At 41.7% G+C, this 144,179-nt stretch overlaps 1 protein-coding gene across 10 annotated transcripts; it reads right to left on the reverse strand.

The window, feature by feature from the left end:
- Positions 1 to 7,800: 7,800 nt before the first annotated feature.
- On the reverse strand, positions 7,801 to 114,631 carry LOC142380994 (C-myc promoter-binding protein-like). 10 transcript variants are annotated; one of them, XM_075466887.1, is made up of 35 exons: positions 114,390 to 114,631; positions 87,558 to 87,888; positions 80,560 to 80,806; positions 78,022 to 78,091; positions 75,039 to 75,208; positions 68,965 to 69,254; positions 66,573 to 66,639; positions 66,295 to 66,353; positions 64,219 to 64,363; positions 62,231 to 62,406; positions 61,248 to 61,348; positions 60,285 to 60,500; positions 51,761 to 51,906; positions 51,513 to 51,551; positions 40,352 to 40,485; positions 38,301 to 38,433; positions 36,827 to 37,033; positions 36,572 to 36,700; positions 32,931 to 33,072; positions 30,712 to 30,810; positions 30,315 to 30,407; positions 29,305 to 29,424; positions 28,900 to 29,049; positions 26,259 to 27,433; positions 25,224 to 25,461; positions 24,841 to 24,944; positions 24,036 to 24,211; positions 22,495 to 22,656; positions 20,098 to 20,278; positions 17,259 to 17,513; positions 16,968 to 17,085; positions 15,966 to 15,992; positions 12,425 to 12,587; positions 11,782 to 11,846; positions 7,801 to 8,940 (listed from the first exon to the last, which is right to left on the reverse strand). In XM_075466887.1, the coding sequence occupies exons 2-35, from the start codon at positions 87,866 to 87,868 to the stop codon at positions 8,804 to 8,806; spliced, it is 6,045 nt and encodes a 2,014-aa protein (XP_075323002.1). In that variant the 5' UTR covers positions 87,869 to 87,888; positions 114,390 to 114,631; the 3' UTR covers positions 7,801 to 8,803. The 10 variants fall into 10 exon arrangements, with proteins under 10 accessions (XP_075323002.1, XP_075323004.1, XP_075323007.1 ...); XM_075466889.1 differs by lacking the exon at positions 51,513 to 51,551; XM_075466890.1 differs by lacking the exon at positions 30,315 to 30,407 and having other exon boundaries at positions 7,802 to 8,940.
- Positions 114,632 to 144,179: the final 29,548 nt, after the last annotated feature.

The raw sequence follows: 144,179 nt of genomic DNA on the forward strand, positions 1-144,179 counted from the left end.
GAGGAAAAACCTGCCCCGTGTCACGTTGTCATGTTACTGTCGTGTCAAACTGTTGGTTTAAAGTGGATGCAAACATGGATTATTGATATGGAAACTTTACATTTTTCAAATTATAATTCAATGCTGCAATAAATTATTTTTTTAACGGTGAACTTGAGCGCTGTGTGTGTGTGTGTGTGTGTGTGTGTGTGTGTGTTGGGTTGTGTGACTTTAAAAGTCGTTCCCAAGCCAACCGACAGATGGACACAAAATGACTTCCTGTCGTCTCCTCCTAAGTTCTGCTGCTGGACCTCGTGGGGAACGTCGTGGAAAAGGAAAAGGGAACATTTTACATATTAATGTTACTTTGTCATCTAGGTTTTCAGCTGGAAAACGTGGCCACAGGCTGCTCACACTCACCCTGTTGTCCTCATATTTATCCACATGAATTACAGTTGATACGTCGTTATGAAACTGAAGGATGACCCGCTGTATTCTACGCTAAAGGACATCAGTTTGGAAGCATTGGAGCTTCTTCTCTTATCATTTAGAGAGTGTGAAAACCTCCTCTGGGTCTTTTCACGCAGTGAAAGGGGAAGTTCGTTTTTATTTATTTATTTTTTTTTAAACCTGGACCTTAGTTAAAATTTCTGGCATTAAATACCTTCATCTACTCATCAATAACAGTTTGGTGAAAGTCGGCGTCCTTCGGACGATATTTAGATCGGCGTATATCCATATAAAGACATTTCAGCCTCTAAATAAGGCATTATCTGTCTTTATTTCACCAATACTTTAAGACCAATTCATGAATGAACGTGTACTATTGCACTTGTTTTTTTTTTTTTTTAATTATAATTTTTTTTTATAATTATTGAAAAAGTACTTATATATGGAAGCCCGTTTCCGCCACTTAAAGGTGGGGTAGGGGTTCTTTTTCTGGAACATTTTTTTACATATTGCTTGAAATACTCTTCACACCCCCATTGCAACCAATTAATTAAAAGTTTTGACACAAATATGAAAAGTTTTAGTGGCCTCTAGAACGTACAATCTAGGAAAAACACTATCCAATCATACTGAACGGACCGTTAACGATGATTGGATTCTGATGCGTCTATCAAACTGCAATCTGCTCCTCCCTCCCCCTCCTCCCCCTCCTCCCCCTCCTCCCCCTCCTTCCCCCTGTGTGCGTACCCTGCTCCGTGAACGAATTACGCGTCCAGAAGCTTGGCAGGAAGCTAAACTAGAGCCAGCTTGGCTAGCCCCTAGCATCATTAAACGGTTCATTATGATGTTGAAAGGTATTTTCTTACCTGTGAATTACAGTGTTACATTTAAAGGGAATAAACAATAAGATCTTAGTTTTGTGATTGAAATTTTTTATCAAATTTACTCAAGTTATCATTTTATTTTGTCGCCCAGGAAAAAGATGGTTTGTTAAACATTTTCTAATAAAAAAAAAAAGATATCATTTTTTAAATCTAAAAATCTTTAAAATCTTTTTTTTGTTTTTATAAACAAACTTTATTAGAACTCTTGAATAGTACACAAAACAAGTCAGGGACGTATTCTTGACAGTGTTACAGTGGAATTTGCTGCTGCTGCTGCTAACATGGTTCGTTATTGCGTATTTCCTAATTACCGTGTTGCACAAAACTAGCAGCAGCAAACTCCGTGTGAAGTTAGCCGACCGTCACAGAGCACGGAGTGAATGAGCTGTGCTGTTATTATTAACACTGTAAACCGTTATCGGTGAGTAGATGAACGTATTTTATGCCAGAAATAAGGTCCAGATTTTAAAAAAACAAAAAAACTTCCCCTTTAAGAAACAAAAAGAAGACCATAGGACTGGAGCCAGAGTCTCTCCAGTGGATCTCATCGCTGTCGGTCTCTTTCTTGAAGAGGTTTAGTCTTGAAAGGCTTCCTCAGTTAAAAAGAAGTCCAGCTGCCCTCATTAAAGCTCCGACCACAGACTGAACAACGAATACTGGATTACTTTTCCCTTCTCTCTAAATGTTTGATATCTCTTCCTCCAGGGGACTTTTGACTTGACGCTCAGGTCTCCATCTTTAATCTTCTCAACAAAGGTAATGTTAAGATGTTATTTAAAATCCCAAAGTGTCAGTAGAGAATTAGCTGTAACTGATATAAAGAAGATTTTTATCAAGGTTACAGTGGAAAAACAACAAAAAGATGCTCCTGAATCTGAACTAAGCTGGTTTCTGAATACAAATTGACCCTGCTCTTATCCACACTATGAACCAAACTGAGGTCAAAGTTCACAAAGAGACAACAGACTCCACCAATGAGAGAGTTACATGGTTTATTTACAGGTGCAAGTCCTGCAGATCCGCTCGCTGTACACAGACTTCCACACACGTGCCAACAAACTCTTATAAAATGGCGTTTTTGTACAAGTCTGACCTTTGAGGGACGAAGTTCAGAGTTCAGAGTTTGGGTTTCGTCCGCCACAGATCGCGCACTTTGTTGACGCTCACCAGACCTTCGTGAGTTTAAACTCAGGGGTCCTCCTTCCACCAAAGCCGGCGTTTGATCGGTACGCAGAGCAAGTCGTCGAAAACGAACGCGAGTCCGAGTCTTCTGACTCGCACTTAACGCGAAAGCGACGCACTTATTTTCCAGTTTGTTTGGTTCTTCCCAGCAGGATCTCACACGGTCTTTATTTTTAAACTCTTTTTGAAAACGTTTAAAGGATTTCGTGACGTGGCAAAGACGAATCTGTCCGGATACACGTGTAAGCATCGGGCTCGGGCTCCAACGTCAGCAGCTTTGAGGTGTTTCTCCACCGTGCAACAGCACAGACCGTCTCACTTCTTTTTAAAACCAGAGATTTTGGGCTCTCCGTTGGTCATCGGTCGAGTCGGATCTCTGAGAGTACGGAGCTCAAATGAGAACCGGATAACTCTCCGAGTCGACTCTTGTTAGCTTAAAAGTTCGGGGTGAAGAGTCCTGAAAGGTGGTTTTAGACACACGGTTTCAGGAGCCTCATTTTCAGCTCGGCCTCATGGCAGAGCGTTTAAATAGCGCGCCACTTTCAGCTCTTTTTGCACGACACATTTGAAACCTTCGGCGTGCCGTTTCACAGTGTGAACAAGATACGTTTGTTAGGGTAGAAATCAGAGATGGGACCAAGTCTCAAGTCTTAGCTTTCAAGTCCCAAGTCATTTTTTCTTGGGCAAGTCAAAGTCAAGTCACCTTATTATTGCAATTTGACCTGCAGAATCTGATCTTAATAAAGTGAAAACACAAAGATATGTGTAACTGTCAGTAAACATCATTGGCCAATGTGTCCAACCTGTCCACCCCGTATCATATCAAGCTAACGTTAGCTAACTACCGACTAGGCTAACAGGATAATATTAGCTAATTTGACGAGAACTTACTGGTCAGAATGGATCTTCAAATGACGAACAAAGTTCCAAGTGTATGCTAGATGCTTAACACTCAAGTCATCGTGTCTCAAGTCAAGTGCCGAGTCTTTAACTTCCAAGTCCGAGTCGAGTCTCAAGTCTTTTATTTTTTGTCAAGTCACAAGTCATCAAAACAGCAACTCGAGTCGACTTGAGTCCCCATCTCTGGTAGAAGTACAGGTGGGGGGGGGGGGGGGGGGTGCTGCTGTCTCAGTACATAAGCAGGAACTCTTTCTCACTTTGGATAATAATGAGGGTCCTGAAACCGCCGCCTCCAGTTCTGCAGAAACCCTTCGACGCCTTTTAAAGTAACAGTGTGTAATAATTACCCAAATCTAGTGATCCTCAGCTGCTGTGCAGCCACTTTTATACCAACAAGCTGCATCTAAATCAGTCGGCCTGATAACTAATAACACTCCCGAAGACTTTCCAACCTTTCTGGGGAAAATATCCCACCTGTGTTCCTCTGTGTTCTGGCTTCTTTGACCAGTTTGATTCGCTCAGCGCTGCCGGTTCCTGCATTACTCCTCCACTTTGTCCCTCTCCATCAGCTTCTGAACGCCGCTCTTTGTGGTGGAAACGCAGCCACTCCGCTGTGGAGAAAGAGCTTTTATAATGCATCATCCCGAGGTCCTAAAAACACAGTTAATCCAAATAATATCACCTATATCCTCCTAGATTTTTGTCACTGTTACACACTGCAACTTTAAACTTGATCCTTTTATAAAAGGTTTCTGGCTCTGGCTCTGAATTATGAGGAAGTTCTGTCCCGTGTTTTTAGTATATTACCGATTAAAAAATACGACAGAAGCCGCCATCGGCATTTCTTTTGGGCTGTGAAATGAAAATAATGAGAAATCTTTCAGGTTTTAGACTGATGTGGAGGAGATAATGACCGACTTAAAGTCAATGAAAGCCTTCCTTTTCACTGTGGTGTATCCAGACATTTGATTGGCTAAACAAAGCAGTGACAAATCAAAAGTGGAGTAACCGTGAGGTCCAAAAAGGTTCAGCATCTGTCTGCATGGAAATCAACATTCAGATATGTTAGAGAATCAGAGACTGGCTCTCCAGTTTGTACCACAGAAGTAAAAACGTGACATAAATCAAAGGAAATTCACGCGTTTCCTCGCATGTAGCCGTGCGGCGGCGCGCTCTCTCGTACCAGAGTTCCAGGTCGTGGTTCTGTTTCGTACTTCATCATCATAACAGACGGAAACAACGACCCGAAACCAATGACAACGGGATTAGAAAGTCGATCCAAAACGGTGACACGCGTGTGGCGTGTTTGAGCTTCTGTGAAATCAGGACAAACGGTGGTGAGAAATACCGGGATTGGCTTCGTTAAAAAGAACCCGACCAATAAGACTACAGGCCTTAATACGTTCTAATGACCCTCTCCTTCTAAAATACGGTGTCAGAAACGCCTTAAATGTTCCAATTATTTTAAAATCCAATAGTTTGAACCACTACTTTATACACAAACGATGTGTTCTGGGTTGACGATGACTTAAAAAGCTTAAAAGTTACTGTTTAAATAATGTCAAATCGATTGAACGTGGGTTATATTTAAAAAGCAGTAAGCAAAGCTTCTTTATCTGTGATAAAAGTGGTGACTTTTATTCCTGCTGCTGTTAAAGCAGCACCAGAGACGTTTGGGGACCTTAAACTGTGTGATTCTGGCTCGTTTTAAAGTTTCCGGCCCGGTACCACGACAGGAAACGTTACAGTCGTTCTTTTTGTGGCCTTTTCAGCGTGTGCCGGGGCCTACATGGAGGTTTGTTGTTTGGTGTCCCAGAGCAGCAGGGGGAGCCACAGAGCAACAATACTCCCACATTCTTAAAATGTGAGTTCAACACAGAAAGCAACTCATATACTGCAGGTATAACAGCTTTGCTTTCATTTCATCTTAAACCTTTAACTCAGAGCTCATTGTAAACTTTAACTCTGTTTTCAGCCAAACAAACCTTTCAGATTCTCTAAAGAGCTTTTTTAATCCGGGTGAAAACAGATTTTTAATCCATTTCTACGCCCGTTTGGGTGCTGTGCTGCAGGAATGAGCTTTCCAAGGCCAAAGTAACGCCTGGAACAAAGACCTCACGACGGAGACGAGACGTGTCGGATGTGAGGAAGTTTAAACCGTTTCTGAGATCACAGCTGGTTAGACGGACGAGCTCGGCGTGGCTTCAGGAATGACCGTCAGCTCTGTCCAACGTTCAGTCGTTACAGGCAGGAGGAAGAAAGATGGAGTTCAGCTGCGCTACCTGCCAACACTGAGGCTGTGTTCGAAACCGCATACTTCTCCTACTACTCCTACTACTCATACTGACTTTTTTCCCCGGATGCATACTTGATTCTCCGAAATGTTGGGTATGTATCATGAGGTTACTACTCATACTCAAACTACCCAAGATGCAATGTAACGTGACGTCGCCGATCATCATTTCCTGTCTAAACGGCAGTTTCAAGCTAGCTACAACGAGGGTAGGTTCACTTCCTGTTTTCAAAACAAAAGCACCAATTGTATCGTAATGGCTTTCCCTATGATAAAAGGCAACGGGTATTTTATTGTGTGAAAATAACCGGAAGTGCGTTGCTCACTACGGCTAGCTTTAGTAGCACCAAATTCGTGGGAACAAAATTGTAAATAGCCGGTATTTTGTAGTATGCAGTATGCAGTATGTAGTATGTAGATGTAGTATGTAGTATGCAGTATGCAGTATGTAGTATGCAGTATGTAGTATGTAGATGTAGTATGTAGTATGTAGTATGTAGTATGCAGTATGTAGTATGCAGTATGCAGTATGTAGTATGTAGTATGCAGTATGCAGTATGCAGTATGCAGTATGTAGTATGTAGTATGTAGATGTAGTATGTAGTATGCAGTATGCAGTATGCAGTATGTAGTATGTAGATGTAGTATGTAGTATGCAGTATGTAGTATGCAGTATGCAGTATGTAGTATGTAGTATGTAGTATGCAGTATGTAGTATGTAGATGTAGTATGTAGTATGTAGTATGCAGTATGTAGTATGCAGTATGCAGTATGTAGTATGTAGATGTAGTATGTAGTATGTAGATGTAGTATGTAGTATGTAGATGTAGTATGTAGTATGCAGTATGCAGTATGCAGTATGTAGATGTAGTATGTAGTATGTAGATGTAGTATGTAGTATGCAGTATGTAGTATGTAGTATGCAGTATGTAGTATGTAGTATGCAGTATGTAGTATGTAGTATGTAGTATGCAGTATGTAGCATGCAGTATGCAGTATGTAGTATGTAGTATGTAGATGTAGTATGTAGTATGTAGTATGCAGTATGTAGCATGCAGTATGCAGTATGCAGTATGCAGTATGTAGTATGCAGTATGCAGTATGTAGTATGCAGTATGTAGTATGTAGTATGTAGTATGCAGTATGTAGTATGTAGTATGCAGTATGTAGTATGCAGTATGTAGTATGTAGTATGTAGTATGTAGTATGCGGTTTCGAACACAGCAAGTATGTGACATCATCAGCTGAGTAGTTGAAAGCTACATTCATGGCTCTGATCTCTGAATATTTCAAACACAGCTTCCTCTCTACTACACTCTGAGTATTCTTATTTTTTCCATGCTGCTGCAATATAATTTCCCCTTAGAAAGTATTTAAATTCTATTAAATTGAACCGAACTGATTCGATTTTAATAAAAAACCAGCAAACGGAACCAGAAACTGTCCTCAGTCACGGTCGCCGTCACATGTTCGCAGCTGATAGCAGAAGGCGGAGCTCCTCCATCGGCTTTGAAAGGCAGCTGCTACTACCCATAATGCACTGTGATGTAAACAGCACTGAATGGTTTTATCTAACACCAGCAGGCAGCTTCAGTCTGTATAACCACAGCCAACGTCAGCCTGATGAGTCGCACCAGTCGGGGTTCAGTTTAACAAACGTGTTCATGTGATGTGTTTGAAGTTAAACCAAAAGTACACGGATTTCTATAGACACACGTGACATTAACGGGGGGGAAAACAGACCTAATCTCATAAATATGAGAAAAATAAAGTTAAGTTTTCAGTCATTTTTTTCTCTGGTTGTGAACGAATATGAAAACAGAACATTTTGAATATTAAAATTCACCAAATTGGTCATTAAAAGCTTTTTTTCTGCCACGTTCCACCGATCATCGATGATTAGTTTGTGCGTCAGGATGCAGGATCACTGGAAAAAATGCCCCTCCAAAAATAAGTATAAAAACAACAAATAAAAGACGTTTTTGCTTAAAATAAAAATAAATCTGCCAATGGAACTAGTGAAAATCGGCTTGTCAAGATTTCTTGAAATAAGATGTGATATTTGGGACTTTTGAGATAAAAGTGATCTTGAAATTAGCTTAAAAACCTCTTCAAATGTAAAAAAAAAAAAGGTTGTTTCATATGAAATTCGACTCAAAACAATTTGTTTTCAATACTTTTTCATTTAACAAGATATTCCAGATGTATTGTCTTCAAACAAGTCCCTATATCTGGCTGAAATAGTACTTGTTAGGCAGTTGTGTTTCATATTAAGTGTAATGAGATATTTTGACTAGAAATGAGACAAATATACTTGGTAAGACTTTGATTTTTTTCCAGTGATTTATGCTCATTTAACTATGAGAGAAGGTCTATTTTTTTTATTGTTTCTTTTGTGAATGAAGCTCACTTCAGCAGTTTTGGTGCAAACTTTGCATGAAATCTAAATTAAATGCAGATAATCTCTGTGAACGTTGAGCTTCACGGACATCAGAGGCAGCTCCAAAGGAAAAAAACAACCGTTATCTCCGCCGTGATTATTTGGCATGAAATGATTAATCATCAAAACAGCAGCTTCTTTGTTTCCCACAGTCTGATGCAGCTTCGATTTAAATGTCCTGAAACGCAGAAAGCCGTCGTTTAAAAAGCTGAATTCACACTGCAGCAGCGCCTCCGGGTTTCAGTGATGCGAGCGGCGGGGGTTCGGGCGCCCGGCGACACGGAGATAAACGGCAAAACACGACGCACGACAAAAAGAAGTAAGACTACAATAAATAAAGCTGACTTTTTATAAATAGAGTTCAAGTTAAAATATTGCTGATATTAGTCTTCATACGATGTAGGACTATACAATATAAATGTTGTGGGGTTTTTTTTAGAAAAATCCTCAAACTGTTTTTGTATTTACAGTAAATTTGGGTATTTTCACAGGATTTCCACAGAAACCAGGTGAGACTGATTCTGTGTGAGATGAAGTGTGTGAAACGTCGGGCCGCATCCCGCCGACAGAGCTCCGCCGGACGTTACCGTCGGCGCACATTCACAGCCTTTCCAACGGGTTTCCTGAGCTGGTCGTAAAGCGATGACGGGGGAGAAGAGAGGGGGGGGGGGCGTTTCACAGGTAAGGCTCGCCGAACGTCCGGCGGCACTCCATGACGCCCGTGCTCGGAGGACGGTCACAGTTGTGGGTCAGCTTCACCAGGCTCGGCGTGAGGCGGTCGTACGCCAGCTTGTACTCCCGATCGAAGGCGTCTGAGGGGGAAAGCACAACAGATGCATCAGGTGATCACACAGTCTATGCAGGCTCTGCTGAACAGTCTATTTAGCTTAAATAGCTCCCAATTAGGGCTGCAGCGATACACTAATCTCACGATACGATACACGATATTAAGCCAACGATACGATCAGATACGATTCAAAAACAATTCGATACGATTCGATACACTTTCATCATTTTCTGGGGAAAAAAAGGGGACGGTGTGATTTTACATGAATCGTCGCTGATTGGACCGGTGGTCCGACCTTTGAACCAGAAGGACAACACAGCCAGACAAACAGAAACAAACGAACATGTCACAAACGTGAGAGCTGTGCACTTTATACAACATTTTTATGAACTAATTTATCACTGTTTTGTATAATGTGACCCCCTGGCATTGTATTGTATTACCTTAAAGGCCTACAGAAAGCTGACACTACACCCAATACATAATGATAATACATACACAGAGGAACAATAATGATCATTGGACTCTACACCAAAACATTTCATAAACCCATGAAATTTGCGATTTTGAATTTGCCGCTAGGAAACCTTCCAGACTGGGGGCGGGGCTTCAGTGTGACGTCACAGGTGCCATGGGTTTTCCTGGCTGCCGCTATTAGTATGCTTGTTGACTGGTGAAGGCAATAAAACGTTGGGTTCAGTGCAGTTTTTATTGCGAGTAGATGTACGAAGTGCGTGTGTTGCCCTCAGCAGCAGCAGCTCACACCACCGGGGACAGAGGAAGCAGAGACCCGCGGACGTGTGTCCACGTCGGGGCTCTTGATGATCGCTCTGCTGAGATTTCCACTCTCCACCTGGCGGAGAGTGTGTCCGCTCTCCGCCAGGTGGATTCCTGTCCGCACCGCAGGGAGCTGAACACGGCGGGATGGCTCCGGCTGATTTCACCAGAGAGGAGGCAGGCGGACAGGGAGGCACAGACACAAGACCGCGGGTCTCTCTGCTTCCTCTGTCCCCGGTGGTGTGAGCTGCTGCTGCTGAGGGCAACACACACACTTCGTACATCTACTCGCAAAAAAAACTGCACTGAACCCAACGTTTTATATTTCCAAGCGACGTCCCGCGGCACACATCGAAATTTGCCGTGAAGAAGCTGTCCAGGTCTGGCAAACTGCTGGCTTCGCTACTAGAACTACTGGGGGTTGTTCCAGCAGCTGGCACTCGCGACGTCACGCACCTGTCGTTCCAGTTTGCCAAATTCGAGTCAAATGTGGTGATAGTTTATTGGGCCTAATCCGGACTATCCAGGGGCCTAAAATTATTTTAAAATCATAAAAAAATTCCATGATATATAAGGAATCGATCTGCTATTTCAGTTTTGTGCAAAAAAATCACCTTTCTGTAGGCCTTTAATGTTCTGTGCTTTCAATAATTGTAACGTCTGACTTTTCAATAAAGTTTGCTTGAAAAGAATAAATAAATAAAAAACATTTTTAAATTGATACTTTATCGGGAAACGAAATATCGATATATATCGCAGTATCAATAAAATTGCTCAGCCCTACTCCCAATGCATAGAAAACCAGCTCCGCTGCTTCTTTTAGGATCTCCTTAAGCTTCTGATACACTAAACCATTTTCATCAGAGAAAGCAGATAATTCTGGGTTAAAATTCCTTGCGGCTCCAACTTTAACAGCAACTCTTGATTATTTCCATCCAGTCAAACCAACTGTGATTCGTGTGGATGGAAATGAGAGCGGGAAGCCTCTGTTTTCATGTGTTTATTATATTATCTGTAAGAGAAGCAGAGCGGTCACCCATTCCTAAGTCTGGAATGGGTCTGTGGTGTCTGAGACTTCCACAACAGATGGCAGAAGTGTTTCAGAGTGACGGAAAAGACCGGGACGAGCTTGGTGACAGTTAATTAGTCAAAGAAACAATATATATTTATATAAACGTATATATAGATATAAACATATCACATATATTTTATATATTCTAGTTCAAATATTGCTCATATTAGTCTCCATAAGATGTAAGTGAATATAATATAAATGCCCTCATATTCAACCACACAGAGCCCGATTATTCATCTCCATAAACGTTAAGTTAAGTTAACCTTCGGGTTATTGGACGACCCACTGAGCCACGGCCGAGCGTCGCTTTGAAAGCTGCAAACGCCAGAAATTGTAGGACTGAATCGTCCCTTTTCTGTCATAAAGGATGGTTCCAGTGTTTCCGAGGCTGCTCCTGAGTCACTTCCAGGTTATTTCTTTCAGTCTGGAAACCTTCCAAAGTAAACGTTTAAAAGCTGTTCCTTTAATAATTGTTGTTTCAGTGACGCGGGCGCACATCCCAGCTGAGAGTACGCTGGGTCCTGCAGTCCTGTGGCAGGAGTTTATGCCATATGTCCTTCACCTCGTGATGTTGGACGAGAAAAAGGGCAGAAGGGAAGAAAGGAGGACCCACACCTTCGCTTTGCAATACTTTTACCATCAGTGCTTGAAAGTGACCCGAATTGTTTATTTTTTCAGTTGATTTTAATCCTGATTACCCTCGGCAGTTTAATTCATCTTCAGCTGTTTATATTCTACTATAGTGTCCCTGAAAACCCTTTTTTCATGTGTTTTAGCGCACGTGTTGTCAAACCGATGAAGACGTTAATTTGGGACACGATGCTCTGTGTTCAAACAAATGTTCATATGTAGAAAAACATACATACAGCTTTAAAGAACCGTCTAATTCTAAGTCTTTAGGATGTATTCAATCAAAGATTTTTACTCTAAAACTCGTCTAAAAAGCTAAAAACTACATTGAAACAAAGAAATCGTGACAGCAAAAAGTCCAAAAAACATTCAAATCTGACTCACCGATATCAATGTTGTCTTTTCCCAGAGCCACCAGGGAGAGGAAGAGGACGTCCCTGTACAAACTCCTGAGGACCAATCAGATTAGAACATGTTAAAGACAGCAACAAAATTTTACAGAATAAAAGCCTGCAACAGACTTTTACAATAATAAAATAAATTTAAAAATTTAAAAAATAAATTAAAAAATAAATAAATAAAAAAAAAACTGCATTAATGCGCGATAAAATATTTATGGGTGTTAAATAATTAACCAGTTAACTCGCCCAGCCCTAATAAAAACTGATTATGATCAGCTTGAATGTATCTTTGAAGCGGCTTAAAAGGACGTTTGTTGTTATTTGGTGCCGTATGAATAAAGGTTCATCGAGGTTTGATTGAGAACTTGCCACATACACAAATTTATCGTGTTAACAGTAAAAAAAAAACTGCTGAAAACACCAAAGAAGGGATCTACTATGAGAAGTTCGGGGTGTATCCCAAACCTGCCGTCTTATTATATACGCTGTATACGGAGCAAATAGTCCCCAACAAATCAATTTTCCCATTTGATGAATGTTTGCTGAAGGAAATACAGCAAGCAGCTGGTTTCACAGATTCATCATCTTTAAATGAGATGTGAGCGAGCGAGTGTGGTCTTGCGCACCTTTGCCTTTTGACCCCGAGCGTGTGACCCAGCAGCTGCAGCAGCTGGGCCATCGGCCGGCCGACGTCGTTCCTCTGGATGCTCCTCACCACGCTCTGCAGCAGCTCCTCGCTGAGCGGCCTCTCCTCCTCCAGGACCGGCCGGGACGGAGGGTAACCCACATCTGCCGGGGACACACGGGCACACGTCAGGAGCAGGCTCGCCGTTATAGCGCGGACAAACAACAACGGCCCACAGCGAGGACGGCTTTAGTGTCCCAGTTCAGCTGTGAAGGAGTACTCAGGGCTGGGTATCTGCCCGGGCGTCAGAGCGCCACGTCGAGCCTTTGCTGGGTGAGAATCTTCAGCATTTGAATCAGTTAAATGCAAACATTAGTAATTCAAGGTGGCGAATGAAGGCTTGGTTGCAGTTTTTATGGTTTAGATTTAGTTTCATTATTATGGCTGTGTTCGAAACCGCATACTACATACTTGCAAACTGCATACTGATCGATCAGACAGTATGCAGAGCGTTTACCCACAATGCATTTCGCTCCTGCCCGAGCCGAAATCAGCCGGCCTGAAGCTGATTTCGCTTAAGCTCTAAACTCTGTAAACTTTAACAACATTTGAAACATTTTCAGGTGAGAAAGTAGTCGTTTAGATCCCCAACGTGTTGAAAACCTGACAAAATACCGGCTATTTACAATTTTGTTCTGACGAATTTGGCGCTACTAAAGCTAGCCGCAGTGAGCAACGCACTTCCTGTTATTTTCACAAAATAAAATACCCGTTGCCTTTTATCATAGGGAAAGCCATTACGATACAATTGGTGCTTTTGTTTTGAAAACAGGAAGTGAGCCTACCCTCGTTGTAGCTAGCTTGAAACTGCCGTTTTGACAGGAAATGACGATCGGCGACGTCACGTTATGAGTAGTAACCTCATGAGGCATACCGAACATTTAGGCGAATCTAGTATGCATCCGGGAACTTCTCGCTTACTCAAACTCGCTTACTAACTCAAAAAGTTAGTAGGAGTACTATGAGAAGTATGCGGTTTTGAACACAGCCTTAGATTTGCTTGGTAACTCTTGGTTAGTTTTGAGTGTTCGACAGATTGTGACACCCGATTTGCAACGTTATTAGGTAATAACACTTTAAATCACAGGATGTTATCGTTGAAATATATTATAAAAGGATGTCAGATAATCTATCAGATGTTCCATCTTATTTTTATCACTCTAAAACACACGTTACAATAACTGACATATCTGTATTTCCAGTGGAGCCGTATTGAAGTGACCTGATTATTAATCAGTTTATTAATAACATATCATCACGACATCTCTTTAGCTTTTAAGCACCTAGTTCAAGTCCTGCTTAAACAGATCTTTGCTGCACATCATTTCCAGTTTCTGACTCTTAAATAAAGCAAAAACTATCCAATAATCGCACCATATGTGTGCATAAATGTGTACTTATACTGTACAAATGTATCTACAGCCATACATTTACAGTTTTATCATATTTAACTTAAACCTGGATGTTCCCTAAATGCAGGCTAAAAACGAAAGGCAATCGAGCTTTTGCAGTGGTTGCCCCTAAACTTTGGAATGGGTTACCATGGTTACCGCTGCATATTCGTTCATCAGAAACTCTGGAAATTTTTAAAACATCTCTTAAAACCCACCTTTTCTCCCAGGCTTTCAGACCTGGGTGAAACAAATGTTGTCTGTGTGTGTAAATTGTTTTTATCTTTTGATGAATTTCTTTGTTAAATGTATTTAACAATTTTATTGTTATTGTTTTATTGATATTTATTTATGTAAAGCGCTTCGGTCAACCCAGGTTGTGATAAGGTGCTATATAAATAAACGTGACCTTGACCTTGACTTTGCTAACGTGAATGAGTTCTAACACTGGACTTCCTTTTAGTGCTTCGTGATGTGTTCTGGATCTCAATCCAATCTGAACTGAACTTATTTGCAGGAATAGTATGAACTCAGAGCTGGAAATGACCTCCCACCGAGCTGAGAGTAAAATCTGCTCACTAACGAGGCTCCCTATTATTGGTGGTACAAACTGATAAAAACGCTGTATTTTGCTCGTACAAACGCCGCAGTGACGTGTTTACTGACAGAATTTGGGCGTCACTACGTGTGACACTGATTTAATGAGACTCAAACTGACAAAAGGACTAAATAAGGATTGATTACTGCAGCTATCGCCAAAGGAAACCTGAAGTTTTTACTTATGAGTGCAAATGGAGCAGAACAAAAGGGCCGGTGCGAGCCAGGCGATCTTTCACTGATCTAATCACCATGATTTTTGTCAGATGAGGCTGCGGTTATAAAATCCGGATGTTATTAGAGCGGAGCGACAGTCTGGAAAAGCTTTAAGTGACCACGAGTTGACTGAAAAAAATAACTGAATGAGAGCAGCTTCTTTTGTGAACTTGACTGTAAAAATATACACAAACAATTTTAGGTTTTTACAAAGAGGATGTGCAAGAGCCGAGGCCCGATTGGACCTGACTACAGAGCATACACATACGGAGCCATTCAGTCCCTGACTGTGGATCATTTAGCACGATTTAGATCAAACCAGCATGTTTACACACACTTTAAAAGTCCAGTTTCGGTCTGATCACCACGGTAACACCTTTTTTTCTCGTATCTTGTGGAGGCAGTTGCTAGCTGCCCTCTTTCTTCTTCTTTTCACTCGAGATTACCAGGTTGTGCTCTAAAGTGCCACAAACACTACATTTTGAAAGATCTGCAGTGATGTCATGTTCAGATAGTTTGATTAGAATGTTGCTTAAGTGTTTACACACTGAGATATTCTTCAGTTTTGAGTGAATCAGCCATTTTAAATGAAAGACTTTACATTTAAAATACGATGGATGGATGGATGGATGGATGGTGGCTCCATGACACACCTTAAACTTCCAGTTCACGACCCCGGGAAAAAAATCTCGAGCATGCGCAGAACGCAAAGTCTAATTCACCACGTGCTTCAGCGTCTACAAGCAGGTTTAATTTGACTTTCAACCCAGTTATCTCGGATCCGATCCAATTCATTGTCAGATTAAGGTGTCTACATGCACTTAATAACTCAATCTGATTGTAATTTAGCCAATAATCCGATCCTTTCAGTGCCGTGTGACCCCACTGACTGATTGAGTGTGGATGGTGTTCAGTACCCAGCCCTTTAAGCGCTACAGCCCAATCAGCTTAATGCAAACACAGAGGACATTCACCAGAGATGCAAGCCCACATTCAAATACAGAGGAGTGTATTTGAGACAAATCAACCCCTTTGTCGGTCTAAATTAGACTTCACACTGCACAGGTACTTTCATTCCGACGCTGAAACCATGAAAGCTGGAGGCTGACTTTCTACAGACAACACAGCAGAGCGTCAAGCAACAACAACAACAACAACAACAACAACAACAACAACAACAACAACAACAATAAAACACAGAGCAGGGAGACGGCAGGCCCGACACAGGACAGCGACAGCACTCATCTGAGGGAGTCTGCAGCAGAGATGAACACTCACTCTCTAACAACAGAGTACAATTAAGCCCTGAAAGACAAAGAGCAGACAGAGCCTGTTAGCACAAGGATTAACCGACTCCCGGGAGGAGCTGGCAGCCTTCGTGCCTTCTCCTCCGTTTAACAGTTACCGCAGGCCGGGCAGACCAACGGGCACGTCAGCCCCCCGCCTGTCCGCTCACAGCGAGCCCAGCTGCTGCGCAGATGTTCCACGACAGTCGAGTTCAACAGCAAAAATGATTATCTATGACGAATCAGTCTGTTCCCGCTGTGTGGGATGGAGGCAGACCCAGAACTCACCAGAGGGATAATACATCCCTTCTGGTCTGGGGAGGGTTTCTCTGGGGAGAGAGATTTCTTTGGACCTGGACCTGTCGCCTCTGTGACACGATCTCAGATAAGATGAGGAAAATGGGTGGACCGTTAAGGCTTAATCCCAGAGTTTCTGGAGAGAACATTTCAGAAATCCTCTTTCAGCGCTCCTGTGAGAGCAGAGGACGTTACCCCCAAAGCCTGTGTCGCGGCCTTTTGAGTTTCCAAAGTATATTTTCTAACAAAAGGCCGTGGGTGGCAGCAGGTGGTTTTGTTCTTGCACGCACTTCAGAGTTGATTGTTTAAAGAATATATGTAGTTTATTTCTGACAAAAAAAAATATGAACAAAACGATAACTAAAAATCTCTCACAATTTGGATGAAAAAGGAAAGTTAGCTTAATCTGATTTAACAAGCTCTAAAAGTGGTCATAAAATCATTTAACCACCACCTCCCGTCTTCACACCGGACATTTGAGCCAACACGCCCCCCGGTGTGTTCTTAATCTCTCTAATTAATGGCAGGGTCTAAAAGTTACCAAAATAATCTAAACAATTTCAAATATAAAAATGAATTTCAGATTTTTGATTCCAGATGAACTAAAGTATATTCTAACGGCCCAAAAAAAACTAAATTGATTGAACTTGGGTGGCCACAACACCCTGAGCCCGTTTCAGAAGCGTTTCAGACTCACTGTATGTGTTCCAGAGGATGTAGAGAGGCTGGATGGGGTCCTGGTGCAGCTTCAGGTTGTCCCACAGGATCTGGATCAGCACGTGTTTGCTGTCCTCTGACATCCAGTGGCGAGGGACCTGACAAAAGACGTCACAGAAACACTGAGTCGGGTTGAATGTTGTACCATTTGTCTCTTCATGTCCCGCTAAATAAATGCAACTAGCACTTATTAATCCGAACAGTTGTACGAAAATGCAATAAATTTGTTGTGAAAATGCTACAAAGCTACCCCGTGTTGTGCGTGTCTGACCTGGGAGTCCGTGTTGCAGTGCTCAGAGGTGAGGATGAGGCCGGGGAGGTTGCTGGGCAGGTCCAGCCGTCTGAAGTACCAGACCAGGTTCCAGTAGATGATGGGATGGTGGTCCACCATGTCGGCCTCTGTGATCACCGGGTCGCCCTCGTTCTCCAGCAGACTCTCCAGCTCCTTCCACAGCACCAGCGGGCTCAGATAGGGGACTGTCACCGGCTCGGGGTTGTGGAGCCGCCACTCCATATTCAGAGGATCCTTGGTTGGACAAAAATGAAGTTTAATCATGAAAGAGTGGAAGAAAATGAGGTGAAATTTAATCTAAACCTGATAAATTACACAGCATTAGTGCCACTCTTTGGATAAAGACATCCTCTGAATGCCAGGGCTTATGTGTGGAGTAGAGAAGGGGTCTGCCTGGCTCTCTAAACCCCACATTGTGTAGTCTGGAGCCAGTCATATTTGGATGACAGCAGGCTTAAAGCTGTTTTTATTTTATTTATTTATTTATTAACTGAATCAGTTAAATGCAAACATTAGTCATTCAAGGTGGCGAATGAAGGCTTGGTTGCAGTTTTTATGGTTTAGATTTATACTAATCTACTACTCATACTAACTCAAAAAGTTAGTATGAGTAGTAGGAGAAGTATGCGGTTTTGAACACAGCCTTAGATTTGCTTGGTAACTCTTGGTTAGTTTTGAGTGTTCGACAGATTGTGACACCCGATTTGCAACGTTATTAGATAAGACTTTAATCACAGGATGTTATCGTTGAAATATATTATAAAAGGATGTCAGATAAGGCAGGTATCATAAAAAAAAAAAAAACAGACAATACACCATGAAAAATGGATATAACATGCAGAAATCTGACATAAAAAAAACACGGAAAAAAAAAAACACTAATTCACATAAAAGTTAAGAGTTCATACACAAAATGGAAAAGATGGAGGTGTTAGCCAAGAGAGCAGGTCTGGGTTGTTTTCAACCACAGTTTAAGGGTCTTTTTAAAGGTGGTGTAATTGTCACAATTTCTTTTTTTTAAGTATTTTTTGGGGCTTTTTATGCCTTTAATGTTAGGACAGTTTGAGAGAGACAGGAAGCAGGGGGCAGAGAGAGGGGAAAGACACGCAGCACAGGGCCGCTCGGTGCGGGAGTCGAACCGGGGCCAGCTGCAGCGAGGACTGTAGCCTCTGTACATGGGGCGGCTGCTTAACCCACTATGCCACCGACCGCCCCTATTGTCACAGTTTCTAACAAGAGTTGGCAGTGTGTTCCAAGGCCAAATTTAGTCCTGCGCCACTGTACATCACATTTATGGCTCCAAAACATACTGAAAGTGTTGATAACCTTCATGCCAATATGTTGATGTCAGCTATTTCTCCAGGATGAGGGAGCGTAAATGCACAAAGCTTCTTTTCCCCACAGTGGAAATGGCTCCAGAGATGAACACGATCCAGTTTTCCTTTGCAGAATGTCAGACACGGAGCGGATGTTAATCCTTGTATGCGTTGGATTAGTAAAGAGGAAAAGTGGCAGCAGCTTTGTTAGCTTCCCAACAGAAGTCTCTGCGGTTGTTTGGCTCGGGTTAGGGTCCCCGATCAGAGTTTAAAAATGTACTGGCTGTGATTTTGTTAGCCTTAATGCTAGAGCTGTGGTTAGCATTTTATCACACATTTCATACACGATGTGTGGATTTTAGCTGTTAGCTGCTCATTGAGATGAGTGGAGCGAGCGTCATTGTTCTCTTCACTGGTTTCCTGCTCGATCCGTCTGCAGATGAAACTGGACCACATCCTGTCTGGACTCTCTGTCCAACACCAAAGCTGCGCCAACAGGAACCGTCTTCTGAGAAGTCTGGTGCGGAGTTAGTGTTGATAGAAAATGTCTGGGAAGCCAAAGTGGTTCTCGACGAGTTGCTCTGTATTTGATGCCATCCCTGTTATCAAAACCTGTCTGTTAGCATTTGGTGGCTAGGCCCCCTGTACTATTATAGCTGCCATTGAGTCAGTTAATTGTTCACTTTTATGTACTCGATGCAGCCATTCGGTCTTCGTTTTGAGCTGTGGAATCCTTTGTTAGTCAAAGGAAGGGTTTGGAGACATGGATTTAAGGTGGTCACCAGCCAGCCAAGAATATTGAACCTATGTAAACAGCTTTTGTTCTACGTTTACACTAAGGCTGTTAAGATAGAAAAATAGTATAAAGCATGTAGCAGACGGAGAGCAAAGTGGGAGCTGAAGACGCACATTCACCAGATAACTGGGTTTGTTGGGCAGATTGCGCAACCTGAGACGCCTGATCCAGGGCCAAAGCTTGGAACTGTGCCGTCTGCTCGTAAGACGTGTTTCACGCGGCGGTTAACAGTCATTCACCCTGATTTGATGTGATATATTCAGAGAATATAAAGCCAGCAGAGCTCTTAGATCCAAGGACTCAGGTCAGCTGGTCCAGTCCAGAGTCCAGACTAAACATGGAGAAGCAGCATTTAGCTGTTATGCTGCAAACAAGTGGAACAAACTGCCAGTGGAGATTAAACTTTCACCAAATGGAGACATTTTTAAATCCAGGTTAAAAACATTTCTGTTCTCATGTGTCTATGCATGACATCTGCACGATATCTTAAATTCATTTAAATTATTTTATTTGTTTCTCTTTATATTCTTTTATGTATTTTTAATGCTTCTTCCACTCCCTGCTGCAATGCTTTTATTTCATGTGAAGCACTTTGAATTGTTCTGTACATGAAATGTGCTACATAAATAAATTTGATTTGATTTGATTTAACAGCACCGGACAGCGGAACCGTGCCCCCACACCAGTGTTTTGTGTTGAGACGAACCGTGGTTTCATTCAGACGGGTCGGCAGGCTCCCTGACGTTGGCACACAGCGGTTGACTTGCGGCGCTTCCTCGAGGGGACCGAAGACGCTCACGCTGCGGGTCATGGGCGCTCCGGAGGACAGCCCCCCCTGGCGCCGCTCCGTGGGGATGTTGATACCTTGAGCTCTGATCGGCCGAGTCCTGCGAAGACACAGCGAGGTCGGTGTGGACAGTGTCCAAGTGGTTAAAATCACATTCATACAAAGTGTACAGAAGTAGTCGTGTGTCTTCTATCATTGACATAAACTGGATATAAACTAATCAATATTAACTAATCAATCCTTTATTATGAGGTCTGTTCCTCCAGGACTGTTTGACCTGCACAACGAGTCATCAAACGGTTTTATTTATGATTTTTAACTTGTATGATTTCAGTCTTTTCCCAGCATTGTTTGTGGCTCCTTATCTCTCTACGCCTCATTTCTGGAAACCATTCCTATATCTGTGTGCGAGTTCATTTGCTTTTAAGTGCACACGTGCAACAGGCGATGATGCACTGCTCATCCATTGTTGCTCACACATTTCATAGCCTCGCCTTTGTGGCGCACAGAGAGCTTTGTTAGGACCAGGTGCTGCAGATCATCTCTTACTGGTCTTTTACAATGCAGATGGGGAACGTGCGGACGCAGCCGCAGCAGCTCCTGCTTCAAAAGCATCGTGATAATCACACAAACCTGAAGCTGCATGAGGATGAGCCAATGGTTTCAATTCCCACCGCTGCGTTTCCATCACTTTGCAAAGATACAAACTAACACACTCAAAGCCAAGCGGGGAAATTAAAATGCGGAGGATGTTTTCACTCGTCTTACATTCGAACTTAGTGAATAAACTGTGAAACGATCAGAACAAAAAGGATTCTCTGTGTTAGGGCCCCTGCTGGGTCTCCTTTAGTGATCATCAAACTGTATAACTCCTCACTTCATGTACAATAATCCAGCTCACCTGAAATCTTATTTTATATCTTTATTTTATTCTATGCTTATATTTGATTTTGTACATTGTTTGGGGGGGTTGCAAATTTGGGTCATTTTGTCATTTTGTCATTTTTAATTTTGTGACTCTTGTTATATTCACTGGCGAATTAATTTCCCATTCGTTTCGGTTCGATTCAATTCTATTATATTATAATATATTATTATTTTATTTTATTACATTACATTATTTTATTTTATTTTATTACATTATTTTATTTTATTATAGTATATTATATTATATTATATTATATTATATTATATTATGTCACCAGTGTCTGGGCAAACAAAAAGCACTTGAACGTACCGGAAGACATTTCTCTCCAGTGCAGACAGGGGCAGAAGCAGTGAGTACGTTGTTCAATAAGAGAAAACCGTGACCCTGGAATAAGTAAATGTCCTCTGTAGGAGGAGGCTGATCCACGGACAGGATCATGTCTTACCAAAGGTCAGATAAATAACATGATGAAAGGGCTTTAAGTTAACAGTAAGATCTTAAAAATTATTCTGAAAACATACCAGGAGGCTAAAAAGGGAGTGATGTGCTCACGGTTCACTGTTGCCTCCCCTCTTGGGCGCTCTTTCACTGCGCTGAACAGCCAATCACAGTGAGTTATGTCACCGAACGACCCGACGGCGATTAAACGCCGGCTAATAAAAATGTCAGCCAGAGTCCAACAATGCTGAAGGTGCAAAAACCAAGAAAATACGGGAGACAGATGTTCCCCCGATGCTCCAGATGTGCTTATCTGTCGTCTCGGTGTTTGAGGTATTTAATCTAAATGCAGATTTTTACATTTGATAAATTGTTTTCCTTGAAAGTAAACGTTAAAACGGTTCCCTTCTTCATCACGTAAATGCGAAATCCTGCTGTCTGATACTCTGTAACGGTGATAAAACACTGAGCGTTATGCGAGTGAGTTATCAGCACTGCTGGCAGGAAACACAGATCAGGAAACATCACTCCGGCAGCAGGAGCAGAGATGCCGCGCACGTTATTTCACAAATTCTTTTCTTTTCTGCAAGGTGGCGCCAAAATTACCCACAATGCAACCTCAGCAGTATTTATTCTCTAAACTGTTAGCTCAAACTCCTGAGGGGGATATTTTCCACGTGAGAAGCTAAAGACGCAACATTAAGTTTTAGCCAGAGCTCGTTTAGCTACAAGCAGAGAGGAAGCGTTTAGTTATTAATCACTATTGGTTAATAATATCTTGATACTTGCTCCAGTTTTGTGGCTCATCTTTGAGCATTTCAAATAGCTTATGAAATATTTTCCATGATGATGTCACCACTGTGTCACAATTTTGCCTGATAAAGTTGTCAAAAGTGCACAAACAGCTGATTTAAGCACCAGAATGTGACTGAATAAAGAACAGCGAGTACCCTGCGGAGTATTCCTGCACAGCGATAGTGGGGGAGGGAGGGAACACGGCTGTTGTGGGGCAGGGAGTGGACAAGGTGGACGTCCCCGTGTCCAGACCTGTGGATGCAGAGTACGATGATGTCATGGCCTCTTCCACCGACGGGCTGCCCTTCAGAAAAAGCCTGAGGAGGGCAGAAAAGAGGGCGTACAGGGGAATTTAATTGACACCCAGAAAGGTTAATCTGGCGGGTTTAAAGAAGTTAGTTTACATCTAAAGCAGAGAAAAACTTTACCTGTAAATATACTTTTTTGTTTGATTAAACCCAAGAGGCATTCACAAAGATTAGAGTATGTGGGGAGCCGTGATCCTGCTGAGCTCACCAACATTGTTTACTCATTTAGAAAAATCAATAAGTTGGTAAAAGAAAAAGAAGCTCTGGATGTAACAATAAACTAGGGCTGTGTTCGAAACCGCATTCTACATACTACATACTCATCGATCAGACAGTATGCAGAGCGTTTACCCACAATGCATTTCGCTCCTGTCCGAGCTGAAATCAGCCGGCCTGAAGCTGATTTCTCTTAAGCTCTAAACTCTGTAAACTTTAGCAACATTTGAAACATTTTCAGGCGAGAAAGTAGTCGTTTAGATCCCCAACGTGTTGAAAATCTGACAAAATGCCGGCTATTTACAATTTTGTTCTCACGAATTCGGCGCTACTAAAGCTAGCCGCAGTGAGCAACGCACTTCCGGTTATTTTCACAAAATAAAATACCCGTTGCCTTTTATCATAGGGAAAGCCATTACGATACAATTGGTGCTTTTGTTCTGAAAACAGGAAGTGAACCTACCCTGGGCAACGATTAAAAATTTGAATCTAATTAATCACATGATTTCCCTGATTAATCACGTTTAATCGCATTTGTACGCAGAATCCAAAAATGAATCTAAAAGTAGCGTATAGCTTTTAGCATTTAGTTTTATTTTAAATGTGCTGCCATATGAATGAAAGTGCCATAACATTTGTTGTGCAAACACACTTTTAACATCAGCATCTTTCTGTAGTTTTTATGTAGAAGCCTCACTCCACTGTCTGTTTCCTTGAATGACTTGCTGCTATCAGTTGTGTGTTTTGCCTTTAAGTGATATTTTAGACTGGAACTACTACGCTGAGAAGACAATTCAACTTGGCTGTAAATACAGGAGTTTTTTTTAAATTTATTTTGAAATACGTGCTTTTATGTTGAAACAAGTAAAACAGGAAGTAGCGCCGGTTAGCTCCGTGAGCTTCACACAGAGACCGAGGAGCACCTGTAACGGTGATGTTACCTGCTAGTTTATCTTTATTTTATTACTCCATGCTTCGCGGTGTTTGCTGTAACTGTGTGAATGTGATGCATTAAACAAACTTTTAATAATAAAACCTGCATTAATGCGAGTTAAATAATTAACAAGTTAACGCGATAATAACGAGTTAACTCGCCCAGCCCTACAATAAACACACGAAGAACGGATCCAATAACACATTTCTCCTGTAGCAGCTGAAGGGTGATCACGTACCTGCCGGGTCCCCTCATGTCCCGGATCTCCACGTTGAGGAAAGGCAGGAAGGGGTTTCCACAGAAGGGGCAGGTGGTGTTCAGGTTGGAGTCGTCTGCCGTCCAGCCGGCCATGATTTCCTCGTCGTAAACCAGGCAGTCGCAGGTCTTGCAGCGAGAGCAGCTGGAGATCAGCAGCTGGAGAGAGAAGAAGCACACGGGTGGAGCTCTGTTAAGCAATAAGATCTGGTCACAGGTCAAGATATCTAATGGCAGTTATTACCTCGCGTTTATCTTAAAGCTGATTTATTTGTGATGCATTTTCCAAGAAGTCCCACATTTTTTAACTGTAACAGTTACAAGGTCACGTGGTACAAGATGTCATGTGCTTATTGCCACCAAGAACCTAAGGCACCTTGTTTGGACTTTTAAACTTAATTTAAAGCAGAATTATAGGTGCGAAACCTCCACAGATGAAGAGTAACAACTTTCAGAGGTCAAGAACTTGTATTTTTACATCTTATTTCTTGAGTTCGACGACATCTTTACATCAGCATCGGGCCAATAAACCCACAAACGTAGTTTCAGAGTTTGCCAACAGCTGGGAACTTGTATGCTGTTCTTTCAGCAGAGCAGATGCAGAATGGTGGGCGGTAAACGAGCAGTCAAATCTGAGCAGGAAGCGAAGCCTCCCTAACGGCTGGTTGTTTTTGGGAAATCAGGAAATATACGAAACCAAACGGCACTATAAAAGCTGTGTCAGGAGCTTTTTTAGAAACAGAAACTATCAACAGGCCAGCACTGGGATTTTTTTCTTGTGTTTTTACCTCCATAGCGAAGTTGTTAAAGACACTGGTGTTGCTGGTGTAGCGCGAGGAGCCGAGGTCGGACTTGTCTGGCAGCGGGAAACCAGGTGGAGAGAGGACGCATCCTGTGGGGGCAAGAGGGCTGATCAGAACGGGTGGTCTGGCACAGGGGAGGGGGGGGGGGCACGGTTATTACATGGTGCTATGTTTGGGGGCAGTGGGAGATTCATCAAGAGCCCCTTTTTCCCCTTTTTGATTCATTCTTTTAATGCCTGAATTCCTCTGAAATCAAACTCTGTAACATTATTTGAATGTAAAAAACAAGCCTCAGCCCATAAAACTCTTATTTTGGAACTTATTTATTTTAGAAACCATCAAGTGAAGCAGGAATCTGTCCCGCTTACCGGGAAGAAAAGACGTGGGTCTCCCGAGGCTGCAGCCAGCAGTGGGGCTGTCCAGCCTGCTGTGGAGGGGGCTGCGTCTGGGGCTCCTGCGGGGCCCCATGGGGCCAGCAGGGCTGTTCTTCTGTGGAGAAATCACGGAGCAGCCCGACTCCCCACAGTCCTCCTCATCCAGCAGGGAAGAGCAGTCTGGATCTCCAACACCGAGGGAAGACACGCTCAGACGGTCGCTGTTACCGTCCTACGTGGACAAAGAAGAAGCCAAATAAAACTGCACAGGAGTCGAATGTTAAACTGATCTGTGTCTCTTCCTCAGAAAGAAATGTTACATGGATGCAAACGCAGAGCACAACTGAACTATTTAAGGAAATAGGAACACACTTCAGCACCATAACTGGCTGCTTTTTACCGCTCTGCAACAGAAAGATGAACTGACTCAGAGAACCACCAGATGGCAGCAAAACTCCAGGCAGCAGAACAGGCTACAAGTCCAGTGAAAGCAGTCCTGTTCTGGGTCTTTATGCTTAGATTGAAGAGAGATTTTAATTTACTGTCATCGATTTAACATTTGTTCTGCTTCATTTCTATTTCAAATTTAGCAGATAAGCAGTTAAAACATTTCAGTTCAATATTAGTTTCACTAATTCAGTGTAGAAAGCTGTTCTCAAATGTTACTCTCTCCAGAGAACCGTCTTCCCTGAGGAACTTTCACCCCACAGAGGTCAAGTCTTTTGAGGGTTGCAACAAACAGCCAAGATAGATTGAGAAATGTTCTCTTTTTTAAAGCATGCATATAGAATATTCAGAGCAATCTAAGTATAGAAATAGACCAATTAAATGTAACCTACTTGGAACTCTCCTCCCCAGGAATAAGACTCAGACTCACAACGGTTAACACTGAGCTGAAAGTCATCTAAAAACAGGTCCATCCGCCAAAAAGGGCCTGAGAGTTTTCTTACTGGTTTAGTCTCATTTTAGTTACTTGGAGTCAGAAGTCGGAGGTTTTTAATGAGATCCATCTTTCAAAATGAACCGTACCTTGGTGGGTGTGGTGTAGGTGGCGAGACGTGAATACCAGCGGCTTGCCTTCTCAGCCACGCCCTTCCCAGCAGAGAACATGCTGGTCTTAAACACGTCCAGCGTTGGTGTGAGCAGAGTGTCCAGAGCAAACGAGGACGAGGAGGGTGAAGGCGACGCCAGGCTGGCCCTGTCGGCCCTCTCCCTGAAGGGGCTGGGTCGGGGGCTGGGGCTGGTGCTGGAGCTCTGACACGGAGGCGACGACCACAGACGCTGGCGTGAGATGGGTTGGGAGGGCGAGGTCTGGTGGAAAGTGCGGGAGCGCGGCACTCCGACCGTCCTGAGGGAGGAACAGTGGGGCAGGCTGGACCGGCGCAGGGCAGAGTTTGAGTTGGGGTGGAGGAGGAGGGGGCTGACTGCGTCCTGCAGGTCCAGGCTGGGCGCGCGGCTGCTCAGCGGGCTGTCCATGTGGTTCATGTAAAGCTCAATCTCCCGGGCCAGGTTCCGGCGGGCACTCGGCGGGGTGGCCTCGTCCCCCTCTGGATAGCGATCGGTGTCTTGCTGCTCGGTCTGTGACTCTGCTGCCAGGAGGGAAAGAGGGTCGTACCCCGTTTTGATGCCGGTGCGCTTGACTGTTCCTTTGGACGTCGCGGCGCTCATTTCGCTGTAGCTGGCGCTGCGTTCAACGGCCTTGTTCTGAGGGTCGGCCTTCGTGGAAGGCTTGTCTAAATCCAGATCTTCCAAATCAAAAATGGCCTCCGTGTTACTCCTGTCTTCATCGCTGGAGTCCTGCCCCTCCGCCTCCTCTTCCTCTTCTCTGTGATCACGACCTCTGGAAACGCCGGCCTTAGCGTCTAATCCCTCTAACCTGCCAAGACCAACTGTACGAGGGCTCTTACTCTTGCTGTAATTAGCACTAGAGAGAATTTTGGCATCCGCGCCCAAGTGTCCTGCAATCTTATCTGGGTCAGTTTCACCCTGGCTCATACCAAGGCCGAGGACGGTGGTCCCACTGCCGCTGCTGCCCACAGTGTCTCCGCTCAGCTGGCGGCCTCTCACGCCCTGCCAGTCCAGGACGGAGCTGCTGCTGCCCACCACCTCCTCCAGAGCGCTCTTGTGTCTCTTGAGCAAACTGTTGGTGCGAACCTCCCCGATCTCATCCAGCGAGGTGGTGAAGAGGAGGCCTGCGACGTGGCCTGATGGAGAGGGAGAGAGGAGGCCCATTACAAATCATTTCTAATATACCCAGCCAGCATGTCCGTGTGGTTTAACCTACTTAAAAACCTACTTTAAGGTTTAAATTTGGGCTGCAGATAAGGCTCCCAAGTGGGTTTGTCTGCAGTTTCCACGGTGGCCTCACCTGTGTTTGCCCATATGGGTTTCAGGTTGCTGTGTGGCTTTAGTTGGACTTTGCATTTAGCCAATTTGAATGTGAAGATTATTTTACTTTGTGTGATGTGTTTATCTGTATTGCCTTTGGAATAATTTAAGGCTGAGGGTAACACTAACCCCTAACCCAGTGATACTCACTATTTTGTTCACAAGAGCCACATCGGCAGAGCAAAATCAAGGGAAGAGCCACTTTTTACGGCAACATACTAAAGTCCCCTTTTGCAAATGCATTTCTACGTATAAAACATCCCACAGAAAAAGAAACAACACAGCCAATTAACACCACATTTACCTTAATACTGGGATGAGCGGAAGCTGGCATACATGTCCTTGACTTTCTTCATGTTGTATTTGTAGTTTGTTGTTGTAATCATAGTGAGACATTAGAGATGAGCATGGTTTTTGTGCTGGTTTTTGCCCTTTTTTAATTAAAACCGATCCATTGTGCCTGCATCTCGCGCTGGCTAAAGGAGCTAGCGTGCTCTGCGGTCAAGTGTGACGGTGGTTTAAGCGGGCTGCGTTGCCAGGTTTAACAGTTCCCCCTTTAGGAAACACCATTAAGCCTTAATTAATACTTAATAAAAATACTTAATACTACAAAAACGCAAACTTAATAAAAATACTTAATACTGTGCAGTATTCGCTGTATGTTATTTGAAAAAATGTATTGTTATTGTTACCATATTGTTATAAGCTACTATGCGAGTGCGAGGAGCCACATGTGTGCAATGAGTATCTCTGTTCTAACCCTTCAAGTTGCCCTTTGAAACCCATGTGGGCAAACACAGGTGAGGCCACCGTGGAAACTGCGGACAAACCCACTTGGGACCCTTATCTGCAGCCCAAATTTAAACCTTATGGGCCCCAGATGGACATGCTGGCTGGGATATAAGGTTGAAATGTTTGGTTGACACGGGATCCATTAGCAGATTCTCTACAAATACGAGGCACAAGGAGGCGCTGTTGAGTCCAATTCTATCAAACTCAGATGCAGTCAACACATTACGTTATCTCAGTTATCACAGCTGTTCGTTTTTTTCTTTTGTGAGCTTTTTCCTCTCCGCTGCAACAGCAGCTGAGGCTCTCGTGAGCTTTATTCTCAGGTGCCACTTGCCATCTGACCACAAAAGACGCGGTTTCTCAGATACAGAGCTGAAATACTTTGCAATAACATTAAGCCAAAGGGTGCGTCGACTATCCGAGAGACTCTTCATGTTGAGGTCACTGCAAAAAAAGAAAACTTTTCTACGAAGCGAATGTTGTTGAATACCTGCGCTGGCGGAGCTTTTGGGTTTACAGGATGAATCATCGTACGGGTAGCTGCTGCGAACAATGCCGCGGGGTTTGAAGGAGGAATTGATCTCCATGTCCAGCTGAGGGAGGCAGTCCTTGCTTCCCTTGGCACTTTCCGTCTCTGACACTGAAACACACGGAAAGCACCATTAAAAACTGCTCTATTTTGGAACAAATAACATACACGTTACTCAACAAAATCCAGGTGAAACACGTGATTACAGTACGATACTTTGATGAGAACCAAAGAATAAGTCATCTCTGGAGGGGATGGACAGATCAGGGCAGAGGAAGGGGAAAAGACTACAGTGCTGTGGTGTTTTAGGTTCTTATTAATGAGACAGAAACGTCAGGTAAGGTCAGATCGGACAGATTTACTGACAGGAGCTGCAGTCGCTCTCCTTCTTGTCATCTTTGTCGGGGGCGGAGTCGTGGGGATTGGGGTCTCCTCTCCGGACCTCTTCTTTGGACAGGGAGTTATAGCCCAGATCCGACTGATCTCCTGGAAAACAAACACAAAAATGAAATATCCAAACAGGATCTGAAGTCTATGACAGGGAATCGACGGGTCACAGAATACAAAATAACTGCACTTTCAAACTGGTCAACTTTGAGGTTTTTACTAAACATTTTTTTAGTAGTAAAATCTGTGAATCGGTTGTTGTGAAGGGAAAAACACTATCGAGGCGTTTCTTCTTTCATCTCCACTGCTCTCTGGGGCAGAATCCTCTTTAGGGCACGCAGAGATTCACAGTTAGTGCAAAAAAAAAAGAAGCAAATGCATTTTCACAGTTGCTAATGAATTCGACTCGAGGCTGACTTTTCCATCTGTCTGTGGAACTTCTCTGGGTCTCCCGGCAACCAGCTGTCCGACGATTTGTTGTCCTCTTTCATCCTTCCCAGAAGCTCTCGTGCTGTCATCTCTAAATAAACCATGAGTCCGCACAGCTTGTAATGCAGGACGGCGTCCCCCTTGCAAATGACGGCGAGTGACAAAACTGGTTCCAACACTGTAATAATCACTGAACTTCACATCAAATTCCTTCTTGCTTGCTGTGCTACGAGCTCTCTGTGTCTTTACTGCACACAAGGCAAAGCCGCCCGCAGAGGTACCCATCTCCATGATTAAAATTATGTCCATAATCAAAAAGAATGAGCCTCTGGGCAATTACACTCAGTAATTAACGATGACAAAACACTGAGAGGAGTGAGAATAAGAGTCGAGCAGAGGAGAGAAATGAGCAGAAGACCATGTGATGGACGGAGGGAAAGACGAATCACAGAGAGAGAAACAGGAAAGAGGTTAGAAAATAAAAATGTTGCAGAACAGCTATGATGAGAGAGACAAATGAGGCCACAGAGACTGACAGGCGGAGTGATTAAGAGGTTTACCTGGGTGGAGAGTGGCTTCTCTGAGCTCAGAGCCCCCCCAGTGTGAGTGGGCCGCCACGGGCCTGGCGCCCACGCTGCCGCCCCAACGGCTGACTGCATGCAAGGGCAACACAGGCAGGGCCAGAGTGAGGGGCAGGGTTAGGGACAGAGCAGAGCAGAAACCACAGCCGCAAAACCAGGGGGGAGATGATGGATGGAGAAAAGGGACGGAAAAAAAAAACAGGCAGCGGAGGGGAAGGAGGTGTCAAAGGAGGAGGGAAACAAGGAGGAGGCCGGTCGGCGAGTGGAACAAGTAAGGAGGGAGGACAAAAAAGTTAATGAGAGAAAAGGAAAAGATGTAAAAACAAGATGGCTGCCTGTGTAAGATGGAGTCACGCAGCAAACATTTGAAGTGTACCTGTGCTAGATCTATCGTCAGTGGGGCCCTGCTCGGCCAGGTTAGTGTCGGCAGAGCTTTCCAGGCTGCCGTGACTCACAGCGTCCAGGTCGCTGCCATCTGCCCAAAAACAACACGGTGTTAAAGCAAGATGGCCGAAGCTTCTGCTCCGTGAGGATCAACTCCGAGAAAAACAGTTAATGATCCCACTGAGTCTGTGTTAGACAAACTGTACAGGTAAAAATAAATAATCATTTCAATTCAGTTTGGATGCTTTTCTTTCATTGGTGGTAGCATTCAGTCGCCCTGGGCAACAGTGGCTTACTTCCCCATCTCAAATACTTTCAGATACAGATTATCTGATTAACTATTTTTGTAATCCAGTGATTAAAAACCTCATTAAAGTGGTTTTAAGGGATAGTTCTCCAGGCTTTCTGAAGCTATTTCAAACTTTTTCACTCATTTTCAGTCCACAACACCAGGCAAGCGCCTGGTTTGCCTCGTGTGTCAGAATTTGACAAGAAACAGCCGAATCTCCTTGTGAGGATGTTTTGTTGCAAAGGAACCAATAATTTCAACTCGAGTTGTTATTAGTTTAAAACTTATTTACAGCCTCTGCAGCTTCCTGACATTTCATCAATAGGAACTTAAAATAGGCACAATAGATACACTCTAATGACTCATTAACTTCGAGAGCTCAGACAATCGGTCATGTATTATAGATGACATAGAGCTAATGACAGAGAGAAATCCTGTTGCAGTTTGTGGGTCTGCCGTGTGCACGGATGAGAGCATCTGCATGTGTACTACAGGAACTGTGACTGTGTTTCAAACTGGATCAGCACTGAACTCCGGTGAGGAACACAAAGCGCTGGCTGTTAACAGGGAGAATCTTAAAAAAGCAGGGATTAGCAGGACGGGGATTAGCATGCAGCGGGTGTGCAGGCGCTCACCGGCATGCAGGGAAGTTAAATCACACATGACCAGGCGGTTTCATAGTTTCTGCTTTTAACTCTGCAGTTCATGCTAGGATATTAAATGATAAGTTTAGATGTTCTCATGTCTTGAGGAGACTTTACCGAACTAACAATGTAAAATTAAAATAATTTTGTAGTATTTTTGTATTTCTAATAGGACTGGGCGAGATAATAACTAGTTATTATCGCGTTAACTCGTTAATTATTTAACGCTGATAAATATTTTATCGCGCATTAACGCAGGTTTTATTTATTTTTATTTTATTTTATTTTTTGGGGGGCTTTTGTGCCTTTAATGGAAAGTTCAGAGAGACAGGAAGCAGAGAGAAGGGGAACGACACGCAGGACTATAGCCTTAGTACATGGGGCACCTGCTCAATACTAATACTACTAATATCGCCTCCAATTAAACACATTTTCAGTAAAGCTGATAAGAGAATTATGGGCGGTGCTTGTTCAGGCCACATGGGGTTGACCAATCAGAGCAGAGATGGGAAATGGAGGCCTCCTTCTCTTATGGTGAGGCACACAGCAGCTAAAAAGTTGTTTCATGGGACCTTGAACAGTGGTGGATGGTTCTTACTCTTCTAATATCACCTTTAAATTATTTATTTAAATGTTTGATCATCGTCTGTGTTTCCCAACCCTGATGAATGGGTCGTCCTCAGCCTTCTGCAGAGCTTAAAGGCCTGACCCAATTATTTCAACCAGGTGTGCCGGAGCAGGGAAACATGGAAAACATGCAGGGCTATGTGCCTTGAGGACCAGGGTTGGGAAACAATGGTTTAGATTGTACATGATGATTAATCATCACCAGAGAAAGAAAACTAGAAAATATTTTTTTTTTAGCTTTTATGTAATAGTTTTTATTTCGTATTTTTTCTCCCTCTGTAAGCATAATGGTCTTTAAAGACATCAAAACCTTTTAACAGCATCCCTTAACTACAAAGAAAAAAAGAGAAATCTCAGCTGTAAATGATTGTTTTTTAATGTTTGTACATAAAAACGGTAAAAACAAAGAACAAAGCAGAGAAAGAAAATGTCTTTAAATGCTTATTCACAGCTGGTGCAGATGGGTTGTGTTACCGAATCAGACATAAATGTATCGTCAAACTAATCCTACTGTGCAGAGCTCACAGCTGTCTGAGTTTAGAATGATTATTTGAAGACATGAAAAAGGGACGTTCAAGCCAAAGCAAGGTGTTAAAACGTGACAACAAATCATTCAGGCGGGACGTGCAGGGAGTTGCTGATCACAGTTACCTGACAGAGGGCTCTGGGTGAGGGGTGCGTGTCGTCGCAGAGCCCGTTTGAACTGCGCCACTCCCAGGATGACATTTCTCAGCTTCATCCACAGGAAGTAACCTCCTCTGGTGCTGGAGGGCCACGTGCTCTCCAACACCGCCTGGAAACGAAGCAGAGGAGGAGGAGAGTGAGACGACTCCTGTGAAATGAGGCCTCGTGGATGGATTTTACATTTCAAAGAGCTCTCACTGTAAAATGTTCTTAAATTCTTCTCCGAAAACAATCGGCTAAACATGAAGTCTTTGAATCATGTGCGAATCGAAGCTACAACTTTTTATTTGAGTGAACTAAAAATGAACCAACCGCAGTTCCATCTAAAAATCGCCTTGAATGAATGTTTCATCAGAGGCATTAAGTGCAGTGGCATTAGATCCACAGATAAACTCTGCGTCAGAGAAGCTAAAGAAGGCTCCGCAGCTGTTTCACAGTCTGTGTCACCAGAGTGGACTTCAGAAACCCCCTGAAAAAAATATGGCTGATGGGCCACGAAACAGAACCGGGTTTCCTCTGCTGACTGCTGACTGACTGTATGTTGGAAGTTTTTATTTATTTATCTATTTATATATTTAATTTTTAAATATTTTTATTTATTTTAGTTTATTTATTTTTTATCATTTATTTATTTTTTATTTAGTCATTTATTATTATTATTATTAGTTAGTTGTAGTATTTTATTTTAGAATTGGTATTATTATTGTTGTTGTTACAATCAGCAATACAATCATTGTAAATATAATAATTTTTTGAGCTACTTGACTAATTTGAATTTCCCCCATTGGGGGATGAATAAAGTATTTTTCTATTCTATTCTATGTTGTTAAGGGTTATGTGTGTTTTTAAACTGAAATCAGCCACATCTTTAGGCTCCAGTGACTGCCTTTAAATCTCCAGCTGTAGCTCCTTGCTCTTTTCCTGAGAGTGAGGTAAAATATTGACATTAGAGCCATTAGATACTGAGCTTAGCACGGAATAAAGAGTGGAAGCAGAGGGAAACTGCTCACAGAGCTCAGCTCTGCACCTCCTGCCAACACGCCTGGAACTCACTGATTAACGCATCACAGCCATTTACCCCCCTGGTTCTCGCTTCAAATTCAGCATACAGATAGGAACACACAGCTAACGCTCGCTAATCAACACTCTGACAACCATCTCAGTGACAGCAAGGCTTGAAGATGCCATCATTTCAGCTAATAACCTCAGTGGAGCTCGATGGTGTCCGTTTGGCATGTTGGTCATTGAGCAGATTAAACAAGCAACATGTTTGTTTGTGAGCTTTTAATGTGACATTCTTACTCTGTCACAAGTAAAAACCCAACAGATCTGAGAGGTATACAACTTTACTTCATGAGCATTTTCATCTTATTACAAATTTCCATCGGGTAGATTGCAAGCATAGTCAATATCAAGTACAAAATGTTCTCATCAACATAGCCTCTGGCACAGACAATTCTTGCAATGAAGCTCAGATTAGCCTCCTTTCCTGCAGCATATCTGTTCACATGGACAGATACTGCGTGAACAAAGGGCCACCGATCTGTCTAACAGCCAAAATACACGTAGATCAAAACAGGATGTTGTTCAAATACTTATTCAGTGATGTGAGAGTGTGCCTTGACTAAATCTGTCTGTGCTTTCTCTTTGTTGTCACAGTAAATGTCTAAAAAATGGACGTTATATTCAGTAACATCAGAGTAAACAGGCATGTGTACACACAGGTGAAGCCTCTTTGGCGCCTTTTATCCCACCTAAGGTGCCCTCTCCTTTTAGGGAATGAGGAATAGTGGTTATATAACCATCCAAATGGCCACTAACACCTGGATAGAGGGTCAGTACAGAGGTGGCGTTTTTTACAGAAGATGTAAAGAAACATGAAAGGGCAAAAAAAAAAAGCTGCAGGCGTCCAGTGCAGCAGCAGCAGTAAATGCAGGGCTTATGTGAGTGGAGGTATCCACCAGTTCTGAGATGAAATAAGATCCTGTGACGTCTCACAGCCCAGCTGAAGAACCTTTATTGTGGCCTTGTCTCCTGACAGACTGCGCCCTCATCAGCCAATTTACTGTTACGCTCCCCGGGTTGCCAGATCAGGGACAGGTTGCAGCGACGACACAGGCATGATTCATCCTGGCATCTAGGAGTTATCGCACAGTGTCGCACGGCCTTGGAGGTAAACTGAAAATGTCACCAATGTTTCTCTTTATCTGGAAGCTGAATGTCTGCGCTGTAGTGAAGCATCTCTGCCTCCCGGGTGCAAACACACTGGAGCTATCGAGCGCAGCGCTGGACTCATTTGGATGCAATTATTTATGCTGCAGCAGTAAATCATGAATAAACAATCAACATCCGGGCTGCTTCTTATATAGGATACAGGCTGGAAAGCACAATTCACCCAAAGCACGGCTTAAGCTTCTCTGACACTGTATTCCATCAGGAGCTTGGATGACATTCAAAGTCACCTTTAGAGACCAACCAGTACAATTACAAGGTGAAATCCATAGTGGAAAGTTGATTATGAATGATCCCAGAATATGAACTTTCAGACCATGTGAGCACCTGTATTTTGGGATTATGCTGCGAACCGGTGTGAAAACCACACGGAAAAGGTCAATTTCACCGCCTGTTCTGCCTGTATCCATCGCTGCTGATATTATCCCGTTCGACAACCTTTACGGAGATGCGTTGCACATTTGGCTGTCGTGGGTCTGTTTGCGTTGAAGTCAGCAGCATGTTCTCAACAAACACACAAAACGAAACCCCGTATATGTCAGATGTTCTTATTAGCGCCGCCTGTGTAAGCAGCTCTGACCGTCCATGAGCTGCACCGCTTCTCCATCTCTAAATACGAAGCTACTCTTTGTGTAAACAGGCATTTTGCTGATATATTTATGTCATTTTGTAACCATCGCTGCTATAAATATGCTGTACTATACAGTACAGCTGTAGCGATACACTAATCTCATGATACGATACGATACCCGATATTCAGCCAACGATGCGATTCGATTTAATTCGATACGATTCGATTCAATACGATTCGATACACTTCGATACGATTCGAGTCGATTCGAGTCGATTCGATATGATACAATGTGATACGATATGATTCCATACGATACGATGCGATACAATACGATTCGATGTGATACAATGTGATACGATGTGATTCGATACGATACGATACAATACGATTCGAGTCGATTCGATGTGATACAATGTGATACGATATGATTCCATACGATACGATGCGATACAATACGATTCGATGTGATTCGATGTGATACAATGTGATACGATGTGATTCGATACGATACGATACGATACGATGCGATTCGATGCGATTCGATTCGATACACTTACACTCATTTTCTGGTGTGATTTGACATGAATCGTCGCTGATTGGACTGGTGGTCCAACCTTTGAAGCGGAAGGACAACACCGCCAGTTAAAAAACAGAAACAAACGTGAGAGCTGTGCACTTTATACAACATTTTTATTAACTAATTTATTAACAAATTTTTTTTTTTTTTTAAACGGTACTCACGGCTGAAAAATCGATAAATATCGCAGTATCAATAAATTGCTCAGCCCCACTTTACAGTTACCTTGTTGTAGTAGCCGTAGGTAATGGCGTTGGGGTGAACTCCGGCCTTCTTCATCTCGAAGAGGACCCTGACGGCCAGGACAGGCTGTCCATACTGTCCACACAGCTGCATCAGCACCCGGTAGCAGACCTGCGAATATACATGTACGACTGTTCAGACAGAAAGACGGCAAACTCTGGATGTTGGGTTAATCAGGGATGCTAAAATGTTTGAATCAGTGGTCAGCAGCTGTTTTTTGGGGAACAGCCCGTGTACCTCATCAGGGGGCTGCAACTTCTTTGCCTGCATCTTCCTGAGGACGTCGTAGGCAGTGCGAAGCGCTCGCACTTTGGAGTGGCAGACTTTGACGTATGCCGGCAGACAGATGAACCACAGGCCGTAGCAGTGACGGAGCAGGCACTTAGACCACAGCTGAGGGATGGACGAGTACTTCTTCGCTATCTTCTGGGCTGATTTGATCTCCTGCAAATGAAAAATGGATGAGGTTAATTTAATACACAATTCAGGTTTGAGGATATTTGGAATTCTCATTGGAGGTAATACAGTCTGCGAGACAAATAATCATCAATGCAACTTCCTTTTTCCATCAGCCTCGCCTCAGTGAATCATATAAATTTTCATTCATCAATGAGTCAACGTTCAAAACTCTTTAGACTTTTTAGTGTCTTCAGCAATAGTTCTGCAGGCTTTCTGAAGGTCTTTCAAAGTTATTCTTTGGACATTGGCTGCTTTTTTTTAACGTGTTTTCAGTCCAGTCCTTCTAACCGACCATTTTCAGGGGAATGCAGGGTTTTTGGTTGCTGCTGTTGTTTTTAACCCAACTAACACTGACCTGTGAATCGTTCAATTTAAATAAAAAAAGGCATATAGCTCAAGGGATGAACCAGTGTTTATCTTCAGGCTCTTTGTTACCAGCAGCCTGTCACAGAGACACATCATTTGTTCCTGTTTCTTTAGTTGCATCTATGAAAAAGAGCAAAGATAACACAGTTATGGCATATCTCAGCACGGTGTGCAGTGTGTCCTTAAAACATTTGAGGAAACTGGACAAGTGGAGGACAAAAGAAGGAGTGTCTAAAGAACTATCTACAGCAGATGAACAGGATCTGAAAGTGATGTCCTTAAGAAAGAGGAAAAAAATCCAGCAAAGACCTGACACAGGAGCTGAGAGATGCATCTGGACCTTCAGCTGATCCATCTGCTGTTGGCCCAAGCCTCATCAGAAATGGGCTCCATGGAAGGGTGGCTGTCAAGAAGCCGTTCTTAAGGAAGGGAAACAGGGAGAAAAGGCTGAGCTGTGCCAAAGGACACAAGAAGTGGGCTGAAAATCAGTGGCAGCAGGTCTGATGGAGGGATGAATCCTCCCCAGAGCCCGGAGCTCAACATTACTGAAGCAGTGTGGGATCATGTTGGCAGAGAACGCAACAAAAGGCAGCCCACATCCAAAGAAGAGCTTTGGGATGTCCTTCAAGAAGCCTGGAGAACTATTCCTGAAGACTCCTTAAAGAAAGGACAGAAAGCTCGTCTGAGAGGGTTCAGGCTGTGTTGGAGAATAAAGGAGCTCAGAGCAGATGTTCACTTTAAAGCTCTGTTTTTGGTATATCTATTTACGTTTGCACATGTTTCTATAAATTGCACCTATCAACACATTTCCTCGACCATATGGCGTCAGACATCTGCAGCACGGTGCCGTACATGTCTGACAGAATTCGGTTACTGTGGTGCTGACCTGCTTAGTGCGCCTAAACATGGGGGCGGGGCTGGTTGGACAGCTGTGCCTGGCAGCCAGGCGGGAGGAGGGCGTCCGCAGGCCCTCAACAGGGTCGAACAAGTCAAGACTCAACACGGGGAAACCATCATACCTGATGAACGACAGACACACACACACATTAGTCACAGGGGTTAGGTTGTCTGTGCATTTATTTGGTGTGATACACCATTTATACACCATAATGACATCACTAATAAAGGATGATTCCAGATGTTTTGATGTGCTAATTGAATGGAAGAAACCTTTTCTTAATAATACATGAAGCAGCAAAAGGCAGGATAAACCACATTATAATTGGTGTGAATGTTATACCAAACATGCCTTATTTAAGTAAGAAACAAACCTCAGTCACTTATTGGAAAGCCACATCTGAAACATTCCTGTTCTCCCTCATCTACATCCATACCAAGTAAGTTGTAACTACTTCAGATTTGCATGTTTACTTCACCAAGTCAAAATATTCATGTTTTGCAATCATTGTGCAAAGTGAGTGGGATAAAAAATACAGAAAACCGATGATCGATATGTTTTATTAATGGAGAAAAAAGCCTGTTAGCATGTGTATATATATATATTCTGACTGAGGAATAAATAAAAGGACAAACTCTGTTCCACATAATTCACAAAGAGCTGGGATCCTACCGTTCCTCACTCAGTTCTTAGAGAGATGAATTAACCAGCTTTTACTGCTCAGATTTGCTGCTGTTAGCTGTGAGACGATGGGTTTGGCTTTTCATTGATTTTATCTTGAGATGTTTCGTCCTTGGACGCTTGTTTTCATTTGGCTTTCTTACTTGGTTTCCTTCACATCTGTCATCCATTCGCTCCCACATTTTTTTGTTTCTCTGTCAGATTGTCTCATTGCTCAGTGCAGACATTTATTCTTCATGTCTGTGTATCTTTCTGCATAATCTTTGCTTGCTCCTTGTTTCTTTTGCCTTTTAAACCCTTTGTGCCGATCCTGTTTTGTTCTACGATTCATGCATTTTTTCATCTCATTTTGCTTGCCTCCCTGCCTCTCTGTCTGTATTTTCTGTTCTTACGACCGACTGGAATTGCAGTTTGGATTATTTGGATGATATTTCTCTATAAAATCCTGTACTTATGTCCTCTCTCGGTCTTCTACCCTGTTAGTTTTATTGAGGATGCCAAACAGCAGCTCACCTTTAAAAATATTAAACTTAATTTGAATCTCTACTCTGTAATTCAATTTAGATTGAATCCCTGACTTGCTTGAGTCTTTAGTCATTTCTGCTTTAAAAGCTTAGAAAATAAAGAAATGTACAATCTCTAACTGTAACAACTAGGTTTGGGCGAGTTAACTCGTTATTATCGCGTTAACTTGGTAATTATTTAAAGCCGATAAATATTTTATTGCGCATTAACGCACGTTTTATTATTGTAAAAGTCTGTTGAATGCATCACATTCACACATCAAACACCACGATGCATGGAGTAATAAAATAAAAATAAACTAGCAGGTAACATCAACGCTACAGGTGCTCCTCGGTCTCTGTGTGTAGCTCACAGAGCTAACCGGCGCTACTTCCTGTTTTACTTGTTTCAACATAAAAGCACGTATTTCAAAATAAATTTAAAAAAAAAAAACTCCTGCATTCACAGCCAAGTTGAATTGTCTTCTCAGCGTAGTAGTTCCAGTCTAAAATATCACTTAAAGGCAAAACACACAACTGATAGCAGCAAGTCATTCAAGGAAACAGACAGTGGAGCGAGGCTTCTACATAAAAACTACAGAAAGATGCTGATGTTAAAAGTGTGTTTGCACAACAAATGTTATGGCACTTTCATTCATATGGCAGCACATTTAAAATAAAACTAAATGCTAAAAGCTATACGCTACTTTTGGATTCATTTTTGGATTTTGCGTACAAATGCGATTAATCGTGATTAATCAGGGAAATCATGTGATTAATTAGATTAAACATTTTAATCGTTGCCCAGCCCTAGTGACAACTTTGAAATGGCCCTTCCAGCGGGCCGGTTTTCACCTGTAACACAGCGGGTATTCCTCCCCCTCGGGCAGAGGAGGCAGCTCCGGAGGTGTGATGAAGACTGTGTGTTCACTGCGCTGGGATTCATCAATCTCTATCAGCCTGGTCTCCTCCGGCCTGTCGCTGTCCACCTGCCGAACAGAGAGCACCAACATGAAGAGAGATGTCCGAGTCCGGTGCTGTGACCCTTCATCTATCACAGTTGAGTCTGCTATCGTGCATCTGTGAACATCCCCATAAATCTGGTCAAAATGCAGCGTGTTAAATATTTCAGTGTTGGCACAGAACACACACAAAAAAACACCTTTTAAAACAGAAAAAAAGTGTCTAAACTGAAGTAAAAGTTCAGAACAATGTGGATGCTGCTGCCCTGATACATTCCTACCTCTGCAGCCTCCTCTTGTCATGTCCATTAGGTTTTTGCAATGATTTTAGTTCCTGTTTAGTTTTTAGTTTTATCAGTTTTTTAAGTTTCTCATGTCTTGGTTTTTAGTTTTCAAGCTCATTTTTAGTATTTAGTTTAGCCATGTTTTCCCCACAGTTTCTGTTGCTTTGCCATCACCTTCATTCACTTCACCTGTTTTTCCCCTCAGCTGCACTCACTCACCTATCACTCAGTCAGTATTTAGTTTCCAGGTTTCCTCATTGAGTTTGCCAGATCCTACCCGTCAATATCCCTCATGCCATGCCGCGACCCCACATCAAAGTTAAGTATTTTTTTTTCCATGTTACGTCAAGTCTTTTATTTTGTTTTGTCTCAAGTTTTTATTCCACAGTTTAGTTTTTTTGTCATCCAGCTCAGCCGCGCCCTTTGTTTGAACTTTGTTTTTGTGAAATAAAACTCAGTTTGCTTTCAACTTCTCTCGAGTCCGCATGCGTGTCCTACCACCCCACCCAAACTTGACACCTCTGACACAACTGGCATTCATATAATGTACAACACACCTGAGTAAAGAGCATGGGGGCATAAAAACACCTTCACAACCACCACAGCTTCAGAATTGATGATGGAGAGGAAATTCAAGACGGGACAAAGACCACGCCTCCCCCTTAGGAGGAAAAATTTATCACCCGGGTCAGAAAATCTGCATGAAATGAATGCGGCCCCGAAACCAGGAGGAAATCCCCTATTAAAGGGACTTCAGGTGGGCCACAGGGAGTTAGGGTCATCTGTAAGGGTCAGTGAGGGTCCTTCTGCTGCCCGGATATTTGTATTAATGCAGACCGAGCAGGCTGATTAACACACGTGCTCGTATCAGTCTCCATTCAGAGAAATAACTCACCAGACACTGAGCAGAAAAACAACATGGACACGGGAAGTTTAGGCACAGCTGCCCTCCCAAAGACAGCAGAAACGGGACAAACAGTTTAAAACTATGGACGCACACAGCGTCCACACGCAGTTCTGTCATGTTTTAGGGCAGCTTTGGGGCCGTTTTCCACGCTACATATCCACAGAAACGTAACTGATACTCGGAGTCTTGCCGTTACTCCCGTCTGGTATGTTAAAGCAAACAGCCACAACCACATCGTCTCTATGGAGACGAGCCCAGCCAGCAGCAGCTAAAGGCAGACCGTACAGAATAGTCATAAATAACCGAGGTGAGACCCGGGAGGAGTTTGTGGTGGTGGATTTATCTCGGGAGACAACTGGTCTTCTTGCTGCTTTCTCTCCGTGTTTCTTCAGAGTTTATTTCAATGTCTCTTCCCTCATCTGTAATGCTGCTACCCTCTGTGTTTTCTGTGAAACAACAAGTGAATATGTTCTTTCTTTTTTCTGGTTTACTGTTTTCTACTGAGGGGAAATGTTTGAAAGCTGAAATAGAGGCTCAGTCTGTCTTTAAACCAGCTGTTTGATGACAGGAAACTACTCCTGTGCATCTGAAACATCTGTATAAAAATGATATAACCTATTACACGGCTGTTACCAGATACAAGATCAGCGACTACGACAGCAGCTGGAGACAATAATTACATTTAAAGTTCTTGTCTTGAGATCCCTAGATTATTACTTTGTCATCCTGAGATAATAAAGCTTGTTTTCATTTATTTAGTTTTATTTTCCTTTGCTTTACATGATATAAATTAAGCTGCTACCAGGAAAGGAACGTTTGACCTATTGTTTGTTTAATTTGACTTCAGTTTTTTACTGATGTAACAACCGACCAATAAGTCAAGGTGTCAATGTGTGCGCTGCAGTTATCATTAATACACTGCGTCATCTAAAAGGTCGGGCTTGACCGCCGTCTGTCTCTCTGTTTCAGCCTGCAGCTGCTCAAAGCCGAAGATGCACGATTAAATAATTACATCAAGATAACATTTTTATATACACTGCGCTCCCCTTAAAGATGCCTTGAATACAAACTCTACAAGCCCGACTTTGTCACAGAGTCCCGGGCGAATGGTTTTGAGGACCCAAATGAGGATAGCAGCAGGCCAGAGGCAACGAATGAGGAACTAAAATATTTATTGAAAGAATATACAAAAAGCGCGATGGAGCTGGAAAAACCCAGAAATAAATTAAAGGTACAAAAACAAGACAAAACCTGAGCAGCAAAGAAACCAGAAAATAGGAATGAAGACGTGGCAGAAACCGTCAGAAACGACAAGGATCCGACAACGAGTGAGCTGAACAAGGGAGTATATATATATATATATATATATATATATATATATATATATATATATATATGAATATATACATACACATATATATAATAATAAATAATAATAACTTGGACTTATATAGCGCCTTTCAGGGTACCCAAGGTCGCTTAACAAGAGAAAAGAAGGGGGAGGGTAGGGCCGGGGGGGTGGGTTTAAGAAGAGTAGGACATGGAGAAGAGATGTGTTTTTAGATTCTTTTTGAACTGTAGTAGAGAGGGGGCAGAACGGATGTGAGGTAGCAGATTGTTCCACAGGGTAGGGGCAGTTGAACAGAAGGCCCTATCTCCATATGTTTTTAGTCTGGTGCGAGGAACAGAAGGTAGGTCCTTGTCTGAGGAGCGCAGAAGCCGCGACTGGGAGTAGGGGTGGAGGAGATCAGGGATGTGCTTAGGTGCGAGTGAGTGGAGAGATTTGTAGGTCAAGAGAAGGATTTTATAGGTGAGGCGTGCTTTGACTGGGAGCCAGTGAAGTTGCTTTAGGATGGGGGTGATGTGCTGCCAGGGCTCGGTGTGAGTTAGCACCCTGGCAGCTGAGTTTTGAACATACTGCAACCTGTCGAGGGCCTTACTGGGTAGCCCAGACAGGACACCACTGCAGTAGTCCAGACGGGAGGAGATAAATGAGTGGATGAGGGTCTCTGTTACTGAGGATGAGGGCCGGAGTCTTGAAATGTTTCTGAGGTGAAAAAAGGCACCGGACCGAAAATGAAAGGGTGGAGTCCAGGATGACACCCAGGTTCCGTACCTCTGGGTGATGGAGAGATGGAACAGCCATCCATGACCAGGGCCAGATCACCAACCTTCTTAAAGGGATAGTTCGCCTCTTTTGACATGAAGCTGTATGACATCCCATATCAGCAATATCATTCATGAACATTTTCTTAACCCCTGCTGCGTCCTGTGAGCCGAGTTCCAGCCTCGTTTTGGTGTTGATGAAAGTAGTCCGGCTAGTTGGCTGGGGTCCCGAAAATAAAGCATTTTGCTTCTCAAAACAATATGCGTTCAAAAGAGTAATTCATTTGCATCACAAAATCGTTCTCCAGGAAAAAGTCAGACCTCACAATCGCTTGGCGCTATTTTCTCTCCCTTCATATCACTGCCTGCTGTGTAGACCGAGCAGCAAACACCATAAAAGGTGCGGCTATCGACAGGTGGCTGAACGCATTGATATGAAGGGAGGCAAAAATAGCGCCTACCTTCGTCAACGCCAAAACGAGGCTGGAACTCGGCTCACAGGACGCAGCAGGGGGTAAGAAGATGTGCATAAATGATATGGCTAATATGGGATGTCATACAGCTTCATGTCAAAAGAGGCGAACTATCCCTTCAAGCAGTGGTGCCGGGGCCACCAGCATGAGCTCCGTTTTGCTGCTGTTAAGTTTGAGGAGGTTAGAGGTCAACCAAGCTTTGATTTGCTGCAGGCAGTTGTTGAGAGGAGGGGTTTGTGCTGATGTACATCTGAGTGTCATCAGCATAGCAGTGAAAACTGAGTCCATGGTTACGGATAATTTGTCCTAGGGGGAGCATGTAGATGGTGAAGAGAATATATGTATATACATACATATCTATATATGTATATGTATATAGGGGGACTAATGTGGAAGTGGTTGCAGCTGTGGCTGATAGAGTGGAGACAGGAGAGGAAGGTGGAGCTGAGGACCAAACAGGGGGAACTGAGGAGAACTAGAAGTAATGACCAGAACATTGAACCACAAGATTAAGAAATGATTATAACAGAGAAAAGACTTGGAAAATACAAAGAAAATCCAAATAATCTACCAGCTAAGAACACCAAAACAGAGTAAGTCAAAGAGCTATGAAACAATTAAACCAGGGAAAAAGACAGAGACCAGCTCTCCTGGTGACGAGCAAACCGAAAACAGTGAGCGTTAAATAGGCCGAGGTGTTTCCAGGATTGACTGAAATTAGATTAAAAGTTCTGTTGAGGTCTGCGTGTGCACGTTTACAAAGGTGGGAGACGATAAAAGGCTTTGACAGACATAAGTAATTCAAACTGGGAGAAGATTTATTCATGCATAAAGGATAAATCAATAGGTTAATTGTCCAGTCGGAGTGGAGACTATAAAAGCACATTTCTACCTCGAGGGAGCAGAGTTAGTGTCAGCTGCAACTTCATTCTGCTGCATGTATTTGTCATTTCACACTAAATGCATGAAACACTTATTTCGACCTCTAAATTACTCCCAAAAAAAAAAAAAGATTTTTTTATGAACCTGCCAGGATGATCCATTAGGTTTATAGCAGATTAGCCAGTCACTGTACCACATCATTACATCAGTGTGCTACAAGCATAAATCAGCAGGATAGCAGCCACTGCCCTGAAGGCTATGAGAACTAAGTCTCCAGCAGTCAATCAGCGTGTCTCTGATCCATGGCAGTTACAAGCCTCCAATCACCTCGGCAGGGGCATTAAATTACAGCAACGCTGACTTCCTCCAGTGATGCTTTCCAGTAGCTTCTGGTGGGAAAGAGTGCTGAGATGATGAAAAGAAAACATACGGGGTTTGCAAAGTAAGAGCAACTGGTCTTATCTGCTATTTTCGTCAGTCACGTTTAGATTTAATGGGCAAAAAGAGGCTGGGAGGGTGTTATCAGAGGAGGAATGGGAGAAGGTAAATGAAGGACAATGGAAAACAACGTGTATGGTTGGAAGAACATCGTAAGATCCTTTATTACACCAGCACAACAGAAATCTCGAGATACAAGATGCTGGAGACTTTGTGGGGAAAACAACGCCAATCATTTCCATATCTTTTGGGGATGCCCTTGTGTTATATCTTATTGGCACGAGCTTAAGAAGAATATGGGAAAAATTCTGAAAGTGAAACTTCCATTTATGTTTGAAGTTTTATATTTTGGGAAAAGAGATCCAGGAAATTACAAGGTCAGGAGGAAAATACATATTTCAAATAATGTTGGTGGCAGCTAAAAAAGCCATCACCAGGAAATGGCTGAAAACAGACGCACCTACAATGGAGGATTGGGTTGAGATAATGCTCAATATTTATAGGATGGAGAAGCTGACTTTTTTTAGACTGGACTACAAACAGATACCTTTAAGAATCACTGGGAAAACTGGGTTGATTTTGTGTCTTCATTGAGAGCAGAATTTGTGCAGTAAAGACATTGGCTGTGTTCGAAACCGCATACTACATACTACATACTTCCATACTCATCAATCAGACAGTATGCAGAGCATTTACCCACAATGCATTTCGCTCCTGCCCGAGCCGAAATCAGCCGGCCTGAAGCTGATATCACTTCAGCTCTAAACTCTGTAAACTTTAGCAACATTTGAAACATTTTCAGGTGAGAAAGTAGTCGTTTAGATCCCCAACGTGTTGAAAACCTGACAAAATACCGGCTATTTACAATTTTGTTCCCACAAATTCGGCGCTAATGAAGCTAGCCGCAGTGAGCAACGCACTTCCGGTTATTTTCACAAAATAAAATACCCGTTGCCTTTTATCATAGGGAAAGCCATTACGATACAATTGGTGCTTTTGTTTTGAAAACAGGAAGTGAACCTACCCTCGTTGTAGCTAGCTTGAAACTGCCGTTTTGACAGGAAATGAGGATCGGCGACGTCACGTTACATTGCATCTTGGGTAGTTTGAGTATGAGTAGTAACCTCAACATACCCAAATTAAGTATGCATCCGGGGAAAAAAGTCAGTAGGAGTAGTAGGAGTAGTAGGAGAAGTATGCGGTTTCGAACACAGCCAATGTGAAGTGTAGATTATGTATCCCTTTGGTTCAGGCTACAAACTTGTTCATATGTTTATTTGTTATGTTCATGAAAAAAAGGACAGGAGTGGAAGACTGTTTTACTCTACTGTAACTTTATTTGAGAATATATGTCTATCTATGTCTCTGCTCCATGGTGGAGGAATATGGGTTATGTTCTATACGGGTGGAAAAATGTATATGGAAATTGTTGATGGAATATTGATATATGGAATCAATTAAAAAAAAAAGATTTAATGGAGAAAATTTTACAATTTCACGATAGCTACATGTTGGTGGGGCAGCCAGATAAGGCACGAAATGAGTCGTGCAGGAGGAGGTCTGAGCTTTTTAGTGGATCTGAAAAAATAAACAATCACACTGGCAAGTACTTAGTGACAGGTTTTAGTGCTCCAGGCTCTGATTCATTCATGTGGAACAGACGGGAGGTGAGGCGCTAGCTTAAAGTTCATCATTTAGTCGGTTGGTAATTAAAACACAGCCTCGGTGAAAGCTGTGGACTGTGGGAGTCTCGCTGCTCTTTGGGGCATTTCAAAGATGGCTTTACTCTTTGTAAGATGAAGCACATCAAAGCCGTGGGATGATGCTCCGTGATGCGTCACCGAATTCACTTTCAAACACGATGCTGAACGTACGGGAGAATGCAGACAGCCTCTGCAAAGACTCTGCAATCACACTTAGATCCGGTGGAAGTGGAGCAACCACTCAGACATTCTGCTCCACAGACAGATCCACTTTCACTTCCTGATGAAGTGATCTCAGACAATATCAGACAATGCATGCCCTCCATTGTGTTCTGGGTCTGCCCCCCCCCCCCTCTTTGACAGGCACTAAAAATGTTCACAATCAGATCCATATCGAGCAAGAACGTGAAGTGGCTGCAGTGTAATAAGTCAGAGTGCTTGTATTTGGAACCGATGGGCTCAGATTGTTATTTTACGAGTCTGAGAACATTATGGAAAGGGCAGCGTTAAAGAAAGGACTATTCACAGCAAGACTACAGAAAACAGACATGTTTGATAAAAGATGGTCATTATTAGTACAGGCAATGCTGGGACTCTAGTTACCTCTATATTCTTGTTTTTCTTTTTCTTCTTTTTTATATATATATATATATCTTTTTTATTAATTACAGGAGAGTAAGTTCTTTCTTTTTCTTTTTGTATTGTTGTTGCTCTCACCTGTAAATTACTCGTACTTTGTATGGTTGTTTTTCTCACTTGTAAAGTACTCATATTAACGCAGAATGCTCGTTAGGGCATATAGAGCGAAGAAGAAGAGGATTGGATTAGCGGAAATATGACGTAAAGGTGCAAAACAGTGACTGCAATTTCCAAAGATCTAATCACTGGAAGAAAAAAAAAAGAGAGAGAAAGGACTTTTAAAGAACTTTAAGCAAGTATAACTGCATATAATATACACCCCCTCTGTGTTTGTTGAGTTTGTGTTTGTATGTATCTATATGTCAAATAAAAAATCAGATGTAAAAAAAAAAAGAAAGGACTATTTCTTTTACTTTCAACTTGTCCTTTCTTAGTTGTGTCATCCCAAATTTTTTCTTTAAAAGCAGCAAAAGAAAAGGAACAAACTGAATAAGGATGAACTACGGAACTCTGTCAAGGATAAGACAGTTTCTGGTAAACTTAGAGCATGATTCATAGCAAGAGTAAGCTTATAACACTAATAATACCCTTTAACACGAAGACATCCATGAGCATTTAAAAGAACTGGGTGAGGGATTAGGAAGGAAATGAGAAATACTGTACATCAGGACCACGACCAATCACTGTGGTCGGTGGTGGCGCTAACACACCGTGTATTAACAACTCTGAGCAGGTGCACGGCAGGCCACAGCATGAAGTGAGCTAAAAGAAAAAGTGACATGACAGCTCCTGATCTGTATCTCTGAGGAAACTGACTGTCTGAGAGGCCAATCTTTCCTTTTAATCTTTATAAAACACGGGGATTCCCCAGAGGGAGTTATGCACATGAAGCCAAAGCTTTTACTATTGGCTTTGTGGCTTTTGTGGAATTTTTTTCGGACTTTGGGTTTTGTATTTCAGGTCCTGCTTTCAGTTTTCTTGTCAGTTATTCAGTTATTCAGTTTTTAGGCTTTATGCTCTTTGTATTTGTCTTGTTTTGACTCGTCCTTCACTCATAGTTACTCCTTGGTTCCTGCTCGTAGTTTGATTTTGTGTCTCTGCCATCATCTCTCTCACGTTCTCCCTCAGTCCTCATGTTGGGATCATTCGCTCCTCTCATTCACCTGTATCCACCTCCCTCAGCTGCTTCCATTCACTAACCGCTCCTCCTCAGTAATTAAGCTCCCTGCTCGTCCTTTGTCCTTGACAGATCCTCGCCGTTACAACCTTCTGTTCCACTCGAGCCCTGGTCTGCTGCTGAGTTCTGGCAGCATAGTTTGGTCTTTGTGTATTTCCAGCTCTGCCATTCGACTTCCTGCCTTTTTCCGTGCTTGCATTTGGGTCCTTCATCTGTTTCCAGATACTGTTTCACAACATCAACCTGCCAATACTTCCAAAGCTTTAGCGATCCCAGCCAAGAAGCATTCCAGCACATCGCAACCCATGAAAACTTTTACAGTTTGTGTGAAGAACAGACTAAATAAATTCAGCTGCTCCCGGACAGTCGAACAAAGCCAGCTGACATCGTCACCATAGAGCAATTCTTTTTTGTCGGAAATAAAGTGTGTGTTTGGAAAGCATCTTCTCTTATATTATCCTTTGTGGCACCGAATCAAAGCCCCTGATGCTAACACGTCATGATGAAAGTTAGCTGTAAATCGTTTCATTTATCAGGCTGTTAGAGACTCTATTCAGAGTAAGATAGCATTCAGAATCAGAATGTAAACTAACAGGAGCACCACGACCCAATAATGAACAATCTAATACACATACGGGTCTACAAACACCTAAATACTTCAATGTTTTAGATGTTCTAACTAAGACTGGCCAAGAAATCTGTTTCCATCAATGGCAGCTTAATTAATACACCTGCTGGGGTTATTTATTTATGCACAACCTACAATTATTTGGCCTTTGATGTTTGTATTTAAGCAGCTTTTAAAAATGAATCTGTTTAATGCGCTGCTATTATTTAGACTTCAACTTGTGCCCGTACTGGATTTAATTAGTTTCTTCACCAACCTCAGGGATCGATGCACTTTAACCTTATCTTTCTGTGTTGGATTGCTGTGTGTGGGCTGAGCAGCCCGGTGTGCTTTCTCCACAAGAGAACAGATAATGTAAGGCAGCACATAAAGACAGCCTGACGGGTTTAATCACTCATGACGCTGATGCACAAAGGGCACAGGGAGAGATCTGAGTCCCAGAGCGGGTCTGGGAACACAGAAAAGGGGAGGATATGGATGCTGGCCTCCAGATTCCCTTCCACTATATCTCAATTACAGTCAGAAAATGAGAACACATACTCACAAAAGCAACCGAAGCACAGCTAAGGCTATTTCAGAGTTGGCTGCAAATGTCACCTGCAAAAAGCTGCGACCCACAGACGTGACTTGGGGGAAAAGAGCGGCTGCACGGACACACAAAGCGGGTCCAAAAGAGGAATAAAGGCTTCATACTGTCACGGTGAAAGAAATTAACTGAACGAAACCTAAACTTCTGGCTCTGTTAGCGCTTCAAAAATCACTGAGGTGCAAAAAAAACAAAAATCTGAGCGTGTGAATCTTCTATAAAATGGTGGTTTCACTATTTCAGCAGGATCTAAAGCATACAATGAATATTCAAATGATCTTAATAAATGCAAAAAAAAAAACTAGAAAGCTAGAAAAACTAGAGAGCTGCAAGCAGCCTTGAGCGGGACCGAGATGTGTGCACGTTGCGGCATGCGCTGGACGCCGTAGTCACGCAGCTCCGCCCACACACGATACCCTCTGCGTATGTACGAGGTCGTCAGGGTGGACGTGTGTGCCGAGTTTCATGACTTTGCGCTGATGATAAGACTTTCAAATCACAAACGTCATCACATGATTTTCACCGCCTGGCCACGCCCACACCGTTCAGTGTTTGGAAAAGTTTCACAAGATTTTTTTCCCCCCATGTCTTAAGAGTAACCTGGCCAAGTTTGAAGTCTGTAGCATTAAATCTGTAGGACGAGTTCGATCATATGCAGACGTGGAATCGGGCAAAAATGGCACCAAAACGCACCTTACATCCAAAATGGCCGCCTTCCTCTGGACATGGGACCATGGCGGCATGAGACTTTTTTGTGCGTCTGGGCATGATGAATGAGTGTACCGAATTTCGTCGTCCTACGCGAAACTAAGCCCAATGCGGGGACCATTTTTAAGCATCGTAGGGGGCGCTACAGAGTCAATGAGCGACTCCCAAACATATTTAAAGTTTAGATTTTTTCATGTCGTCGACTGGCAGGTGGCGTTTTCAAAATTTCATGAGTTTTCGAGCACCTTTTGCAAAGAATAAGAATAACTCCTACAGATACAATAGGGTCCTTGCAGTTTCACTGCTCGGTCCCTAACAAGGAAGGTGATACAGCTTGGATCTAACAGGAAGTAAGAAATTACACAACCAGGAATGGATGTGAAAACAGGAAATGTTAAACTAAAGCTGCTGTGGTGGAGGCTTCTCTGAAGCCATGCTACTTTCATGCTACTATATAATACATTGTATTGTGCATCTGGAAGCTAGATGTACCCAGAGCAGGTAATGACGATGACAGACTTACCTTGCCTCCTTTGTCTGCACTCCGTTCTGAGTTGTAAAGCTGCTCTCAAAAGGAGGCAGAAGGGAAAACAGAGAGAGAAACTCAAGAAATTGGAAGCAGACGGCAGCAGAAGCATGTTAAGCTGAAGACAAAAGAGGCTCCACAGAGGAGAGCTATAATAATATCACAGAGGAGGTCTGATGAGTTACTGGAACTGAACTTCATCAAAACAGGGAAATAAATTACACAACATTGAATTTTAGACTCACTTTGTCCACGCAGTCGTCAAAGAAGGCCAGGCTGGCGTCTTTGTCGCTGACGAAGGAGCACTCCTCGATGAAGCGGATGAACATCTGGGTCTTCGTCATCAGAGAGTAGAACTTCTGGTGTGAGCGGTCGCGACTCTTCAAGAACCCTGAGGACAGAAAGGTTTTACGTTAGCCTTTAAAAAAACAAAACAAAGCGAAGGATCTTCAGAAATGTAAATATCAGAAATAACTTAAAGGTGATTTAAGGTATTTTTACACAGCTCAGCTGATTCCATCCACTGAGAGAAATATTAGGCATTCACAGGAGCAATTAACAGACTTTTCCTACAAAAAAGTGTGTGATTTTGTGGTTACGGACTCCCTCATTCAATAAAAGGCCATGAATACGTTGTATAACTTCCATTTGTCTTGGTTTGGATAATGCATGCCACAGTGTTATTAGCGTAATGGCCTATTTGGGATGAGCAGCAACATTGTGCAAAGCTTCCTTAATAGATGCTGAAAGCAGCTGATCCGAGTAATAAGCCACTGCTGTAAAGATGGGGGGGGGGCAGGATGAACGGCTGCTGGATCCCAGCTCAGGGGTGGAAGCCAAATGCTTCCTGCAGCTGATAAATATTTGAATCCAGACAGAGGCCATCGGTTAATTCTCTCTTTCTTTTTTTTAATTGATGGTTTTTTCAGACAGATGCAAAAAACTAACTGTTACATTATTACAGTTACATGGTAAGAATAAGCAAACAATGTTTTCTTTTTCAGTATCTGCCCAGTCTTTTTTTTTCTTTACAAGCAAACATAAATAAAACAAAAAAACAAAACTACAGTCCAGCAACAACATACACATCAAGCCAGACTTACAACACAAAGCCTAGATCAACAAAACAAAAAAACAAAAACACAACCCTAGGAAGTCTACATAGCATACATATCCTGTACCTGCAAAAATATATATATATTTTTTTTCATATATTTCATGTATTTATTTAATTTTTTGAGTTTTTCTCAAATTGATTTTTTATTTTTTTTTTATTTGTTTATTTAGTCATTTATTATTATTATTAGTTAGTAGTAGTATTTTTTACTAGAATTTGGTAATATTATTGTTGTTGTTAATACAATCATTGTAAATATTTAAAAAAAATGTTGAGCTACTTGACTAATTAGAATTCCCCCCATTGGGGGATAAATAAAGTATTTTTCTACTCTATTCTTCTATTCTATATATATATATATATATATATATGCAGAGGTAGATAGTGTCATCCTTACATATCCTGTGGTTGGGCTAGGAATGGGCCCCATGCTTCATTAAATAGATCTTCCCTCCCAGCCACTCTATAAGTGCTCATAGCGTGCCATTGAGCTTAGAACCTCTATCCACTCCTTAAAAGTGGACAAAATGGGAGATTTCCAGTGGCGTAAAGTTATCCTACACCCTGTTATCATAGCTAAAGGACACCATGATTTTCGGCGTTTTGACATTTGAATATTATTTGGAAGCAGTCCCAAAACACACAATGAAGGGTTCTTGGTCAAGTGCGTACCAAACATCTTATTCAGGAACAAAATGATTGCATTCCACATGTCACTAGTTTTGTCACACTCGTATAACATATGCACCAGAGTACCTTTGGCCATCGGTTAATTCTCAACAAAAACACATCTCTGCAGTTTCCCTGTGCGATTTTTTTTAATGACCGCTTTGCAGTAAGTACCGAAAGACATTAGGAGCCTGTAGAGGGGCTAATAATGGCCGCTTTGCGCACGATCGACACAGTCACGGCTTTTCTCTGTTCTGGCGCCCCGATGGTGGAGTCGCTGCCCATCTTTCGCCGCAGGCTGAAAACCCATCTCTTCAGGAAACACCACCCAGATCCGCCCTCTTAGGACATCACCTGCTTCCTCCCAGCTTCTTACGCACTTATTTGTTTCCTAAATTGTCTTTGTTTTCTAAATTGTCTTCCCATTTGTCTCGGTACCTAACTTACCGCACTTACTCTGCACTAGTTATGCTCTTAGCTGTTTGGTTTTGGAAGGAAATGCACTTCTGATTTCTTGTGATCTGAAGTTCTTTTGCCTACCGATGTGGAACACACTTATTGTGAAAAATGACCGTAATGTAATGTAATGTAATGTAATAAACGAGTGCTCCGTGGTCGTGTTGCCTGCTTCTCTTTGCTTTGCACCCTTACCAGAACACAATCGGTTACTAACAATAAGATAAAATGCTGATACTGAAAAATCCAAAGAGTACAACACATGTTTGTTTAGCCCCTTCGCATTCTGGGAGAATTTGCCCAAAAAATAAAGTAAATTCTGAGGATAAATGCTCTGTTTTTAAGTGAATGCTTTTATCTATTTATTTCTAAACTGTGAGAATCATTAACGGCAGTTGACGGCTTGATGTGTCACCCAGTTCTAATTTCACAACTGCATTGTTGCACTTTGATGTACATATTATTTTATTTTATTTTATTTTATTTTATTTTATTTTATTTTATTTTATTTTATTTTATTTTTATTTTTACTGTATGTACGCTGCTACTGCAAAGCAATTTCCCAGCTGGGATGAATAAAGTAGTTCTGAAAAGAAGAGTCGCCGGGTCCCCGCCCTCAGCCCGCCACCATCGCTCATCGTGATGTCAGGAAATGAAGTGGAACGACCAAACACTGTTTCACTCAACAGGTTTTGATGCACATTTCAAAGCAGGTTGATGGGAAATTAGGTCGGGGCAATGAATCGATTTCAATCGTTTTAAAATAGAGTTTTAAGGAAGATGGATTTTCTCTTTAACGCAGCCGAGGTACCGTTTATCTGTCCAAATGTTCCGTTTGATCTTAGTTATGTTCACAAGTGGGAAGATTATCTATTTTTGTGATAGCATGTCGAATAATAGTGTAATAAAAAAGCAGACGCTACTCTTTTATTTCCGATATCGAAGTGAATTTGAAGGTTGTATTAAGGTATATTTTCAAAAAGATTACATCCCATTTTTTTATTTTGATTGGGAACTTCCGTTGAACTTATTAGTCGCAGAAGGGAAAAATTATATGTTTCTTTTTCTTTATTGTTAGAATTAAAGAATAAAGAATGATTTTAATAACTGCTTTGTCATTTACAGTTTGTTACAGTTTGTTACAGTGTACAGCGCAGCCTTCTGATGACACTCTGCAGCCTAATAAACTCCAAACCAGCTAAAGTTGATTCACAGCTGGTGAACTTTCCCTTTTTTTATTGTTTGGGGGTAAGTTGGAGGGTATTCACCTGGTTGCATGATGGAATATGTGCTGCTAGATGTTGCTACATCCTTCACATTAAGATGTTTAAACATCTATTAGTCTATAATAATATTCACAGTACAGCCTAATAAACATAGCAACACATTTCTATTATTGTATTTGTATTAGGGCTGGGCGACTTAACTCGTTATTATCGCGTTAAATCGTTAATTATTTAACCACGATAACTATTTTATCGGGGCTTTTGTGCCTTTAATGGATAGGTGAGGAACCGGAAAAGAAAGTATTCTGCGGATCCACCAAACATGGAGAAGGTTACGGAACTTTTACTCGGCCGTTTTCATTTTAAAGTTCTTCCAGACGGCGGAGTCGACAGAACCAAAGTCATCTGTAAACACTGCCAAGTTGAATTGTCTTCTCAGCGTAGTAGTTCCAGTCTAAAATATCACTTAAAGGCAAAACACACAACTGATAGCAGCAAGTCATTCAAGGAAACAGACAGTGGAGCGAGGCTTCTACATAAAAACTACAGAAAGATGCTGATGTTAAAAGTGTGTTTGCACAACAAATGTTACGGCACTTTCATTCATATGGCAGCACATTTAAAATAAAACTAAATGCTAAAAGCTATACGCTACTTTTGGATTCATTTTTGGATTTCGCGTACAAATGCGATTAATCGTGATTAATCAGGGAAATCATGTGATTAATTAGATTAAACATTTTAATCGTTGCCCAGTCCTACTAATTTTTATACATATTAAATACATACATATATACATATATACATATATATGTATGTATTTAAGGTCAAAAAGCGGTCAGGGGTTCATGCATGATGTACGGGCCTGTCCCATCTACCCTCAGTTCACGGTAACGTACTGATGTACTGCTGTTCCTCCTCACATAACTCAGACTGGACACGACCTTGGCCTCAGCTATCCTCCAATGGCGCAGCCATGATGTTACCCCAGCTCATCTCAGCTAAATCAGAACCAGCTTTCATCGGCTCCATTCCAGGAGCTCGAGTCCAGCCTTTGAGCCGTCGAGCAGCTGCACTGCTAACTGGCTAACCTTCAGTTTCAAAAGGTCTTAGAACCCCTAAAACAAGTAACTTTTTTTTTCCCCATCTCCAGCCTTCAAAACAAGCATGTGTGCTTTTTACTCAGGGGTGGGGATGGACGCCAATGAAAGCTTATGTATTAAACAACACCATCTGTTTTTCCAAACTGACCAGCTGCACAGACAAAGGTACAACAGATGACAGACTTTTTGTTGATACATTAGGAAACTAATTAGCACTAATCGTGCTCTGTAACTTTACAACTATGACTGAGCGGGCTTCAGAGTTTCAGTGCATAATAACGAAAAAGTTTAGCAAACTTCTCTGGGTAGCAGAGGCCCTGATGCGTCCTGAAAACTAAGTCCTGCTGGTTTTATTCACCTCACAGTACATCAATGTAAACAGACTGAATAAATGCAGTTCTGCTAAAAGAAAACATGAAACTTCCTCGTTGACCTAATAAATGGCAGTTAAAGAAGTAGGGACAGCATGTTAAGTGTAAGTAAAATCATTTTGAAGCCTCTGATGCCAGCAATAAAGAAAAGGAAATGCTTTAAAGAGGAATATCTCTGCTGGAAATGTGAGAGGAGTAAGGGAACACTTTTACACATGTTATATGAATGTGAAATGACACAAAACCTATGGGAAAATGTAATATTATTCATCAACAAAGTGTTCAGGACAAATTTATCTCAGAGCCCCGCCCTATGTATTTTGGGCTTATCATTCCAGCAAACTTTATGGTGTAGTTTGGCCCTTACTACAGGGTGCAGGGTTGTTTTAAGACACTGGAAAACCAAAAATATTATACCATTTAAAGAGTGGTTAGGAGAAATGAACAAAATAGCGAGCTACGAGCAACTGATTTTCAGGCTGAACAATAAGGAGGAGATATTCATGAAACTATGCGGTCCCTTCATAAGTGTTGGGCGAGATGCTTGATTGGCGGGGCAATGTTGATGAAACTTTATGTGGATAGCGAGATGTGTCCTAACTGTGACAAAAGTCTGATTTGTTGTTGGATGGTGACTGTGGGAGTGAGGGAGCCAGGTGAGATGCTGGAGATGTTAACCCTGTGTATGTTGATGTATGTAATTATTTTTACGTTTGGATTACTTTAGTTTATGTAAGCGTTTTTTAGCGAGTAATGTTTTGTGTGTGGGTTGTTGTTTTTTTTCTCATGTTATGTTGTTTTATTCTTGTCATTGTTCATGTATGTCGTTCCTTTTGTTGTACCGTTGAAAAGCAATGAAAAAGTGAATTACAAAAAAAAAAAAGAGGAATATCTCACAGGGTGAAATGGCGGGAGGGGAACATAATTGGGTTTTACCGTGAAAACAGAAGCTGAGGCTTCTGTGAAAGGCTGTCGTGACGTCCCAGAGAAATCCGACGTCTTATCACCCTTGGTAGATTACATCATGAAAGGTTTCAGAGAATGTGTTTGAAGGGGGACAATCAGCGTAACGTTTAAAAACCAGCATCCGTGACGCTGCTCATTAAACGGGCTACTTCCTCATCGGTGTGGGCACCATTGATAGAGTTTAGCCCCTCGTGTTTTAACGTCTTTTCCCCCTTCTGACACCCAAGTGGAAGCACGCATTGCTGCGTGCCTGGCAGACATCTCGGGGTGGATGTCGATGCACCACCTTAAGCTCAACCTGGACAAGACTGAGCTGGTGTTTCTCCCGGGGAAGGGCTGCCCATTTAGAGACCTGGCCATCACCATGGATGCCTCTGTGGTGACATCAACCCGAACCGCGAGGAATCTGGGTGTGACCCTGGACGATGAACTGTCGTTCTCGCCAAACATCGCATCAGTGACCCGTTCCTGCCGATTCCTCCTCTACAACATCCGGAGGATTCGCCCCTTCCTCACCGACAAGGCAGCACAGGTGCTCATCCAGGCTCTTGTCATCTCCCGCCTGGACTACTGCAACTCCCTCCTTGCTGGCGCCCCGGCTTCTGCCATCAGACCTCTGGAGCTGGTTCAGAAAGCTGCTGCTCGTCTGGTGTTCAACCTCCCCAAGTTCTCCCACACCACTCCCCTTCTCCGCTCTCTACACTGGCTCCCTGTAGCTGCTCGCATCCAGTTTAAGATTCTGGTGCTGGCCTACAGGGCAGTGGAAGGAACAGCTCCTTCATACCTCCAGGCTATGGTCAAGCCCTACACCCCCGCCCGACCACTTCGCTCTGCGGCCACCAGGCGCCTGGCTGCCCCGTCACTCAGGGGTCCCTGCGCACGATCGACACGGTCACGGCTTTTCTCTGTTCTGGCACCCCGATGGTGGAACGATCTCCCGACTGATATCAGGACAGCTGAGTCGCTGCCCATCTTTCGCCGTAGGCTGAAAACCCACCTCTTCAAGAAAAACTTCCCTGATCCGCCCTCTTAGGACAGCACCTGCGCCGTCCTAGTTCCTTACGCACTTATTGTTTCCTCCACCACTGGCACCCTCTATATTTTCATTACCCCCTACCCGAACCAGGGTTTGCATCCCATTCCTGCTTTTTCTACCTCTTTTATTTCTTCCCCTACCCGAACCAGGGTTTGCATCCCCACCCCGCTGTGACTGGTGTGCAGTTGGTGAGAGGCTGGTTGGTTATCGCACTTACTCTAGCACTAGTTTTGCTCTTAGCTGTTTGGTAGTGGAAGGAAATGCACTTATGATTTCTTGTGACCTGAAGTTTTTTTGCCTACCGATGTTGAACGCACTTATTGTAAGTCGCTTTGGTTAAAAGCGTCTGCAAAATGACCGTAATGTAATGTAATGTAATGTAACTTGTATTTACTTCCTTGTCACACCTGGCTTCTGTTTCTAATTACCTCGACTGCTGCTCGTATTGAAATCGCTCCCTCAGTCCATATTCTCCTTGGTTTTTAGTGTTCATTGCCAGTTTATTCTTCTGTCTGTAAGTCAGCTGATGTCTTTTTCTTTGGTTTCAGCTGTTCTTTCTCTCTGAGTATTTGTTCTTTTAACTTCCCTTCTGTGATTCCTTCGTATCGCCTTTGTTCTTTGCCTTTGGCAGCGCCGCCTCGCTCCTGTCTCCTGTCTGCATTCACGCGCTCCTTTCATGAATCCCGTGACATATACACGTTTTGGAGGAACATAGCGCTGTCAATGTCACACCCAATTATTTTGTGATTTACAACAACATGACTGGGGGAAATGTGATGCCCAACACTTACAGAGCGCTGTTAAAAAAAAAACAGACCAGATGCAAAGCGATGATAAACATGCTCTGGTTCCTAATTTGTGAAACGTGTTGCTTGGCAACAAATTTAAAATAAGCAAATTAGGGCTGGGCAACAATTAAAATGTTTAATCTAATTAATCACATGATTTCCCTGATTAATCACGATTAATCGCATTTGTACGCAAAATCCAAAAAATGAATTTAAAAGTAGTGTATAGCTTTTAGCATTTAGTTTTATTTTAAATGTGCTGCCATATGAATGAAAGTGCCATAACATTTGTTGTGCAAACACACTTTTAACATCAGCATCTTTCTGTAGTTTTTATGTAGAAGCCTCGCTCCACTGTCTGTTTCCTTGAATGACTTGCTGCTATCAGTTGTGTGTTTTGCCTTTAAGTGATATTTTAGACTGGAACTACTACGCTGAGAAGACAATTCAACTTGGCAGTAAATGCAGGAGTTTTTTTTAGTTTTTTTATTTTGAAATACGTGCTTTTATGTTGAAACAAGTAAAACAGGAAGTAGCGCCGGTTAGCTCCGTGAGCTTCACACAGAGACCGAGGAGCACCTGTAGCGGTGATGTTACCTGCTAGTTAATTTTTATTTTATTCCTCCATTCTTCGTGGTGTTTGCTGTAACTGTGTGAATGTGATGCATCCAACAGATTTTTACAATTATAAAACCTGCGTTAATGCTCGATAAAATATTTATCGTCGTTAAATAATTAACAAGTTAACGCGATAATAACGAGTTAACTCGCCCAGCCCTAAAGCAAATACTAAAAAACAACTAAAACTACAGTTCTCAGTTGCAACTTTTGATAGTGTAGCTTGTTTTTGTGCTTTTTTTGTCAGTATTTCCTCCACACTGCCAGCTTTGGACAGCGACCAGAGGAAAACTGGCTCATTACACAGCAGTGGGCTTGTTATGCTTCCTGTGTGAGGACTTTGTAGAGGCGGCTGGGAAAAGGAGACCCATTCAGCCTTTTTTTTTGGCTGACATTTTTCCTCATATTGTTCATCATACCTTGCAGGTCGAACAGCGAGCTAGCGTCTGTGGCTTTCTCCGACGGGGCTTGAGTGATCGGTCGAAGGAAGGAGCGATAACCCTTTAAGATTGCTGCCATGAAGCGCAGGAAGGCTTCCTGGATCTCCAGCTCGAGTGTGTGGAGACTCTTCCCACAGCTCAGCTCATGAGAGTCGCTCATGCTCAGCTCAAGCAACCCATTACTGGGATACTGACCTGCAGAGGAAGAAAAAGGATCATTTCAGCAAAAAGTTCCTTCCAACTGAGGCTGCTGAGTCATTTCAATAAGGTCATCATGGTCAAAGTACATGTATTTAAAGGTCTTGTGCCTGTGCAGTATTTATGCAAGCATTCCTATGGCAAATAAGGATTAACATCCCATAATTACAATGAATAAACTCCAGTAGATATCCGCTTTTCCAAAGATCCAAGAGGCTTAAATCTCTCAAATAAAACCTCTGGCATGCATATCAATGTTCAGCCCTTCTGGCAGCGACTGGGCAGATTTTCAACTTCACTGAATCAGAAAATTCATTTATTCAATTACTGCAGATGAATAAGCAGCAGATTTTTAATGGTCTCTCAGTGAGTGTGCTTCTCAAATAGCCGAGAAAGTTTACAATAACACGGTGGGCACCGCAGCGGGGCTGGCGGGTAGTTAGGATATGATGCCACAATGGGATTATTGCTCACTTTCAGTTTGCTGAAAGGAGGAAACGATGCGGGGCAAACGCACAATGGTGATGAAAAAGAACATTTTTCCCAAAATAAATATATACATTTAGCTTATTTTTAATTAAACATCTTTGCTGTTAAACATCTTCTATTCGTGTGAACTGAAAGGAAAACAAAACCCTGCGAAAAAAAACGTGACAGAAGGCGTGTTTTGCGGCACTTGAACTGAGAAATGAGCTGTTTCACAACCGTTTATTCTGCCAGTTGGTAAGTCAGCTCAGTACTCACCATCAATCAGCTGCTGGTAGAGGTTGCTCAGCACATTCATTAGGTTTTTACAGGCTTTCTTTGGCAGGATCTTCCATGTGAGAGCTCTCTTATCTTCATTACTGGGAAAAGCAAAATCACACACACTGAGTTTTAGAGAGCCGGAGTGGCCAAAAGCAACACGAGCATCGGAGTTCAGACCACCCTAACGCTGTCTGGCTGCTAATGGGGCCAGAAATGATGCGAACCATTACTGACCTTAGCTGACACTCTGGAAAATTGCATTCTCCTCATATTGAAACAAGTCTGGCACTATAAAAATAACCATTTCTGACCACTCTTTGGGGAAATTAACTTCTAAACTTAGAGCCCAAGACCTGGCAGCTATGTGCCCTTGAAAAAAGATACAGCAAGGAAATAATATTTAAGTGCTGTTTGGTCTAAATCTACACGCAATTACACAATATAGTATTCATTATAAGAGGCCGAGAGTTCAGCAAAAGATTTCATTCATCACATCTGTTGCTTCTCCAAATTAGGAGCTACTTCCTCTTCTTTAAGTGGGGTTGTGCTGAGTAGTTCTATCCTCAACACGTACTGTGTCAGTGTCTGGAGGAAGTAAACACCTGGATGAGAGAGAATTTTCTACAATTAAATGGAGACCAAACTGAGATAATTCTGTTTGGTAGCAAAGAGAAGAGGGTCAGCGTTGGTAAATATCTTGAGACTCGGGACCTTACAATCACTGACCAAGTTCGTAACCTCGGAGTGTTGATAGACTCAGATCTGACTTTCAGCAGCCACATCAAAGCTGTCACCAAGGCAGCTTTTTACCATCTCAGAAACATCAACAGAATTAAAGGTTTCCTCTCCCAAAAAGACCAGGAGAAACTCAGAGAAACTATTTTATGTGAAGCACTTTGAATTGTTTTGTACATGAAATGTGCTACAAACAAATTTGACTTTTTGACTTTGACTCAAAGCTTTGAAGGGACTGTGCTCACTGAAAGATGGTGTTTGTGTCCAGGTCCACGCAGCTCACATCCGGCGGAGGGTCATAAAGATCAAAGTAGCGCGAGTCCACTCCTACAATGAACGGACAGGGGGCGCTCAACACGTCAGCCAACGCCAGGGGACACAGGGGGATATATGGGCACTGCCAGTGGAACGGGAAGATCATCTGAGGAAGAAGATGAGAGACTCCAGTGACCCGTAGAATATATAGTGCCGTGCTTTCATTGCCCTGTTGCTGATCGATTACTGCTGGGTGGCTGGTCAGTGCATGAAGAGCAGGCTAAGGTCAGGCTTACAGTAAAAAGATGGCATCAAAGAATCTTGCTACACACTTGAACCGCTTCAGTTTATTTATATTAACTTTAACACTTTTACAACCTAAACACGCCTGAGTAATCCAGAAATTCAATAATGAACCGTGTCGGATGTTCTAATAAATAAACAGGGTAACTGTTGGGGCTGCGTTTTGTTAAATTAAAGGGATAGTTCGCCTCTTTTGACATGAAGCTGTATGACATCCCATATCAGCAATATCATTTATGAACATTTTCTTACCCCCTCCCAAGAGCCAGCTTCAGCAGCCGAGGATCAGACCGCCAAGGTCTCCGCCTTCGGCTGCCACCCAGCTCACACTGCACCCGACCCCCTTGGCCCCTCCCACGGGTGGTGAGCCCGTCGGAAAGGGGACCCACGTTATTTCTTCGGGCTGTGCCCAACCGAGCCCCACGGGCACAGACCCGGCCACCAGGAGCTCGCTCCAATATTGTCCATCATCAAAGGGGGGTTTTATGAGCTGTTCTTTGTCTGGTCCCTCATCTAGGATCTGTTTGCCTTGGGTGACCCTAGCAGGGGCTAAAAGCCCCGGGCAACATAGCTCCCGGACTCATTGGGGCGTGCAACCCCTCCCCCCCCCCCCCCCCCACGGTAAGGTGACAGCTCATGGGGGGGCGAATACAAGCGGATACAAGCGGATACAAGCGGCCGAAATGAGTTTCCTCCGCAGGGTGTCTGGGCTCTCCCTTAGAGATAGGGTGAGAAGCTCGGTCATCCGGGAGGGGCTCGGAGTAGAACCGCTGCTCCTCCGCATCGAGAGGAGTCAGATGAGGTGGCTCGGGCATCTGGTGAGAATGCCTCCTGGACGCCTCCCCGGTGAGGTGTTCCGGGCCCGTCCCACTGGGAGGAGGCCCCGGGGAAGACCCAGGACACGTTGGAGAGACTATGTCTCTCGGCTGGCCTGGGAACGCCTCGGGGTCCCCCCAGAAGAGCTGGAGGAAGTGGCCCGGAGACCCCCGGACCCCCAGAGAAGCGGAAGATAATGGATGGATGGATGGATGGATTCTTACCCCCTGCTGCATCCTGTGAGCAGAGTTCCAGCCTCGTTTTGGCATTGATGAAGGTAGCCCGGCTAGATGGCTGGGGTTTAAAAAATAAAGCGTTTTGCTTCTCAAAACAATATGCGTTCAAAAGAGTAATACATTTGCATCACAAAATCGTTCTCCAGGAAAAAGTCAGACCTCACAATCGCTTGGCTCTATTTTCTCTCCCTTCGTATCACTGCGTGCTGCCGCCTGCCGACAGCCGCGCCTGTTACGGTGTTTGCTGCTCGGTCTGCACAGCACGCAGTGATATGAAGGTAGAGAGAAATAGCGCCAAGTGATTGTGAGGTCTGACTTCTTCTGGATGAACGATTTTGTGATGCAAATGTATTACTCTTTTGAACGCATATTGTTTTGAGAAGCAAAACGCTTTATTTTTTAAACCCCGGCCAACTAGCCGGACTACCTTCATCAACGCCAAAACGAGGCTGGAACTCGGCTCACAGGATGCAGCAGGGGGTAAGAAGATGTTCATAAATGATATTGCTAATATGGGATGTCATACAGCTTCATTTCAAAAGAGGCGAACTATCCCTTTAACTGACAGATAGCAGCATGTAGCTAATTGTAGCTGGGAATGAATGTGCCATGCAGTAGCTTACAGACACCAGAGCCTCGGTGACGCTCGTCAGCACCGCCGGCCGTAACGAGTGGACCAAGATTTTGTGTTCAGTGACGGCGAACACCAGCAAGGTGACAGCGTTCTCTGGTCCAAGGTTCTGCAGTAATGTGGAAAATCGACCGCCGCTACAGAAACACAAAACCAGATCAGATATCAAAATCACTGCTGCAAGCACCCCCCGAGGGAACTACTGGTGTCAGGAGGTCTAAATACCATTTATACAGCAGATATTTTGTTGTGTGAAGCATATTTTGCTTATTTCTGAAGAAACAGAATGTTTCATTTTAATAACTTTTAGCTTTGGGCTCCTCTGAGCCTATAAAGCTGACTGGTGCTTAGAAACCAGGCTTTAAAAGATATCCAAGTGTTTCTGGCTTGCAGTTTTCCACAGTTTGAAATGGCGTTAAGAGACGGGTAGTTAAGAGGAACTTTTGGACGTCAAACCCAGAAGTTTAACTCTGAGATAAAACTCCATTTCTGCAGGGCAGAGAGGAACAATAAAACCTCCGTACATGTGACTGCTGACGAGTCGGTGCTGAGCTGATGTGGCAGCGAGAGGCAAGAGGAACGTCGACATATATATTCAAAAATACTGACTGTAAATGTAAATGTAAATGTATTTTATTTATACAGCCCTTTACAGACAATCCTTACGATGTACTAAAGTGCTTTACAGCAGGTAATAAATAAAGAGAAGAATAAGTAAAAACAAATAAAAACAATAAAAGAACAACGAAAGCAATAAAATACAACAAAATCGAATAAGATAAAATAAGATAAAAGTGTCATCATACTACTGGGTATTAAAAGCAATCCTAAATAAGTAGGTTTTTAAATGTCATACAGGCTGTTGAGAAGGTGAAAGAGGTTGGCCTCTTCAACTGGACAACAGTCTCCAAGAAACATGGGATGAAGGTTTTTGGGAGGATCTCCCCCAGACTTAATCATCATCAAACATCTGTTCGGAGATCATAAACCTGCTTTTTGTGCAAGCCCAAAAATACTGTACCTCAGAACTCGAACTGAAGTGGGAATGAAAGGACTCTTAGCTTTAAAAATCAATTAAAAAACTGTGACTTCTACGGAAGCCCAGAGCGGCCGTGGTACGTATAAACTTTTTTTTATGGTTTTCTTGAGATAACGAGATAATTTTGTCGTTATCTCGAGAAAACAATGATCGTTTTCTCGAGATAACGAGTTAATTTACCGATGGTTTTCGAGGCCCCTTTTTCTCCCCAGTCCGCCCCTGTTTTATGTGTTTTATGTGTTTTATGTGTTTCGCAGTTTGTTTGTCTTGTAGAGATAACTTTCATATCAGCCCGCGTCATTTAAGGAGACGGCCGACTCGACTGCAGCTCAACAGGCGTTTACACCTCAGTGATCCTGCTGATGTAGTCGACTTCATCAGTGACCAGCTGAGGGGACCAGGCCGTCTCCATGGTTACCGAATGATGCACAAGTGGTGCCGTTATCGTTTTCTCGAGATAACGAGATAAATAACTCGTTATCTCGAGATAACGAGTTATAATGCTTGTCACACCAGCGGGATTTGCTTTGTGCATTTTCACAGCAGAATTGTTACACAAACGCTCCACATTCCATGTTTGATTCATAGGCTACTTTATTCAGTTTTCAATGAAAGGGGGGTAACAATGGGTAAAAACCTTTGCCAGAAATACATATAAACACATGTAAACAGGGGCGAACTGGGGAGAAAAAGGGGCCTCGAAAACCATCTGTAAATTATCTCGTTATCTCGAGAAAACCATCAAAAAAAAGTTTATACGTACCATGTCCGCTCTGGGCTTCCGTAGACTTCTGCCACAGTGGGTGATTACATAAAGAGCACGGACACAATATGCCACGAGTGCTTTTTCCTTTTCTTTTCTTCCCTTAAAGCAACGAAACAAAACTAACAATGCTTTGGATTCATTTTCAGACTTTTAGTGTTTCTGGCTCATTGTGTTTACTTTTCTTCACTCCAAAAATCAGTAAAATTCACACAGCGGCAGCCAACAGTCACTCAAAAGTCTGAGGTCTGGTAAAAAAAACTTACCTGAGTGGTAAAGGAGACGACACCGGCTGGCTCAACATCATGCTGTCATGTGGGGAAAGCTGAAGAAAAGCTGGAGAGTGAGATAAAAAAACACAACCGAGCAAAAAAATGCCTGCACTGAATCATTTATATGTTCATCCATAATGGAGGACCTAAACTACTGCACCCCACAGGCAATCCAAGGTCCATTCTTTCACTCTGCTTTCTGCACAATGGTTCATTCCAGAGTTTAACACAAACATCACAGGCTGCGTTTCACTCTCAGACTCAAATCGTACCTGCACCAAGATGCGAGGCCTCTGGGAGGAAGGGAAGGGAACTTTGTGCATAAAGTGAGAGATGTGCCTGTGAAGAATAAGAATTAGGGGAATATGAGGCCAAAAATAACAGCAGTGGGAGGCAGAATAATCCGTCAGTGCACCCATCCTGAGTACCGAGAAGCGGGGAAACACGAAAAGCATGAATCTACTGTACCACATTACCCCGGCAGCTACATTTCAAGTGAATATCCAATTTAAAACAACGGTACCCTGGAAACAGACTTTCATGTCGTGCGTTAGATTAATTTGTCTTTTTCCCCTTTCATTTTTATTTGTTTTTTTTTATTCCAGTGCACGAATCAGACAAAACATTAGGCATTACCATCCGTCTCTCAGCTGCACTTAACATCACAGCTGGAGGAAATCTCCTCTGATTAAGTCGAGGTGACACCGTTCAGAAGCAAAGCTTCGGGAGTCGCTGCGATGTGTAGGTAAAAAGCAGATTTAGATCCGACTGAAAATCGTAAAAAGGACAACATCGGTTTAATTTTTTATGTATATATGCAATATTCCCAATTCAAATGGCCTTCTTTGTCTCATTTTTCCCACAATGCACCTTCTGTCTGCAGCGTGCGACGGGCCTGGACTCCAGACAGAGTTGCAGTGTTGTTACACGTGCAGAATGTGCTTTAACATCATCTTGTGGGAAGTATTGCCCTGAAAAAGACACCATCTGAACGACTGTAAATGTTGCTCTAAAACCTGTGTACATCATTAATGGAGGTTTTATATCACTTTTTTTTTTAATGTAGGCACATCTGCTAAAACAATGCCAAAGAAATCTCTTCCACAGACCAGTCGTAGTGTGTTTTGGGGGCCTAAAGTGTATAAGGAACCAGTCCAGTAAGTATCCCGACCCCCCCAGGGGACACACCTGCAACTATAACAGCTTGAAGAGATGATTTCTCAGATTATTAAACTAGTTTTTTCCTTTTTGCCCAGATCACAGACATCAGCCCGCACACCTGGGCTGACAGTCAGCAGGCGTCTGGAAGTCTTTGTTGGGTTGTTGCTGTCGGTATCAGAGTCTCAATGTGAGACGTTACTCTGGGTAAATGTGTGTTTTCTGTCGAGAAAAAGTGAGCTGCGGCCCCGAGTGAAGCCGTCTCACTGAAAATTAGTGGGTGCTGTGTTCACCTCTGATGCAATTTGGAGCGAGAGCAGTTGAATACCAACAGCTAGTGCAGAGTCAAGAGACACGAGGCTGAACGTAGCGGGTTTTACGGCAAGTAAAAGGGGCTTCAGATGAGCAACTAACCAATGATAACACAAACCATCACGGATGTGGACTTTGGAGTTGTTTGCATGCAATGATTTTGAGAGTCTTTTCCAATTTAAAATGAAAAGTATTATTCTTAAGCTGAATTATTCCTCACATCTTTACACCTGAAACACATAGCATGGGATTCTAACCATTTTCCAACTCATTTATAACCAATAACGATGCTGGCTTGTTACCATTTATCCATACTAGCTGTACAATGTCTTACCACACATTAGCCGCATTCGGACAGAGCAGTTCTAAGAACGGTCCTCCTCGAATCTCGTTCTAATACCTGCCCTTTCCCAGGGGAACTGTTTCAGTCTGTATTCGCACATGAGTTGGGACCAGATCGGGACTGATGCGACGCAGCCGTCTGTGACAGCGACGTGTTACTTTAGCGCCACATTCAACAACAAAACAGAACAAAACAAAACCCGCGAAAAGTAAGGAGAGAAGAAAAAAAAACACCAAGAAGCTAACATGGAGAGCGGGGAGGCCACCGTGTTCATGGTCTGCATGATGGTGATATTAATCATGGACGCTCACATCGGGCGTCTAACATGGAGGCTGGCAGAGCTCACAGAGAGAGTCAGGAGACGCAGGATGGAGCGCAGGCCGTACTTCTTGGTTTCATGAAGGAAGGAGAGCAGAGCGCCGCAGACAAAGGAGACAACGTGGAGGTTTAACTTATTAAACACGCGCCGGTTGTGTCCGTGTCGTATGAGGAAACATTTCAGCCTGACAACATGACAAGGGGCGGAGCTACCGACCACCAAACACCTCCGTCAGAGGTGTTCCTATGGAAACCAGAACAGACCCAGCTAAAGGAGCTAAAATGGTTCCAGGAACTGAGGGCCGTGGTCCCGAGTTCCTGTATGTGCGAATGAGGGAAAAAACGGCCCCGTTCCTGAAAAGGTAAAAGGAACTGCCAAAGGTTCCTACAGTGGGGATGCGGCTATTCTTGTTGTTCGTTTCACTTTTCATTTTTTTTACTACATGTGCGGTACTTTCTTGTTGCCCTTTCCTGTCCCAGCATCATATTCCCACATTTCATATGAACAGAGTATGAAAACAGAGGGGACTCACTTCTCGATGGGCAGGGCGTGAGGGCCCGAGATGGAGTAGCGGTACAGGAATGTGAGGAACTTGCGGAAAGCGTCGAAGAAGGGCCAGTGGGAGAGCAGGCAGACGCACTTGTTGGTGTACACTGCACGGGGGTTAGTGCTGCTGTTGGTAGTGCCGTTGGGATCAGTTGGACTGTCGGAGGGAGAGGGCTTGTGTTGTTCGGAGCTCAGGAGGCCCAGCTGGGAGCGCTGCTGATCGGTGAGGCACTCCTGTGGGAAGGGCTCATAGAACTGGATGGCAGCGCCATAAACCTGAAACGGGAGACATAAGTTGTATCATGTCTGTCCCCTTTAGAATAAGACAAACTACTTTTCACCTATCAGCCACAAAATGAGTTATTTCAGGAGGTGATGATTGATGAATGACTGTGACAGAGCAGTGCTCTGCTGGGAAAGCTTCGGTTCAACCAGGTTATCAGTGCTGCAGGCAAAGCACACACCCAGACCAAAGCTTCCACCGGAGGGACAAACAAACGCTCAAGAACAGCTCATTAACTCTGGGTCCAAACTCCCCACAGCCCGATACGTTTAAGCATTGTGTGATGTGTGGGAACAAGCCCAGTCCACAGAGGCCCAGCCCGGCAACGGATCCAAACTCACCACTGGCAGTGTCCCACGAGCAGACAGCACAGGACATCCAGTGTCCATCCCTCAACAAGTCAGAGCTGTTCTGATCACACAATGGAGTTCTACACAGTATCAGGCACACGTTTCTGATGTGAAACACCAGGATTGACTCACTTCAAACTCAAAAAGCAGATCTCAGAGCTTCTACCAACATTTATTTTCACTATCAATCTATTTGCTAGCAACGAAGCTTTTAATAAGTCTTTATTTGAAAAGAAAACGCCACCTACAATTTTTCTAAACCCAACTTGACATCTTAGAATTACTTGTTTTATTGGAGCATTAACAAAACTATTGCAAAAATAAAAGTAAGAAATATTCCCATGTTAGCGTATCTGCCTTTCAGCTGAAATTCGTGACCTTTCAAAGTTGTTGCCAATCAGTTTTCTGTTGATTAATCAATCACTAATAATCCTCACATATACTCCTATACCTGTTGGCATTAACTGGACGTAAACTTTAAAAGAAATCAACTCTAACACCGACTCGGGGGCCTTTATAGCTCATCCGGTAGAGCGGTGACTTCTGTTGAGGGTTCAGGCCCAACTCTCAGGGTCAAAAGCTGGATCGGTTTCATTGATCTTGTAAGGGAAAAATTAATTTACATATACATTGTATGAGTGTTACTCTGTATCACCCGGTAATAACTCATTTAAGACACTTGTTTTTCTCTTTTCTCCCTCTTTCAATGAGGGTATTGTGCTCTTATGATTTAACAACTTTAAGGAGTTCGACAGGGAAGATGGCACGATACCGAGGCGCCTTGGCTGTAGAAAGGGAGGAAAGATAGATAACAAAGTCTTGAACATATCAAAGGAGTGACTACGTATTAACCTGTATATTAACTGACTTGTTTTCGCCTAAGAGTCAGAGCAACTCTGAACTCTGTTCTGTGTTGTTCTCTCTTGCAAGATATTATTAAAAGCATCTTATCTCCTCAGAAAATAACTGACTCTGTGCCTTACTAAAATTTCCGCAACAATCTAACGGAGCTAAAACACGCAACACTCTCAGAATAGAAGTGAAACCTCTAATTATTGTTTGATAGTAAATCTTCTATTGACCGAAAGTGAGTCTAGTTTCACCGTTCCTGTACCACGAGTGCCGACTGTGGGCCAAACAAGCGGCCAGCTGAACCACTGGCAGCATTGAACCAAACAACCACCCCCCGCTTCCTGGAAATATGAGACAATTTCCCAATTCATGCATAGATCAAAGCTGGCGGGCTTATCTGCTGCAGCACCTGTGTGAGCCGGTTTTTTACTTTTCCTCTGAAGGGAACGGCATGACCCACGTCTCTGTTTGTCTTCATGTGGATCAATGCGCTTGCTGTGTTAGGGAAATTGGCTTAATTCAATGAGCAGAATCATACTTTTATTCTCTGAATATTTATGAATGATCAGCTCGTTTAAAAAAAAAAAAAACACTTATTATGCTAACAACAACGTCTGTTCTTTTTGCCGATTAGCCCATTTCCACTTATGCAAGGGCCTCATTCTGGGGTGGTTTGAATAAAAAACAACCCATTAATTACACACATAAAGGGGAAAAAAAGGTGACAATCAGAATTAGAACGAAACAAACAAGAGAACTTTCATTCTCATAATAATGACTTTTATTCTGGATACTTTTTCCTCTACTAAGTTTAAAGATGCACTCAAAGCAGGTGATAAAATAAGATGTTTAGTGCACCTTTAGAACATGGAAAACTGGCAAGAGGCCATTAAAGTATTTAAATCCACCTTTACATATAATAGATTGAGAGAAACACAGTATAAAATATTACACCGTCTACACCTAACCCCTTACATACTAAATAAGATGGACCGTCAGGTTTCACCTCTCTGTAACCAGTGCCATAGAGGGGTAGGAACATATTACCATTACTTCTGACAATGTAAATTGATAAAAAAAATTTTGGGGTACGATCTCACGGGAACTGAGTGGCATCTTTCAAGCAAAGGTGAGGAGGGACCCTGGCCTCTTCATCCTCCCCTCAAAGGAGGCGACTCTAACCCGTTTGAAGTTCAAACTATGCGACAAATTACTACTATTGGCCAGAAAATGTATTTTAATTAACTGGATCAATGTTAAATCACCTACTGTCACCTTATGGTATCGGGAAATATTCCGGGTCCTCCCCCGTGAAAGACTTAGTGCAGTTGTGAAGGATAATGAGAGGTACTTTAATGAAATGTGGACTCCTCTGCTCAACTATCTACCTGACGAGTTGACTCAGCTCGTGATGAGGGGCCAGTCTTCCTTACAATGGCCACGCCCACCTGATATAAATCCGTAAGGGTCTTTTCTTGCAGTTACATACCACCATATTTAATTATTTTAAGTCTGTTCGATGTATCACTGTTTACTCTGTGGGAGGCTGATGTGACTTGTGCTGAGTTCGAAACCGCATACTACTCCATACTACATACTACATACTACATACTCCATACTTGCAAACTACATACTTCCATACTGCATACGACATACTCATCGATCAGACAGTATGCAGAGCGTTTACCCACAATGCATTTCGCTCCTGCCCGAGCCGAAATCAGCCGGCCTGAAGCTGATTTCACTTAAGCTCTAAACTCTGTAAACTTTAGCAACATTTGAAACATTTTCAGGTGAGAAAGTAGTCGTTTAGATCCCCAACGTGTTGAAAACCTGACAAAATACCGGCTATTTACAATTTTGTTCCCACGAATTCGGTGCTACTAAAGCTAGCTGCAGTGAGCAACGCACTTCCGGTTATTTTCACAAAATAAAATACCCGTTGCCTTTTATCATCGGGAAAGCCATTACGATACAATTGGTGCTTTTGTTTTGAAAACAGGAAGTGAACCTACCCTCGTTGTAGCTAGCTTGAAACTGTCGTTTTGACAGGAAATGACGATTGGCGTCGTCAAGTTACGTTGCATCTTGGGTAGGTTGAGTATGAGTAGTAACCTCATGATGCATACCCAACATTTCAGAGAATCTAGTATGCATCCGGGAACTTCTCGCTTACTAACTCAAAAAGTTAGTATGAGTAGTAGGAGAAGTATGCGGTGTCAAACACAGCCATGGACTACCTTAATGGGAGATGTGTATGTATACAGAGCAATATGAGGAGGGTGACTGTTTGCACTGTGGGGGCAGATGGGGGGCAGTTAACTGGAAGATTTGCCTGCTTATAATAGATGGATGGCAACATTTTAATGTATTTTATCTATCTTTTTTACTTACATGATGGCAAAATGTATATTTTGTGTTTCTGTTGAAAACCAATAAAAATCTGTCAAAAAAAAAGAAAGAACATGGAATGTATAGCCAAATGATGCCCCAATTCCCCTACCATGTTACTAAAGCTGCGTAGTTCAGGGTGAGGTAAAGGATGTTCAGATTTCCCTACATCTTACACACTGGACCTTTGACATAGCTCATAGCTTTAGAGAAAAGTGTGCGTTTGTGTACACATCAGCCAACAGGCAGCTGTTCTGTTGAACCCAGACTCTGCAGGCTGCCACCATCCTGCTGAGCCTCTCAAAAACCTTGGCCAGTAAAAGACAATTCAGCATACACACTGTTCTCAGCAAATATCCTGCATGTGTTACATCAGGCATCCAGCTCACATCCAAACACACACACACAGCACACCTGCACACACAGAAACGTGAGTCAGCAGCAGTGTTTGGCTCCGGCTGACCTCTAACTAACACTGTTCTCCGGAGCCAACGCCGTTAAACATCAGGACGCTTTGGAGGATACTTGTTTTCCGTCACGATTGTGTTTCACCGAAACGTGTCGACGCCGGTCTCATCCCAACAGGACCGTTTTCCGAAGATCAGCACAGCCGGGCGGAGTTTGTGTTCAGATTTTGAACCCGAGAATGTCTGTGTTTCCCTTTTCCATCTGCACATGAGTCACACTCATCCCCTTCTGTCAGTTAAACACATTTAAACGTGTTTCTTCTGCAGCGTTCCATCTAAAAGATATATCAAACATGGTCTGTAGGAAGCAGAGTCCCTTTTAGAAAGTAGAGGTGTGCTTACGCACAAACATTACTAGGGCTGTAGCGATACACTAATCTCACGATACGATACACGATATTCAGCCAACGATACGATTCGATCATCATTTTCTGGGGGAAAGAAGGGTTAGTGTGATTTGACATGAATTGTCGCTGATTGGACTGGTGGTCCAACCTTTGAACCGGAAGGACAACACCGCCAGACAAACAGAAACAAACGAACATGTCACAAACGTGAGAGCTGTGCACTTTATACAACATTTTTATGAACTAATTTATCACTGTTTTGTATAATGTGACCCCCTGGCATTGTATTGTATTACCTTAATGTTCTGTGTTTTCACTAATTGTAACGTCTGACTTTTCAACAAAGTTTGCTTTAAAAAAAAAATGTAATTAAAAAAAATAATAATTGATACTCGTGGCTGAAAAATCGATACTTTATCGGGCAACGAAATATCGATATATATCACAGTATCAATAAAATTGCTCGTTTCTGACTACTAACCCATATTTATGAAGAGATTTAGACATGATGTTTCCAGTGGGACCTATAAACACCAGCTGACTTTTTCAAAACATATATGTTAATAAATGTAGCTGCAAACAGTGGCTGTGAACGAGTGGCGTTCAAAGACTGGTGATCTAAAACATTAAACAGAAGAACAATGAGAGGAACGCCGAGCTCATGTTCACTCACTGCTGCTTCAACAGCACATCCAAATTATTAAAAATGAAACTGAACCTCCGTGGTTCTTTGTTTTTTATATACTTAAGACCAAACTTTGGAGGTGGAAGCAGAAATAACTTGTTCTGAGTTAAGAAGCGACTCAATACCAGCACTGGAACCCCTTTGGTGGAAAAAACAACAGTTTTAGGTTGCAATTAGTATAAATGCTGTATACATTATGGTGTTTATAAGCCTTATAATCACCTCTCTTTTCATAATAACCCAGTTAAAACTGGGAGCGAAGTTAATAAACCTTCTGAAAGCAGAACCGTCAGGTCATTTTCCCCTGTCATCATATGCAGTGTCACCATCTGCGTTTTATAACCCCACAAATGAACAAGCTTAAGTGTGCCGTTAGCGTCCTTTCTGGCTTTGTTTGTTCGCTAACCCTGAAATAGAACTTTTACAGAGTCTCACGCGTTTTCACCAGACAATTGCAACAAGCTTGACCCACTTTTCCTTCTGGCATGCGGCACATAGTGGCTTCTTGAGCCCCACAGTAGTGTGTTTGTCTGCAGTGATGCCAGCTGCAGTCTGTTGATGAGGTCTAACAGTCACAGGTGGCTTCTTGTATCTGCTGCTGCTGCTATCAGCAATCTGGATCGGTGCAAACGAGAGAAAAGAGCAGAAAAGTGTGCCCACCCACCCATCCATCCATCCGTCTCACCTTCTCTCCAGAGGCTCCGGTGAGGACAAAGGTGGAGAAAACAGGGAGGGAGTATTTGGTGTTTGCTGGCCAGCACTCGATTGTGGCTCCCATGGGAAGGCAGAAGAGAGGGACAGACTCTGGCAGAGGGAATGACTCATAGTCCTCCTCTGGATATCTGCTGAATAAACCTTAAAGGGGAACAGAAAAACAACACGAGCAAACTGTGAATTTAATCTAGAGTTTAGAGGGAGGTTAAGAACAAACTGCCCCTTGTGACCGTCAATCAAAAGCAAATGTGGATGCAAAAAAAAAGCAAATGAACTTTAAAGTAGAGAAAGTGTGAACAGAAACGCATCAGCCACTTTTAATTAGGTCTCATGACTTTATTTCATGAACCTTTTAAACACTGCTACATTTAACTTTGGCTATAATTGCTTCAGGAAAACATATCGTTTCAGAAAGAACATACTTTCCTGAACTCTACGATGACGTATCAGGTAAAAACGCAGCTACAAACTATAAGCCATGCAGAACCAAGCTACTGGCTGTTAGTTTCTGACAGTTTGATTGATCTTAGATTCTCATACTTCGGTTTTTTCCCTTTTAAAGCACGCCCATGCTGGTAAAAAAAACTTTTCCAGATCCAGGGTTTGTCTTATTTTTCTCTTCCGGGAATCTAATGTGATCCCAAAGATAAAAACGGCTGCTTCTAAAATTCTTATTTCCTTGTTTGACCTTGCTCCCGGGAAGATTGACAGCCGTCTTGAATGTTTTCCACTAAACTAAAGTAAATAATCTTTCTCTGGTCTTAATAACCCTTCCCAGACTGATGGGCAGCAACAGTTGCTTCTCTAAGATCACTGCTGATGTCTTTCCTCCTTGGCGTTGTGTTAACACACACCTGAATGCTCCAAACTTCTGCCTTTATAGAGGTGCTCACACTTACTGATAATCAATAAACAGAGAGCACTTGATCCCAACTCTAACATGGAAGGATTAAAGGGATAGTTCGCCTCTTTTGACATGAAGCTGTATGACATCCCATATTAGCAATATCATTAATGAACATCTTCTTACCCCCTGCTGCGTCCTGTGAGCAGAGTTCCAGCCTCGTTTTGGCGTTGACGAAAGTAGTCCGGCTAGTTGGCTGGGGTCACAAATGTATTACTCTTTTTAACGCATATTGTTTTGAGAAGCAAAACGCTTTATTTTTTAAGCCCCAGCCAACTAGCCGGACTCCTTTGATCAACACCAAAACGAGCCCGGAACTCGGCTCACAGGACGCAGCAGGGGAAAGAAAATGTTTTTGTTTTTTGTTTTTTTTTAAATTATTCATCATTTACTCATTCACTTTCTGTTATAACTTCAACTCAGCATTTACCATTTCTGAGATCTGCAGCTGCACGCACACAAATCTGCCCGCGCACGTCACAGCTCGTCAAGCATGCGCGAGATGTGGGGGTGGGGTGATGGTGGGGAGGGGTTATCCAATCAATGAGGGATTGAGAGAATCTTTTTTTTTTTTTTTTTTTTTTTTTTTTACATTACGCCAGGGGATGAAAGAGGTCACATTAAAATATTCAAGTGTTCACAGATATCAACAGGCTTAATCGCTTTCTGGTTGTTTGAGAATTTAATGGAGGTCATGTACTGCCTGAGCTCACCGAGAAAGGCAAGAAAAGATGTTTTTTTTTCATGAATGTTCATAGTCATTATCAGATTTTGTTTCTTGTTTTCCGCTTCTTCAGTTTTTAGTTTTCTGGTGTCCTGGCTACTCTGCAGTTTTTGTTAGTTTTGTAATAAATTAAGTTTATGGGTATGAAATTTTGGTTGATAATAAAAGTTATGTTGGCTTTTTCTTTGGTTTTGTTAAAGTCAGGGAGCCCAAACAATACACTCCTCCAAGATAAATTAAACTCATTGTCAATATTTATTTTATGTAAAGCACTTTGAACTGTTTGTACATGAAATGTGCTATATAAATAAATTTGATTTGATTTGATTTGAATATTGTTAGCGATAAAGTTACAGATATCACTCCACAGTCTTTGGACAATAGGGCAGTGCCAAAATAAATGGGTAACAGTTTCAGTCTGTATAGAACAGAAAGTACATTTCACATCAATTTCTTTTTTGAATCTTTTAACAATATGATCATTTGAATGGATAAAATCTATGAATTAACTGAATAATTAACACTGAATAATAAAACAGTATGATGCTATATTCAACACACAGTTAACTTCCCTGTACATACAGAGAAGTCTGCTGACTCACAAAGTCACGATATTTCATTTAAACATTTAAAAAAAACACAAATTCATCTAAATACAAACACTTCTGTATCAAACTCGTAACATTTGTCCATGACTGCAACCTCAAATGTTAAAAATAAAGATAATTCAGTCAGAGACTCCATGCAGAGTCTGCTGAGTATTCAAGACATGTACAACAGAACCTGAGCCAGCCAGTCTGAGGCTGAGCCCGACACAGCCACACTCAGAGGTTCATCAGAGGAAAACCTGCCAGTGATTTTGGCACCAACACCTCAAACATATTTCATCACTGGTGTCTCCTATAAAAACATTTGAAAATGCAGCACTTAAACACTTAAACAGGGACTAATGACCTGCGGAGGCTTATCTCATCACTCCACCGTGGAGGCGTCAGCGTGCTCAAACAAGCTCCAACTTGTAGCCGAATGCCCTCATGCAGCCAGTAAACTCTGGTTATTTATTTCTACACCAACAAAAAAACTTCCAGCGAATGCAGAGAGAGGCAAAACATTTAACGCAATAAATATTCATGACCTCAAGATAAACCAAGAACCATTTCCAGCACACCTGATTAATTTATGACTCAAAGAGCAGCAGGAAACTTTGAGCATTTATCTAAAATTACACTCTGAAGTCAATAATGAGAAGCAGAGCTGAGGAAGGAGAGAAAAGTATCGACAGACAACGTGTTATCTGACGTTTCTGCGGTTCAGGTCAGAGCTTACCTGCTTTGTAGGCTATTGTGTTGGTTTTGGCCACAGACTTCTTGTAGCACAGGTAGACAGCAGAGCCCCACTAACACAAATAAAGAGCAAAATGGGAAAAGTTGGTTATGTTGTCCAGTGGGACAGATACAGTACGCACCATTTAACTAAACCCATAAAAGGCACCAAAGGCACGCAATTCAAATCCAGACCAGAGGTCCAGTTCCCTACTTAGTTAGCTTCTTTTAAGAAGCAGCTGAAAACTTTTTTATTTAAGCTAGCTTTTAGTTAGACAGTGGTGAACTTACCTATGTCGCCACTTATATATATATATATTTTTTATTTTTATCTTTGTATGGTCTCTTTCGTCTTTTATGACTTTATAATTTTTCATTTGTTTTATTGGTGGTGTTTTCTTTTCTCATAATTGTTTTTATGTATTTGATTGTAAAGCACTTTGTGATCTTTATCTGTGAAAGGTGCGATATGAATAAAGTTTACTTACTTACTACCTTAAAACCTGAAATCGAGGTCTAATTATTTACAGGTGTTCAGGCCCACGCTGCTGATGGAGCCCCATCCATGCACACTTACTCTAAATCTATTTGTTTCATGATTAAATGTACAACTTTATGTGTTACCCAACTAATTTCTCCTGAATTGCTGGCGTTTTGTAGCCCAGAATGAAGGAGAACCTGACCTCCTGTAAATACTGCAGCAGCGCTGAAAAAAAAATCAGTTCTTTCGTCGTTTTAACACTTGATTGGAGGGTTTGTGTTTCACTTCACCAAAAAAAACAACTCAAAGTGACCATGACAGGAAAGTGGAAGGAGTACAAACGCTGTGTGAAGAGAAAACCAAACACAGGACCGGAGGCAATTCAACTCGAGGGACTTGACTTCCCTCATCAAAGAGAAAGAAAAAGGAGATGAAAAAAGGACCATGAAAGACACGGCATGAAAAGCCTCCCCATTTTTTCCATAACTGGATGTTCCTGCTAGTTTGAGCACCTTACCCGGGGCAAAAAATCTCCCACTAGCAACTAGAAAGAAGTGTTCAACTGGAAACACAGCTTTTCCTGAATCACAACTCTGTTACTTTAAAACTCTTTCTCAGAAGAAAGTGAGGCATCTGAACCCGTCGTGTCTGATCAGGCTTGCTTTGTGCATTCTGTGTTGCTGACTCACTTCGCATATTTTAAATTGAAGATGCTCTGAAACCTGCACGGACATATTCGAGGAAAGTGAGGCAGCTGAGGATTTAAGACTTCTAACTGGAGAATTTCTTGGTGTTTTAAATTTCAGACAAAGGCTCAGACAACATGAGCAGCAGTCTGCGGACTTTGAAATGCCCTGCAGTGGCTTGAAGGGGAAAATATCACACCACGAGCGCTAATAGGGGACGTGGATTTGTGGGACGCTCACTTACCCTCAGGCTGTATGGAAGTTTTTCTGTGCCATCAGAGTTTGAATATGAATTTCAAATATTGAATTTTTACAGCATCGAAATCAGACTTTGAATTTGAAAAACCAACAGTGTAAAAAAAATAAAAAATTCTAAAGAAAAAAATCAAATGGAAAAAAATTCAGTGGGAAAAATTAAACTTCAATGCATCCAACGGCAGCCAATCAAGTTACGCTCCATTGGACAGATCAGCTCAATAGATATTAATAATATCTATTACTCAGTTTTACTAACACAAATGGGAAATAAAGTAAACTCACTCACCGAAGCACCATCACCCGCGTTGGTGGACATGGCTGATCTGTCCAATGGAGCGTAACTTGATTGGCGGCCGTTGGATGAATTGAGACAGGGATCACCTGTTTACCCGGATGTTGATTCTGGTTCTCTTTCCACTGAATTTCCTTAAGTTGAATTTTTTTTGAGATGTTGAATTTTTTTTTCCACTGATTTTTGCTTTTAGAAATTGATTTTATTTTTTTTACACTGTTGGTTTTTTCAAATTCAAAGTCTGATTTTGATGCTGTAAAAATTCAATATTAGAAATTCATATTCAAACTCTGATGGCACAGAAAAACTTCCCTAAGGCTGCACCTTCTACCTCAGTTCAATTCAATTCATTCATTTTTATTTATATAGCGCCAAATACAACAAATGTCATCTCAAGGCACTTAGATAGTAAGTCCAATTCAAGCCAATTGGAATTCAATTCATTGTAATCATAATTATTCATTAAATAATCCAATTCGTTCATATGGAGCCAATTCAAAAACAATTTCCTTGCTAAGAAAACCAACAGATTGCACTGAAAACTTTTTCTTTTTCGGTCCAATCTCCCGTCCTGAGCGTGCCTGAGGCGACTGTGGAGAGAAACGACTCCCTGGATTTTCCTCCATTTTCAAGGATTTCCTTTGATGAACTATATCACTAGAGAGGTGAGCGTTTAAAGTTTGTTACATATGGACACAAATGTCGTCGGTCCATTCATGACGCACTCTGTTGCTGTGGATGTAAAAACAAACTGGAAATACCTGGAGTTTATCAGGAATAATTAGTTTAGTCACAGTGACTTCAATAGAGCAGCATCCTCCTCACCATGCTGCTGTTGAGATTCTTCTCCACCTTACAGAAAGTGTGCGGGGGCGCCTCCCCCTTACTCGGGATGATGATGCATATGTCGGTGACGGCCAGGGCGGCGTGCGTCTGGCTCTCGGGTGCTCGGCGGTAGGTGACGTAAATGCGCTGGGAGGAATTGCCGCTGATGTTGGCTGGACGCCCGGAGGGTGTGGTCTGGATGAGGTGGCAGCCCTGCTTCAGACGCTCCTTCCACTCGTACAGCACACTGCAGCAGGAGGCAAAGACGCTAAACTCAGCCACGCGTACCGCCACGTTCACATGCAATTACTGCTGCATTCAGGGCTGGGCAACGATTAAAATTTTTAGTCTAATTAAATTCAAATGAATCCAAAAGTAGTGTATAGCTTTTAGCATTTAGTTTTATTTTAAATGTGCTGCCATATGAATGAAAGTGCCATAACATTTGTTGTGCAAACACACTTTTAACATCAGCATCTTTCTGTAGTTTTTATGTAGAAGCCTCGCTCCACTGTCTGTTTCCTTGAATGACTTGCTGCTATCAGTTGTGTGTTTTGCCTTTAAGTGATATTTTAGACTGGAACTACTACGCTGAGAAGACAATTCAACTTGGCTGTAAATGCAGGAGTTTTTTTTAAATTTATTTTGAAATACGTGCTTTTATGTTGAAACAAGTAAAACAGGAAGTAGCGCCGGTTAGCTCCGTAAGCTTCACACAGGCTGTCCTCGAAACCGCATACTACATACTTCCATTCTGCATACTGATCGATCAGACAGTATGCAGAGCGTTTACCCACAATGCATTTCGCTCCTGCCCGAGCCGAAATCAGCCGGCTGGAAGCTGATTTCCCTTAAGCTCTAAACTCTGTAAACTTTAGCAACATTTGAAACATTTTCAGGTGAGAAAGTAGTCGTTTAGATCCCCAACGTGTTGAAAACCTGACAAAATACCGGCTATATACAATTTTGTTCCCACGAATTCGGCGCTACTAAAGCTAGCCGCAGTGAGCAACGCACTTCCGGTTATTTTCACAACATAAAATACCCGTTGCCTTTTATCATAGGGAAAGCCATTACGATACAATTGGTGCTTTTGTTTTGAAAACAGGAAGTGAACCTACCCTCGTTGTAGCTGGCTTGAAACTGCCGTTTTGACAGGAAATGACGATCGGCGACGTCACGTTACGTTGCATCTTGGGTAGTTTGAGTATGAGTAGTAACCTCATGATGCATACCCAACATTTCGGAGAATCTAGTATGCATCCGGGAACTTCTTGCTTACTAAAACTCACATACTAACTCAAAAAGTTTGAATGAGTAGTAGGAGAAGTAGGCGGTTTCGAACACAGCCACAGAGACCGAGGAGCACCTGTAACGGTGATGTAACCTGCTAGTTTATTTTTTATTTTAATGCGTTAATGCACAATAAAATATTTATCGGCGTTAAATAATTACCAAGTTAACGCGATAATAACGAGTTAACTCGCCCAGCCCTAATTATAAATATCATGTGCAGTTAACTGGATCAAACAAGTGTAGATAGACCCAAAACTAAATTCAATATTTGGGAATTTATCCTATTTTTCAATGACTGACATTGCCCATCTTTATATTCAAAGCAACATTTGATGAAATTCATTTAGAATAAGTTGCTGGGATGAGTTATTGCCAACAAGGAATTCTTTATAAAAACCGGTGTAGACAGAGAGGAACCTTCTAAAATCCCTTTAATCCTCTAAACTCCAAACTCCCCTCCTTCACTCGCGGTAAGTCATCAATATGGAAGCATTTTAGTTTCTTTCTGTCAGATAATAATCACGCCTGCTGCTAAGAGACTGACAACTTGTCAGCCATGTTGCATGCATTTTCCGTTTCCATGTCAGGACAGAAGCAACTTGCCAGCTCACATAAAACAACAAAGGAATCCCTAAGTTTGTGCTTGTGGTGCAGCGATCACTGAGTTTAATACAAAAAATGACACTTTCCTTTGCTTTCGTGTGGGCTGCGGAACGAAACAAAAGGGCACCGAGTTGAACTGATGCATATCATATGCTGCTGTACTTAGAGGCAGCACAAATTCATTTTTCCATCTAGAGAAAATATGGAGGTACGTCGTGCTGTGTTGCATGCTGGGATAGAAGCAGTCTCCCATTACCTCTGTTAGTTTTTGTTTTGTTTGGCTAAAAACAGTCAGATCTGGAGGAGAAGGAGAAACTGAACCGTGCTGCCAAATACAAAGATCTGCTAATTAACGAGCCTTTATGGTGCTGAGATCTGATTCTCTGAGCTTTTTATTGGCCAACAAATGAATGTAAACACATTATAAGACTTCCAAATACATTCAGAAATGTGTTTATTTAATGGAGTCACATGAAGTGGATTTTATATTGATGATAAAGATGTTGAAACTCATTAAGAACAAGGTTTTTATGTTTTTTTTTTTTGGATATATACAGTAGGTTTAGCATTTGGTTATGAGGCGTAGAAATGGACAGATGAGATTTAGAGGATAATCCCACAGTTGTGCGTAGGAACACTAAGTCTGTTGCCCAATCAGAAGGGCTGAGGTTCAACTCTGGCTTCCCCGGGCCACATGCATCCATCGCTGTATGGATGTGTGTGAATGGGTGGAAAGCACGTAGTTATGCACTTGCTGTGTGAACGGATGAATGTGGCATGTAGTGTTAGAAGTGCTTTGAGAGGTCAGCTAGACTAGAAAAGCGCTATACAAGTACAGTCCATTTACTTCTCTGAAGTTAGAATCCACTTCCTACGTACAAATGAGTGATGTGGCATCTGGACAAACAGATGTGTGACATTAACTTCACATTCTATAGAGCTAATTTTATATCTGAGCAAATTTGGAGTTCCACAGGGTTCTTTTTTGGGGCATCTTCCTTTTTTTTTTTTTTTTATTCAACAATCTCCCACTGGTTTAGTTTATACCAAACAAGAAAATATGTTTCCAATATATGTTTTTGGGGCCTTTTTTGGCCTTTATCCAACAGTGGGTAGACAGGTAAGGGGGCAGAGACGTGCACCAAAGGGCCCCAGACCGGGACTCTAACCTGGGTCGGCTGCGTTGAGGAGCTACAGCCTCTTTACGTCACTCTTACCAAAGTGCATTTAACAAAATGTTCTTTTATTGAACAAAGATTAAACAGAGACAATGTTTATAAGCAAAGAAACAAGAGTTTCTTCAGTCTCTCATGTTAAAAACCACAAACGAAGGCAGAAATGTGGGTGTTATTATGAACTCAGACCTGAACTTCAACAGATGAATATTTAAAGGACTAATGTCTCACAGTGGGTTATAACAGCAGGTCCCTGCATTTATCTTCAGCAGGCTTGGTCGCTGTTAGTAACGTATTTACAGCTGGAGAGGATCCAGAACGAACAGAACTCCAGTCCTGAGGTTTCTACATCGTCACAGAGTTGTTTATGAATAAAGCTTTGCATAGTTTAGATTGAAGAAAACACCTACAGGATCTCCTACTGCCTCAAGAAACTTCCAGGTGTCTCAGATTATCCAGAACAGGTTTTCTCTCTGTCGTCAGAGCTAAATCCAAACATGAGAACGAGGTTTTCAGGCATCATATGTGAAACAGACTCCCAGAGCTTTCACTGCTTACAGATCAAACCTTAATACTCCCCCATTCACTTTTACTGTATGAACTGCTGTCAATATATTTTGTTTTAATGCATTTTATGTTCACTGAAAAGCACTTTGTGCTGTGCTATATAAATAAATCTGCCGAGCTTTACACGCTTTTACTCTTTGGTGGTGTTGTTTAAATGTATCTCAGGGTCATTTAATATTAATTTGCCTTTACATAAATAGAATTTTGCCCTCATCTATGATAAGTTAACAATGATGTTAAGTTTTTGGGGATCAGTCCTCAAACCTACAGCTTTGTACGGTCCACCAGCAGACGTCACGTGTCCAGTGCAGCTTTACAGTTTGGCACTTAGAGGACAAATACTCAGAGGTGCATAACGGTGTGGCTAATTTTTAAGATTCCTCTTCCATTATGCACTTATCCTCCATTACTGTTTCAAGTGAATTCAGCAGCCGTTTTGTGACACTATCTGAAAGCTTAAAAGATTTTAAAGGTAGTCAGCCACGAGATTTAATATTTTGTCGCTGTACATTATTCTAATTACTTTTGTTCTGCTCATTTTACTCTACAGCTATTATAGCAGTGTATTGTTTTGTGATGCTGTCCCTGCCACCGGAGCAGTGGAGCTGGCATCCTACCTTTATTGACACGGGCAGCAGTTCAGGAGAATTTCAAAGTGCCTTTTGTGTTTGCTAAATTAGACCTTGAATGGGCCCCTCCAAACTGGTAGTTGTGTAAGGAGGTCAAAGGTTTGCGCAGCATTTACAGGAGCTGGCCTTTCCTTTAGCTAGGATCAGCTACCTATGCAAAAAACATTGAGATATGTATTAAAATAAAGTCTATTTTTTTAAAGAAAAGCAAGAAAACTGCACAGCATGGCTCACTGGAGAAGCTTCCTGGGATAATTAGTGACATAGGGACTCGTTAATCTTGGTAGCTCCTCTCGGCCTCTCGTTACTCCGTCTGGGAAGGGCGGCCTCTCTGAGTTATAAGCACCCTGAAGCTGCTGATTCTGTCTCAGGAGAGTGGCTGCATCAGTGTTTGATGAGCATCTAACTCTGTGGTGTCAGAGGCAAGAATCAGCCTCCTTAGCATTGTCACCGCCTGCCTCTGCCAGCCGTACACGAGCCAAGATGGAGTATTGATTTCACACAGTTCAAAAGACTTGGTGAGGATGACACCTGTAACTGTGCTTCACTTTCACCTTTTGTAGAAAACTCACAACGGGGAACGGTTGCAAAAGCAGACCGAGAGCAGCTGCTGTGGGAAACTGCAGCACAGGAAGGTTTTCAGGCAGAGGCATTTCAGCTGTTCTGGATCACTTTTACACGCTGACACTTGTAGGATCAACAGCAACTGTATTGTTTGCAGATAGAAGTGTTAAATCGTTCCTAAGAGAGAGACAAAGTATGGATACAGAAACATCAAGAAAACATAATGTGCACAAAGAAATGTGGGCCCTGCAAACAGGCAAACAGCTACAAGGATCTCTACAGGATTTCTGGGCTTCCCGAAGACAAAATTCAACACCAAGCTTTCTGTTCTGGTCAAAGTCAACTCTTTTTAACAATGGAAACTGTCCATGACACACAAAAGACTCACTGAGCAGTCTGCTCATAACATATTTGAACGCAGGACCTGATTATTTACTCTCGAGTCGGTGTGGCAAACACAGAGGGACAGTCCGCTCTCTGGGATAACACGAGGAAAAGAGTTGCCCTTAAAAACACAGTGGATTCAAAGAGGAAGGTTGGAAAGAAAGATAGAATAGTCCAATAACCTACAAGCAAGCCATCAACTTTGCTGTGTACTCCAGTGTATAAGAGACAGATTGTTAAAAAAGGTACGATTCTTAAGATTCGACTGAAGTAATTTACAACCAGAGCTGGTCCAATCAATGCAAACAATCAAAAACAGAAATTACCAAAAACCTTAAAAAGCCACCCATATGTCCATTTTCTGCAGCTTATTCCATTTCTAAAAGGATTATTATTTTTGAATCTTTAAGCTGGCCTACCTCACAGTCTGGCTCAATCACAACAGAAGCTAAATAAAGAGTCAAAGTGCAGCCGGCCAGGCAGAGGCTTCAGTATGCTAAATAAACACAATGTCTTGGATTTCCCTGGGTTTCTGCTTTGTTTTACTCTTAACTAAAGTGCTTTTTTATTTAGTGCTGCACTCATTAACAACATGCTTGTTTAGAATGGATCCTTTCCATCCTTCTGGGGAATAAAAACATGTGGACTATCACCGTCTGCCACGTGCTAACTTTAACGAATCAAGTCAACAAAGCAGCCAAAGCCAGTTGGGAGAATAGCAGAAACCTATTATAAATTTAAAGTAGGGCTGGGCAACGATTAAAATGTTTAATCTAATTAATCACATGATTTCCCTGATTAATCACGATTAATCGCATTTGTACGCAAAATCCAAAAATGAATTCAAAAGTAGTGTATAGCCTTTAGCATTTAGTTTTATTTTAAATGTGCTGCCATATGAATGAAAGTGCCATAACATTTGTTGTGCAAACACACTTTTAACATCAGCATCTTTCTGTAGTTTTTATGTAGAAGCCTCGCTCCACTGTCTGTTTCCTTGAATGACTTGCTGCTATCAGTTGTGTGTTTTGCCTTCAAGTGATATTTTAGACTGGAACTACTACGCTGAGAAGACAATTCAACTTGGCTGTAAATGGAGGAGTTTTTTTTTTAATTTATTTTGAAATACGTGCTTTTATGTTGAAACAAGTAAAACAGGAAGTAGCGCCGGTTAGCTCCGTGAGCTTCACACAGAGACCGAGGAGCACCTGTAGGGGTGATGTTACCTGCTAGTTAATTTTATTTTATTACTCCATGCTTCGTGGTGTTTGCTGTAACTGTGTGAATGTGATGCATTCAACGGACTTTTACAATTATAAGTCCTGCATTAATGTGCGATAAAATATTTATCGGCGTTAAATAATTAACAAGTTAACGCGATAATAACAAGTTAACTCGCCCAGCCCTAATTTAAAGAAGCCCTCAAATCCATTCTTTGCCCTTCTCTCGGTGAGGAAATGTTGTTTCACTGTTGCTCTCTAAGCCAAGAAGCTATTTGGAGGTAAGTGTTAACTTTACTGTAGATTTTATACTGATTAAACCCACTTTTACATCCAGAATGACTGAGGGACAAATGCAGAGGACAACAAGAGGACGCCTTTCGTCCAGCAGCACAGCTGAGGCTCAGTTTATTAGTCTATAAAGGATGGAAGTTGCCTTTCATCTGAAATGCATCTTCTATCTAAAGGCAAAAACACGGGGCGACTCCTCCTTATCTACGTACAGTTCAGCTTTGTTTAAGCAGCTCAGAAAAAATGCTCAAGACCCATTTGGCGCTTACCCAAGGTCGGTGAGCGGTGGTTTGTCCCGGCCACGCCTGTAACACAGGAAGATCTGAGGCGCCATGAGGCCGCCGTTGTTAAGATCAGCCGATTGGCCGGTCGGCGTCGTCTCTATGAACGTGAACCCCGGAGGCACCTCCTCGCCCATTGAGCGGATCACCACCGCCACATCGGTGATGGGCGCCTTCGGCTTGGCCGTCTTGTGGCACACGTCATCGAAGTGGATCTCCTGGTCCAGAGGCTTGGACGGGTCCGTCAGGCCGGCCACCACGAAGTAGTCGGCAACACGAGGGCCTTTGTCCTCCATCATTTCCCATCCCCGCCGACTACCTGCGGAAGGAAAGACGAAGACGGATGTGGAGAGAGACAAGCGAGGGAGATTAATTTTCGTTGAAAATGAAGGAACGCTTCATGCATCCTTGCAGTAATATAAAAAAAAATCTGAATGTCATAAATCTTATGAACAGGAGGCCAGAAGAAGGGCGAACGAACGAAAGTAGAAATGTGAAAAGGAAAGGGGAAATAATTACGTTAGGTAGTTAGCTGATTTATTTCAGATGGGCTGAAGGTTCAACATCTCGACTCAAGGACATACGCAGGTCTGAGAGGACAGAGCACTGCCGGTGATTAGGCTTTTTGAACCTTTCTCTGCCTCTGAAGAGCGAGATCACGCAGTTAAAGCCCGGACGGCTGCACAGACCTGAGTGTGCATTCTGAAAAGGGAGCAGTGAGGTGTTTCTTCCCTCTTAACATTCTGCCTCGATTACGGGCCAGTTCGACACTAAAATCTGAGCTCGGAAGCTCCGTGCTGTTACAATGCCCGATCAGGGTAGTGGTGAAACGGTGGTTTTCTTAATTAATCCCAAGAAGAGCATGTTGTGCCTGCACAGCATCATAAAAAAAAAAGCACAAGCTGAAAAGAACATTGAGGAAAAAAAAGAGGTCACCATAACCGATTCCTGTAATAGGTGCAAACAATCCCCAGCCGACCATTCCCATATGTTTTGGTTTTGTCCCAGGCTTGCCACATTTTGGTCTGAAATCTTTAAAACTCTTAGCACAGCTTACAACACTACTATTTCTTTATTTGGTTCCCCCCTGCAGCCTCTTGCATCTAAACTTATGCAAATTGTTCTTGCATTTGCCACTTTGCTGGCCAGGCGACTCATACTTCTCAATTGGAAACACCCTCAATCTCACAGCAGGTGGGTGAAAGAGGTGCCACTGTCCATTAAACTTGAAAAGCTCAGATTTTCCCTCAATGGTTCCTTAGGTCCTTTTGAAAAGACTTGGACACCTCTCTTAAACTATATTGAATCTTTGACATCTCTGCCTGACTGCGACGACTGAGCCCCCCATATTTTATTTATTTATATTTTATTTATTTTATTTTTTCATTGTTGTTGTTGTTGTTTTTTTTTTTTTTTTTAATTTACTAGTTTACTTTGTCATTGTCTGTATTAATGTGTTTGTTGTATGTGTCTTGTACTGTTTATATGTTGATATTGAATTCTTAGAACTGGTCTCCGTTGCGTGGGGTGGGATTGTGGGAGGGATAAAAAACTGGGGGGAAATTATAGAATGGAAGGCTTCTCTGATGCGCTGTACTGCTACATTTCTACTTGTGAAATTGCTTCCAATAAAGAAAGTCTATAAAAAATTTAAAAAAAGAGGAAATCGCTGCCACTTTCAGTTGTTTGCTTTGCCACAAAAATCGTAAAAAATGCACCCTAAGCTGCACATGTGATTATAAAGGTGGCGGATTTCCAGGAGAACTCAACCAGCACATTCAGCACCCCCTGAGGATAGCTGGAGCACCTTAAACTTCCACACTGCTTTCGTCCTGCTCTGCACTTGACCACTGATTGCTTGCTGTGTCACGGTCACCGTGTCTATTTCCAGAACCTGGAGGAAGCAGAACCACTGAGGTGGAAGTCTGAGACAGAACGACCCACTCTGCATCTGGGCCACAGACACAGCTGAGGAGAAAGTGAAAGATGGAAGAAAAACTACGGCAGTTACTGGATGTTAAAAAAGGGTCTTTTTGCATGCTTTTTACCTTCCTGATTTGATTATTTGGTAGATAGATAGATAGATAGATAGATAGATAGATAGATAGATAGATAGATAGATAGATAGATAGATAGATAGATAGATAGATAGATCGATCGATCGATAGATAGATAGATAGATCGATAGATCGATAGATAGATAGATAGATAGATAGATAGATAGATAGATAGATACTTTATTCATCCCAATTTCAAAGTAAGGCTCAAGACACACTTTATCTCAAATATCAGCACTGTGTTCAGCCTCTTGTGAAAGAGAAACAGTTTAGGTCTTTCTCAGCATTACTGCTTTAAGCACTTCATCTAAATCAGAGATACTCACAGCGCGGCTCCTCAAGCTTTAATTGGTGGCTCGCACTCGCATAGTAGCTTATAACAATATGGTAACAATAACAATACATTTTTTTCAAATAACATACAGCGAATACTGCACAGTATTAAGTATTTTTATTAAGTATTAATTAAGGCTTAATGGTGTTTCCTAAAGGGGCACTGTTAAACCTGGCAACGCAGCCCGCTTAAACCACCGTCACACTTGACCGCAGAGCACGCTAGCTCCTTTAGCCAGCGCGAGATGCAGGCACAATGTGTCGGTTTTTAATTAAAAAAGGGCAAAAACCAGCACAACTAGAAAGCTGCAAGCAGCTGTGAGCGGGACCGAGGTGTGCGTACGTTGGGATGTGCGCACGTTGGGGCATGCGCTGGACGCTGGAGCCGCAGCTCTGCCCACACACACGATACCCTCTGCGTACGTACGAGCACATAATAACTCCAATGCGGAGGGGTTTTTGAAAATTTCTAGGGGGCGCCACTGAGCCATTTTGCTCAGCCCACACACGATACCCTTCACATACGAACGAGGTCATCAGGGTGGACGTGTGTGCCAAGTTTCATTAAGTTGCGATGATGATAAGGCTTTCAAATCACAAACGCCATCACACGATTGTCACCGCCTGGCCACGCCCACACCGTTCAGAGTTTGGAAAAGCTTCTCAAGAGTTTTCTTCCCCCCTAGCTTAAGAGTAACCTGGCCAAGTTTGAAGATTTTAGCATTAAATATGTAGGAGGAGTTTGATCAAATGCGAGGTGTGAAAAAAAAAGATGTTTCCAACCACCAGCAGGTGGCGCTATGGGTGGATGTCACTATGATAATATGTACGCGTTCAGGCTGGGTCCAGCATTCACCGTATGAAGTTTGGGACAGATTGGATAATGTATGTGGGAGTTATAAGCAACTTAATTTGTTGTGGCGAGTGATGGCGAGTCATAGAACTTTGAGGCGTCGCCACGCCCACGCCCTTTGAGGTTTGAAAAAGTTTCTCCATGAATTTTTCCCCCCATGTCTTAAGAGTAGCCTGGCCAAGTTTGAAGTCTGTAGCATGAAATCTGTAGGACAAGTTCGATCTTATACAAGGTGTAGAATCGGTCAAAAATGGCACGAAAACGCACTTTCCATCCAAAATGGCCGACTTGCTGTGGACGTGGGACCATGGCGGCATGAGACTTTTTTGTGCGTCTGGGCATGATGAATGAGTGTACCGAATTTCGTCGTCCCACGCAAAACTAACCCCAATGTGTGGACCATTTTTAAGTACCCTAGGGGGCGCCACTGAGCCACTTTGCTCCGCCCACACACGATACCCTTCACATACGTACGAGGTGTTCAGGATGGACGTGTGTGCCAAGTTTCATGACGTTGTGATGATGATAAGGCTTTCAAATCACAAACACCATCACACGTTTTTCACCGCCTGACCACGCCCGAATTGTTCAGAGTTTGGAAAAGTTTCTCCATGAATATTTGCCCCCATGTCTTAAGAGTAACCTGGCTAAGTTTGAAGCTTGTAGCATTAAATCTGTAGGAGGAGTTTTATAAAATGTGAGGTGTGGCAAAAAATGACATTTCCGACCACCAGCAGGTGGCGCTATAGGAGGATGTCACTATGATAATATGTACGCGTTCAGGCTGAGTCCAGCATTCACCGTGTGAAGTTTGGGACAGATTGGATAATGAGTGTGGAAGTTATAAGCGACTTAATTCTTCATGGCGAGTCATAACTTTGAGGCGTCGCCACGACCACGCCCTTTGAGGTTTGAAAAAGTTTCTCCATGACTCTTTCCCCCCATGTCTTAAGAGTAATCTGGCCAAGTTTAAAGCTTGTAGCATTAAATCTGTAGGACGAGTTCGATCAAATGCGAGATGTGGAAAAAAAGAGATGTTTCCGACCACCAGCAGGTGGCGCTATAGGTGGATGTCGTTATGATAATATGTATGCGTTCAGGCTAGGTCCAGCATTCACCGTATGAAGTTTGGGACAGATTGGATAATGTATGTGGGAGTTATAAGCGACTTAATTTGTTGTGGCGAGTGATGGCGAGTCATCGAACTTTGAGGAGTTGCCACGCCCACGCCCTTTAAGTTTTGAAAAAGTTTCTCCATGAATTTCCCCCCCCATGTCTTAAGAGTAACCTGGCCAAGTTTGAAGTCTGTAGCATGAAATCTGTAGGACAAGTTCGATCTTAAGCAAGGCGTGGAATCGGCCAAAAATGGCACGAAAACGCACTTTCCATCCAAAATGGCCGCCTTCCTGTGTACGTGGGACCATGGCGGCCTGAGACTTTTTTGTGCGTCTTGGCATGATGAACAAGTGTACCGAATTTCGTCATCCCAAGCGAAACTAATCCTATTGCGGGGACAATTTTTAACCATCGTAGGGGGCGCTACAGAGCCAATGAGCGACTCCCAAAGATATAATGTTTAGATTCTTTCATGTCGTCGACTGGCACGTGGCGCTCGCAAAATTTCCTGAGTTTTCGCATACCTTTTGCAAAGAATAAGAAAGAAAGAAAGAAAGAAAGAAGAAAGAAAGAATAATAATAAACCTTACAGATACAATAGGGTCCTTGCAGTTTCACTGCTCGGTCCCTAATAATAAACCTTACAGATACAATAGGGTCCTTGCAGTTTCACTGCTCGGTCCCTAAAAACCACGCTCATCCTGAATGTCTCACTATGATTACAACAACAAACTACAAATACAACATGAAGAAAGTCAAGGACATGCAGGCCAGCTTCCGCTCATCCCAGTATTAAGGTAAATGTGGTCTTAATTGAAAATGTATTGGCTGTGTTGTTTCTTTTTTTGTGGGATGTGTTATATGTAGAAATGCATATTTGCAAAAGGGGACTTTAGTATGTTGTGGTAAAAGTGGCTCTTCCCTTGATTTTGCTCTGCCACTGTGGCTCTTGTGAAAAAAATAGTGAGTAACGCTGGCCTAAATTGTCAGATTTCTACTTTTTTTAGGGGGTGTGGTACTGTAATGTTTCAGTATACCTCAATGTCACAAACCTCTGAGACGTACATGTGTCTCAGTGGGTTAAAAAGAAACGTTATCCCCGCCAGTATTCTCCTGGTAACTGATGCAATACTTAAGAGCACATTGGGCTCATGACAGCTGCAATCAGGAGGGGTGGGAAATGTGCTCCGAAGCTTCAGACACTCACACTAGTCTTCGGTTTTTCACATAAAACAGAACTTTGCACAGAGGATGTAAAAGTTGTTTTATTTCTTTAACAACTTCCCATCAGTTGGAACTATGATCAGTGATAATTTCTCATGATTTCACATGATTTCCTTAGTTTAACTGTGAGGAACACACATGGAGCAGGTCTGTGATTCCAGCCCTATGCAGTAAGAGGGTGTGGGAACAGGGGTTTAATTAGCAGGGTGTGTTAGCTGCACTTAATGCTTCGGCTCACAGGGGAAGCTGGAAAAGCTTCCAGCATGGCTGCAGAAAAGCTACGAGTGCCTCCAAATATTCACCTTGCTGTGGGAGAGAAGATATTTCTCTTAATCTGACATCTGCAGATTTAAATTGAAGTTTTTTTGGATTTGAATAACTGCAACGATGGACTATTTCAAGTCCTCGTGACGTGTTTTTATCCTGCTGAGAACTATAAACAATAAGAAAAAGCAGCAAATGTTCTCTGATGTCAAATTATAAAGACTGAAATTCATCATTCGAGCAGAATCCCACGAGTTGCTGTGTTTCCTTGTTGATCAGTGCCAGATTTATTTATTTTTTTAATCTAATGAGTGGTTCTGTGTGAAGTAAGCTGTTTTGGACACATTTGGTGGAAGTGAAGGGTGTTTATTGACACAATAAAATGACCTTTGTGGGGTCAATGAGCGAAGCTTATATCCAAACAAAGAACAACGTGTGTCTTTCTCTTGTTGCGGCTGCCAGCTATGGACAGATGGTGAGAGAACACGCTGTTTCAGTGTTTTCTGGCTCTGACGCTCAGATTACAAATGCATCTTACCCCATCATTTCCACACTGTGGGAAACCAGTGAGAAAACAGTCAGTGTGTGCTGAGCCGATTTTCTGTGCCAAGTGATGTCTGCTCATCTGTGATAAGGCAGAAGGTGGACTCAGACCAATGGTCCATCCGTTGCTCATGTGGTGTCAAGACTTCCAAACAGAACCTCTTCTGTTAAATATACACTGATACTTGCCTCCCCCCCCCACTCTGTGGTTTGGAGCTTGAGAGTAATTGGTGTAACGAAAAGTGACCACAAGGGCTTTAAGGGCCACACATCTGCACGGGATTCTGAGTCAAAGACCACAACTTCCTGCCTGACACACAGACGAGGCTAAAAGATGTTCCTGGGACGCTCACGTCACAAAACAATGGCGTCAGCAGACAGTAATGGGACACAAACGCACTTCTCTCTCAGAAATCTTTACGAGGAAACTTAGCAAAACACACAAAAGAGAGTTGTTCTTATTTCAAAATGAGAAGGCAACACCGATGGAATTCAGTAGATTTTGAAGACATGCGCTGTGTTCGAAACCGCATACTACATACTACATACTTGCATACTCATCGATCAGACAGTATGCAGAGCGTTTACCCACAATGCATTTCGCTCCTGCCCGAGCCGAAATCAGCCGGCCTGAAGCTGATTTCGCTTAAGCTCTAAACTCTGTAAACTTTAGCAACATTTGAAACATTTTCAGGTGAGAAAGTAGTCGTTTAGATCCCCAACGTGTTGAAAATCTGACAAAATACCGGCTATATACAATTTTGTCCCCACGAATTCAGTGCTACTAAAGCTAGCCGCAGTGAGCAACGCACTTCCGGTTATTTTCACAAAATAGAATACCTGTTGCCTTTTATCATAGGGAAAGCCATTACGACACAATTGGTGCTTTTGTTTTGAAAACAGGAAGTGAACCTACCCTCGTTGTAGCTAGCTTGAAACTGCAGTTTTGACAGGAAATGACGATCGGCGACGTCACGTTACGTTGCATCTTGGGTAGTTTGAGTATGAGTAGAAACCTCATGATGCATACCCAACATTTCAGAGAATCTAGTATGCATCCGGGAACTTCTCGCTTACTCAAACTCGCATACTAACTCAAAAAGTTAGTATGAGTAGACGGAGAAGTAGGAGAAGTATGCGGTTTCAAACACAGCCCTGGTTTAAATCATAACCATACCCAGATTAAATAAGGAAAAATAACTTTTTATTCAAAACATCTTCAAAGTGTCCCCTGCTTTTCTGGAGCAGAGACAATAGGGGAAAAAAATAGGAAATGAAGTGCGGGGATGCTCACAGTGATGGGACCGATGTCCCCACAACCTTCTCTGCCATGATGAGAGTTCGTGTGAGCTTGTGTCAGGAAAGGCCCACGTCTCCGGCATCGTTCGTGTGAGCGTATGCGTGCGAGCACAAGTTTCCTACCAGACGTTCTTGGATTTCACAGCCATAATGAAAAGCAGACACTTTAACATGCTCAGCACTCGGTGCTGTGAAATCCAGAGCCTTAAAAACAAAACTTTAAAACCCATTCTTCAGGTTAGATTAAGTTAAATTGATTTTTTTTTTAAAAACGTGTTAAAAAAACTAACGACTGCTGCTTTAATGAGCCAGAGGGATTCTGCGTGAGACTCAGCCCGGAAGGAAACGCTTGGTTATTGTTTCAGGGAACACGGTGTGTTTATGAACCCAAATAAAGATGATGATCATTTCAGTGCCATGGGTATGAAGCGGTGGAGGTCTCCACCTCCCCCTCGGGGGCCACATGACGGACCAAAGAATGACACACATCCTCACCATGCTGTCAGTCTGCTATAAATACAATGCCAGCCAAAGCAGAAATATCACAGCACAAGTTGCATAAGGATTACATGTATATGCATATGTGGGACAATCCAGGACACCCACTGAAATCAGACCTGCTGCATTGTTTTCAGCCTGCTCTCCCTGCCTGCCCCACATTTCCAAAATAGAGGATATCAACATTGCTGAAAACAGTGGGGGACAAAGAAAGTGCACCCTCTTTCAATTTAAAGGTTTAACACGTGACATTTTACATGTTGTCACTATTTATGTAGGAGCCTGGGTCCTATTTGGGTTTATTGATATTTGGATAGCTATTTGAGTTTACATGTTGAAATATGATTTACGTTAATTGTAATAAAAAAGGAGCTACTTGCAGTATTTATAGACAGATCATTTATTTAATAAGTTACCAGTTTATTTCAGGTCATTTATGTGTGCATTATTTAAAAAGGTTAAAAAATTGCTGTACATAATTAAAATTGCTTTTAATTTGTTGTTAATCTCGGGAGAGTGTTGTTACCGGAGTCATTTTGGTCAGGCGGCATAGAGTGCAGCTCTCTCTCTCTCTCTCTCTCTCTCTCTCTCTCTCTCTCTCTCTCTCTCTCTCTCTCTCTCTCTCTCTCTCTCTCTCTCTCTCTCTCTCTCTCTGTCACTCTTTGTTTTTTTCTATTTTCTATAAAATAAAAATTTTCTATTTTACAGGTGCTCCTCGGTCTCTGTGGCTGTGTTCGAAACCGCATACTTCTCCTACTACTCATACTAACTTTTTGAGTTAGTATGTGAGTTTGAGTAAGCGAGACGTTCCCGGATGCATACTAGATTCTCCGAAATGTTGAGTATGGATTCATGAGGTTACTACTCATACTCAAACTACCCAAGATGCAACGTAACGTGACGTCGCCGATCGTCATTTCCTGTCAAAACGGCAGTTTCAAGCTAGCTACAACGAGGGTAGGTTCACTTCCTGTTTTCAAAACAAAAGCACACAATAACCAGAAGTGCGTTGCTCACTACGGCTAGCTTTAGTGGCGCCGAATTCGTCGGAACAAAATTGTAAATAGCTGGTATTTTGTCAGGTTTTCAACACGTTGGGGATCTAAACGACTTCTTTCTCACCTGAAAATGTGTCAAATGTTGCTAAAGTTTACAGAGTTTAGAGCTTAAGCGAAATAAGCTTCAAGCCGGCTGATTTCGGCTCGGGCAGGAGCGAAATGCATTGTGGGTAAACGCTCTGCATACTGTCTGATCGATCAGTATGTAGTATGTAGTGTGTAGTATGTAGTATGTAGTATGTAGTATGTAGTATGTGGTTTCGAACACAGCCTGAGATGCAGCTCTTGGGTTTTTGACCTTGGGGTGACCTTGCTGGGTACTCCTGGAAAGATTGACAGCTGTCCTGCTTCTCTCAGATCATTGCTGATGTCTTTCCTCCTTGGCATCGTGAATGCTCCAGAGCAGAAAACTGACCAAACTTCTGCTTTTATAGAGGTGCTCACACTTACTGATGATCAGTTAAACAAGTGCCTTTGATCAGTAGCACCTGGCTGCTACTGATCCTCATAACTCGTATGGAAGCGGTAAGAGTGTAATTTCAGTTTTTGACAGAATGATTTGGCTTATGAAGAGGCAGTTTCCCAAATGCATAAAAAATTACAGTTTTTTTTTTTTTTTACAGAAAGAGTAAACCTGGCAGCATAAAAGTGCTGAGAAGACATAACAGCGTGAACACCCTTCTACTGTATAACCTCATGGATATTTTATGTACAGATCATCGCTGGATTCCCAAATGGTGCTGCATCTAGATGATTCAAAGCTGCGACTCACTCTGTGACTCACGCAGACGGATGAAAATCTGCATCACAGCTTATGTGTTCTGATCCAAATGTTTTCATGTCCTGGCAAACCTCCACGCCTCCCCTGTCTGACTGACGTGAAAAGCTCGACTTTGTCTCGAGGCTAACGCCCTGACCAGTCAAACCCATTCCTTTCTGGCAGAATGTTTGAGAGAGTATGTGCTCTGGCTTCAAGCTGCTTTTAAGGGTTCCCAGAGCCCTTCGCAGTGGTACTGATTATGCACTTCTGAATAATTTATGGCATGTATTCATTTTTAACAAACGTCTTGAGACCTGGTATTTCCCAAGACTTTGCAGACTAGTTTTCGTTCTAAAGCGAAACCAGCATTTGTGCCTTAAAAAGAGGCGGTTATCTTGTTTCAAAGGTACCCAAAGATGTGACTTTGCTGAGTTTTAACCAGTCGTAAAGGGTAGAGAGCTTTGGGAGCCAGGGTTTAGCTCCACAGGCCCAGAAACTTTAAACTTGACCACATTACGGGCTTGGAGCCAGAGCCATGGACAACGCTTCCCAGCTCAAACTCGCTGACTTATAATCACAGCAGGAGTTCAGGGAGGAGTACCATGAGACGTGCAGACCCGACAGTTCTTTAGTCCGCTTCTACAAGGGTTTTGTTCTGAGCCAAAGTGAAAGGGGAATGATTTCCAGCTGTTTTGACTTCACGGGGAAGCTGGGCCAAAGAAAATCACCAAAGAGACTCGCGTTCGAGGTTCTTATGGGCCGTCCGCTGCTCTCAGCTCCAGCTGTAAAGACATCCAGCACAAAGACAGCCGCAACAGGGCAGACGCGTGGAGGAGGTAAGAAGGAATGTGCTCAAGAACATAAACATGGGCCGGTAGGAAGTCAGGCATCTGTTCCTGGTTAACCAAGAGCGGAGGGTGTTTGGTTCGTCAGCATCAGGTCGCATAACATGCAGAGGGGAAGACGACCTCTGTGAGAAACTTAGTTTTTCTTTGTAAAGTTTCATCTCTGCATCTCACCGGTTGTTTAACTTATTCACCAAAACGCTGAGAAAAAACTCAGCTGGAGCTGTTCCACATTTCCATAAACTTCTATGACACTCCTGAGGGAAATCTTCGTCCTGATATCTTTAAAATGCACCAAAAACAAAAGAGTTAAAGACTCAGATATTAGAGGCTCCAGACCCTCAAATGAATAGACAGATGTTTTTAGGAACTATGGTAAATGTTTGTCTATTTTCCTCTGGTGCATCACAAAGTTCACCTACAACGAGCCACGATGCAGAGAGGCATTTTCAGCCTTGTATTACAGCAATTTGACCGAACAAGAACAACATAACAGGGTCTTGAACTGCTGTTATACTATTGAAAACACACCATGCACAAGAGAAAGCTGGGATGTTTTGGACACAAAAAATGAAAAGGCCACATTTCGACTGCAGAAACCTCAATCAACCTTTCTTTAATCGATGTGGGGCGAGACCTGCCCGAATCACAAGGTGACATAACAACCCTGTCAAGGGTTTTTCTGCTGTGAATCCATTCGGTCAATTTTCCCTCATGTTTAAGACAGCAGCAGCCTTTGGACAGGCACTTGTTTCTTTTTAAAGAAATGGCTCTAGTTCTGAGTTTTACTGGTTGGCATCGATTCCTGCAGAGCACTAACCCACTCTTTTGTTTTTTCAAGCCCTAAAAAAAACCCTTCCTGCTTCAGCAAACAGCCTCTCAGCCTACAAACTATTCAACTACAGACATATTCACTTTGTTTTTATTCATAACTGTGAGACGCTACAGTACCGTGAGACAATGGGCATCAAAAAGAAAAGAGACGTTTGCTCATTTCTTGTTCAGATGTGAGCGGCTCTTTCTGAGGATGGAAGGTCGAGCGGGCGAAAACAAAAGCAAACACTAATGAGTTGCTTCTTAGTAAAAAAGCTGAGGCAGATGAAGGATTTTAGAGCCAAAAACCACATTTACAACCACATCAGTGCGACTGAAAATCGTTACACAAAAACACAATTAGCATGTAACTGCAACTGTGTTTGCTTTATGTATGAACAGTTTGCACGGCACTGGACTTACGTAGTAAAAGTCTCTGCCACAAGCTGTAATTCACTCATTGGTTCACTTAGTTAACTGCAACATGCAAGCAGTCAATACGGAGAGCAGATAAATTATATATGCAAAGGTGGGTAGTAACGAGTTACATTTACTCGAGTAAGTTTTTGAACAGATTATACTTCCAGGAGTAGTTTTAAATCTCTATACTTTTTACTTTTACTTGAGTAGATGTGTGCAGCAGAAACTGTCCTCTTACTCCGCTACATTAGGCTACAATGAGCTGGTTACTTTTCTTCTTACCTCTTTGGTATTCTACGCCTCATTATTTTTATCCCCCCGCGTACGCCTCATTTTAATGTTTTATTCTGACAGAGAGAGAGACTTCCGCCAAAGGCTCTACCACCTGACTGTGTTCCACCAATCAGACGCAGCCGTGCAGTCTGGTCACGTGACCATACTCAGTCTCAGTGGCGGGACGGGTTAGCTTTAGCATTAGCAGTCGTAGCAAACAAACAAAGAAACAGATAGAAACAGCAGAAACTCAACATCTAACTTGAGGAAACATGTAGCGCTAAGTTTCCTAAATTCATTTTTCCCCCCATGGATAGATGAATGTTTGTTTTTTAGGTTACATATGGGTTACAGATGTTTTAAACATTTCCTAAGTCTCTTTTATTTTTTATTGAAGGACTTGAATTTACCTGGATTATTTTAATTTAAGCTATTTTGTAATTAATTAATTCATTTTAATTTATTTTATCAATTGGATGAACTCTAATTTGCCTAAAGATGATTATTTAGTATTTTTGTCTGTCTGATTGAACGCTTGTGTTAACAAATAAATCAGACGTTACTCAACAGTTACTCAGTACTTGAGTAGTTTTTTCACCGAGCACTTTTTTACTCTTACACAAGTAATTATTTGTATGACTACTTTTTACTTTTACTTGAGTCTTATTATTCTAAAGTAACAGTACTTTTACTTGAGTACAATTTTTGGCTACTCTACCCACCTCTGTATATATGCAACCAAATAGATTCCTGTGTGTACGTTATTCAAAAGGAGCATCATTTCCCTTGTTTCTTTTACTTTGCTTGATGGGGACCATTTTGGGCCGGTGTGAGGCCTTTAAACCCCCTGGTGACTTCAGACCACCGTGTCACACACAGACAAAAACATACTATAATGATCTTTTGGTTTAATATGGACATTTAGATGGCATCTAAACACCAAAACACAGCATTTTTCCATGTGGTTCATCAGTTAATTATACCTTTTTACTCAGATTTACAGCTTTGGTCCAATCAAAACTTCTAGATCTTCTAGTGTGTGACCCGGGTAAGATCTCCCCAGACTAAATGATGTGTTATTCTGCAGTGAAGGAGAGGAAGGCCCAATCTGAGATGCAGGAACCACTTCATTAATCATACAACAGCCATCTCATGTCAAATAGGACGAAAGATTTTTAACTTTATGTGGTGAAATGAGAAAAGCTTTACCCTTTAACTCTTTGTTTATAAAGCTGAGAACCCTTTTTTTTTTTACATCCCTTTACATCAAATGATTTAACATCTTCTTTGCATTCTTTACAGGGAAAAAACAGATGTGTTTTGGGAGAGCTGTTGCTTTCATGTTTTCAGGTTTTACAGCAGACTCCTGTAATAATAATCAACAAAATAAATCTCTTTCTCTGCCTGCTAAACTCAGCTGTGTGACACAAACAAAGAAAATACCAAATAACATCAAACACACATCAAGGTTCAAGCTGGAGAAAATCTGCTTTTTCCAAATGGAGTTACGGTATATATATTTTTGCCCGCAGAATAACTCTCCTTGACGTCACATTACATTTCTGACATCGAGCATTTGTCAGAGCACTAATGTTTCATCCACATTACTTGGTTTTACAGTAAACTCCTTTTCCGTAAGCGACATGATTAAACCGGCAGGCCGTAATGCAAAAAGAGGGGATCGGCGAGCAGAAAAACAGAAACATCAGCATTAACCGTGAATGTGCTGATGGATCTACGAGGTGTAAAAGCATATCAAGTGTCTGGGAAAAAAAGAGAAGATATTTAAATAAAGCCTGGACCTAAAATGTGAAATATGTTTCGGATTGTAACTCAGGTTTGTTGCAAACTAGCTCTCTGGTAAAAGTACAGGACCGCGCTGTGAATAATTAAACACGCCTCATGATGGATGGGGATGCAGCAGCATGAAACAGACTTTTCCTGCTGGCAAATTATTCTATTAAACTCCATATCTGATTATATTTTAAATAACATGCTTGAATAAGTTTCACTGCAGACGAAGGATGTCACTCAAAGTGACATTCTGGTACCGAGTAACTATGAAACTCGTGTCATTGTACCCACTGGAGATAAAGGGTAAGGACAGCATTTAGAAATATGGCAGAAAGTGCAGGTTCACTGCAACTTTTTGACCAAAGATAAACAATCCGTGAGTTGTTTATGGATATAGAAACCACAGTATCTTAAACTGGTATCGTACATTTCAGCTTGACGTAGGGCTGGGCGATTTGGCCAAAAAATAAAATCTCGATTTTTTTTTTCTAACTAATGGACGATTTTTGATTTAAACCTCGATTTTTTTTTTTTTTTTTTAATTTTCTCTAAACAAACCAGAGTAAGGCCAAATTTGAATACATATATTTTTTATTGACACAATTGAGAATTAACCAAATGACAAATGAGATTACCAAGTAGTCTAGGCCTATGTGAACAAATCAGTTCAGGAATAAAAAAAAAAACTAATTAAAAACAGCACCAGTTGGCTGTCATTAATGTGCAAAAATTTCAACTGAAAAAAAAAATCTCTTGTAAGCCTTAAATAATAATAAAGGGCCCATTTCTTGTCATAAGGAATGGCTGTTGAAAAGGCTGCTGCCATGGTTACCTGCTTTTTTGCAGGCACTTTGAGGCTTGAGCTAGCATCTGCTAGCTTAGTGCTGCACACTTCCACGTCTATGTCGGAGGTGCTGGAATAAGTTTGCTGTGTTCCCATGTTTTGCAGCGATCGACTTTCTACAAACTTTACACAGAACGGTTGTTTGTTCGGACCACTTCCATACAACTGAAGTAAAACTATTTTTAGGAAGGAGCTCTTCTTCATCTCTGTATATTGACATTTTTATTGCATGCTACGTCTGTCGGTGCCGCGGGGGAATGTGATCGTATTTTAGGCAAAGTGACTGAGTTTTGCACGCGTTCTGGAAAGTGAGAGACTGCACTGTAACGAATAGCTGTATATTTTCCGACTGTATTTGACAATAATTGTAAAATACTGTTGAATGTTCATCCCTCACACGTAAAATTAACAGTTAAATCAGTCATTTAACAATACCAGTAAATAACTGTAATTTAACAGCATTAAACAGTATTTGTAATGAATTGATGTCCAAATCCAAAATACGTTATTATACTGTAAAATAAATTACGGTAGATGCGCTGTAAAATTACTAAAACACAGTTATCCTACCGTCATGTACTGTAATCCAAAAAACAGTATTATACCGTTTGATAAATAACAGTAGTTGCACTGTAAAATAACTACAACAGCTACCATAATTCTACGGTCATATACTGTAATCGAAAAAACTGTAATATACTGTTAAAATAAATAACTGTAGTTGCACTGTGAAATTATTATTTAAAAATAAATAATATATAAATAAATAAATAAATAATTTAAAAAGATATTTATTTAATTATTATTTTACAGGGAAATTCTTTACAGTGTAGGCTACTACGGAGACACTTAAAGCAAAACAAATCTGCGGAGTCTAGAAATGTTTTTAAATCGCGATTTTTTTTGATTCTGTAAACCGTAGGAAAATAAAATTGTGGTTCAATATTTAAACCAAAAAAAAAATTGCCCGGCCCTAGCTTGACGCTTTGTTTTCGGGATCTGGGAGCACTTCACAATCTACCTGCTGAGCTGCAAAGATGCGTCAGCTTCACATTAACCTATATTAACCTCCTATCTAGCACCTTAACGTAACAGGAAAACAGTCGCCGGGTGAAAGAAATAGCATTAATGCATCCATCTGTCTGATTTCAGTGTGCAGCTATCAGGGTGCACTTTGGAATAACAATCCCCTGTCTTCAGCACTATGTGAGATGTTACCGTCTTGGTATTGTGTACCGCGTTAGCACAGGGAAGTGCTAATGCAGAGCCCTGTGGGAATTCAACACCATGTCTCCAGGAAATCAGATCTGAATGACCTGCCTTGTCTCCTCAGACTGATCTTTTAATTCCCCGGCTGCTCGGAAAACTGCTCTTTCTGTCTGTGGCTTTGCCTTCGATCAAGAGAAAAATGCTCACACTTGGTTGCCAGCGTGTCCTCTTTTGATTTGCACCTTGTTAATTGTAGAGTTTATCTTTTTTGTTCTCTTTATGCTCTTCTTTTTAAGCACAATAGGAAGATAACAAAGACAGTAGGAATAAACCTGCAAACCACTCAAAAATAGCAGAATAATTTGAAAATCTGACAAATTACAGCCTTCGTCAGTGCAGTTTTTAATGTGGAAAGCATCAAAGAATGTCTAAAAGATTCTTCAGAGAGGACTAAAGCAGAAAAATCTAAATGAAACACATATATATATATATATATATATATATATATATATATATATATATATATATATACACATATGTGCATTCATCCTTACATTGAAACATAAAGCTAAATGGGAGATTAGGAAAAACAAGACTCCAATAGGATTAGAGTTTAATTACATCTCAGCAATTATATATTTAATTTCCTATCATTAATGCTCCAGTAAGTCCATACTGTCACTATGTGTGGCTGAAACAACCCTACAATATGCACCAAAGCCAAACCTAATTCCCTCACTTCAGACATAACACCAAAGCAAATGAACTGAGGGAAATCTGTTTTTGTGTTCTTTGCTGGGAGGAGTGAACCTCACTTTTGCTAATCTTTAAATTCATTGTGACTAACAACAGATGCCACCCACCCACCGCGGACACATCCTGCTTTTCTCCCCGCAGACAATACTCTCAGCTTAGAGCTAATTAGGGTTTGCTGATGGTATTCCCAGGGAACATGTAATCCTATTCTCACTTGCTCTGTGCGAGCCCATCTATGGCAGCTCTTCTTTTTGTAGTACAGAGTCTCCCTTTGGATGCGCCACCTTAAAACAAAGACTGCACTGTGCTGCCACTTTTAAGCTGACACAACTTCCTGTTTTTAAAATCAGAGAGCTTCTCACATATAGGGCTGAACGATATGGACGAAATTTCATATCTCGATATTCATGCCAGATATCTCGATTTCAAAACGCTATGACTTCAGTGGGTTCAGTGAAAACTAAGCATTTTTCTGAAAAATAAAAAACATAATACAAAAGAAGGACGTCTGCATTCATCGGGTCTTGAGTTGGAAGTTTGTTGTTATAAAATGGAGCGTTAGATATCTTTGTAAGATAAGAATTTTAAAAAAATCTATATATTATATATGACTGTTAGTAATATCTGACTATATGATTGTTTGTAAAACATCCATTTTGTAATGGCGTGCCAACTTATATATATGTGTTATGTACATTTTGTATAAAAAAAAAGGAAAGTGGGAACTAGAGCAACCCTCTTTAGCAACTGAGCGACCACACACTGGATATATGTTGTGGTTTTAACTTAAGTGCATCCCCCTTTGCTCATAAGATGCATTTATTTCTATGCAGTCAGTGCAGTTCCAGTGCTGCTTTTTACTATCACAAATCATTACCTTGAATTGTCTTAGGGTAAAGTGAATTCAATAAAAGTTGTCTCTATAAGGTTCAGTCGTCCGGCTCGACCACAGGTCCGGGGTTGTGGCAAAATGTTCAACTTCACGGAGCTCGGATTCAACATTCATTTCACATTTTTATAGATTTTTGGAATGGCCACATGATTAAAATATGTTGGGGATGGTATTTTGTAACGTTTGTCCAGCGTCTGAACCATTTTCTGAAAGCCCTCTTTTGTGACGGTGTACACGGGCACCATGTCTTGTCTTTGTGCCTGGTGGACGTCGACTCATATGGCGTAAGGCTACTGAAAGCATCAGCAATCAAACTTTGCTTGGGCTTCACTTCTCCGCCGTTTCTCTCATTGCAGCATGTGGTGGTGTTGTTTCAGGTGGTGGAACATGTTTGTTGTGCTGCCTTACCTCGACCTGCACAACACCTCGCTCTGGTTCACATCCTCTTTTCCAAATCCAAAATACCTCCAAATAAAGGAGAATTACTTTTTTTTACTAAATCCGTCGAATGCGCAGATTCTGCACCGGCCTCATCTTCCGCACTCATGCTTCTCTTTTTAATTTCCCCGCTGTGAATGTAGTTTGTGTGTCTCCGTCTCCCTCCCTCGGATGTTTGTCATTGGCCGGCTTCAGCTGTATATAAGGGCGAGCGTAAAAATGATGTTTGCGACTGCCTGAGCTGCACATGCGGGGGGAATCTATATCGTTGATATCGTTAAATTTGCAATATTAATATCTTGAATGTTCATATCTAGATATTGATACGATAACAATATATCGTTCAGAACTACTCACATATCAGCTCTGCTTCCACCGAATTTTGTTAAGAAATGATCAGGTTTTATGCAGAATCTGCCTCAGAACTGGAAACTAAAACCAAAACCGGCACCGCGTGGCACCGAATCGATATAGATAAAGTAATGGCAGGTTAAATATATTAAGTTTGCCTCTAAGGAACACGTTGAGTTTATTTCTAATCTTACTGAACATGAACTGTAGCACAGCCAACATGAAAGATAGCAGCATTATCTACTTTGTTTTGCACTTTGCAGACGGCCCCTGCACACTTTGCCTGCAGCCGTTTGCACATTCAGCAGCGACCAGCATTACCGGTCCGGCTCATAGGTCAGCTTGTTCAGAGGAAAATCAGGTCGTAGTCTGTTGCTACGGTTGGAAAGAGGCGTCGCTGGTGCTTTTCACTAATGAGTTATTGATCGGCCAAGTTTAAATCTGTGAATGTCTTGAAGCAGCAGGAGTGTGCTTCATGCCTCGTTGAGAGCGACTGCGATAACTCTTTGTACGCACACTCATTTTGTGCGCCCACACACAAAAAAACATAAGAACAAACTGCAAGCTCTCTGTCTTCTAAACTCCGAGTGGAGGATGCGTGAGCCACCCACTATCTTACTGTTCTCTAACTTCTACACTTGTTCATTTAACTTGGAACATTTTACGTATATATTGACAACATATCTTCTGTTTAATAAGATAAACTGTTTCCTTTTTGTGCATATGAGAGAAAGAGATTCTTTCTGAACCTATAAAAAGCCCCCAAAAAAGTCAGAAATCACCAGAGGGACAGAGAGGACGATTTCTATCCTCACATAAGACAAAAATAGATCAGAACTAGGGCTTGCCGAGTTAACTCGTTATTATCGCGTTAACTCGTTAGTTATTTAACGCCGATAATTATTTAATCGCGCATTAATGCAGTTTTTTTATATATATATATATATATATATATATATATATATATATATATATATATATATATATATATATATATATAATTTTTTGGGGCTTCTGTGCCTTTAATAGAAAGTTCAAAGAGACAGGAAGCAGGGGGCAGAGAGAGGGGGAACGACACGCAGCACAGGGCCGTCCGATGCAAGGACTATAGCCTCTTGTACATGGGGCGCCTGCTCAACCCACTACACCACGGACCACCCCTGTTTTATTCTTTATTTTATTATTGTAAAAGTCTGCTGCTCACAGGCTTTTATTTTGTAAAAGTCTGTTGCTGTCTGCTGCGGAACCGGAAAAGAAAGTAATCGTCGGATCCACCAAACATGGAGAAGGGTACGGAACTTTTACTCGGCCATTTTCATTTTAAAGTTCTTCCAGACGGCGGAGTCGACAGAACCAAAGTCATCTGTAAACACTGCCAAGTTGAATTGTCTTCTCAGCGTAGTAGTTCCAGTCTAAAATATCACTTAAAGGCAAAACACACAACTGATAGCAGCAAGTCATTCAAGGAAACAGACAGTGGAGCGAGGCTTCTACATAAAAACTACAGAAAGATGCTGATGTTAAAAGTGTGTTTGCACAACAAATGTTATGGCACTTTCATTCATATGGCAGCACATTTAAAATAAAACTAAATGCTAAAAGCTATACACTACTTTTGAATTCATTTTTGGATTCTGCGTACAAATGCGATTAATCGTGATTAATCAGATTAAACATTTGATTCGTTGCCCAGCCCTAATCAGAACGCAAAAAGAGTATGACTGTCACTGACTGTATCACCCACTCAAACTGAAAGTTTGAGCCACAGTTCAGAACAGCAGGGTGATGTGGAATGATACAGTGTGAAGGGAAAATCTGGGGTACTGTTGGTAAGTCCTATTTTGAGCATCCTAACACTAACACCAGCTAAAATAGACGGTGGGATCACGTTGTTTCCAGTCTCCGGATCAAAGCACATCAACCTGTCGGAAACACTTCATAGTTGTCACGTCTCTGCTATGGTTTCATCACAAATGAACCCCTGAAAGATGTGGAGCACAGTCGCATTTCTGCTGTACAAACGGAGAAAGGAGGGTCCAGACGAGCTGGTGCATCCAAAAGCTGACTCACAAAGCAGTCTTGATATCATCTCCAGATCCGGCATTTAGAGCTGCCTGGGGGCAGCTTCGTAAAGGCAAGACTGTTTTCTCACTTTGTGTTGGGTGAATTACGCAAGAAAGGAACAACATGCACCACGTGTCTGAGGGAATATTTGATGTGAGTCACAGGCAGACAGCAGGCTTTAACCCTGGGGTGAGAAAAAGAGGAACCAGGGTTACCTTAAAGGCTTCCATCACCCAAGCAGACAACCGTCCTACCGTCTGTCCCTTTGATGTTTTACTCACCGCTGTAAATCCTGCTCACAACTGCACAGCCAGGTCAGGCTACTTACGCAATTCGTCCGTGCCATTTGTCTCTTTTTGTGACAGATGTTCATTCAAAGTACGACTTATTTTGCACTCTGGCGTTCCAAAAAGGGCACGCCTTTGTCCTCTGAACACAAACAAACAAGGCAGAAAGACAGAAAACAAACAGCCTGCCCATCGTGCGAACAACCTGAGGGAAATCTAACGTAACACAAGGAGGCGATGAAAACAAAAGAGCAGCACAAGCAGGGGAATTATGGGTTAGTAGCACGCTGTACCTTTCTGGCATGTGGGACTGAGGTTTTAAAATGACCGGCCGGAGGGTATTTCTGTCACATGTGAGGTCTGACCGGTGCAACGCCAACAAAATGATGATGTGAGGCAAATTTGGAAGGAAGTTAACCTCAAGAATGTCCCTCCAGAACCCCAAAATCAGCCCTCACGACTCCTGAATGATGTCCAACATGACCAGACAAACTCCTTGTATACTTTCTGCAGTTCAGATTCTAAAAACTTGCAACGAGCAAACGTACCGGCGTCATAACCACCACCCGAAATTCCAGAAAAAAAAAAAAAGTTTCAAGAGTTTATGGAAAACCGAGGTATGAATAGTTTCAACATTTCTGGTAACTGTTGAGTTTCTAAATTTAGCCGTTTTTAGACCAAAAATAGGTTACATGGGTAAAAAGAAAAAAAGCAGATGAAATCCTTTCCCACTGCAGCGTTCCAGTGAATCCCAATTAGACCTGGAGCTGATGAATACCCACCGTCTCTGACTGAACACTTTACAATTTCCCTCAAAAGCCAGATGTTTGCAGGTGTTATTGGGTTCAGATTCAGGATCAGACACAAAACTATCGAGTAAAGTTTAGATAAAACTATTTGGTTGGGGCAGTAAAAGATGTTTGATATCACATCATTTCCTGCACGTTCCACCTTCCTTTCGACCACCATAAAACGGGTTGTGATACGGTACGTGCTCCTTATTTTAACCCAATCAGAGCATTTTGCATTAAAAAAATAAAAGACAAAACGTCGTCGCTCGGCCTTATTCTTCAGATTGGAAAGAAAGGAAGTGCAATGTGCACTCAAAACTAGTTAAAAGAGGGGCTGGGACTGGATAGTGTAGTGGTAAGATTGCCACTTTCATGTAGGTGAACTGGGTTCAAATTCCCCTGCATGAAACGTAGTACCTCCAGTAGGGGTCCCCCTTACCCTATCTGCCCACCTTTAAGTCGCTTTGGATAAAAAAAAACTAGCCGTTTTTAGATATCTGAACCCAATAACACCTGCTAACATCTGGCTTTTGAAGGAACTAGCATCTGCCAAATGGATAAACATAATCATGGGCAGATTGGCTAAATATTGCAGAAGTTCCAGGAATCCTGAAAAGCACCACTTCAAGAACCAGAGTTATTTAGATTTAAAAAAAGGGGGTGCCTGAAGAAGCCAATTTACTCATTTCTGCTCAAAGTTCCTTACGCAGCCCGTCCAGCATATGATAAATGCCCTGTGTTATAAACAGTTAAACATGTAAGACTTCACTGCCATTCTGTAGTTAGTTCACTCGAAAAGGAGTATATCTTCATTTCTGCTGCAATCAATACCGCTCTGAAAACTACAGGGAGCAACAGCTACCCGGTCTGCATTTTAAGAGAACTCGTCCTCATCCCTCAGCTCATCCACACATTAAGAGTTGGACAGCTTTTCTCTCACCTTGCGAGTTTATGAGCCCGTAGTCTCCTTTGTAAACTGTCTCCTGCTACAGCTGAAACGCAGGCAGACCCTGTTAATGGGTACATTCATTTCCATGTCCAAAACAAACGAGTTGAACTCAGTAACATCTCTCTGGGCTTGTTGTTTTCTATCAGGCAGCACTCAGAAGACTTGAGTCGCGTCCAATAGATAATAAAAATGTTTAAGCTCCAAGCCTATCGATTTCTGTAATATATAGACCTACCTATTGATTCTAACTCGAAACGTTTACTTTTAACTCCCAAACCTAACAATTCCTGGGTGTGAGCACTGTTGAAGAGGGAGGAATCGGTGGGAAGTAGAAAAGTCCAGTGACTCCAGGAGAGTGTTGTAGAGTTGTAGAGGGAAACTCTACAACTGGGGACGTTGGCCCGTGATCCATTGAGAGCCTTCCAGCATTAAACACTAACCAGGACTCCATTAGTCCAGGATGTGAATCAAAAAAGTGGATAAAAGGGTGAAAAATGTTCCGTTAATTTGCAGGAGGTCTTTTCTGTGTGTTTCGAAAGGCGACTTGTTGCGTCACAGAAACACTGTGCAACATCCCTGACCGGCAGTACAAAAGCTTAAGAACATATATGATATAATATCCAAGATATTCCCGGGGAATAACGTGTTCCCTGTCCATTTTCCCTGTTATGTATGTCCACCCCAGTTGTTGTATTCCAAATTTGGCTGTTTCACAGCTGTCTTGGAGGAGGACGGTTATTTGACATGCAAGACGTGCTTGAAAAGGGCGGCTGCCTTGAAATGAACGTTTGCAACCGGCCACTAAATAGCCAACTAGGTTTGCTACCTTAGCAGAACACAGCTAATTATCTAGCAGGTAGTTAGTCAACTGAATCAATCTTGCATCCCTTCATTACTTTTAAGTCATTTAAATCTATATTAACTTTTTCTTTCTCTTCTTTGTACGTGTGCATTAACACTGAAAAATCAGATCCGAAGAGTAATGTGTAGAAAGTGTCTGCAAAAAACCTATCGAGCTGCAGGTTTCCCATCACTTAACTGGAAGCATTCATTTATATTTCATTAATTAGTGTTCTATCTGAGCATAATATGCTATAATATATAATAACATATTATGTTTAATAACATATTGTATAATATATTATAATAATATAATGATACATTATATTAATAAATGTATCATATAATATATAATAATAATAATATAATATATTATATTAATACATATTGTATAATAACATGTTATATGTTTAATAACATATTGTGTTATTATAGTCTGATGTTTAAGGGACTCCATTTATTTGAAATGTATCCTGAAGAATTAAATTACCTATTTTATGTTTACCAATATTCCAAATGTAAGACGTAATATTTAAAAATAACATTGATACTGTTTAATGGGCAGAGTTTTATATCCAAACATATGAAAATAGCTTATGCTAGTGCTGTCGTCACAAAATGCTGACACTCATATTTTTGCTTTAAGGTGAAGTAGGTGCTAGTGTTTTTAATTCAGTAGAAGAAGTAGTATGACATGCTGACGGTACAATTTCAAGTTAGGACAACTACTTCTTCTACTGAATTAAAAACACTCACACCGTAGCCAATACTACCATCCTCTGGCAAAACTATACTGTCTTATTTATTCGCCAGTCAATGGAAATTAGTTATATTTCTATTTTATGTGAAGCATTTTGAATTGTTTTGTCCATGAAATGTGCTATACAAATAAATTTGATTTGATTTGATTTGATTTTTTGGAGCTTTTGAGAAGATAAACTCAGATTTGCTTTGCTTGTGAACAGAAACACAGCTACTAGCAAGACGCGGAAAGTGGAAGTCATCAGGTATATTAGTCTGTTGATGTGTTAGCATCTTAAGCTTGGGTTTCCTTGTACAGTTATTTAGCCTTTAGTGTTAATTAGCAACTTTTAGCAGAGATGGGGACTCGAGTCACTGTGACTTGGACTCAAGTCGACTCGAGTCGCTGTTTTGATGACTTGTGACTTGACTTGACAAAAAATAAAAGACTTGAGACTCGACTCAGACTTGGAAGTTAAAGACTAGGCGCTTGACTTGACTTGAGACACGATGACTTGAATGACTTGAGTGTTAAGCATCTAGCATACCTTCGAACTTTGTTTGTCATTTTAAGATCCATTCTGACCAGTAAAGGCTCTAGCATGGTTGCCGCGTCTGCTCGCGCGAGCGGTGTTGATGACGTCACGAGTTCGTGCCCTCCATAGGACCCTATATAGTGGCGCAAGTCGTTGCGCGCCAGTAGTTGCAATTTTCTCCGTCACAGAGGTGGCGCTGCTACGTGAAGGTTACCTCTACTCTACAACCACGAAAGTGGAGAAGAAAACAATGCCGCTGTCAAGAGCAAGAATACTGTAATTAATGATACTGCTGCAGTTTTCGGATCATTTTAATTTTTTAATTCAGTTAAAAGAGGTGAAGGTTTGAAGTCCCCGGCATCAACAGAGTCTCTGCCCTCTTCTTTGCCTTCACGTATCTGTCCCGTAGCTTCTTCCACACATTCTTACAGAACTCTCCCTCTTTCCCCAAAGTTCTGCCAATCTCTGTGAGCTCATACGTGCTCCCTGTACTGTTTCACTGCAGTTTCGTACAGCTGCCTGTACAAACGCACCTCCTCACTGAGCCTGGTTTCACATCGGTCCATCCGGTTCGTTGTGGTCGGCGCCGCCAAGTTACAAAAATCGACTGGTGCACGACAACGCGCTGCGCCGTCTTTTCAAGGGAAGCGCCATGCCTGAAACGTCATTTTGACGTCACGGTCCACCACCGCCGTGACAGACGCGGCAACCATGCTACCGCCTTAAGTGCTTGTCAAATTAGCTAATATTACCCTGTTAGCCTAGTCGGTAGTTAGCTAACGTTAGCTTGATATGATACGGGGTGGACAAGTTGGACACATTGGCCAATGATGTTTACTGACAGTTACTTATATCTTTGTCTTTTCACTTTATTAAGATCAGATTCTGCAGGTAAAATTGCAATAATCAGGTGACTTGACTTTGAGTTGATTTGACCTGTTTCAGGACTTGACTTGACTTGCCCAAGAAAAAAATACTTGGGACTTACTTGAGACTTGCACATGTGTGACTTGGTCCCATCTCTGACTTTTAGAGCTGCGGACCAGCACCTATTTCCCATTCTGTTATCGGAGTGGGTTGGTTTGTGACCAACTCGTTCATTGAAAGCAAGGAAAAAGTCAGAAGAAGTAGAGAAGGGAGGTTCATGCCTTCACACGCTGAGAAAATATGGGACTCGAAGCACTCTGCTGAATAAAAAAATGCAAATGTGTGCAGATTTGGAGGTGGGTTTACTGCATGTAAAGTAATGGTGTGAGAGTTTTGATTCACATGGCTGAGCCTAAACTTTGTAATGATTTCTCGGGCATACACCCACCTCCCTTCCCCAGAGGTGAGCTCTCTTTTTAGGGCTCACAGCAGACAAGACAAAGCTTTAAAAAAAAAACAGACATCTCTTCCAGCCTGGGCTGCAAATCACTCGCATGTGAAGCAGTATAATGGCTGCACCTTTTCCACCAGAAAGGTTAAATGAGAGACGTTTTCTGTGACTGTCACCAAAGCACACGCCGAACAACATGAAACACTCTCGGGCAGTGCGATGTCCGCGGAGAGGGTAATGTTTTGGGTTATTTTTAGCTCCGAGCGGCACGCTGGAGCGTAAAAACGGAGGTATGATCGGATGACTTGGGGTTTAATGTGGTAAGGATGAGTAGTATTTCGTTCATACTGACCGACACGCATGCTGTTTAACTGGTTTAAAACAACCTGTGGCACAGACTCTGTTTTCGGGGGATAAACTAGCAGGGAAAGCCCGAGACGCATCAGCTCGAACGTGATGAGGGCAAAAAAAATGTCTTTTAGTGGCAGATCAAACACGTTAACAAACTGACAGCGCGAGTGAGGTGACAGAGCTAGCAAGAAGGATTTCTGTTTGGTTTTAGCTGTAGTTAAGACCCGGCAGCTGTTCGGTAAATCCGTCACCAGCCAGCCAGTCAGTTAGTCAGTCAGTAACGGTCCATCATTCCGTACTTACCCGCTTATTAACGTCAAATCGGGTCTCACACACAACTTCGACCGGTGTCCGTCGTCTATCGAAGCCGCGGCATTACAGTGTTGCCAAGGTGAGACGGTTTGCTGCTGGGGGGAGCCGTTGCCAGTGTCCTTCGTCAGAGTGTAACCGTTAGCTGTCCAGCCGCGAGACAGACGTTGCCTCTTCTGTCACTCACCGTGCCGAGCCGGCTGTCCGCTCAGCCGCCATCTTGGTTGTGATGGGAATCCGCCGTCACGCACACACTCCTCGCTTACACACATGTTGGGTTTTTTTCCTTGTCTTCAGAGGACATATCATTGACTTTTGCACACATTCAATCCCCCGGAGCCCGAACTGCGTCCAGAGCCACAACACAACCCGACCCCCGGTGAAGGAGGAAGGGTTGGGGTCGCCTTACAGTGTCGAAGTACAAATACCTCGCCGTGAAAATATGACTTTATTAGTAAAAATTAGAAGACTGTGCAAGCGAATTTAACAGTAATACACAGAAAAATCTCTGGAAAAAAATCCAAATTAGTCAAATTCATCATTCACTTGATGATTATTGTGTGCTCTGTCCTTTTTTGGCCCTGAAGTGCAAAACACAAAGTAAAGGCAACAATGATTCACAAGCACAACACACTATGAAATCTTTGCTGATCACTTACGACAGTTTTATATCCCTCAGTTTAGATGTATATTATGTGGTTTAAATATCCATTCTGTTTTAAAATTCTATATGCACTTAAATGATATATGTAGCCTACTGTTGTGTGACGATCAAGCTATTTTCCTGGTTAAATAAAGGTAAAATAATACTGATAACAACGAAAGGATGGTTGACTGGATCAATTTATCAACTCGTTCTTTCTGGTATTCTTTTTTTAAATGATCTTTTACAATGAAATATCATATTTCTAAGCTCCTGTTGGGTTTTAAATGTCAAAGAAACTAAAGCTGATCGTTTAAATGAAGCTAAAATTATATATATGTATATTTGCATAAATATATATATATTTGCAGCAGAAAGGTAGAAGGTGGAGGTAGAAACTACCTCAGATTTGTACTTATTAACACAAGCTTTACCATAACATGAACATAAAAGAAGGCATCACTCTTTATTACACGCTTTTTTACCAGTGTGAACATATTTATTCCTCCAAATATGAGGAATGCTCACACATATGGTTTTACATCTGTCAGCAGGAAGTAGGTCACATCTTCTACCTGATGCTGACTATTAGATTACCTCATTCATACTTAAGACTCATGTTTTAATTAAACTGGCCCACTTCTGCTCTTAAGTAATGAAGTCAGCCTTGATTATTGCACAACACATTTGATAATTTAAGTTTAATACATTTTTGATGGACTCTTCTTCTTCCATTCTTCCATTTTAAACCCACAAACAGATCTTGCATGGAGCTCCAACAGGACCACATTCGTAAGCACGGAAAATGTTAAAATTGCCGTGTTTTACTTGTGACGTCAGTAAGATTAATAAAAATGATGATATTGTTTGGTGTTGCCTTTGGTGAAGCACATCCGGTACTTCCACTGGTGGGTTTATACCACATGTGTTAGACAGAGAATTTTGTGAAAGAGGAAAATACAGAGCAGTGTAAGATCTTGCTGAGCAGCTATCAGGGATATACCACAGGGTACTCCCAAGGGTAAACAGGCAAATGACTTTATATCCTGCCTGCTACTTTCTGCCTGAAGCGGTGACACGATGAGTAAAGTGAGTTCCTGGGAAGAGAAATAAAAACAAACTGCAAGAGCTGTGAAAGTATATATTTCAACTCTCAACTCAGTCTGGGGACTTTAAGTCCCTTTCTGATAAGAATCCAGATTTAAGCGTTTTTTTAAGATGCCCATAAGATTTATTTTTTTCATGCATTGCAACATGTATATAATACTGTTAATACTGTACATTTCAGATACCTTGTACATTTTTTTTATTCTTATTTTATATTTTTTATTAATTTTTTTCATATTTCATATTTAATTTTAATGATCTTTTTATTGGTACCAGGACAAGGAAGAATTTCACTGCACATTGTACTGTGTATGATTGTGTTGGTGACAAATAAAACTATCTTGAATCTGGAATCTTGAATGTATCATAAGTAAATTCAGCCATCAATGCTACAGCAGGTGTATTGAGTCTGCAGAGCACCACATCTCAGAAAGGTGAGGTCAGACAGCCAGTGTGGAGAAAGCTTAGACACCTGGCGTCACAGATTTTATCTCCTGTTTTTTTCCGCGGTTCCAGCTGAGCAGCAAACATTTGTCTTGATCCTCACACACTAACCAGCATCGGTGCTGAGGGGCTGCCTTTGATTTCATTATCAAAGATCATCTCGATAAGAAGAACCAAAGAAAACCACGTGTCAGGGTTCAGGCTGAAAGGTTTATGTGCGCTTACTTTTTCAGATGATTGATTTAAATATGAATTAGAAAATATGTCTGTTGATGAAGATTCTCAGTCATCCAGGTCATGGTAATCATATGAACTTGAAAGAGGGCAACTGCGTTTCTTTTTGGATTCAGTTCAGAACTTGAAGAAGCCTTTCGGATGAGAGGTGAAACGTCTTTGAAATCCAAAAAGAAGCCCAGTTGCCCTTATTCAAGCTCTTATGATTAGAAAATGTGTACATGTTGGTGTAAATAAGACCAGTTATCATAAACTAAACAGACAAGCTTTAAGACTTTAATAAAGACTAAAGTTCTAAGAAATGTATATTCTATATCATATATATTAAACATTTGTATGCATGATGCAGTAGGTGATTAATAAATGTCAAAGAGATCATCAAATAAATAAAGTTTGGCCCATTCTATTGAAAGTTCCTGTGCTTCACAGTTAGAAGAAGCGGTGTTAGCATTCAAAATGGATACTGCAGTGATTTAACACGCTTGTCAGTTCACCGAACTGCGTCTGAAATATTCAAGAGGTTGAACAAAGGTGAACAAAACCTCCTTTGAAGAGGTTGTAAAGTATGCATTCGAATATTTTATAAAGAAGACCCAGTGGAGCAACAATAAAAAATAATCTTTTTGAAAGAGTTTTTTTATTTTTTTAGAAGACTTTTAGAAGTGAACCAATACCCAGAAATTAAATCAAATATCTGAAAGCACTGTTACTGTGTGAGACTGCTGGGAGGCATCCACCCCCACGAATAATTTTGTTAGTCTGATGGTCCATTAGCATCTCTTTCTAGATTCAATCCTGAAAGGCATGTTTTCATGGAGTATACACATGAAAGCATGATAAGAAATCAAGTGAATTGCTTTAATATCACCTGGTTAGGACAAACCACCTGGTTAGATCAGAGAGGGGTGGGGGGGTAAGTATTTTTACTGACTTTATTTGATTAATCATCCCGTGTTAATTACTTGTCACATCGATGTTAAGTGTGAGGATCGTGTGGGTAAAAGCCCAATTCCAAAAAAGTTGGGACGCCGTGTTGATAAAAACAGAAAGCAAAGATTTGCAAATCTCATAAAACAACATTTTAAACATCGTAGAAAAAATATAACACATTTTAATGAAAGACATCAGCTCATCTTGAATTGTACAGCAGCAGCAGCATGTCTCATAAAAGTTGGGACAGGTCCCAGAAGCTGAGGAATGTTGTCCCGTTCTTGTCTGATGTCAAAAATTGTGTAAATTTGTGCATATGTTTATGTTTATGCATTTAGCAGACGCTTTTATCCAAAGCGATTTGTCCACATCTCCAAATTATAGTCGTGTCACAAACCATGATTGCAAATTGTGAGATGCTAACGTGTCCTATTGTGGGGGACCACGTAGATCCAAGAGGAGACACAGAAAATTATTAGAAAATAAGGGTTTTTATTTAGCCCAAAAATCAAATTCCAAAAATACTGAGCTCATAAAAGAGGTCAAAGAAACAAAACTGAACTCTGGCAAAAATGTGAACAAACTAGTTGCACAAACAAACATAACTGACCTTCCAAAGAAATGACACACAAGGGTATATATGCTGGCTGATCAGACCAGTAACACACACACTAGGGGTAACTAAACAGAATACAATCCCCAACCACAACAAATACCACATTACAGCCAAACGTGTAAAAAAACTAACCACCCAAAAAATAAAAGCAAAAGTCTTATGCTTTAAATACAAAATCACTTAAATGGTAAAACTTATTAAAACTAAAGAACTCAAAGTCTCCTCCCCCTCCAGCAGGAACTGGTGGTACAGTCCAATCAGTTGAATCAGTTCAATTAGTGTTTGTAAGCTCAGCTCTGGCCAGCATCTTGTCAGGCAACTCCCAGGGAACAGCAGGTAAATACCGGTAAAGGAAACAGAATTAAACAAACAGACCCCACAGGTTGAGAAAAGATACATAAGTAAACTAAATGTGCGCGCTTACAAATAGAACAAATGTATTTAACCCAACCAATAAACATTTTATTGGAACTAAAGTGATGTGTGAATAGAATACATAAGAGAGTTACTGACTTTAGAGTGTGGCCTTGGGTTTGGCCATCACACCTCTGCTGTTGTTTTCTGTCAGACAATAAACCATATGGTCCAACATTGGGGTAGTAAAATGTGTAAGCTCTAAACATGTATATCTGCCTAACCCCATCCATGTATTTCTAATATGAGCATGATGAAGTATAAAGACTTAATCCTGAGTAAGGAAAACATCGCCATAGTACACTTTTGTAAGCTTCACAGAGACACTGAAACGCAGGGCCGGCCCAAGCCTTTATGGGGCCTTAAGCAGAATTTAATTTGGGGCCCCCCTACCATCACCTCAGCTCCAGATGCCTCATTATTCCATAGAGGCTACACTGTTATGTGTGTAACGGACCCACATCTGTTAGCATTATTTGTAATCCTCTTACATTATACAGGTGTCATTCTTGTTTTTAACCTTAAAGGGATAGCAAACTCATAAATATGGTTTAATTAACTTCTACATAAAGAGTGATGTATAAGTATGGCTCATTAATTTAACTATTTGAAAGTAACATCAGCAGGCTGGAGACGGCATTTATAGTAAGCATGTTAAATAGTTTAATTTCTTTCAGATGTGCAACGGTGTGCAAAATGTTCAAAATACAAATACAAAATAGAATCAAATGACATTCACATTATCTTACAGAAAAATTAAGTTGTAATCAAAACTAGAAAGCTGCAAGCAGCTGTATGCGGGACCGAGGTGTGCGTACGTTGGATGTGCGCACATTGGGGCATGCGCTGGACGCCGTAGCCGCGCAGCTCTGCCCACATGCACGATACCCTCTGCGTACGTACGATCACATAATAACCCCAATCCGGAGGGGTTTTTGAAAATTTCTAGGGGGCGCCAATGAGCCATTTTGCTCCATCCACATATGATACTCTTTACATACGTACGAGGTCGTCAGGGTGGACGTGTGTGCCAAGTTTCATTAAGTTGCGATGATGATAAGGCTTTCAAATCACAAACGTCATCAAACGATTTTCACCGCCTGGCCACGCCCACACCGTTCAGAGTTTGAAAAAGTTTCTCAATTATTTTAATCCTCCATGTCTTAAGAGTAACCTGGCCAAGTTTGGAGCTTTTTGCATTAAATCTGTAGGACGAGTTCGATCAAATACGAGGTGTGGAAAAAAAAAACGTTTCCAACCACCAGCAGGTGGCGCTATAGGTGGATGTCACTATGTTATATGTGCGCGTTCAGGCTGGGTCCAGCATTCACCGTATGAAGTTTGGGACAGATTGGATGTATGTGGGAGCTATAAGCGACTTCATTTTTTGTTGCGAGTGATGGTGAGTCATCAAAATTTGAGGCGTCGCCACACCCACGCCCTTTATGTTTTGAAAAAATTTCTCCATGAATTTTCCCCTCCATGTCTTAAAGGTAGGGTAGGAGATCCTGGATTTTGAGTCCAGCGAAGCTGCATTTTGAAAATACACAGGTAAAAAGTCCCAACCCTTTTCTTCACTTTCCCCCCGAAGGCACGCCTCTAGAGTGCACGAAGGCGCACGAGCACGAAGGCGCACGAGCACGAAGGTGCACGAGCGCTGTTCTGACAGCAAGCATCGATCGTTGCCGTATTTAGTATTTAGTTTATGCTAACTATACGTTTAATAATGCTAGGTGCTAGCCAAGCTGGCTCTAGTTTAGCTTCCTGCCAAGCTTCTGGACGCGTAATTCGTTCACGGAGCAGGGTACGCGCACAGGGGGAAGGGGGGGAGGGAGGAGCAGATTGCAGTTTGATAGACGGCATCAGTATCCAATCATTGTGAACGGTCCGTTCAGTAAGATTGGATACTGTTTTTCCTAGATTGTACGTTCTAGAGGCCACTAAAACTTTTCATATTTGTGTCAAAACTTTTAATTAATTGGTTGCAATGGGGGTGTGAAGAGTATTTCAAGCAATATGTAAAAAAATGTTCCAGAAAAAGAACCGCTACCCCACCTTTAAGAGTAACCTGGCCAAGTTTGAAGTCTGTAGAATTAAATTTGTAGGACAAGTTCGATCTTATGCAAGGTGTGGAATCGGTCAAAAATGGCACGAAAACGCACTTTCCATCCAAAATGGCCGCCTTCCTGTGGACGTGGGACCATGGTCGCATGAGACTTTTTTGTGCGTCTGGGCATGATGAATGAGTGTACCGAATTTTGTTGTCCCAAAGTAATCCTATTAAGGGGACCATTTTTATGCATCGTAGGGGGTGCTACAGAGCCAATGAGCGACTCCCAAAAATATAAAGTTTATATTCTTTCATGTCGTCGACTGGCAGTTGGTGCTCGCAAAATTTCCTGAGTTTTCGCATACCTTTTGCAAAGAATAAGACGGAAAGACGGAATAATAATCCTTACAGATACAATAGGGTCCTTGCAGTTTCACTGCTCGGTCCCTAATTAAATTCAAAATTGCTCTCGGGGCCCCCTGGTGGCGTGGGGGCCCTAAGCGACCGCATAGTTGGCATATGCCTTGGGCCGGCTCTGCTGAAACGCTTTATTCTGTGGACCATCGCAGCTATTACACGTTCTGTCATAAGATCGGGTTGAGCTGGGCAACTTCAGCCGATTTCTAAGAGCGCCCAAACCCTTCTGTATAAGTATGTCATCATGATGTCAAGCACAGAAAACCTAAGAGCAGGAAATAAGACAAAGCAGTTGGGCTGCAGCTCTGTGCTGCAACACTTCACAACGGTTACATGTGGAATCAGGTCAGAGCTTTCAGCTCCAACATGCAAACCGTTAAAGCTCGGTGCAGAGCTCACTCTGTTTGTTTTCACACTTCGGAGGGCCCGCGGTGGAGGTGGGCTGAGACCGTCGTGATGTCTGGGTGTAATGTGCCGTTTGTCCCATGGAGAACTGATCTCAGAGCTTTTCTGGGCCAGCTTGACCCCAGTGCACCCCAGAACTGGCTCACTCCCTCTGTGCGAGTGGAAAACTGAGAAACGAATGATGCAATCCACAGCCTCCAAGTCATCTTACTGAGTCAAAGTGACATTTCACTGATAGTTTATTTGGCATCAGCTCTTTCTCCAGGATGAGGACGTTGTGATTCCACTTTGCTTTGTGTTGAAAGGCAGCACGCGTGATGAAACTGGACGAAACAGCTCGACTGTGAGTAGGTGTCAGGTTTGTTCTGTACCAGTGGGGGTGGAGAGCTGGCAAAGTATTCCCACACAGTCATGCATCGCCATATTCACTTTTAAATATATACTGTATATTCTACCTTTTGTTCTCAAAGGGGAAAGTTGGACTGTTATCTGTGTGTGTTCTCGTGTTTGAATGTGTGATGAGAGTAAGAGCGATTATGTGCTGTTGATCCCTATTGTGCACTTCATGATTTTGGTGCCCTTGTTGCCTGTTTTCCTTTCTCTTTTTTATTTTTTGTCAGTGTATATTGTCTATTTTAAAATATTATGGTCTGCATATTACTTTTATCTGTCATATTTTACAATCTTAATCTGTTTTTACCTTCAGGTGGAAATTAGCAAATGTTGCTACAACCTGGCACAAGGCATCTCTTCTCTCACGATTAATGCTTTTGTGCATTGTCCCTGTTTTAAATAAATAAATAAATGGAAATGGAAAAGGTTAGATGCACCAAAGATAGCACACAGCTCAGCTAAATGTCCTGACGGACGCGTGTTTCTCATTTTTAATGCATATGTGGAACAGTGTGTGAATGTGCATGAGGAGTTTAGCTGGTGGCTGTTTTTGGACAACATCTGATGTCTCCATTCAGACCCTCCGCAGAACAACAACATGTTTCAAGTTGTTTTCCACAGATTGGAGGCATAAGATTTGTTCTGAGCAGCAGATGCACAATTATCATCTCAATGTTTTTAGACTTGCTTTGCAAACGTGTCCCACAAATGTGTGATCGAGTGTGCAGTTTGTAATGTTGTCATAGCGTGTTGCTTGGATTTGAAAATAAAGTGGTGCTCAGTCTCAGTCTAATATGTTTGTGAAACATTTCCTTTCATTTTGCAAGACTTAGCAGACTCATCTATGTGATTCCTCACATGTTAGACATTATTCATGCCTTAATGCACAATGAGCAACCTTTAATGTTCACGAGGGCTACTGAAGGATTAGATACAGTTTTTTTTAGCCCATAAAGTGGCTTATTCTTTACCCCTTTTTGTCATTCCAATAGAAAAAGGCAGCATTAAGGCAGAAATTAGGATTTTTAAGCATTTTCTCATCTTTCTGTGCTGCTGCAGCTGTGATACACAACCAAATCTTATTATCTAACGTGACTCAAACTTGCTTGATAAAAAAAATTAGATGACTCAACTAATCGGATCGAATCCTAATCACACGTCTATAATCTCAGCATGTAAAACGTGTCCAGTTTTCACTGCGCCGGTGGAATGTGACTGCTGCCATCTGCTGTCTTCTCCATGGAAACGCAGGTAACCAGAGAAGACCGAAACCAGCGGTTTAACATCTGAAAGTTTGAGATGTTTTCAGACTTAACTGGTCGAGTGGGTTCAGATGCACCAGGAGTTAAAAAAGTAGAGGATTGTTTTCCAAGTTTCACACATTAGTCCTGATTCCACATCACATCAGTAGCTGTTTCCAGTGTAGACATCAAGAATGAAGACGACTCTAAGTGGAAACTGTTTTTCAGATAGTCGTCCTCCTTTTAAAAAATCCAAAATATCACGTTTTTATGTTGAAACATCTCACTTGGGGTCGATTAACGTCCTCTCCGGTCTTCCGTTGAGCTAAAACGTCAACCATCCGTCAGATAACAGATGGGACGATGCCACCTGCTGCCACAATGCAGCAGTTAATGGTGTTAGTGGTGATTAACGGCTTGCGGCCTCTGATCATAAACATGCTGATGGCTGCAGGGTTTTTCACATGGCACGATAAGTCTTCCAGTGATACAAAAGGCAGAGAGTGTGCATGTTGGAGGATGCTGCACAACACTGATTAATAGCTGGAAAGGAGAAAACTTTCTGTACTTTGCATGAAATGTCCATGCAAAGTACATGTAATCCATATACATGTAGTCCATATAATCCATTACAAGCTCTGACAATTCTGATGTCATCCCTTTTTTAAATGTATAAATTGTACATTGTGACTGGTCAACTTATAACCGAGACCTGCTTTACACACCCAAGCTAAGCCAGAAAAAAAAGAAATCTTCGATTTGTGGCTATCTTGCGGCTATGTTCTCATTACAGACTTGGATTAGTGTCCATCCCCTAAACTGTGATTAAATGATGTCATTTTAAAGTCTTGACTTCATTACTTGGCCGTGGCTCGTTTAACATTTTATGGAGTTGGAAGTTGAGCAATACGAGGGTGGAACCTGATAAATGGACGGTCGAATCATGGATTAGTTTTCAGAAGGGCTGCCAGCACCCTGATCAGAGGCAATGAATCAAGTTTATGACTTATTGAGAGAAGGAGAGAAGAAGAGAGCTGTGACAGAGACCCCGTCATTGCATCAGTTTTAAGATCTCTTCTATCATAGGTTTGAACTCACTCTGGTGTGCTCTGACTGCAGGGAGACTATTCATCTATTCTACACACTTGTTTAATTTACCAATGTCTTAATATCGTAAGTGTGTTCGTTAAAGCTGTGATCTGAGGTCTACGATCGTCAGCTGGCGATATCAAAACATCAGAAAAAGTTGATCAATGTTGTATATACGGCATCCAAAACAGCAGCTGGTGACAGTGATGCAGCAGACGGCAAGAAACTGAGAGGAACCGTTAATGTTCTTCCACTGCTGGTTGAACAGATTTAACAACAAGAATGCATACCATAGAAGAGAGGGAATACTTTATCTATCACTGAATACTAAATACACTGAGCAAATCAGCAAAATGAACCAAAGAGAAAACAACGCAGGACAATCGAGGGGATTGTAGCAGAAATATGTATTCCTGATAAAATCACTGATCCAGGGCTGCTCAGTGGTGTGGTGGTTAGCTCTGTTGCTCTGTGGTTAGCAAGAGGGTTCCTGGTTCCTGGTTTAAATCCCAGCTGGGGCCTTTCTGTATGGAGTTCGCATGTTCTGCCCGTGTATAATTGGGTTCTCTCCGGGTACTCCAGCTTCCTCCAACTGCCCAAAAACATGCATATTAAGTTAATAGGTGACTTTAAATTGATTCTAGGAGTGAGCGTGTTTGTCTCTGTGTGATGGACTGGCGACCTCTCCAGGGTGTATCCCGCCTCTCGCCCAGTGACAGCTGGGATAGGCTCCCCCAGCCCCCCCCCCGCCACCCTGAGTTGGATTAAGCGGGAATAAAAAGATGGATGGATGGATTAGTGATTACTGCATGCAAACTGAAAAGAATAAGCACCACGGCACGCAAACACGTCTGAAGCAAATCAACTGGTCTACATCACAAATCCTTAAAATCCCAATGATCCACAGCAACACAACCACACGCAAGATGACAACGTTCATCCTTCACGTAACAGGAATCCTGATGGAGAAAACAAAGAAACGGCCCAGTTGCTGTAATTGATAAGCTGAAAACGAACGACAATATAAGCAGCGCTGGACTAAGTACTCAACTTCAGTACTTGAGTCAAAGTATTGACACTCGTGGTCAAATCTTACTCAACTACAAGTAAAAGTTGCTTGGTCAAAATGTTACTCAAGTTAAAGTACTGAAGTACTTACTTTAAAAAATGCTTAAGTATTCAAAAGTATGTCACTATGTATTGTTTTCTGAGTGCTTTTACAGAACCATGGAACATGAAACCACCTGATGATGTGCTGACATGTAGACTTTTTGTAGCAGAGTGGTACAAAAAGTCTGTACCACCTGTAAAAATTCAGCATAAAAATGCAATAAAAAAAATAATGACAGCTATTTTCATAACAAAAATGTATTTAAAGCATCCCCACCCAAAAAACAGGGGAGACTTCTTTTGTTTCTCCCCACACATTAACTACAACTCTGCTTTGATGAAGATCTTCAGTTCACAAAACACTCAGAAAACAGCCTTGCAACCAAATTCTGCTGAGACTCCGGATCTTTTTACACCACTCTGGTGTGGCCAATTGCATTTTAGGAAAAGAAAATCAGCAACAGCGGGTTACAAAGCCTAAAAGAAACGAGTAACGACAAACGAACAAAGTAAAGTACAGATACTCAAGTAAATGTTCTCCGTTACTGTCCACCACTGAATATAAGAGTGGGGAAGTATTTCTGGGGAGGTCTCAGAACAAGAGCTACTAGCAAACAAAAGCAAAACTATGACACAATAATAAACAACATTTTCCATCCAAAATGGCCGCCTTCCTGTGGATGTGGGACCATGGTGGCATGAGACTTTTTTGTGCGTCTGAGCATGACTAATAAGTGTAACGAATTTCCTCGTCCCACGCGAAATTAACCCCAATGCGGGACCATTTTTAAGTATCGTAGGGGGCGCTCCAGAGCCAATCAGCGACTCCCAAAAAAGTTTAAAAGACTGGCAGGTGGTGCTTGCAAAATTTCAAGTTTTCGAGTACCTTTTTGGAAAGAATAAGAAAAAAGAATAATAACTCTTACAGATACAATAGGGAGTCCCTTATAATAAACAACATTTTCCAAACCATGGATATAAAAGCAACAAATCAGACCAAACACCGGACTAAGGCTTGCCTCAGCTGCTCTCAGGTGTGTCAGTCCAGGAAGAAAGGCCCAGATAAACTCCCTAACCCCCCTTTTTGGCCTGGATTCTAGTACAATCTAAACCTATAACCTGCCATTCCACACGCCAAAGTAATTTTTTTCTTTTTGGTCTTGTTGGTCTCTGTCATATGGAGGACCGCATCGAGGAGGCCAATGAGAGGAAGAGGGCAAAATAGGCTGAGCTAGTGGATGAGTGCCGGAACAACGGGTGGCGAGCGCAGTGTGAGCCCATTGAGGTGGGATGCAGAGGGTCCGCTGGCCAGTCTCTCTGCAGGGCCTACAACATCCTGGGCATCATAGGGGCCAGTACCCAGCCAGCATGTCCATGTGGGGCCCATAAGGTTTAAATTTGGGCTGCAGATAAGGCTCCCAAGTAGCCTGGCTGACACGTCCACATCTCGATGAGATGGTGGTCTGGGAACTAGGTGTGCATTTTCTCGTATTTGAGGCATGGTTTACGAATGCCTAGAGCCGTTTATTGGGCGCTACGAATGTCTATCAAATGGCGTCTGGTTCTTCCCATGCTGCTTTGCGCGCGAATCATAGCCAATCGTATCACTTATCCCAGATGACATATGTAGAGCAACAGAAATTCGACGAGGAAGAAGGCAATGAAATCTTTCAACCCCAAATGTTGCTCTTTTTTAATAGTAAACTTGCGTTCTAAGCTACTTAAAACACTTTCTAAGGCTGCATCGAACGGTAATGTTGTTTCCGCTGCCATGTTGGATTAACACTCTACAAGCTTCGGTGTCGCGCATAGACGTCGTCATTGTCTTGCTCCCCCCCCCCCCCCCCCCCGTTCTGTGATTGGTTCCCTAACTCAGGCAAAAATAAGGGCGGTGGTTTCCAGGCTGCCTTTGCAGTGTGAATGAAATTGCGCACAAAGCAGCATGGGAATTCCCAGGCTAGCTCCCAAGTGGGTTTGTCTGCAGTTTCCACGGTGGCCTCACCTGTGTTTGACCATATGGGTTTCAAAGTGCAACTTGAAGAGTTAGTGGTTAGGGTTACCCTCACCCTTAAATTATTCCAAAGGCAACACAGATAAACACATCACACAAAGTAAAAGAATGTTCACATTCAAATTGGCTAAATGCAAAGTCCAACTGAAACCACACAGCAACTTGAAACCCAAACACAGGTGAGGCCACCGTGGAAACTGCGGACAAACCCACTTGGGAGCCTTATCTGCAGCCCAAATTTAAACCTTATGGGCCCCACATGGACATGCTGGCTGGGTAAGCAAAGGACTTCACTGAGGCAGCAGAAGTGGCCTCACGGTGGCTGTGGATAAGGAGAGGAGAACCGTGGGTGGGGCAGCTGGACACAAGCTGGGGCACGACCAACCCCAGCTTGTGTCCAGCTGCGTGAGGGTGTATGATGTTTTAAAGACCTGAAACACTCAGTGACCCCAGGTAACATCACTGATGACGTGTCCAGGGTGCATCAAGCTGATGTATATTACAACACCCTCTGTAACACTGCACCAAAGAAAGTGGATCTTTGCTGAAGACTAGCAAAGAGTTGGTGCTAACGTAGCATTGGTTTTTTAGGCCTGTGGCCAGTGCTCGGAAAAGTGTTGAAAAGCTCTGGCCACAGCGTTGATTAGTTGTGGGCTGGCTTCAAACCAACACTGGAATGGATCTGTTTGGTAAAGACCCAGCGGGTTGTGGTATTACACTTTAAGTGGCTTGTGTTGGCTTCATTTCTTCTCCATTCTGGAGTTAAACCCTGAGCCGTTTACGACGTGTCACTCCACTGATTTCTCTCCGACTCTGTCCACAAAAAACAACAAAACAGATTTATCCATAAAACACAATTAGAGCATTCATTCATTTTGATCTTGGTGCAATCGCTCAGTGAATGAACAAATAATCAGTGGAACTGGAGAAAGATCCTACTGGCTTTAAAACACTTTTAGGGAAGCAGTCTGGGTCTAGTCTGACTGAGCAATCCACTGTAAGGGAAAATTAATTCTTATATGCATTGTATTGAGTGTTACTGTGTATAACCTGAAATAACCTCCTGCAAAGACACCAACCTGTTTTTCTTTCTTCCTTCCATGAGGGCATTGTGTGCTCGTTATATGATTAAACAACTTTAAGGAGGATAGTAGTGAAGATGGTACGGTGTAAAGGTAGCCTTGGCTGTAGGTAGGGAGGAAAAATAGATAAAAACACTTAACTATATCAAAGGAGCGATGACGCAATAATCTGCCTTATAACTGAATTGTTTTTGCCCCAGTGGTCAGAGCAGCTCTGTATTTTCACTGGAAAAAATGCCCCAAAATAAGTAAGAAAAACAACAAATACAAGACGTCTTTGCTTGAAATAAGCAAAAAAACTGATTTCTTGAAATAAGATGTGATATTTAGGACTTTTGAGATAAAAGTGATCTTGAAATTAGCTTAAAAACCTCTTCAAATGTAAAAAAAAAAGCTTCTTTGAAATGACATGTGACTCAAAACAATTTGTTTTCAAGACTTTTTCATTTAACAAGATATTCCAGATGTATTGTCTTCAAACAAGTCCCTATATCTGGCTGAAATAGAACTTGTTAGGCAGTTGTGTCTCATATTAAGTGTAATGAGATATTTTGACTAGAAATGAGACAAATATACTTGGTAAGACTTTGATTTTTTTCCAGTGCTGTACTGTGTTGTTCTCTCTTGCAAGATATTATTAAAAGCATCTCATCTCCTCAGAAAATAACTGACTCTGTGCCTTACTAAAATTTCCACCACAAGCAAGCAGTACCTGAGTGTTTCTTTCGGACTCGCATCTGATTGATAGATAGATAGATAGATAGATAGATAGATAGATAGATAGATAGATAGATAGATAGATAGATAGATAGATAGATAGATAGATAGATAGATAGATACTTTATTAATCCCGAGGGAAATTTAAGGATCCAGTAGATTCAGAGAGCTTTATAAGGTCTAAATCAGGGGTCTTCAACGTTTTTCAGGCCAGGGACCCCCAAACTGATGGAGAGTTGGAGCAGGGACCCCCCTACTATTTATATGGCATACAATTGTGTTTTATATTTAACGGGGCCTAGTGCCGTGTATAAACATAGCTACTCTATTATTGTACCTTCAATATTAAGCTATTCAAATAATACACAGGTTAATATATTCATGTTTTTATTTTAAACATGTGCAAGGTACAGGGTGGCCGTGCCACTGCCATTTATAAACAAACATCTTGCATACAACACTGAGCTATTCAAATAATCCACAGATTTTAACTTTAAACATGCATGTAGATGGGACAGTGAATCCTCAAACCATCTGTGGCTGGCACACGTTTGCACACAATTTGTGAGAAAAAACTGTTTGAAAAAAAAAAAAAGAAATGTTAAAAATCGTCTAATCAACCAAAGATTTCGTGACCCCCCCTGCAGTAGCTCCGCGGACCCCCTGTTGAAGACCTCTGGTCTAAATGAACAAGCTTTAACAGTACTGAAAGCTAAATTTAGACCCACATGTGATGACTGGTCAAACCCCCAGAGCGCATCCAGACCAAGTTTCATGGCTCTGCTGCTTGTGTCACCGCGGCTCACACTTCCGCTGTAAGACAAGCTGCACGCTCAGCCACTGGGTTACAGGAAACTCTCCTCTCTGCTATTGATTGCAAAACAGTGGGGTTTGCAAATGTTTACATGGCTCGCGAGAGACATACAAGCTTTTTCAAATGATCCCCTTCCCAGCTCTCTCCTCCCTGCATTAGAGGTCAGGAGCTCGGGAGGAAGTGATCTGGCCGATAAGCTACAGAGAGACAGAGCGGCTGTCGGAGATTCTCTGGTGGTCAGTCCGTTACCGTCCATCAGTGGGCGGAGGGGAAATTCTTGAAGTATCACCGACACCGAGGAGCAGTCGTGTTTGAAATCTCCTAAAGATGAATGTATATTAAATGATGTCATGCTTCAAGTAATTAAATCCTAATCGATGAGCAGCCTGCGGTTAAAACGTGACACAAGAAACCACGGAGCTCCTCTTCTAATGGTAGTTTGCTGAAGAATAATTACAGAGGGCCCGGTTCGACCACCATTAAAGACACTGCTGAGGTGGGTGCTAGGAAATAAGGTCATTGGCTTTGTGGAGCTTCGTTTATCCGCAGGAAATATGTGTCTTTGTGTTAAAACTTTACAAAATTTAAACTCTAAAAGTGGAAATATGATTATGAATGTGTGCAATGTGTGACACTTTTACCTATAACGCCGCCATAGATTCCAGTGACTCATAAATAAAGAGATGTATGTTTAGCTTCTGATGAAGAACTACGTGGCCCAGTGTGCACATGTAGTCTAAGTTTACTTCAGATAAGGTGAGCAGACCGCATTTACATCGCACTTGTCTAATCTCGTTGACCACCCAAAGTGCTTTTATTCTACAAACCACATCCCTCCCCATTCATACTGCAGTTGTGATCAATACAGCTGTACGTGCGCTGAAGTGCTTTTCTCTTTGAAATACAAACTCACCTGCCAATGAACATCTGAGACAACGTTGGGCTCAGTTTTCTGTCCAAGGACACGAGGACCGGGGAAACCAGGTAAACCGGGGATCAAACCACTTACCATTCGATTGGCGTCCTTCAGAGCTACAGTCGTACCACAGATGAAGGCTTCCATTGAAGAGTTCTAACATTCAGCTCACATAGATGAAATAATACGAGCATTGTTGCTATTTCTGGAGTCAAATTCTACAACAAAAAATTGTGGAAATACTGAGAATACAGAGTGGAAATTGTGTTTTACAAACAGTTTAAACATCTTAATGAGCTGCGTAATGTTTCTAAGGTAGGCCTTGACCTCTGATCTCTGATCTCTGAAAAAATAACCTCCTTCCTGTGATCAATACTCTGTTGAACCATTGGAAATCACTGCATAGGTCATAATTACATGATCTACCTGTCTATCTGTCTAATTCATCAGACGTAACATTCTGGTGCAGCTCGCCACAATGAGCTTCACATTTTATCGGACTAACGGTGACTTAATCGCCTTCATCTCTTATAGATTTTCTCTTATATGATGACCCGGTGAGGGTTGAGAAATGTAAAACTGCTCTGATCTTATCGGGTTGGAATTGCATCGATGGCTGTTTGGAGAGCTGATGAAGTCCCAGTAAGATGTGAAGCGATGATTTTTCTGAATTTTATGCAACAAAGATGAATAAGAGAAAACTGATTGAGCGTTTTTTGTCATCCGACACCCCCATGAGTGCTGGAAATATGATACATCATCATTCTTATCACTCATTTTCCCAGTGATCCTCTCTACAGTTACCCCTCCTTCTGAGGGTTTTGTGGCTTTTCAATTTAAATACTTCAGTGTGATGTCTGCTCCGATATGGAAATGCTCACGAGTCGAATGTCTCCTTTGAGTGATACGAACAAATTACTTATATAATCACATCAGTTAGAGGACTTGTTGTCATGATCAAGACTGATTTGACCTTTATTCTTTTTATTCAATGGATATTTATTCAAACTTTCTGTGCTACACTACCGCTTTGTTACACATTGCTCGCACCTGGTTAAGGTTTGGGGAAAGAAATGATTAGGCCTTAGACTACACAATAAACTCAATTTTATCCTTAATGGATGAATTACTTATAACATTGACCATTATAGACCATTATAACATATAACATTGTTATGTTATATATAACATAACAATAAAAAACAGACATGAAATGAAAAAAACTGCATCATATTAACGTAATAAACACGTAATATCAGACTCCAGGATCAGGACATCATAGCAGGAACCACATGGTGATCCAGTCTTGCACCCGTTGAACTCTAAATCTAAATAATAATCACAGTAATATCTGGGATGTGGAACATTTCGCTGACATTTTCCGTGTTGCCATGTCAACGTGCCCCGAGATGAAAACGATTCAATTCAGTTTCATTTACTTGTCGCCAAATTACAGCAAATGTCATCTCAAAGCACAGTCCAATTTAAGCCAATTGGAATTCAATTTGTGGTTTTCAATCAGATCCAATTAATTAAATTCAAAATTAGTCCAATTCATTCATATAGAGCCAGTTCAAAAACAATTTCCCAGTTAATGAAACTAACAGATGGCGTGCACGAGGCGACTGTGGAGAGAAAAAACTCCTTTTAAACAGGAAGAAACCTGAAGCAGAACCAGAACCAGGAAGGGCGGCCATCTACCTCGACCAGCTGGAGGCTGAAAGGACAGAAAAGATACCTGCTAAGAAAGAGAAATAACAGTAATAACAAGAGTAATGTCATATGTACACGGAGAGGAAAGATAGCAGAGGAAGGAGAGGTGCATCATGGGAGCTCCCCCAGCAGTCTGGGCCTATAGCAGCAGAACTATAGGATGTTTGAGGGTCACCTGAGCCATGCCTAACTATAAGCTTTATCAAAAAGGAAAGTTTAAAGCCTGATCTCACAGGTGGAGAAATGGTTGACTGTGGACAAACATTGCTCACATATTCTGGAGAGAGACTCGGCTACTGTTAAAGGTCCAGTGTGTCCGGGTTATAGTGACATCTAGTGCCACAAATTGCACATCGCAGCCAAATGAGAAACCCTCCCCTTACCTTTCTCCAAACTACAGGGGCCAGGCTGTGTGTTGGATATGAATGCAGTGTGATGTTAACAAAGCGTAACTCGATTTCTTCTTTCCTGTGTGCTTGTGATTGAGCGTCGTGAGGCAGTAATGAGAAGTAATTATGTTATCTTGTTGGAGTCCCACCCTCTTCATCCTCTTAATATCGATTCAGAAGCACTGCTACGATGTCCTGTTAGGGCATCTTTTTCTTGATGAGCTGATGGAGTGTAAAACAGTCCTGAATCACATCCGGACATCTCACTCAAAAAAATACAACTGGATCAATACAATCCCTGGCAAAAATCATGGAATCTCAACACTTAGTTCATTCAGCTTTTTTACTGATATTCAAAAACAGTCTGGCTTTGTAAAACATACCTAAAATGATTTATAGTTATTTATTTTTTCAGTTGAAGTAAAAGTAGAAGAAAAAATGATGGAACCAACTGGAGACTCATTTGCAAATTCACACTTTTTGCAGGTATTTGTTTAAGAAGTGAAATTAAAATGTGATTCTATCAATTCTCCCTCATAATTAAGTGACTCCTAATGTTTATTTCTTTCTTATCTGTAGAGAAATTGCACCAAAAATGATTCTTCTAAAATATCAAAATTAATTAGAGTTAAATTGATGTTTTTTTTTTTACTAAATATAGGTGCGGTGATTCCTTCATTTTCGAGGGTGTACTTAGAAACTCTGCTGCTTCCAGTCTCAGTTCTGTATGCGTTATGCCCCGTCGAGGGGTAACCAAAGCACAACATAGATGGGACCCATCTTCCTCAGGTCTCAAGCAGCCACAGAGACATTATTTAGAGGTTTCAACATAAAAGTTCCATCCATCCGTCCATTTTCTATACCCGCTTAATCCAACTGTCAGGGATGTCCAAAGCCGGTCCTGGAGGGCCGCTGTCCTGCAGGTTTTAGACGTTTCCCTGCTTCAACACACCTGATTCAGATGAAATGGATCTCTTCAAAAGATTGTTAAGTTCTGCACAAGCCTGCCAACGATGCATTGATCTCAATCAGGTGTGTTGAAGCAGGAAAACAGCTAAAACCTGCAGGACAGCCGCCCTCAAGGACCGACTTTGGACATCCCTGATTTAGAGACATCAAATAAGCTAACATGCATGTTTTTTGGACAGTGGGAGGAAGCTGGAGTACCCAGAGAGATACGCATACACTGGGAGAACATGCAAACTCAACACAGAAAGAACTCAGTCGGGAATTGAACCTGGAACTCTCTTGCTGTGAGGTAAAAGAGAATTACTTATCTCCCTAGGCTAAGGGAGAACAGGAGAAACTCAATATGGCAGCCCATCCCTACAAATTCCAAGGCACAATTGTGCAAAGCTCAACAGGACTTGTGGCTGATTGGGAGGAGAAGGAGATGAGTCCACCTGCTGTCATCGTCCCAGCTCTTTATAAACAGTCCATTCCCCAGTAGCCAATCCACTACGAGCTCTTGAAGTGTTATCCAATCAGAGTTTGGCACCTGCACACTGAAATTTGCATACAACTAGCGAAGAGGCAGAAGTCGTAACATGTGAATGGAAAAGAAATAATAGAAACTTATAAAAAATATATATAACTTTCCATCACCTTCAGTTTATGTTTCATGTATTGTGCATCATATAAGTAATATGTGATTTACTCCTGAAAGTGGCCACTTTGCATTATTTTCATACAATATAATAAAAAGAATTGCATAAGAATCATGTGAAAACCATGTATGTTTTCATACATGTTTCAAAAAAATTTTGCAGTTTTTTTTACTATGCCTGTTATAAAGACATATACTTTACATATGTGAACAAATACATTATATGTAGGTTTTCTGTATGTAAAGCGAATATTTTTTTCCAGTGGAATTATACTGTCTTTATATGTTTCATATAGGTTTATTAATTTGCATCTAATAAAAATCTCTATAAAAACATATAGGAATATGTACCATTACATATAGATTTTTTGAATGTTAAGGGAATATCTTAATTTTGTTTTCTTTATGTTTTTTGTATAAGAATTCTTAAGTCAACCTATGAAATTTGCAATACAATTATCAAAATTACACTTTTTTATAACTCACATATGAAAGCGACAAAACTTCATTGTTCCTTTACAACGGCAATACCACATTTTACCATTCCAGCTACATAACTGCAGTCTATAAATGCAATCTTTCAATATCTGTAATGCTGAAAAAAATGGCTGTTAGGCGAACTTTTTATTTAATGGACTTTATTTGCTGTGTGTTTATTTATTGATATTATAGTGAACATCAACATGGGGAAAACTAGGGATAAAAACCTGCTCACTTATAACAATTTCCCTCTAACTGGTAAAACCTGGCTACAAATGTGACACTGTAACAGTAACAGTTACTGTACATGTGTTTACGATTGAAGATTATTCTTTAAAGGAGAATTCCGGCCATTTTACAAACATATCCCATCTGTTGGAGATCCAAAGAAGTTGACCAAATGGAAAACTGCAAGAAATTTTCATGCCCGCTGTGCAAAGTTGTCCAATTGCGCTGATTTCCATGAAAGCGGGTTCTTTCGGGCAAGCGTTTAACCTTTCCCGAGGCTCTTAACATGTATCAAAATACTTTTGACCGAATTGGCCGTGGTGTCAGTAGCAATACAATTCAACCCAAGAGCCCGCTTTCATGGAAATCAGCGCAATAGGACAACTTTGCGCAGCGGGCATGAAAATTTCTTGCGGTTTTCCCTTTGGCAAACTTCCCTGGGTCTCCAACAAATGGGACATGTTTGTAAAATGGCCGGAATTCTCCTTTAACAGTGCAGAATGTCATTGAACCATTTGAGGTATCTGAAGGAATTTCACATTTTTACAGGGTAAAAGCCTAAACTTAGTGACATTGGATCCCTAAAACAGCTCTGCATCAAAACCTGTCATTCATCAGCTAATATGGGAAAGAGATCGCTGTGGGAAACAGTTGTCAAGCACCATATTTCAGAGTTGAATTTACCCCAAACGCTATGAGGCATCTGGGATGGTGGAAATGCGTATTATGGTCAGACTAATCAATATTCGAGATCTTTTTTTTTGGAAGAAACGTTTGCTGGGTGCTCCAGGCCAAAAACAAAAAGGACCAGAAAGCACCAGAAAGGACCAGGCTCTGTGGGGGTGTGGGGTTGTATCAGGGCCCTCATTTCCACTTCTGTGATGGCAGCATTAATGTGGGAAAGTTCACTGAGATTTTAGATCAACATGTGCCGCCCTCAAGATGACAGATTTTCCAGGAATGGGCACTTTTCAAGAAATCGATACAAAATAAAAACGCCTGCTTGCAGTCCTGAGCCTAACTGTTGGAGAATTATGATCCTAAAAATGTGACCCAGTACTGGTAAAATGGGACAAAACACCACCTGAAATGCTTCATCACTTTGTATCATCAATGCCAGAACTTCTCTTATTGTTAGGAGGAAAGACAGTGATACAAAGTGGTGAAAGCTTTACTGCCCCTGCTGTTTTTGGAGCGTGTTTCAGGCTTAAAATGCAGAAATTGATGCATATTGACAAATGAAATTAAGCCGATGAGACAAAAGTTTATATATTTTGGGTTCATGTAATGAACAAAGAGCCACAGAAAATGAAAGATTGGGAAAATCACTGCATTGACCGTCCGGATTTTTTTTCCCAAATTCATCATTAGCTAAGCGCTGAAGGCGTGTTGGAACTGAAGGATTTCACTATTATTATTTTTCTTCTTATGATTCTTTTTCTTATCCACACGGAAACGCAAATGGGGAGAAAAACTCACCAAACTTTACCCAAAATTGTCCCCCGCGTGAAATCGCATGATTTTAATGTCATCGAAAGTGGGCGTCGCCAAACTGCTCTACAGCGAACCTAACGTGAGATAGCCCGAACCGTACGTCGTAGAGATCTGAAACTCGGTATGTATGTAGATCGCCTCAAATCAAGAACAAAAGTCTCTTGGAGGTATGCTCTAAAATGTACAAGGAGGCGGCCATTTTGGCTCAAAGGGCAAATTTTGGTCAATATTTCAGATTTACACACCTCGTATTTTAACGAACTCCTCCTAGGGATTTTGAGCTACGGACTTCATCTTTGGTCGGTATGCAGTTAAGGGATGGGGGAGAAAAAGTAATCAAAATCTTGTTTAATGTTAAAATGCTAACCTTTTAAACTTTAATGCTGATAGTGTATTCATCACCTGCTGAGTATGCACACATACACCCACAAAAATCAGCTTGAACTCAGTTTCCACTTGAAAGTTGGTCACATTTTTTTTTCTCACTATTTTTATTGAATTTTTCACATTTTCACACACGCCCCATATAACCAAGGCAATCAACAACAACAGGTGCCCTCTTTGGATACACATCTGCAGATACACATCTTAAATGTACAGGTGATAGTAGTTCAATGTAGAGACTCTGGCCCGGTCATTCCTGTCCTTAGATAACCTCTTCCTCTTGAGACAAGTCCACCCCATCCACAAATGTCCAGAGGGGTCTCCATATGTTTTCGAAAAACTCACTTTTCCCTTTTAGGAGGTATGTTATGCGTTCCAGGGGTTAAGGTTTCCAGCATTCGTATGATCCATTGTTTGATACCTGGCGCTGTTGTTTTCTTCCAGAAGAGTGCAATCAGTCTTTTAGCTCGCAGTAGACACATGTCAATTAGTAACTGTTCACATTTGGTAAACAAAGTGTTTTTGGGATACACACCTAGTATAAAAAAAAAAAAAAAACTGGATCCAGAGGAATGTCCTTCGAGACCAGATGTTCTATAGTTTGCTTAATTGTTTTCCAAAATGTTCTCATTTTCCTGCATTCCCAGATACAGTGAAATAAGTTGGTCACATTTTACTTACACTGAAAAAAACAACTCATAAGATTTACTTAAAAAACCCTTTGTAAGTATTTGCACTCAAATGATTTAAGTAATATTTAAGGCTGCAATATCAAGTAACACTCACTTGCCAGTATCAAGTAAATTTTACTTACCATAAAACATAACAGTTTTGAAGATATTAAGTAACATTTACTGAATTACATCTAAGTTTTAAGTTATATTTAGTTAAACAAATGAAGTAAAGTCTACTTGTTTTTCATAGGCAGGAACATTATTTTACTCAAAAATTTAAGTAAATTTTATATATCTGTAGTATTTGCTGTTATGAAGTAACTTAGTAGATTTTAACGATTCAGAGTAAAGTTTATGTAGTATTTCTAGGTTTATGTACATACAACTATTAAACATTTAAATTGTATGAGGAAACCTAATTAAAACTTACTCTTCCCCCATAATTCATGTGTTACGTTAATAAAATGTTTAATTTTACTTAAGAAGCTCGAGTTCTTATTGAATCTTTAAAAAATACAAGGTAGAAATGATGACAGTTACTCTAATAGAGTTTACTTCACCAAAAAGTCACTTTTTTCAGTGTACCTGCCACCTGTAGGAAAACACAAGCGTCTATGCGTTCATTAAGCACTCACACTCACATATATCCCTCTCAGTGTGTGTTTGTGTGTGTGCATTTGCACTGAGCCACAGTGAGTCCAGTGACCGGCTAAGCTTAGGTTACGTTCTTCCTAATATGACAGAGAGGAGAAACCTCTCTGGATGCACCTTACTTGCGGGAAGCAGAGCGGCTGCAGGCATAAATAAATCTCCCCTGAGGAAAATCGATACAGCAGCTCGCATGTCGACAGCAGATGAATACCCAAGCCTGTCTGCGTCTTAATGGTTACAAAGCGCTGCACACATGATACACACAAGCATCCTAATCTGCGGATGAACTATTCAAAGAAATGCAGCGGTACCACAGAAGAAGGGACGAGATACTTCTGCAAGGTGCATCTTTTGCAAAAGTAATAGATGTATATTTAATCCCTTGTGGGAAAGAAAGTATAATTAACCAGAAAGAGGTCAAAAAGAAGAAAAAAAGAGAAATGAAAGATAGTTGTAAGTTATAAATCTGTGTTAAAGGGCTGGTTGGAGGACGAGCCTAGTAGTGGGCTTTTTCCTCCATTTCCTGTGGTCACATGGTGAACCAGCTTCTGGCTGCAGCTGTAACAGATACGAGAGCATCAATCTTTGCATCTACTTCCTGGAAAGAGAGCAACTAAGTGAATTTCCCAAAACCATTGTTTAATACGGAGAAGAGACAAATGGTGACATTAAAAAGATAAGATGCAAAAATTGTCCCAAATGCTGTCAACATGGCTGCTTAGAATGCTGATTTAGCAAAACATGAAGCCCATTGCACAGCTGGTGTGTGTGATTTAGATGTGAAGAAAACACCAAAAACAGCTGCCAATATTGGCTTTAATCATGAATATGATTAAAAGGGCCTTTAAACAGCCGAGACAGAGAAAAAGTGAGTCCCACCTCCAAAGGAGGGGAAACAACATCACTTTGAAACAGCATGAAGGGCTTTCTTTCAACTATTAAACCTGCTGGTAGTGAACCAATTCTGTGTTTTTTTGTTTTGTTTACTGCTACTGTTCTGTAAGTTAAAACAGAAACTGCTTTAAAACCAGTTGGTAAAAAAAAAAAAAAAATGAAATATTTCTATAAGTCAGATAGAAAGTGAGAGGTGCAGTAATACTGTTGGTCAGTGGAGTCTTCTGATACAGATCAATGGAAACATCTGAGACCAGTGGAGCCACAGACTGACTGCTTTATTCAATTTACCATCTCTGTAATTCACATAATCCTGCTGCCTCACTGTAAACACACACACACACACACACACACACACACACACACACACACACACACACACACACACACACAAAAGCACTGGAGCAGAAATCCTGCTCGGCTCCTTCAAGGACAAATGCCTGAAACCGTGGCATCATTTATGGAACATAGATTTGACTTTGAAATGAAAATAATCATCATTGAATGATTGAGTTTTGTGAAGTTTTTAACATCCTCTGAGAGTCACGAGATGTCTTTGATGATGCCTCTTGTGAGTTGTTCTAAAGATTGTGAAGAGTAATAATAATTATAAACAGATATTTACATTTAGGACAGAATAGAATAGAATAGAAAAATACTTTATTCATCCCCCAATGGGGAAAATTCAAAGAAATTATTTATAATTCCCTGCTTCAACACACCTGATGCCGATCAATGCATCATTAGCAGGCTTGTGCAGAACTTAACAATCTCTTAAAGAGATCCATTTCATCAGGTGTGTTGAAGCAGGGAAACATCTAAAACCTGCAGGACAGCGGCCATTGAGGACCAACTTTGGACATCCCTTTATAATCTGGCCTGAGGACATGTTGGCTTCAGGACCCCTGATCCTTTGAAAGGCAGGCGGACGGACGCCCCATCTGTGTGTCACATGAGAAAATACAAAACTAGAGCATGTTCAGGCTCGTGCAGTAAGCGTACATAGCTGCTTCTGTTTGGAATAATTAAGGCAATCAATAGCAAAACTTCCAAAGATATATTTTTCACATTCCTTTTATGGGTTGCTGGATGCAGACTCATGGACATGAATAGCATTTTAATCCAATTTAAATCATACTAAGAACACTGTGGTGGCACTCCTTTAGTTCGTCTTTCTTTACTGCACCACTTCTCGAGTCAGTCGAAAAAAAGACTCTTTTTCTACTTTAAGCATATGAATTACAATGAAATTATCATCATTCAAAGTCCTGTTCAACAGCATCTCATAAAAGACAAATTAAATACATTCAATATTTGTTCAATTTGACAGAAGATGTGAGTATGTATAGCATTTCTGCCTCTGATGCTGTGACACATGCATTATAATCTATTTCCTTGTGACTGAATAAATGTCAATAAAAGCTGTTTTAGCCTTTGGATAAAACCTCATAATGAGCAGCGTCTCCATTCATTCAATGCCGAATCAATTATTCATAAATCCTCCTTTCGGCTGTGCTGCTCCAGGGATCGATGCCTTTGTGCTGTGGACTGATATGAGGCCCTGACCGAGTCCTTGCTGCAGCCTTTTAATGGGCCTGCAGGATTTGATCCAATACAGGAGGAACTTCCTGGATTAAACTCTGCACCACACCCTCCCGACACACTTTATATGCTCACAGTAAGAAGCAAGTATGAAGACAGCAGGGTGGAGGAAACTTTGGGGAGTGACAATGTTTGCCAGTCAGACTACAAAGATGGGCCACAGTACCTGACTGTAGCATACCTCTTTATTTATAAAGCACTTTATCACACTGGGTCTTAAAAGTGTGTTTTAAGTCTGCAAACACGTCACAAACTTAATGAACATGGACTGAAACTGATCTGTATTTAAATTTAGCGACCATTAGAGGAACCGTTTTCTCCTCCGCTTGTCTAAAACTTAACAGGTAAACATTCACAAAATGTGGAAGTCAGTCACTGATTCGATGTGGGATTTAAACAAGAGAGAAATTTGGAAATCTAAAAGCCTTCAGGCGTGACTGAGAGCTCACTTCTATGTTCAAATCAGCTGTATCCTAAGAGATTCTGGATGTTTCATTTAGGGCAAATAACTGTAATATTCCACCAGTTAAAAGTATTATAAAGATCCTCACAAAACAAGCTGTTTCTCAAATAAAGTATTTCATCATCTTTAAGAGAATCTTTAAATATTTCCACAGATTATGAAACCTTTTCTATCTGGGTCATTGCAGTTTTGTTTATTTCCACAGTATTTATAACTCAAGAGTGTGCACCAAGGGCCAAAAATCCACAGATTTTCCTCACTTTACTTTCAGTTAAAAAGAGATAGATTCTGTCTCTGCCATGGCTCATGATCCAAACACAGGATGGGCAAATATGGGGGGGTTTGCAGAGCTTTGTTTATCAAAAGCAACTCTGGAAATGCTTCGAAAGCACAGCCATTTAAAAGACAGATCCAAAGATTTGAAAAACTCAGGACAGACATGAAGCAAGTAACAGCAACGAGGATCTGGCACTAAACTAAACTAAAGAAACAGTGGAGGATTTATCCGAGAGCGCTAACAGACTAACAAAAGCTGACCAGGTCAGCTGGTCCAGTCCAGAGTCCAGACTAAACATGGAGAAGCAGCATTTAGCTGTTATGCTGCAAACAAGTGGAACAAACTGCCAGTGGAGATTAAACGTTCACCAAATGGAGACATTTTTAAATCCAGGTTTAAAACATTTCTGTTCTCATGTGTCTATGCATGAAATCTGCACGATATCTTTGAATTTATCTGGACTGTTGCTTGTTTTTAAATTCATTTTGATTAATTTATTTGTTTCTCTTTATATTCTTTTATGTATTTTTAATGCTTCTTCCACTGCCTGCTGCAATGCTTTTATTTTATGTAAAGCACTTTGAACTGCTTTGTACATGAAATGTGCTATATGAATAAATTTGATTTGATTTGATTTGAAAAGGCAAGTGGTGGTAAATTACTAAATGAATCGATGTGTATGAGGAGAGCAGAAAGCAAGACCGAGGACTTTTTTAAAATACTAAACCAAGCTTACACAGAAAATCTGGAGTCTGACTGATAAAGTAACACAAAAAACCTACAGACCGTGACAGTTTGTGGGAGAATGTTTAAATGGTATTTACTCATTGAGTGAAGAGAGTTTCTTCTTTTGGATCATTTGAGTTTGCACACTTACGAGATCATCCATCCGTCCATTTTTCTACACCCGCTGTCATTGGTCGAGAGGCGGGGTACACCCTGGACAGGTCTCCGGCCCACTTTTGCATTAAAATTAGATGAGAAATCGTGATTGTAACCAACCTAAATAACTGATGTGTGTATTTCTACAAACTTTTACTTTTTAAAAACTGTTTTCCACATACTGGTGTTTTTTATTTGAGACTTTCTTTTTTTGTGTGTTGAGGGTTTAATATTGTCTTATGTGCATATAACTCCTTTTTGAAGGGAACAAGCATTGATCCCACTGTGTGAAGGGTTAAAAAGAGACTGAATTGAGTGCACTTTGAATTGATTTGTACATTAAAATGTGCTATACAAATAAATTTGACTCGACTTGTTGAGAGAAACTGCTACATGCTTACAGGGGGAGTCAGAACAGGTGGGAGGAGACCTACAGTGGAAAAGTAGCAGACACAGGGAGATCAGGAGGAGTTTTCCCACCCTGGGAGAAGACATCTGACTGGAGCAGAGATGGGGTATATGGACCAATCAGGGAAAAGCCAAGTCTAAACCACGGCTTCTCCCCAACTTTTGGACCAATGATATTTACATCATGTTGTATGGCAGCATAAAAGTTTGGGACCGTTTTTCTGATCAGACTGCCCGGCAGAGAGAGTTCCACAGCACTGTGTAACTCGAACCTTGAACCGTTAAATAAATTCTAAGCTAGACTTGGAGTTTGTATATCTTGTCTCAGACAAACGAACACGACACCTGCGGAAAATGGCCATGAGCCAGGACTAAAAACCCCACCTTTCAGCCTCCTGACACGGGGCAGCCGCTCTGTTGAGCCTCACGGATGGTGAATTTCTGACTGTAAATGGCAGAATAAAACAGTCGTGCTAATATGTAAAGCAGACAGCCGTATGGATGGTCACGCAGTCTTTCCATAGATGGTGTATCTAACCGTTATTGCAATAAATAAAAATTTTAACAGTCATTTTTGTTTCTTTGTTTGTAATTTTCTTGTTTTCTTAGAATGAAATATCTCAACTAAACAATTGTTGGGTGGATTTCCCTGAAGAGAATCTATTTTTTAACCCTCAAGATGAAACGAGTCCGACTTTAAAATAAATTTTAATTCTATTACTGTTTAAAATGGCCACGTAAGAACCATTTGGTCCCTGGAGAACTGGAGTGGAGTGAGAAGTCGGTGTGAATTTTCGGTGTGTGTTGGACTGATTCTGTTCGGCAGAGACTGTGAGGGGCAAAGTGTTTCCAGTCTGGTTGGCTTAAGATCTAACAGGACCACCAGGACCACTTCTCCTACTACTCCTACTAACTTTAACTTTTTTTAAGTTCCCGGATGCATACTAAATTCACCGAAATGTTGGGTATGCATCATGAGGTTACTACTCATACTCAAACTACCCAA

Source organism: Odontesthes bonariensis, chromosome 1 (genome assembly GCF_027942865.1).
Source record: "Odontesthes bonariensis isolate fOdoBon6 chromosome 1, fOdoBon6.hap1, whole genome shotgun sequence".
Taxonomy (NCBI): domain Eukaryota; kingdom Metazoa; phylum Chordata; class Actinopteri; order Atheriniformes; family Atherinopsidae; genus Odontesthes; species Odontesthes bonariensis.

Coding starts and splice junctions, on each gene's coding strand:
- LOC142380994 (XM_075466887.1), bottom strand. CDS start 87,868: ATGATGGAGGACAAAGGCCCTCGTGTTGCCGACTACTTCGTGGTGGCC. Junction 37,034..38,300: donor TGTTTAGGCGCACTAAGCAG/GTCAGCACCACA, acceptor TTTCATTTGCAG/GAGATCAAATCAGCCCAGAA. Junction 30,811..32,930: donor CACCCAGAGCCCTCTGTCAG/GTAACTGTGATC, acceptor GTTTTTGGGCAG/ATGGCAGCGACCTGGACGCT.